Source organism: Dendrobates tinctorius, unplaced genomic scaffold (genome assembly GCF_039654945.1).
Source record: "Dendrobates tinctorius isolate UK_male_01 unplaced genomic scaffold, ASM3965494v1 ptg000022l, whole genome shotgun sequence".
In the NCBI taxonomy this organism is placed as follows: Eukaryota; Metazoa; Chordata; class Amphibia; order Anura; family Dendrobatidae; genus Dendrobates; species Dendrobates tinctorius.
The window spans coordinates 86354827-86499005 of record NW_027361690.1 but is presented as its reverse complement, the minus strand read 5'-3'; the positions used below and the strand labels follow the sequence as shown (position 1 = coordinate 86499005).

General features: G+C 43.3%; 1 protein-coding gene across 1 annotated transcript; it reads left to right on the top strand.

The window, feature by feature from the left end:
- The first annotated feature begins 54227 nt into the window (after nucleotides 1-54227).
- CILP (cartilage intermediate layer protein) lies at nucleotides 54228-141248 on the top strand. The gene is made up of 9 exons (XM_073568861.1): nucleotides 54228-54298; nucleotides 85648-85752; nucleotides 92066-92161; nucleotides 125230-125499; nucleotides 128118-128303; nucleotides 128438-128746; nucleotides 132869-132977; nucleotides 137210-137367; nucleotides 137764-141248. Exons 2-9 carry the CDS (start codon nucleotides 85692-85694, stop codon nucleotides 140103-140105), a joined length of 3531 nt encoding a protein of 1176 aa, XP_073424962.1. The 5' UTR covers nucleotides 54228-54298; nucleotides 85648-85691; the 3' UTR covers nucleotides 140106-141248.
- Nucleotides 141249-144179: the final 2931 nt, after the last annotated feature.

The window sequence follows — 144179 nt, the reverse complement described above, 5'->3', positions numbered from 1 at the left end:
TAAACCAATGTTTCCCGAACTCCAGTCCTCGTGGTCCCCACGGATCATGTGTTCAGGATTTCTATTTACTATGGAAATCCTGAATACATGACCCCGGGGACCATGAGGACTGGAGTTTGGGAAACACTGATGTTGTATACTAACCACTTTGTCCTTTCTCGTTTCAGGGGACAGAATTGTGAAGCGGTGGCGGTCTGTGAGGGATCGTTTCAAGAAGGAGTTCAATAAAGAGATGCGGGCCCCGAGTGGATCTGGAGGACGCAGGAGCAAGTACAAGTACGCACGAGCCCTGTCGTTCCTCCGGGATACAATGGTCACCAGAAGGTAAATATTACACACCACATGTGAAAAAAAAATGTTTAGATGTAACAATTTTTTTTCAGCCAGGGCCATGCCATGTCACTATTTTAATTTTTTTTTTCTCTTTATTCCACAGCACGGTGAGCAGCACTCGGGAGCCTGCACGATTGGACCCTTCTGAGGCGATCCCTGAGGAGACCGGCACCGAGGGACACTTCGACCGCCCCGGTACATCTGCACCTTCCCAGCCTTCCCACACATTCGACCCATCTGTCCCATCCACCAGCACAGGAGCATCGTGGCCGCCTACATTACATGAAGCTGCTGGTGAGGAGATCGCTTTCCCTTTACCCCACCCTTCTGCCCCTGCCACCTCTAGTACACCTGCGGGTACAGGGCGGCAGCGGCAGAGGGGTCAGGAAAAGACTTATGCGCCTGAGTTCTTGCATCTGAATGCATCTTTCCAGAACTGTCTAAAAGTCTTGTCAGAGCAAATCTCCACAGGCTTTCAGCAGATCAACTCCAGCATTCTGGAGGTGAAGACACTTCTGCAAACCATGCATTCAGAAGCAAGATCTTCGCCAAACCACACCTTTTTCAGGTCTGTTGTGGAGCGCATGGAAACGCTCTCTCCTACCCAGCAGATGCATGTAATGCATTCATGCCACGGTGCTCTCCAGCACGTTACCTCCCAACCTCCTCCTCCCACCCCAGTAGTTCCTCCACCTGCACCCCCTCCAGCCACTTTCCATCCTCCCCCTCCTATTACATACCAGCCACCTCCCCAGTACCAGCAACCTCCCCAGTACCAGCAACCTCCCCAGTACCAGCAACCTCCCCAGTACCAGATATCTCCCCACTTCCAGCAACCTGCCCCGTACCAAACTCCTTCCCCGTACCAAAATCCTTCCCCATACAACTTTCCATCAACATCATCTGCTCCTACAGTCCCTGCCCAGCCCTCCACTCCACAGCCCACCACCTCTTCTGCCTCCCACATGTCCACCCATTCTGTAGCTTTTTCCACACCTTCACCTCTAACTGTTCCTTCCCCACCACGATCCCAGTCCTCTCTCCACACTCCCAGTGTCGAAGTGTCCCGCAGCCCCTCCAGCAGTATTTCCACCCCGCACTACACCGAGTTATAATGTTTTTTTGTTAATAAAAATGCCCATTTGGTTGGTTTAAAACATTTATTAAAAAAGTTTTTTAACTTTAAAAACATTTTACAAAAAAAAAAAATTTTAAATAAAAGTTAACTTATCGTTTTACACTGGTTGTCTGTCATTTCTTTCTGCGGCGAAATATGTTTAAAAAAAAGGTTAAATAATTTCAAAGGTCAAAAGGTATTCAAAACCTGGTATATAACCATGGGTAAATTTTACCTTTTTGCCACAGTTGTGTTCCTGGTTGTGTTTGAAGCAAAGTATTTCACCTAAAAAGTTGTGTTTATTGTTGGTGATTTCCTAACAATGTACACAACTTTTGTTAAAAGGTGAAATACTTTGCATAAAACGCAACCAGGTACACACCTGTGGCCTAAAGGTAAAAATATTAAGACCATGACAAGGTAGCCAACTTTGGTTGTCAAAGGTATATACTGTTGGTACAGAAGGTACGTACACAAGTAGGGCACAAATCTTTCACACTCTGTCATCCTGCCATATATATATATATTTTTTTACTTTTTTATTCCAGGATATTTGTTTTGTGTTTTGCTTTTGGTTTTCTCTGTGTAAAGGTCATGTGTTCATATGCAATTACATTTTGCATGCACATTAATTTACTTTTTCTGCTCAGACCCAGTTTCTCATTTTTTTTTTGTGCATTCTGTGCATATAAGGGTGTGACCGCCCTGTTTCTGAGTTGGAAAATCCATCCTGTCTGGCCTATACTATTACTGGTGGTTCAGTCCCTCTGTCCTTGTTCACATTTACGTCACTTGACAAGTGGAAAGGTTTTAAATACAAGAGTTAGGACTGTCCCACAAGGGTTGCCGTGACGTGGCGGGATGGCTTCTACATTATTTTGATCAAAATTATGTTAACTAAATACCCTTATTATTACTATTATTACTACCTTTATGCAATTTTTGCAATATATTTTTTTTACTTTTTTATTCCAGGATATTTGTTTTGTGTTTTGCTTTTGGTTTTCTCTGTGTAAAGGTCATGTGTTCATATGCAATTACATTTTGCATGCACATTAATTTACTTTTTCTGCTCAGACCCAGTTTCTCATTTTTTTGTGTGCATTCTGTGCATATAAGGGTGTGACCGCCCTGTTTCTGAGTTGGAAAATCCATCCTGTCTGGCCTATACTATTACTGGTGGTTCAGTCCCTCTGTCCTTGTTCACATTTACGTCACTTGACAAGTGGAAAGGTTTTAAATACAAGAGTTAGGACTGTCCCACAAGGGTTGCCGTGACGTGGCGGGATGGCTTCTACATTATTTTGATCAAAATTATGTTAACTAAATACCCTTATTATTACTATTATTACTACCTTCATGCAATTTTTGCAATATATTTTTTTACTTTTTTATTCCAGGATATTTGTTTTGTGTTTTGCTTTTGGTTTTCTCTGTGTAAAGGTCATGTGTTCATATGCAATTACATTTTGCATGCACATTAATTTACTTTTTCTGCTCAGACCCAGTTTCTCATTTTTTTGTGTGCATTCTATGCATATAAGGGTGTGACCGCCCTGTTTCTGAGTTGGAAAATCCATCCTGTCTGGCCTATACTATTACTGGTGGTTCAGTCCCTCTGTCCTTGTTCACATTTACGTCACTTGACAAGTGGAAAGGTTTTAAATACAAGAGTTAGGACTGTCCCACAAGGGTTGCCGTGACGTGGCGGGATGGCTTCTACATTATTTTGATCAAAATTATGTTATCTAAATACCCTTATTATTACTATTATTACTACCTTCATGCAATTTTTGCAATATATTTTTTAACTTTTTTATTCCAGGATATTTGTTTTGTGTTTTGCTTTTGGTTTTCTCTGTGTAAAGGTCATGTGTTCATATGCAATTACATTTTGCATGCACATTAATTTACTTTTTCTGCTCAGACCCAGTTTCTCATTTTTTTTTTTGTGCATTCTGTGCATATAAGGGTGTGACCGCCCTGTTTCTGAGTTGGAAAATCCATCCTGTCTGGCCTATACTATTACTGGTGGTTCAGTCCCTCTGTCCTTGTTCACATTTACGTCACTTGACAAGTGGAAAGGTTTTAAATACAAGAGTTAGGACTGTCCCACAAGGGTTGCCGTGACGTGGCGGGATGGCTTCTACATTATTTTGATCAAAATTATGTTAACTAAATACCCTTATTATTACTATTATTACTACCTTCATGCAATTTTTGCAATATATTTTTTTTACTTTTTTATTCCAGGATATTTGTTTTGTGTTTTGCTTTTGGTTTTCTCTGTCATCCTGCCAGTGTACTCTGCCTTGAGGTGACATAAAGTATAGTGCAAAATTGTCCCTCATTACTGAAACCGTCACAGAACTTCTAGTGGTAATGTCCTGGTAATCTTGCAAGGTGGCTTCTTCAGAGGTGTCCTCAATGGAAATGGGTTCCTTGCAGATAACAAAATTGTGGAGTACCACGCAAGCTTTGATCACCTCGTCCACAGTTTCTGTCTTGAGGTTGATCGCAGTCAATAGGACCCGCCATTTGGCTGTCAGAATACCAAAGGTACATTCAACCATTCTTCTTGCTCTTGTGAGGCGGTAATTAAAAATGCGTTTTGTTCTTGACAATCCTCTGCTACCATATGGTTTCAAAAGGTGTTCTGACAGCTGGAAGGCTTCATCCCCTACACAGACAAATGGCATAGGTGGACCAGATGTTTGCGGCAGCGGTCTAGGGGATGGGAACTGGAAGGTGTTTCCATACAGTTTACGCCCCATGGCAGACAGTTTGAAAACTTGAGAGTCATTGGAGCGTCCATAGGCCCCAATATCAACAGCAATAAATTTGTATTCCACGTCAGCGATGGCCATGAGGACAATTGAAAAATATTTCTTGTAATTGAAATATTCCGATCCCGATCCGGCTGGCTTTACAATGCGGATATGTTTCCCGTCCACAGCACCCAAGCAGTTCGGAAACTGACATATCTGTTGAAACTTTTCTGAAATTTCAATCCACCTCTCTGTTGTGGGCTCTGGTAAAAACTCTTCAGCTAAGGAGTCCCACAGTGCACGGCATGTGTACTTCACTATTCCAGATATGGTGGAAATCCCGAGTCTGTACTGGAAATGCAGTGACGAAAGGGATTCTCCAGTTGCAAGAAATCTGTGGGGAATTAAAAAACAATCAATTAGTCTAAAATCACAGCATTACATACCAAAACTCAGCTATAACACTTGGAGATACAAACTACCACCAACAAGATTGCAGTGAAAGTGTGCTCTGATGCGAGGCATATCCAATAAATGTGGCTTACCTTAAAGTCACCATCAGACGCTCTGCGGGTGAAACAGAGAAGCGGCAATAGGTGTCCGATTTTCTTATGAGGTGTGCAATGCGCTCCACCAAGTAATCAAAATTCTCCATTTTCATCCGAACATATCCAAAAAATTTATCCGGGTTTCGTCTTGGGTCCATGCAGAGTGTAGAATAGACCCCATGCGTCATTCTCTTGGCTGTGATGGGGTGGATCCACAAACGTCGTCTACGATGCCTGATGCACTGCTGTCTCGCTCTCTCCTTCTCCAGAACAATCACCCTCAAACGATTCGCCTCCGCTGTAAAATCCGCCAAATTCTTCAAAATATTTCCAATCACAACATCCATCTTCGCCAGTAACTTGCTCTTCTCTCCAACCTGCACTTTCTCCTCTACAACCTGTCAAAGAAGGGCTGTAGGAACACGCTATATATAGTTTTTCAGTAGCCAATCCCGTTCGGAAGGCCACAAGGGGCGATTTTAAAAACCGGATCCGGCGTAATCCGTCGAAAAACGGATCGAAAACCGAATGAACCGGATGAGACGGATCCGGTTTTGGCTGTCAAGCGCAAGACGGATCCGGCAGAAAAACTGATCCGTCACATCCGGTTTTACAAAACATTTGCCGGATCTGGCGCTCCGGCACGACGCCGGAACGCGCCTGACGCCGAAAACCTGATTTGTGAAAGTAGCCTAATGGATCTCCACTGGGTATGGACTGCATCGGCTACAATAAAAAATACAAAACCAAAAAAATTAATTTCTCTTTAACAATCTTAATGAACATTTTAACAATTTAAGTTAGCCGTTAATTACCAATTTTTTTTTGAGAGGAGGCGGACTTCGTCAGATACCGAGGGTCCAACTCGCAAATTATCTTCTCCCACAACCTTAGGTTTTTAATAACATCATTGTGCGAACTGTCACTTTGATCCCATATGGACAGATTTGCTTGCACCAATGTTATCAGTGTCTCATTTTCGATGTCCAAGGGCTCTTCATCAACCTCAGTGTGCCTTTTTTATGGCTGCTTGGACTATGTAAACACAAAGTTTTTTTATCAAAATTTTTAAGTGGATTTGTTCAGAATACGTTTATCCCATCCCCCACATAACAATATTTTTCAGCCCCCTTTTCAGCAATTTTTAAATTTTAAACACTTTCAGCTTTTTAATAATTATATTGTAATGTTATTCGTTTATAGTAATATGTTTGTTGGGTGTCCATGTACTGTTTGTTTTGGTTAATGTTATGAAATGATTGTATTTTGTTTAAAAAAAGGGTTTTAACCCCTTCACCCCCAAGGGTGGTTTGCACGTTCATGACCGGGCCAATTTTTACAATTCTGACCACTGTACCTTTATGAGGTCATAACTCTCGAACGCTTCCATGGATCCCGGTGATTCTGACATTGTTTTCTCGTGACATATTGTACTTCATGTTAGTGGTAAAATTTCATTCAAATAACTTGCGTTTATTTGTGAGAAAAACGGAAATTTGGCGAAAATTTTGAAAATTTCGCAATTTTCCAACTTTGAATTTTTATGCCCTTAAATCACAGAGATAAGGCACACAAAAAACTTGATAACTAACATTTCCCACATGTTTACTTTACATCAGCACAATTTTGGAACCAAAATTTTTTTTTGTTAGGAAGTTATAAGGGTTAAAAGTTGACCAGCGATTTCTCATTTTTACAACACCATTTTATTTTTAGGACCACATCACATTTGAAGCCACTTTGAGGGGTCTATATGATAGAAAATACACAAAAGTGACACCATTCTAAAAACTGCACCCCTTAAGGTGCTCAAAACCACATTCAAGAAGTTTATTAACCCTTTAGGTGCGTCACAGGAATTTTTTTGAATATTTAAAAAAAAATGAACATCTAACTTTTTTTCATAAAAAAAATACTTCAGGTTCAATTTTTTTTATTTTACCAAGGGTAACAGGAGAAATTGAACTGCAAAAGTTATTGTGCAATTTGTCCTGAGTACGCAGATACCTGATATGTGGGGGGGAACGACTGTTTCGGCGCATGGCAGAGCTCAGAATGGAAGGAGCGCCGTTTGACTTTTTCAATGCAAAATTGGCTGGAATTCAGATTGGACGCCATGTCACGTTTGGAGAGTCCCTGATGTACCTAAACAGTGGAAACCCCCTACAAGTGACCCCATTTTGGAAACTAGACCCCCCAAGGAACTTATCTAGATATGTGGTGAGAACTTTGAACCCACAAGGGCTTTACAGAAGTTTATAACGTACAGCGGTACAATTAAAAAATCATATTTTTTCCACAAAAATGATCTTTTCACCCCAATTTTTATTTTCCCAAGGGTAACAGGACCCTAAAAGTTATTGTGCAATTTGTCCTGAGTACGCTGATACCCCACATGTGGGGGTAAACCACTATTTGGGCGCATGGCAGAGCTCGGAAGGGAAGCAGCGCCATTTGACGTTTTTGGCTGGAATTGAGATCGGACACCATGTCGCGTTTGGAAAACCCCTGATGTACCAAAACAGTGGAAACCCCCCACAAATGACACCATTTTGGAAACTAGACCCCCTAAGGAACTTATCTAGATGTGTGGTGAGAACTTTGAACCCCCATGGGCTTCACAGAAGTTTATAACATAAAGCCATACAATTAAAAAATCATATTTTTTCCACAAAAATGATCTTTTCACCCTCAATTCTTATTTTTCCAAGGGTAACAGGACCCTAAAAGTTATTGTGCAATTTGTCCTGAGTACGCTGATACCCCACATGTGGGGGTAAACCACTATTTGGGCGCATGGCAGAGCTCGGAAGGGAAGCAGCGCCATTTGACGTTTTTGGCTGGAATTGAGATCGGACACCATGTCGCGTTTGGAAAACCCCTGATGTACCAAAACAGTGGAAACCCCCCACAAATGACACCATTTTGGAAACTAGACCCCCTAAGGAACTTATCTAGATGTGTGGTGAGCACTTTGACCCCCCCAGTGCTTCACAGAAGTTTACAACGCCCGGGCGTGAAAATAAAAAATTCGTATTTTTTCCACAAACATGATCTTTTAGTCACCATTTTTTTATTTTCCCAAGGGTACCAGGAGAAATTGGACCCCAAAAGTTGTTGTCCAATTTGTCCTGAGTATGCTGATACCCCATATGTGGGAGAAAACTACTGTATGGGCACACGTCGGGGCTCGGAAGGGAAGTAGTGACGTTTTGGAATGCAGACTTTGATGGAATGGTCTGCGGGTGTGATATTGCCTTTGGAGAGCCCCTAATGTACCTAAACAGTGGAAACCCCCCACAAATGACACCATTTTGTAAACTAGACCCCCCAAGGAACTTATCTAGATGTGTGGTGAGCACTTTGACCCCCCCAGTGCTTCACAGAAGTTTACAACGCCCGGGCGTGAAAATAAAAAATTCGTATTTTTTCCACAAACATGATCTTTTAGTCACCATTTTTTTATTTTCCCAAGGGTACCAGGAGAAATTGGACCCCAAAAGTTGTTTTCCAATTTGTCCTGAGTACGCTGCTACCCCATATGTGGGAGAAAACTACTGTATGGGCACACGTCAGGGCTCGGAAGGGAAGTAGTGACGTTTTGGAATGCAGACTTTGATGGAATGGTCTGCGGGTGTCATGTTGCCTTTGGAGAGCCCCTAATGTACCTAAACAGTGGAAACCCCCCACAAATGACACCATTTTGTAAACTAGACCCCCCAAGGAACTTATCTAGATGTGTGGTGAGCACTTTGACCCCCCCAGTGCTTCACAGAAGTTTACAACGCCCGGGCGTGAAAATAAAAAATTCGTATTTTTTCCACAAACATGATCTTTTAGTCACCATTTTTTTTATTTTCCCAAGGGTACCAGGAGAAATTGGACCCCAAAAGTTGTTTTCCAATTTGTCCTGAGTACGCTGCTACCCCATATGTGGGAGAAAACTACTGTATGGGCACACGTCAGGGCTCGGAAGGGAAGTAGTGACGTTTTGGAATGCAGACTTTGATGGAATGGTCTGCGGGTGTCATGTTGCCTTTGGAGAGCCCCTAATGTACCTAAACAGTGGAAACCCCCCACAAATGACACCATTTTGTAAACTAGACCCCCCAAGGAACTTATCTAGATGTGTGGTGAGCACTTTGACCCCCCCAGTGCTTCACAGAAGTTTACAACGCCCGGGCGTGAAAATAAAAAATTCGTATTTTTTCCACAAACATGATCTTTTAGTCACCATTTTTTTATTTTCCCAAGGGTACCAGGAGAAATTGGACCCCAAAAGTTGTTGTCCAATTTGTCCTGAGTACGCTGACACCCCATATGTGGGAGAAAACTACTGTATGGACACACGTCGGGGCTCGGAAGGGAAGCAGTGACGTTTTGGAACGCAGACTTTGATGGAATGGTCTGCGGTTGTCATGTGCGTTTGGAGAGCCCCTGATGTACCTAAACTATTGAAACTCCCCACAAGTGACCCCATTTTGGACACTAGACCCCCCACGGAACTTATCTAGATGTGTGGTGAGCACTTTGAACCCCCAAGTGCTTCACAGAAGTTTATAACACTCGGACGTGAAAATAAAAAAATCATTTTTTTTCCACAAAAATGATATTTTTGCCCCCAATTTTTTATTTTCCTAAGGGTAACAGGAGAAATTGGACCCCAAAAATTGTTTTGCAATTTGTCCTGAGTAGGCTGATACCCTACATGAGGGGGTAAAACACTGTTTGGGCGCATAGCAGAGCTTGGAAGGGAAGGAGCACCATTTGACTTTTTCAACTCAGAATTGGCTGGAATTGAGATCAGATGCCATGTTGCATTTGGAGAGCCCCTGATGTGCCCAAACAGTGGAAACCCCCAATTCTAACTCCAACCCGAACCCCAACACGCCCCTAACCCTAGCCCTAACCCTAGCCCTAACCCTAGCCCTAGCCCTAACCCTAACCCTAGCCCTAACCCTAACCCTAACCTAACCCCACCCCAACACACCCCTAGCCCTAACCCTAGCCCTAACCCTAATGGAAAAATGGAAATAAATACATTTTTTTTATTTTATTATTTTTCCCTAACTAAAGGGGTGATAACGGGGGGTTTGATTTACTATTTATGGCGGTTTTTATTTTTGGCGGCTGTCGCACGCTAAAAGACGCTTTTTATTGTAAAAATAGTTTTTGCATCACCACATATTGAGAGCTATAATTTTTCCGTATTTTGACCCACCGAGTCATGTGAGGTCTTATTTTTTGCGGGACGAGTTGACGTTTTTATTGGTACCATTTTCGGGCACGTGAAATTTTTTGATCGCTTTTTATTCTGATTTTTGGGACGCAGAATGAACAAAAACCAGCGTTTCATGAATTTCTTTTGGGGGGGGTGCGTTTACACCGTTCCGCGTACGGTAAAATTGATAAAGCGCTTTTATTCTTCGGGTCAGTACGGTTACAGCGATACCTCATTTAGGTCTTTTTTTATGTTTTTGTCGGTTTTATGCAATGAAAACTATTTTATATAAAAAATAATTATTTTTGCATCGCTTTATTCTGCGAGTTATAACTTTTTTATTTTTTTGCTGATGATGCTGTGTGGCGGCTTGTTTTTTGCGGGACAAGATGACGTTTTCAGCGGTACCATGGATATTTATATGCGTCTTTTTGATCTCGCGTTATTGCACTTTTTGTTTGGCGGTATGATAATAAATCATTATTTTTTGCTTCGTTTTTTATTTTTATTTTTTAAGGGGTTCGCTAAAGGGGTTAACTAATGGGACAGTTTTATAGGGCAGGTCGTTACGGACGCGGCGATACCTAATATGTGTACATTTATTGTTTTTTTTTTTTATTATTTTAAAAAAATGAATTTATTGGGGAATATTTTTTTTTTTTTTACTAATTTATTTGGCGATTTTTTTAAATTTATTTTTACACTTTTTTTTTAATTTTTTTTTACTTTATTACATAGTCCCAGGTGGGACATCACTGTCCTGTGACAGATCGCTGATCTGTCACATCACAGATCACTGTGACAGATCAGCAATCTGTCACAGGCAGTGCACAAGGCTTCCTCATGCCTGCGCTTTGCAGGCACTGAGGAAGCCAGCTTCCCCAGGCCCCCGAAGGCCCCCGTCGCCATCTTGGATTCGGGGGCCTGGAGGATAGGAGTCCCCCGCAGCAGCGCTGCACATTGCGCTGCCGTGGGGGGCTCAGGGAAGCACGGAGGGAGCCCCCTCCCTCCCGATGCTTCCCTTTAACTCCCGGTACACCGCGATCGCGTTTGATCGCGGTGTGCAAGGGGTTAATGTGTCGGGGGCGGTCCGTGACCGCCCCTGACACATTGTGCCGGGTGTCAGCTGTGATAATCAGCTGACACCCGGCCGCGATCAGCGGCGCTCACCACGTGGGCGCCGCTGATCGCGGTAGACGTACTATCCCGTCCCCGGTCATACGGGCCCGGGTACCGTGGACGGGATAGTACGTCTCATGTCAGGAAGGGGTTAAACGTAGTTATATTGTGGTGTTTCATGTGTTTTGTATGTATTGTATCTATAATGATTTGGTGAAACAAAAAAAAATAAATTTAATTTTGGTTGATTAAAAATGTATACTTTGTGTGATAATTACCACTTCAAGGTGAGGTGATGAAACTTAGTAGAGACAGTCTCTCCTAAGTGTTTGCATTTTGCCTAACCTGTTGTCCTTTTCCTTCCAGTCTGAGCCTCATGCTTTATTTTAGGAATGCCGCATAAAGATGCTACACCAAGCCTATCCATTAAACAAGAAAGCAGCAACTCTCTTCTGATGTCGCATCTTCAGTATGAAGAGGGACTAGTCATCTGGTTTCCCCTTGTTTTAGGACTTTGCCACTTTCACTTCATAGTAATTTTCGTGAATGCTTAATGAAAACTATTGTAGTACTGGACTGCTCTCTAACACACGAACCAAGGACTTGTTTGTCAAACCCTTGGATCTTATTGTATTTATATATTTCTTATAAAATGTCGATATAATTACATATATGCCTATCTTGTGTACTCACATTGATATACAGTTATTATTATATTTTTTGTACACATTTATTTATTTTTTCCGTAATCTAGAGTGGTTATGTGTAACTGTGCTGTGCGGATTGGGAGTTTTGTTTCATTTACTCGATTATTTTTTTATTTTATTTTCCTTGTGAATATTCATTGCAGATGAGCTAGCTTCTATCTGCAAAAAAAACATGGTTTTTTTGCTTACATCTATTTTTTTCTTGATTTTTCTATTTTTTGTTTTTTCCCTGCTTTGGTTTGCATGATTTGATAGGCTTGGATCTAAGGGTTTTGAGTTGATGCGGGTGGTACGTACCTGCATTTTATTATGGGATTGTCCATCTGCTTCCCCTTTCCCTAGTTCCGTGTGTTCACTACGACTGGAGAGCGCGGCATTGTGCGGGGGTGGCTTTCCCTGTGGGCTCCCCTTTGTTTTGGCCCCCATACTATTTTCTAAGTGGGGGCATTTAGACACTGCGCGTGTGCAGACCAGCGCATGCGCCTTTGATCTTTCTTTGGCCATCTTGGTCCACCTCGGTGGTGAATCCACTTCCACCTTTCTGAGTCTGCGCAGCTGCAATTCTCTGTGTACTTCCGCCCATGTCACAGGCCAGCTTCAGCACCCGGTGTGTAACCAACCGTCCTCTCCCAGCTGTTCCCTGGCAAGTTCCATCTACACAAGGTATTTAAGAGACGCCTTTTTCCACATTGGGATCTGCCCCTGATGAAGCCAGGCTCCCTGGCATAACGCGTCGGGCATTTCCTTGGACCACTGCCTTCCTCACAACTTTGATCCTGCTGCTTTGGCGCTATTTGCTTAGGCTAGCTTCAGACTAGCGCACTTTACATGCAGCGCATGGTGCCGCTAAGCCCCGCCCCCTGCCCGCCCCATCCGGTCATTTCCTCCTACTATCGCACACGGCTGCATGCAATCTGCGCACCCTATCTTTAGCATAGCATGTGCAGACCGTGCGCTGGCCATGCGCTAGTAGGATTTTTGCATGCACTGTGCACTTTTGAAGGTGCGCCGGTGTGCGCCGAACGCACCATGTTGCATTTTGGTACGCTCGGCGCACCTTCAAAAGTGCGCAGCACACGCCAAAATCCTACTAGAGCACGGCCAGCGCACGGTCTGTGCAACCTATGCTAAAGATAGGGTGAGCAGATCGCATGCAGCCATGTGTGATAGTAGGAGGAAATGACCGGATGGGGCGGGCAGGGGGCGGGGCTTAGCGGCGCCATGCGCTGCATGTAAAATGCGCTAGTCTGAAGGTAGCCTTACATTAGATCGCTGCAGGCTCTTTATTACTAGAGGCACATGTATTACTCAGCACCCTCCATGTTCATTATATAGGGTGTTCTTTATTTTTTGTATCCTACTGAGTGCTTGTGGATTACCTTTTTTTGCCCTGCAGTTACTGCAGCATTGGTTATTGTATCGTTTTGAGAGTTTGTGAGGTGTGTCTTTAGCTACCTAATTATGGATGTAGGAATGTAGTATCATTGACTTCTCCTCCTCACAGACTGTCTGAGTGGGGTTTTTGGCAGGGGTCTTTTAAACCCTATTAGGGGTTTTTGTATGTTTTCTATTGCATTTTTTGCATTTTTAATGGTTTTAAAACTTCTCAGTGTGTTTTTGGTGTCACAATAAAGAATTTATACATCTTTTCATTATTTGTTTGGTGATCCCTGTTTTGTACATGCTGCTTTTTGTTGTTTTTGGCCACTTATGACCAGCATGTACGGGTGATCCCGTGCAGTGGTGCCCTCCAGCCTTCCTATTTTCAACACTAATGAAAGTCTATGGGTGCATTACAATGTCCATTACATTGCGCTTTGACTACATAAAAACGTGTCCGTTAGACGGACTGCCTGTCACGATGACCCGTCCTGTGTGACGCGACCAGCCGGCCGGTAACTGAAACAACAAGATGCGGCACGTGATACTGTCCTGTGTGACACGGCCCGCAGGCCGGTAACTAAAACAACAAGACACGGGCAAAGGGGAAACAGTTACAACGGTGGGTCCTGCGATAGGGAAAGGGGACGTGGAGACCTCCTGCACTCCCCTGAGTCATTGTCCCTAATGCTCCTAACGTTCCCTATGCCGGTTCCGCACCGGGCACCGATCAGGAACCTGTCGCCCTAGCACACCCTACACCTATCCCTTGCTAGGGAGCTGGGTGGCGCAGGTACTGGCCCCACCACTGTACTAATACACACTAAGGAAAAACACAAACAGGGAAACACCTGGCCCCACCGCTGTACTAATATACACTAAGGAAAAACACAAACAGGGAAACATCTGTTGCTCTTGCTCCTGGCAACAGAGTCCACCACCAGAATGCAGCTCTCCTCCTGAATAGCTGCCAACAAGCTCTGTCAGAGCTACAAGGAAATCCCTTCTGACTCCTTCCACACCAGGGCTAAGACAGTGCTGCAAGGAACGCTCTTCAGCTCCTTCCTCCACCAAGGATCGTTGAAATGAACACTATCACCAACACTGATTGCAAAACCTGTGACTCTTTTATAGCAGAGCCAGAGCAATCACACCTGCATTATAATCATGTGCACTTAACTAAAGAAACCAGAGTGCAATGACACTCACCACCACCGGGGGCAAACTAGAACAAAAGACACCACAGTGCAATAATCCTAATGGCCACCGGGGGCAAAAACCAAACTTAAGCATAGCTTAAGAAAAAAAAGGTTACCTGTGCTTTTTATCAGTCCTGATCCAGCATGGATCATGACACTGCCCTAGCACAATGTGAACCCAGGCTAAGCATTTTTGGGCAATGAGCTGGATTCTGAAGCGATAGTTTTTAGGCTCTTCCCTGAGAAAGTAAAATTTCTCCTTGAGCTAATAACCCGTTGATACAGTGCTCAAAAAAAAATTACACTCAGGCAGCTGAAAGGAGGGAAAGATAGACAATACCAATATATCATTATACACAGATGCAGTTGGTTCCTCTGCGTTTGTGACCATTTTTCAGACTTATTGGCATACCCACAGTTGGCCGCTGTCCTGGAGAGATGCAGGATGGTATAAAATATTTAACACTGCTGGAAAATTCTCTTATTGTGGTAGTAATTAAGATATGGCGTAAATTAATGGAAAAGAAAAGAGTTTATTTTTGGTGCGATAACATTAGTGTGGTGCCTTCTAGCAATCAGTTGTCCTCTTCTCTTCCACATCTCAGCTTTGTTAGAAATACGGTGCTGCACTGTTAGTAGCTTACAGTGCGAACCGTTCCTGAAGATAGGAATAATTTGGCTAATACATTGTCCTGATTTGAATTTCAGTTTTTTTGGGACCAGTTTCCTCAGGGGGACACAATGTGAGTAACCAGTTTTTGATAAAAATAAATAAATTTAAAAGGCTGCATAAGACGTCATTTCCCAAGGAACATAGACGGCCAATAATTTTACAATTATACACTTACTGGAAAATTTAATTATGACCTCCCGATGATCTACGGTACTTTACATGTTATGAAATTATTTAGTACAGCATTTTCACTAGTGTTCTTTGAGGCGATTAGGATTTGTGAATTCACAGACTTAACTAAAACACAACTAAAAGGTTAGGCAAAGTAAGACATATTTGTGAATCATAATATGCTGAGACCGAGTATCACCCGTTCAAAAACTGACCAATCCAGCAAGGGATCTTGGATAATGATAAGAAGCATATCAGAAACCATTTTGTTCAGTTAAGCTGATTTCTGATCTTGCTAACATTAAACTGACCCTGCCGTTATTTTTTCCTTTTTTACGGTTCACCTCTAACCAAATTTCAATTTGACGGCATATTAAAGATGTCTTTCTATGGTGGGTCGTGATCCCAAAGATTATGGTAATCACTTTTCCCACATTGGCGCAGCAACGGAGGCTGCTTGTGTGTTTATTATGGTGGGGCTGCTGAGGCACCAAATACTTTTGACCAGTTCTTGGTAACTAATATTTATATCCAGTTCGTATATCTTCTGGGCTGCCCAAAGGTTGAATGTCATACAGGGGACCAGAGCACAAGTTTTCAAGTGTCAGACATTCACTGGAAACGGATACATGGTCTTCAGTGGTAGCAGGTGCACCAGAGGTGGTCAAAATCAGCAGAAATGCTTAAAGTCCAATAATTTTAATACTGCACACAGGGATTAATGATATAGGTTTTGCTAGGCTGGGCAAACTGTCGACCTTGACGAAGACAGATTTGGAATGTTTTAAAAGTTTTTCCCTGAATTGATATTGATCTGGTCTAAGGTCATCCCTAGCTGGCATGGCAAAGTGCCAGGGATGCTGCAGCTGTGGAATGAGTGAGAAAAACTATGAACACCCGCATTTCTCGGTATGTAAGGACTAGAGGCGTGGTAGTGGTTCGCCACAGACAATTAGAAGGGGATAATAGTCATTTATTGAGACCTCATTGCCATGTCCCATGATTTGGGAATCATACAGACAGTATTCCATTATCATTGTGTTGATATATTCAGGGCCGTATTTAGAGTTTATGCTGCCCTAGGCACTTTTAGTGCTGCCTCTCCATTGGTGAGTATGACTAATGCAGACACTTTGGCAAAAATCGCTGATGTGAAAGTAGCCTTTCTCCCTAGTGCAGCCATCTCCCCAGTGCACACGTTTCCCCAGTGCAGCCATCTCCTCAGTGCACCCATCTGCCTAGTGCAGCCATCTCCTCAGTGCACCCATCTCCCTAGTGCACCCATTTCCCTAGTGCAGCTATCTCCTCAGTGAACCCGTCTCCCTAGTGCAGCCATCTCCTCAGTGCACCCATATCCCTAGTGCAGCCATCACCTCAGTGTACCCATCTCTCTTGTGCAGCCATCTCCTCAGTGCACCCATCTCCCTAGTGCAGCCATCTCCTCAGTGCACCCATCTCCCTAGTGCACCCATCTCCCTAGTGCAGCCATCTCCTCAGTGCAGCCTTCTCCTCAGTGCAGCCATCTCGTCAGTGCACCCGTTTCCCCAGTGCACCCATCTCCCCAGTGCAGCCATCTCCCTAGTGCAGCCATCTCCCTAGTGCAGCCATCTCCCTAGTGCACCCATCTCCCCAGTGCACCCATCTCCCCAGTGCACCCATCTCCTCAGTGCACCCATCTCCTCAGTGCACCCATCTCCACAGTGCACCCATCTCCCAAGTGCACCCGTTTCCCCAGTGCAGCCATCTCCCCAGTGCAGCCATCTCCCCAGTGCAGCCATCTCCCCAGTGCACCCATCTCCTCAGTGCACCCATCTCCTCAGTGCACCCATCTCCACAGTGCACCCATCTCCTCAGTGCACCCATCTCCTCAGTGCAGCCATCTCCACAGTGCACCTATCTCCCCAGTGCACCCGTTTCCCCAGTGCAGCCATCTCCTCAGTGCACCATCTCCCCCCTCCCCGCTGGGCTCATTCTCATCTGCCCCCTCCCCCCTGCTCATACTCATCTCCCCCCTCTGTTATGATTGAGTCACCGTAGGAGGCAGACACAAAAATAGAAGCTACGTCCAGAAAACCAGAGAAGTTGGCAACTATCAGATTGCAGACCCCTGAACCTATCAACACAACTAGCAGTAGCTGTGGGGGGTTCCTACGATGCCCTAGACCCCTCGATCACAGCCGGAGCGCTAAATAGCCTAAAGACAGAAAAGGAAATCTAAACTGCCCCAGAGCAGACCCCAAAGTAAAAGGCAGCCCCCAACATATAATGACGGTGAAGCAAGATGAAAAACACTCACACAGATAGAAAGATAGGCTGAGCAAACGATGGGGCCCAAGCTAGCTAAACAGAACAGGAAAGGAAGGTTGCTGTCTGCAATCTGCCAAAACCCTATCAAAGACATAAGCCAACAAGCTGATATGAAAAAGACCCTGAAGCAGCTAGGCTTCAAAAACTAAATCAGCACTCAGGTATTTTCAGAAGACAGAGCTAAAGGAATTCAGCACACCCCAGCAGGGAATGGCAGAAATCCAGAAAAACAAAGCAAAACAAAGTCTAAGCACAAATGCAAAAGGCCGAGCAGAAAACTTAGCTTTAGAGGAGCAGGAATTCAGACTGGTCTCTAAGGATCCCACAGAGAAATCACCTGCAGGGCAGAAGGGCGTCAGCAGCCTTATATCCAGTCAGTAACTCCACTCAGCCAGTCATCATCATCAGACTCAGGTGTTTGATAATCAGGCTCACTACCTTTCTTTACCAGAAGAGGGAGTTCCTCGGGCCTCAGTAGTGAAGGGGAAAATGAACTCACAACACCCCTCCCCCCGCTCATACTCATCTCCCCCCGGCTCATACTCATCCCCCCACTCATACTCATCTCCCCCCGGCTCATACTCATCCCCCCGCTCATACTCATCCCCCCCCCCGCTCATACTCATCTCCCCCCTCATACTCATCTCCCCCCGGGCTCATATTCATCTCCCCCTCCCTGGCTGTATGCATGCCTGGGCTCACCTCGCGCGGTCCCTGCATGTATCTCGCTTACCGCTCCAGGCGCCGGCATTCTTCCTGTGTCTGTGAGCGATCATGTGATACCGCTCATTAAGATCATGAATATGGACGCCACGCCTATGGGAGGGGAGTAGCATCCATATTCATTACTGTAATGAGCGGTACCACGTGGCCGCTCACAGACACAGGATGAATGCCGGCGACGGAGACCATCGGAGCTGCAGGCACCGCTGGAGGAGGTGACAGGTGAGTATGATGTCTTCAAGAGGGGAGAGGAGGGGAGGGGAGGAGAGGGGATGGGAGGAGAGGAGAGGGGAGGATCCGACCCGGACTTCCATTATAAAAAAAAAACTTTGCCCAGTTGCCGCCCTCCCGCATCGTCCCGCCCTAGGCACGTGCCCGCGGGTGCCTAGTGGCAAATACAGCCCTGGATATATTGTGCTGTTTTATTGCCATGCAATAAGGTTTGCTCTCTTTAGAAATTTGTCCTTCCTGTCTCACTGTCTCTGATGTAGCTCTTATGTCAGCAACCCCTCACTTCTACCTCATTCACTGTCTATCAGCCATCTTAGAAGCTCATGTGTATGCAGTGCTGTTTCGGAAAAGTCTTTTTAATCTGCTGTAATGTGCATATTTACAAGAATTCAGCTGGAAAACATTCATTTGGAATCTTCATACGTGCTTCTTACAGTCGAGTTAAACTGAGTACATAATATGGCTTAAAAGAGGCAGCCTAGAAATAGTGTCTCACATGCACCCTACGTTTGCAGCTTAGTCATGGAGTCAGAATACTAAAAAAGACTTTTGGCCCCCTCATCCCTATCCTGGTAGTCATGTCTCCTTTATCCCTAGCCTTTATTAGCGGGCACGGGAGTAAACCACAGCCGCCGGGTCCTGCCTCCTGTGACACGCTACTCTGCCTCTTCCGCTCTCCCACCTACCCAACACAGTCAGAACAGGTACATCCGGACTATAAGAAGCACCCCCCATTGTCCTCCACATTTTTGGAGGAAAGAAGTGCGTCTTATAGTCCGAAAAATATGGCAATGCTCCAGTATATGATGGCCTCCTATGTTTTTCCATATATAATGGACACCATACAGTATAATGCTCCATACAGAATGGGCCCAATATAATGCTCCATACAGAATGGGCCCCATATAATGCTCCTGTTAGCGTGGGTGGTCAGGAGCCGGAATCTCCAGGGGTGGACCCTCTGGACCATGGCACTGAGGGGCCCCGGGCGAGCTCCCAGGTGGAACCGACCCCTATACAGGGAGTGTTAGAAGCAGGCCCAGGGGTTCCAGTACCACGGTAGCCGGTACTGAGAGGGGCGGCTCAGCATGGACTGGAGTAGAAGTGTGGGAATGAAGCGTAGACTGTAAGGCTGGAATATGGAGAGGTGGCTGGAGTGGAACACAGGAGACAGGACTGGAGTAGGACTGTAGGAGTGTGGAAAGCTGGATGGAGCAGGAACACCGAAGGCAGGACTGGAGTAGGATGGAACAGGAACGCTGGTGCAGGACAGGAGTAGGGTGGAACTGGGACACAGAAACAGGAACACATGAAGAGGACTGGAGTAGGAGGAACTGGAACGCTGGAGTAGGATGGAGCTAGAATACAGGAACAGGACTGGAGTAGGAAGGAACAGGAACGCTGGAGCAGGACTGGAGTAGGATGGAACTGGAACACAGGAACAGGACTGGAGTAGGAAGGAACAGGTATGCTGGAGCAGGACTGGAGTATACTGCAGGGAACACAGGAGACCGGGCTGCGAGGCTGCTGCAGGAAACACCACGGACAGAACCGAGAGGCTGCAGAGAGCACAGTAGGAAGCAGGGCCCAGTGTGCAAGGTAACACAACGATCAGGCGCCTCCAACATGGGGAAGCGGCCTAATATAGCCCCGTCTGGTCTGTCATTGGTCCAAAGGTGTTTCCGGGTCAGGGCACAGCCGGAGCACAAGAAGCATCAGGGAGGCGTGGCCGCGGCCAATGGCGCATGCGCATTGCATGCAGGGATGGCGTCGGCTGCGAGCCCGTCAGAGGTGACCGCCATGACAGTCGGGTGGAGAGAGGCTGCAGCGTGGGAGCAGAGGCTGGCTGCGGCGTGGGAGCGGAGGCCAGGTGAGTATGATGGAGCGGTGTAACAGCTCCATACAGAATGGGCCCCATATAATGCACCACTATATGATAGGTCCTATATATTGCTCCATATGTAATGGACCTCATATAATGCTCCAGTATATGATGGGCCACATGTGATGTTCCAGTATGTGATGGGCCCCATATAATTCTCCAGTATATGATGGGCCACATATGATGCTCCAGTATATGATGAGCCCCATGTGATGTTCCAGTGTGTGATGGGCCCCATATAATGCTCCATATGTAATGGACCCCATATAATGCTCCAGTATATGATGGGCCACATATAATGCTCCAATTGTAATGGACCCATATAATGCTCCAGTCTATGAAGGGCCCCATATGATGCTCCAGTATATGATGAGCCCCATATAATTCTCCAGTATATGATGGGCCCGTATATTGCTCCACACATAATGTGCCCCATATGATGCTGCAGTATATGATTGGCCCCATATCATGCTCTATATATAATGGGCTCCATATAATGCTCCATGCAGAATGGGCCCCATATATTTTTCCAAACATTAAAAAACAAAAATGCTCGCCTCTAGAGATGGGCGGACCCCTGGATGTTCAGGTTCGGCCGAACAGTTACAAAAACTTCGGGTTTGGGTACCAGTACAGTACCTGAAGCCAAACCTGGACCTCGTTCACTTGAATGGGAGGCCCGATCATCCAATGTTTGCCACACTGTCATGTGCATGGCAACGTAGCAAACACCGCTTCTGATCGGCGGTGAAATCATCCCCGCTGGTCAGAGAGCCACGGTTCCCATGCTGTCAAAAGACAGCGTGAGTGTTCAGCTGTGATCAGAGGTATGAAGCTCACCTCCGGTCACCCATGTCAGCTGATGGGACAACTGCTCCCATCATCCGACACCAGCTGCCGCTAATAACAGTGAGAGCAGGAGCAGCGGATGGGAGTATTCATCAGCCCCTTCTGCGCTGTAAATAAATAATTTTAAAAAACCCGGTGTGGGTTCCCCTGTATTTTTGATAACCAGCCAGACAAAACTCATAGCTGGGGGCTGCAACCCTCAGCTGTCAGCTTCAGCAAGGCTACTTATCAAGAATAGAGAGGTCCCCACACTGTATTTTTTTTTCATTTAAATAAATAATTTAAAAAAATTGTGTGAGGTCCCATTTTTGACATTCAGCCTTGCTAAAGCAGACAGCTGGGGGCTGGTATTCTCAGGCTGGTAAGGGGCCATGGATATTGGCCCCCTCCAGCCTAAAAATAGCAGCCTCGCAGCTGCCCAGAAAAGGCACATCTATTAGATGCGTCAGTTCTGGTGCTTTCCCCAGCTCCTCCCACTTGCCCTGTAGCGGTGGCAAGTGAGGTTAATATTTGTGGGGTTGATGTCACCTTTGTATTGCCAGATGACATCAAGCCCACAGCTTAGTAATGGAGAGGCATCTGTAAGGCTGGGTTCACACTGCGTTAGGGGGCAATGCGCTGACGGATCCGCTACATAGCGACACTAATGCTATGTAACAGATCCGTTAATGCACCCATTCCCCGCAATGATACTAACGCATACTAACGCATGCCAAAATCGGCATGCGTTAGAATGTATGCGTTAATTCATGATGCACCCTCGAACGCTGCTTGCAGCGTTTTTGGGTGCGTTGGCAGTAATGCACAGCGAACATACCTGTTCGCTGTGCATAGAACTGTATGGGCTATTGCTAGGTAGCGCATGGTACCTGAGCGCTACCTAGCGTTAACGCATACCGTTAGCGCTAGGTCACTAAAGATGTAAAAAATATCATCAGCGTTAGAGCATCCGTTTAACGGATCCATTAAACAGATGCCCTAATGCAATGTGAACCTAGCCTAAGACACATATCCATTACTAATCCTACAGTTGTAAGGTAAATAAAGACACAGCCAGAAAAAAGTCCTTTATTAGGCTGGTTTCACATTAGCGCATTTTCAGCGCGCGCACGGCCGGGGGTAGCTCCGCCCCCGATCCGGCTCTCTGCCCGGCGTGCCCGCCCCTTGCTTGTAGCGCCGCCTACTAGCGGACAGCGGCGCCTGCGATCGGCGCACCCTATCTTTAGCATAGGGTGCGCAGATCGTGCGCAGGCCGTGCGCTAGTTGCGCTTTGACCTGCGCTGCGCACTTTTGACGGTGCGCCGTGCGCGCCAAAATCCGAAAAGTTTGATTTTGGCGCGCTAAAGATAGGGTGCGCCGATCGCAGGCGCCGCTGTCCGCTAGTAGGCGGCGCTACAAGCAAGGGGCGGGCACGCCGGGCAGAGAGCCGGATCGGGGGCGGAGCTACCCCCGGCCGTGCGCGCGCTGAAAATGCGCTAATGTGAAACCAGCCTTAGAAATAAAAAAACAGTTTTCCATTTTTATTTAAACACCTATTCCACCAAAGCCCTCATTCTCCTGTAATAAAACTAAAATAAAAAGCAACAATATCCCTCACCTGTTGGTCGTTCTGTACCCATACCGTAAACCATTTCTGGGGGAAAACAGTTTTCATCCTGGACGGTGCCAAGATGCGACCGTACAGGCTGAGAACCACTGGGGAATGAACTGCTGTGAACGCAGCCTCAGAGACCCGGTGGTGACATCATCGAGGTGATGCTCCATTCCCAGCTGGGCTGAACTGCCGTGACCTTGGCGACATCACTGCTAGCACTGTGAGAATAACACAGCCAGAATAAAGTCCTTTATTAGAAATAAAAAAACACAGTTTTCCATTTTTATTTAAACTCCTATTCCACTGAAGCCCTCATTCTCCTGTAATAAAACTAAAATAAAAAGCAACAATATCCCTCACCTGTTGGTTGTTCTGTCCCACACCGTAAACCATGTCTGGAGGAAAACAGTTTTCAACCTGGACGGTGCCAAGATGCGTCCGTACAGGCTGAGAACCACTGGGGAATGAATTGCTGCGAATGCAGCCTCAGAGACCCAGTGGTGACCTCATCGAGGTGATGCTCCATTCCCAGCTGGGCTGAACTGCCGTGACCTTGGTGAGATCCCCACTAGCACAGTGAGAAAAACTCTGATGAATGATACTTAATTTATCATTAGATACATAGGATAAAAGCCACATTGTCTCAGCATATGATTATCCTTATAGAAACTATAAGAGAATGAGTCTCACCCAATTGGTCCATGATTTTCTTTGACATTAGGTTGGAGGACAGGGAGGTTTCAACATATGGTTTACTCCCGACGCGTTTCTTCAAAATCTTTGATTCATCAGGGAAGCTTATTTACATCTGGGCCATTATCGGTTATGCCAGGGTGCCAGTCGGTATGGTTAAGTCTCATACTTCCTACGTGTATAGACCAATAGTTCCACGCAAATAATATATGGATGCAATTGTGATATGCACAAGAGACATGTGCAATTTATCCAACTTGAAGGGTTCAATAGTTAACTAGAGGGGCTAGTAGCCTACAAAAGGACCAACATTACATTACGCAAAGGGTTAATTTATTCACAGCAGTAAGGCGGTAAACAGTCTGCTCAATAGCTCCTTCTAACCACAAAGCCCTCTTTGTGATTTGAAGAGATATTAGATAACTCTACTTGTTTCTAATTTTTTCTGTCAGAGGTCATAGAATATGGGATGAAGGTACATGTCTTTGGGAACAGACCCTCACCTGCTGTGACAATCTATGGACTGAGATGGACAGCCCAGGAAGATGAGAGAAAGTATAGATCTAATGCTCATGTATTTATGGAAAAGAGCTGTGTAGATGATGGGCTTAAATCTCCGCCCACAAGTGAAGAGCCAATTGATCTGCTCTCTAGAACACAGGAAATGCTGTCGACAGGAAAACTCAGACTTCACAAGATTATCTCCAACAACCAGGAGGTATAGAAAGCATCCCCATCTGAGGGCCACGTAGCATGCCTAAAGGACCTCGATCTGGGTTCTTGTGTTTCTCCTATGCAACGCAGCCTTGGTTTGCTTTGGGACATTAAACAGGACATCTTCACATTCCAGGTGTCAGTCTGTGACAAACCCTTCACAAAATGAGGATTCATATCTGTTGTGATCTATGCTATAGATCAGCATCTATGACCTTGGGATTATAGCACCCATCACCATTCAAAGCAAGAAACTGTTGAGACAGTTGACTGCTGTGAACATGGATTGAAACACTCCGCTACCGTCCCAGAAACAACAAAGGCAGGGAACATGGAAGAAGTCTCTGAGGGTCTTAAAAGATCTCCAAATCTGACATTGTTACTCCCTGAGGTCCCTTTCAGCTGCGATCAGAAGAGAAGCCCACATTTTGTCTGATTCACCTACTGAGGCAATAGCTGCAGTAGTCTTTCTGAAGACCTCAGCAGCCAACTTGTTGCATTGTGGATTTGTCGTGGGTAAGGCCAATTTAACCCCAAAATCTGCACACTCTGCACCAGGGCTTGGGCATTATGCTGTTGTACTGGCAGCAGACATTGCCAAAGTTTCCCTTGAGCAGTGACATTTCTTCTCCCCTAGACTGAAATATGCTGATCGAGGAACAAGATTCATCTAGCGTTTGCGACAACACCTCGCTGTCGTCTCCAAACCTTCTACAGAAGGACCCTTGTTCTGTTGATGAAAGCAGCACTTATGAGCTTGAGGAAACGGACGCCAACAGGGAGATGAGACCAGCCATCTCAACATTGCCCATTTGTGGTGCTACAGTTGAAGCTGAGGCCACATCACTCTGGACACTTGAACTGGTCATGGGTCATGCAGGCAGGTATTCACCTAACATATCTCCAAGTGCAACATGAGAAAAGGCATTGCTTGAAGCAGGACATTGCTACTGGACACAGCTTACAGCGGGGAGCATGCCACCATATACCTCCAGCTGTGTTAGGAATGGGAACTTTCACCACTGGATTGTTGGATTGGTAGAAGTGTTTGCATTTTGTGACTTCCCCAATCTGAAGATGGGTTTCCAAATGGACTTGGATTATACTACTGTCGTGGACTTCACACCGCCAACCAGAAAACTGTACTTACAACTGTTACAGTTATTGTTCATGCTCGTGTGTTTCTTTTTATCTTTCAAGTTAAAGACCAACTGTGGACATCTTCAGAAGACATCACGTCAAATGGATCATCGTGAAATCTAAAGATTTCAGACAGGGAGTGTCATGTCCCATGATTTGGGAATCATACAGACAATATTGCATTATTATTGTTTTGTTATATTGTGCTGTTTCGCTGCTATGCAATAAGGTTTGCCGTCTTGAAAAGTTTTTCCTTCCTCTCTCACTGTCTGTCTCTGATGTAGCTTTGATGTCAGTAACCACTCCCTTCTTCCTCATTCACTGCCTATAGGCCATCTTAGAAGCTCATGTGTATGCAGTCCTGTTTCTGAAAAGTCTTTTTATTCTGCTGTATGTGTGCATATTTACAAGAATTCAGATGGAAATAAACCTTCTTCTGGAATCTTCAAACATGCCTACTACAGCCGAGTTAAAACTATCTGAGGACATCACTACGTGTGTGTATGCTTACAACCTAGAAACGGTGTTTCACAGCGCTCTACGCTTGCAGCTTAATCATGGAGTCAGAATACCCATGTTGTCCACTTAAATAATATCAGCCTGGATATCTTTTATCAGGTATTCAAAATGGTATTAAACAGGAGTGGGCGAGGGTTGGAGAGAGGTGTAGGAGGTACACTCATTACTTATGGTGGTCATTAAGTACAAGAATGGTTTAAAAGGTAAGGAGTTCCACGCCACCGGTATTCCTGGTTAAGGGCGTTCTACCCATAGTACCAAACTATGAGTTTTTATAAGGTTATGATGTTTGAATAAAAGCTGTGGCCAAATCTCACCCACCAAAGGTTGAATATGTGACGGTTAAGTTATTTATGGGAAACCTGGTTGGTATAGAACAATTAATTTTGTTACATTCCCACAGTCACCACAGCTCAGTACTATAGTCCAGTTAGCAAGAATCCTATTCTCAACCCATGGTTCCACATCTGCTTTCCCCTCAAGGGAACTAGATTGCCAATATGTCCGGAACTTCGCTCTCTGTGATTGTTGCCTTTGAACTCCCGGTCAGGGTACTCTCTTTATATCACTTTATCTATCCCATCTTGGACCGTTTTCTTTCTGAGTTAAAAACTCAGGGCTGTACTGCTAGGCATCCTCTTCTAGGACACATCTTCGATTGATCCCTCTGTCCTCCTGACGGTTTTCCTTTTCTCTTATTCCGGTTCACACTAACCACCGTCTTTGCCTCCCATCACTTCAGGACTCCCACGTCACATGGCATTGCTTAATGTACATACCTTAGTTCTGCTTGAGATGCACACTGGGCCCTATCTGATGTTCAGACAGGAAACAATCTCTGTCCCTTCGAGTTAGCCGATCCCACTCTGAGCTAGTCCCAATTATTAACTCTTTCTCTCCTTATTGTCAAGCAGAACACAATAATATTATTAACGCTTATCACAGTTCACATTATACAGTACACGCATTCTCAAAGGGGAAATGTGGGCAGTATGTCCATCTCCTTATATGTGTACGGCTTCCTTGGTTGTTGACTTTCCTGTTACTCCATAGTGGTATCTGCTATCTGCCTCAAGTTTCCAGCAGTGCACTTTGCCTGCCTGCAGGTCCCTGCACTTCACCTGCTTGCCTGCAGATACCTGATGTTGCAACATCAGGAATCCGTAGGCAAGCAGGTGGAGTGCCACTATTCCACTCCAATACCTCTGTGCATGGATTATGCATGTTACTCTCTACAAGAAAATATTTTGCACAAGTTTGTACTTTTGTACAAGTATGCATATGTTACTATGAACTGTCCATCCTTTTCTTCATGTAAATATACTCACCCCCAACTTTTGGTCTTTCAATAAAATATTTAAATATTCGATAAATACCGAGGACAACTGATTGTAATTTTATTTTCTTCTTCACACTTTGAGGGCCCCTCATAGTAGCCCCTAAAATGTATGATAGCCTCCCTCTCACTGTATGAGGGTCTTCCACACTGTATGATGCCACCATAGTCACATTAAAAGTTTTAAGTAAAATAAAAACATCATATACTCACCAAATCCAGAATCCCAATGGGTTCACCGGACACTGGACACCGGATGACCCTGCACTACCGTTTTAAGCCATGGCAGGATGATAAAATGGCCGAGGTGCCGGCACATGCACAGGACAATAGAACCCTGATGCGACACAATGACGACTCCGTGCTGGACCATGACCTTCCTGTGCTTGCGAGGGCCCTAAGCCATTTCATCATCCTGCTGTAGCTGAGAGCAGTAGTGTAGGGAAATCACGTCTCCCTGCTCTACCCCAGAGCATAAGGGGTTGTTAAGTAAAGGTAGCGCAGCTTCGGGTGAGCTCCTCTGAACACAGGGCCCAGAGCAACCACCCTCTCTGCCCCTCTTGGTAGCTATACTACTTTGAGCTATCCATTCTTTTTGGTGGAAAAAAGCTGTGTAGACAATTAAAAGTGCTCTTACCAGAAAACTATGGCAAAACAGTTTAAAAAGTTCGCGTAATACGGAATTGCACAAAAAATGGGGTGACTTTTGTCATTTTCAAGCTATGTTGAAGCAGCTCTGCCAAAACAGGTGAAGCTTAGGAAGACCTAGAGTAGGACATGGCTACGCTCGTCTGTCAAATTCAGCAAACGTTCTGGGGTTTATTAGGCTAGAAATGGTACTCCAGTCCATTACAGGAGTAACATTCAGCCGTTAAGACTGCCACACGTAATGCCAGTCTTAATGAAGTATTTTCTGTCTGCCAAAAAAATGGATATCAAAGATAACGCAAATCAAAGATATTTTAGAAAAAAAAAAAGGTTAAAATGAATAGGTCTTGTAACTGAACACTCTATTCCTGAAAATGGAAATACAAATGGACATGTGAACAGGTCCAGTCTAACATATCTGCCCTTATTGCTTTGCATTAGGTAAATCTGTATTCTTCTGTGTCACATTTGAGCACCTCAAGAAATTCTTACATTTTGGAAACTATGTCCGACTGCTAAGTGATAAAGTGTTGTTGAATATTGATGTCAAATATTGGAATATGTACAATCCTTAATGGTTTACATCATGGTAAAATATTACTTTAATAAATGGTTGAATTGTGACAAGAGGGGATTAAATGGGAACATTCAGGTCTTGGAAACACATTGAAAAACACCATGATCATTCTTTAGATTAAAATAAGAAGTTTATTTGTCTCTTGGACCTTACTCTGTGCTGTGTTTCACACTAGACACTTAAAGGCAGGTGCCTAGGGCAGAAGAATTTAGGAGGCAGCACTAAAAGGAATGTTTGTTTTTTTTTGTTTGTTTGTTTTTTTGCTGCTGCCACTGAGGTCAGACAATGGCATAAGGCCTGTTTCACACATCAGTTTTTCACCATCAGTCAAAATCCGCCAAAAAGTGAAAATGGCGGATCCGCTAAAAATGTGTAAAATCGGATGGCAGCGGATGGTACGGATCCATTTTTCTGAAGGATCCGCTATACGAATTTTTGTACGGATCCGTCAAATACCGGATCCGTTCCATCCGCTGGCATCCGTTTTTTAAATCCGTTGGTTCCGTTTTCTGACAGATCCGTTTTTACATACCTCCAAAATGGGATGCTCCCAAATATGATTGGCTCTTGGAAAATGCTCCCAAATGTGATTGGCTCCTGGAAACTAGGGAAAACTATATCTATGGTGTTGTAAAACAATATCTTTGAAAGGTTTTTGAGCTAGTGGCAGAGATGGAAGGAGTCATTGCGAATATAAACAGCTTTTGTGTGGAATTTGATTTGCACTGCAATCGGTTAGCAATTATTGCTCTCCAGAGGGAGAAAAGAAGACTGCGAATCCTGCATCTCCAACGCATGAAGAGACGACGGCAGTGGATTCATCCGATAAATGCATAGAGATTTACCCTTGGTGTGTTTTCTACACTGTATCTGGAATTGAGGGATAATCCGGACAAGTTCTTCAATTATGTGCGGATGAGACAGGACCTGTTTGAGATATTGGTGGAGCGTGTTGGAGCGCAAATCCGGAGAAGGGACACCTACATGCGCTTTTCTATTTCACCGGCGGAGCGTTTGATGGTGACCCTTCAGTAAGTTATCTATTTTTTAAAAGTTTTCAGATTCTGCAGACTTTTATTGTTATGTTATGGCTTGTAGCTTGTATTAATTTTACTATTTTCCCTTTTTTTAACAGATTCCTGGCTACTGGAGAATCCTTCACCTCCCTCCATTACTAGTTCCGGCTCGGGATTTCAACAATATCTGGAATTGTCAAACAGACCTGCCGGGCATGGTGGGATTGTCTACATGAGGAATACATCCCACAGCCAACACAGGAGAGGTGGCTGGAGATTGCAGACAGCTTTCAAGAAATCTGCCAGTTTCCAAATTGTGTTGGTGCAGTTGATGGGAAGCATATACGGATTGTGAAACCCATTGGATTTGGATCAGAATTTTTCAACTACAAGAAATTCTTCTCCATTGTACTGATGGTCATTGCAGACTCCAAATGCAAATTTATTGCCGTGGACATTGGTGCGTATGGTCGATCAAATGATTCTCAGGTGTTCAAGATGTCCGCAATGGGCCATCGTTTGTATGGAGACAATTTTGATTTCCCACCTCCAAGACCACTCCCTGGAACAACAGGCCCACCAATGCTAATTGTGTGTGCTGGTGATGATGCATTTCAACTCTTCAAACATCTTCTCAAGCCATATGGTAGTCATGGATTGACACACAGCAAAAAAATATTTAACCATCGATTGACAAGAGCGCGAAGAGTGGTGGAGTGCGCTTTTGGGATTTTAACTGTAAAATGGAGAGTGCTCTTAATGGCCATAAAAATGAAAACTGAGACTGTGGATGAGGTGGTGAAGGCATGTGTCATCCTGCACAGTTTTGTACTTTCAAAGGAACCTGTTTCCATGGAAGAAAATGTTTGTGGAACCACCTTGTGGGATTATCAGCAGACAAGTGTACGGAGTACTGTGTCAGTGTCAAGAATGAGGGACACATTTGCGGATTATTTTCTGTCACCAGAAGGAAGAGTCGACTGGCAAGATGACAAGGTATAATTTTTTTTTTTTTTTTTTACCAAGGTTCCTTTGAAAAACTGTAGTAATTTTTCCTTTTTTAGTTTTGATACCTTTACACCAATTGTGGGTAATAACAGTGTTGTGCTTTTTTTTTTTACCTTTACACCACCAGTGTACTTTACCAAGTGTTGTGTTTTTTGTACCTTTACACCACTGGTGTACTTTGAAATGTTACCACGTGTTGTGTATTTGTATCTGTTCACCACCGGTGTACTTTCAACCTTTTACCAAGAACTAAAGAAAAAAAGGAAACTACACAATAAAATTGTTTTGAAACAAAAACATGTTTATTTTTGCATTTTTTAAAATACTGTTATTTTAATTTTTTAGAAAAAAACTTATTTTAATTTTTTAGAAAAATGTTTAATTTTTTAACAAAGTTAAAGATGCCGGTATTGCTGGGTGGAGATATCATCGGAGGGGTTAACAGGGTTGACCACATCGAGGGGGGGGGTGGAGGACTGGGAACGGAGTTGTGAGGATCAGAAGTGGAAGGGGGGTTGAAAACATGAGGTTGGGACAGGAGTTGATGGACAGAGGAGGTTTGTGGGAACATTGAAGGTGTGTGTGGGGGTGGGTATGGTGAGGGCATTGGGGTATAATGTAATGGGGAAGGAAGGTACTGGGAAGAATGGAATGGGGAACTAGAGAAAGGAGAAGTAGTAGGAGGATGGATGGTGGTGGAAGGATGGACAGGGGAAGGATGGACAGAGGGGGGATGGAATAGGTGCATGGGATGCTTCGGACACTGCAGCCACTAGAGCCTTGTGACAGGCTTGCATCACATGCATCTGCTGGTGAGTAATTAAACCTTCCATTTGCCGGACAACTGAATGAAAAAAATTGTGTCTCGGCGTCTGGTTTGACTCTGCATTCATCCGTTCCATGTAGCTTCTGAGTTCCATGATACTTTGATTTATCATGTTCAACCCAGAAGCTAATTGCTGACCATAAACATGGAAAGCATTCTGGACGGCTGAGTTCAGACTCAAAACAGTCAGACAAGGTCATCCTTTCCAGACCTCTCAGACGCTGCCGTCCAGAACCAAAAGTTGGTCGAGATGTTGCGGCAGTGTCAGAGGGGTGGGGCAAAGGGTACTGTAAATCGTCACCAGCAGCTTCATGTGATGAAGTCTGCCCTGCTGCTCCAGTGCTGGTGGAGGGGATAGAGGGATGAGACAAGAGGGAAGGTAGAGAGGGGTCGGATACCTCGATGTGGTCATCGGTGGCGGTCTCCGAAGGGATCACTCCAGAGGGAGGCAACTGAGAAGCAGGCTCCAGAGTGCTGTAGACGATGCTAAAAAAATAGAAAAAAAATATATTAATATATTGATATTTAATTTACATTGCTAAAAAATAGCTTAGTTACTCACCGATAACGGTGTTTCTCGGAACCCATGACAGCACCATGGAGAGAGGGAGTCCGCCCATCAAGGACAGGAACCTACAGACAAAAGAGCGGCACCTCTCCTCCGCCCCCAGTTGGTTACAGAGCATCAGAGGGTCTCCCGGTTAGTTAACAACAAAAGTATATACATAACATTACAATTTGTATACTTATAGAGAAGTCTCGTGTCTAAGAACACACTCTGCACACATTAAATCGTGCTCACCGCACACGTGAAAAAAGGGGGGGAATTAAGCGGGTGCTGTCATGGGTTCCGAGAAACACCGTTATCGGTGAGTAACTAAGCTATTCTCCCTCACCCATGACAGCACCACGGAGAGAATTTCAGAGATTGGTAGCTTAGGGAGGGATCACCGCCTAAAGGACCCTTCTCCCGAAGGTCAGGTCAGACGCAGAGGCTAGATCTAGGCGATAGTGTTTGAAAAAGGTAGAAGGTGTTGACCAGGTGGCCGCCTTACAGATCTGTTCTATTGATACCTCTGATCTTTCTGCCCATGAGGTCGCCATTGCTCTCGTAGAGTGGGCTTTTAGACCCTCCGGGATGGTATTCCCGCTGCATGAGTATGCCAGGGCAATCGCATCCCTTATCCATCTTGCCAGGGTACTTTTGGACGCCCCGAGCCCCTTACGAGGTCCCTGGAAACACACAAAGAGAGATCCTTCCTTCCTACATCCCTTGGTGGCCTCTAGGTAGTGCACTAAGCACCTCTTCACATCTAATGTGTGAAATTTCTCCTCTCCTCTATTCGTAGGGTTTGGGCAGAAGGAAGGAAGGACTACCTCTTGTGATCTATGGAAGTGTGTTGCTACCTTGGGCAAATATGCAGGGTCAGGTTTCAATATAATTCTATCCTCCATAATTTTAATGAATGGGGGTAATGCCGATAAGGCTTGTATGTCACTCACTCTGCGAGCCGATGTTAGGGCCACTAGCAGTATCGTTTTTAATGATAGGGTCTTTAGTGGAGCTGACTGAATAGGCTCGAATGGGGGTCCTGTTAGGGCTGACAACACTAAGTTCAGATCCCATGATGGTACTTTCTGGGTAGCTATTGGTCTAGACCTGGCTGCGGCCCTCATAAACCGTGATACCCAAGGGTCGCTTGCCACCTCCTGATTATAGAGGGCGCCTAGGGCCGCTACCTGTACCCTCAGTGTGTTAGTCGCTAGTCCCTGTTCTAACCCCCTTTGGAGGAATTCCAGGATTTTATCCATTTGTATTCCATCCTGAACCTTTGCCCCCGAACTGGATAGGAATTTCCTCCAGGTTCTACCATAGGCTTTGATTGTAATTGGTTTTCTACTTTTTTGTAACGTGGAAATTAGATTTTCTGAAAATCCTTTCCCCCTCAGCAGTGACCTTTCAAATTCCATGCTGTTAAACGGAGGTTCACTGCTTGGGGGTGTAGCACAGGACCCTGCGATAGAAGGTCGGGGAGATCTGGTAGAACCCAGGGGTCGGTTACTGACATTATTCTGAGCCATGAAAACCATGTTCTTTTTGGCCAGAAAGGGGCTATAAGTATGACCCGAGCCCCCTCTTCCCTGACTTTCCTTATCACCGCCGGGAGGAGAATGGTCGGTGGGAAGGCATACAGTAATCCCCGTGTCCATGGGAGCATAAATGCGTCCAGGGTCTGAGGATTCCCCTTGGGATTTAGAGAACAGAATGCTTCCACCTTTTTGTTTTTGTGGTCTGCAAATAAGTCTATGTCTGGGGTTCCCCACATTTCCACAATCTTCTGAAAAACGGACTGATTTAGAGCCCACTCCCCTTGATGTAGTTGGGTACGGCTCAGAAAGTCTGCTGTCTGGTTCTCTACTCCCCGTATGTGTAGCGCCGATAGGGACAGTAAGTTTTCCTCAGCTAACCTGAATATCTCGGAGGATTAGCGTTCTGGACCTGGTTCCCCCCTGGTGGTTTATATAGGCCACTGTTACTCGGTTGTCCGAGAATATCCGGACATGATGGCCCTTTAATGCTGGCAAAACGTGACTCAAGGCATAATTTACTGCTAGCAGCTCTTTTTGATTCGAGGAGGCTTTTAGTTCTTGACTTCTCCATCCCCCTTGAGCCACACTGATGCCCATGTGTGCTCCCCATCCCACAGGACTGGTGTCGGTGGTAATTACATGTGTGATCTTGGCCTCCCAGGGGATCCCTTTGGACAAGTTGTTTTTGTCCTCCCACCAGGCTAGGGAATGAATAGTTTTTGAAACTAGCGTAATATGATGTTCCAAGTGGTCTCCTAAGGCCCGCTGGTTGGTCAGGATATCCCACTGCAGATCGCTCATGTGTATTTGTGCCCACTGGACCGCCGCCAAGCATGCAGAGAGGGACCCTAACAGGGACATTGCTCGTCTTAGTGTCATAGAAGGGTTTTGCCTCGCTTTTTGTACCATATGGATAATTCTGTCCTTTTTGTGATCTGGCAAGTAACACACTTGGATGTTTGAATCCAGTGTCAGGCCTAGGAACTCCTGGACTCTCCTTGGTTCCAGCCTTGACTTTTTCAGGTTCAGAAGCCACCCGAGGTTTTTTAGAGTGCTCATCACTCTGTCCCTCTGTTCTGTGCATTTCTGGCCTGAGTTGCTCGCTATTAAAAAGTCATCCAAATAAGGCACTATCAGAACATCCTGTTCTCTTATATGAGCCATCATCTCTGCCACCAATTTCGTAAAGACCCGTGGAGCCACTGAGATCCCAAATGGCAGGGCCTTGTATTGGAATTCTCTTATTTCTCCTGCTATCGAGACTGCTAGCCTGAGGTATTGCCTGGATTCTTTGTGAATGGGGACATGGTAGTAGGCATCGCTGAGGTCTAAGACCACCATAAAGCATTGCGGAAAGAGAATTTTGATGGTCGATTTGATCGATTCCATCTTGAATTTTTCGTTCTTGATATAGCAATTCAGTCTTTTTAAATTTATGATGGTGCGGAAGGTGCCGTCTGGTTTGGTTACCAGGAAGAGAGGCGAGTAGAACCCCCTGCCTCTCTCCTGTGGGGGAACCTCCTGGAGGACTTTTTTGTCCAACATACTCAGGACCTCCTTTTCGAGGGCGTCCTGTTCGTTTTTTGACGACCTTATCGGGGTAATTATATATTTTTGCGGCGGGAGAGAATAAAAGTTTATCCTTAATCCTGATCTTACAAGATTTATCAGCCAGGGATTGTTGGATATTTTCTCCCAGGCTGGGAGGAAAAAACTTAGTCTCCCTCCCACCCTGGGCCCACAGTCACTTGGCGGGTTTTTTATCCCGGGACGAGTTACCGAAGATGAACCCCCTGTCCCTTCTTCTGTCTTCCCATTTTTGGTCTCTCGGGGGTCTCCTCTGAAAGAACTTTTTGTTCCGAAAGGACCGTTTAAAGCCTGTGGCGCTCACTGGTCCTAGGTTTGGGAAGCCTTTCTTTTTGTCGCCTGCCTTTTCGAGGATGTCATCCAAGGTTTCCCCGAAGAGGAATTTTCCTTCACAGGGAATGGCGCATAACTTCATTTTTGTCTGGAGATCCCCAGGCCAACATTTTAACCATAAAGCTCTTCTAGCTGCATTCGACAAGGCTGCCGTTTTAGATGACAATCTTATCGAATCAGCCGAAGAGTCGGCCAGGAAGGCTGCCGCCCCTCTTATCATTGGCATGGATTCCAGGATTTTATCTCTGGGAACCCCTTCCCTTATCTGTCTCTCCAATTGGTCTATCCATACCATAAGAGCTCTGGAGGTACAGGTTGCCGCTACCGCCGGCCTGATGTTTCCCCCTGCTGATTCCCAGGTGCCCTTAAGTAGGGTATCCGCTTTTTTATCTAACGGGTCTTTCAGGGTACCCATATCTTCAAAGGGGAGAGCAAACCTTCTCGAAGCTTTGGCTACCGCCACGTCTAGTTTGGGGGCCTTATCCCACGATGTGGATGCCTCCTCATCAAATGGGTACTTTCTTTTGATGGAAGGAACCGTAGAGCTTTTCCTATCCGGTTTTTCCCATTCTTTATCTATGAGGCCTTGGACGTTCTTATTTAACGGAAATACCCTCCGTTTCTTTTGACCCAGTCCCCCGAACATAATGTCCTGGACTGATCTATCAGTCCGGGGGTCTTCCATCCCCATAGTGGATCTTACCGCCTTTACTAAGGCATCCACTTCGTCCAGGGGGAAACAATGACGACCTTCCGTCTCCTCTTCGGAGGATGACGAGTCGATATTTACAGTATGGGAGGTGACTTCCCCTGATGATAAGCTCTCTGATTGGGACTCTATTACCACGTCCCCCTTCCTTCCTTTCCTTTCCCGTTTTTTGGATGAAAGGGCACTCTGAATTTCTGCGCGGATTACCGCCCTTAGGTCTGCGGCATGATCCGGGGTTTCACCGCCGAGGACCTCCTGTATACAGGAGTCACACAATTTTTTCTCCCAGGGCGTTGGTAATGGCTTCCTACAGGTGGGGCATTCCCTGTTCTTGGTTTTTTCTTTCTTCTTTCCCTGATAAGGGAAAGAAGTCTATTACAATGGGGAACATTCACGAAGATCCACTTACCCCTCATGCGCGGTTGCAGGTACCGGTTCTGGAAGTGGATCCAAATCCCTCACTGGGCGATCCACGGCAGGTGACTTGCTCCTTGCAGTTGAATGTTGCGTGGAGTGGCTACTGGACCGGCTCCCCCGTCCATCTTTATCCTTTTGGCGGTGCTGGTGATGCTGCCTATGTTGCTGCTGCTGCTTAGGCTGCTGTAGCTCCTCATGCTGGTCACTATCCATCGCGCCTGAACGCTTCCAGCCCTGAGGCTGCTTCAGTGTTCCAAATTTGAATAAGCCGCCCTGGCGTCACCTGTCTTCCCGGCCTGCACCGCTGCTTCCCCCGGGGAGTGCGTACTGCGCATGTGCCGACCGCGGGGACCCGGAAGTTCCTCCTTCTACTTCCGGGGCAGCGCCATCTTGGTACACCTCTGTACCCGGCGCTGCCCCTATACCGGCGTCCCCCGGCCCCTACTCCTCCCGGAGCGGCGGCCCGGTCCTCCCCGCCCGCTCACCCTGGACAGCCCCTCAGCTGCAGCGGTGGCGGCTTCGGCAACCGACCCCGCCGCGACAGGGGCCTCCCCGCTGTCTGACCGCGGACGGGACGGTCCCGGATCTTCACCTTCCGGTAAGCGCTGAGCTCCTGCTGCCGTGGTTCACCCGTCAAGGACAGGAACCCAACAGGGGCGGAGGAGAGGTGCCGCTCTTTTGTCTGTAGGTTCCTGTCCTTGATGGGCGGACCCCCTCTCTCCGTGGTGCTGTCATGGGTGAGGGAGAAAAATAGGTTAAACATGTAAACATTTGTACTACAGAAATGGTGTGTGGAAAATTTACCTTCTGCTCACCATCGTCGACCGGAGGAACGACAGGGCTCGGTAATGTTTATACTGGGTGCTCCTGCGTCCTCTCAATCCACTCGGGTCTGCATCTCCTTGTTGAAGTCCCTCTTGAAGTGATCCCTGAGCGACCGCCACCTATGATAACCCTGTCACCTATGAAGGAAAAAAAAAAGTTGTTAGTATTCAGCACTTCACATGCTGTAATATAAGTTACTGAAATTGGAATACTTACGCACAAAATCCCTGGCCCTCGCATCGAGCTCCTCCCAGTTCTCAACAACCTCCGAAGACACCTCATCCCATAGCCGTCGGGTGGTTGGTTGGTCGGCATGTAAGTGGTTTGCCATGTTCCACAGCGGCTCCCGTGGTTGGACAACCAAAATGAGGGTGTCCACATCTATGATGATACCCTCTTCCACATGTCTGTGGGGAGCACGCTGTTAAACATGTGAAGAAAAAAATAAACAAAAAAAAAATGATTAGATTCAAACACATGAGGTTCATTAATCAATCACCCAAATAAACGGTTACTTACCATTCGCCGACCACCAGAGGCATCACCTCGATGACGCTGGGATGTCCTGGGAGTCGCTCTAGTGCGGGCACCAGATTCTGAAGACTGTAAAAAAAAAAAAAAATTTTGGGGTTGGATGGATGCATAGTTATTGTGTGTGCTGTCATGAATGTTTGTGTTGGGTGTAGCATTATGTATGTATGTGAGTTTTTGTATATGCTAAACTTACACTCTGCGTGCCCCCTCCTTGCATTTTTCCACCCTGCATGTCTCCTGGAAGTTCCTCAGATTCAGCTTCCTGTGGAAACATAATACATGCATATAGGGTTAAAAAAAAAACCAAAAAAGTAAAATAAGAGTAAAAAAAAAATTATTTACCTCAGTTTGCTTATGATGTGAGGGGGAGCTCTCAGAAGAAGACATTGCTGCGGCCTGGCTTGCGGGTCTTTCCTGAATGGATCTGCAAGTATAAAGACACTTGTTAAGCTACTATACAAAGGATAACAAAAGCTTTCAGGCCTTTATACTTACTGGGAAAACTGAAGGTTTTCCTATGTGGCTCTGGTGGCTTTGCTGCGGCCTGGCGGGTCCTTCCTGAACGGATCTGCAAGTATAAAGACACTTGTTAAGCTACTATACAAAGGATAACAAAAGCTCAGGCCTTTATACTTATTGGGAAAACTGAAGGTTTTCCTATGTGGCTCTGGTGGTTTTGCTGCGGCCTGGCGGGTATGCTGCGGTCTACTGGGTTCTTCCTGAACGAATCTGCAAGTATAAAGAGAATTTTAATAACATAAAAAAAATCTTCATTGGTATTAATGTGTGTAATTCCCTGAAACTCTCACTGAGAGTATACCCAAGTGTTTGCATGTGTGTAAAGTCCCTGAAAATATCTCACTGAGAGTAACCACACTGTGATTGGATGTGTGTAATTCCCTGTAACTCTCACTGAGAGTATACCCAAGTGTTTGCATTTGTGTAAATTCCCTGAAAATCTCTCACTGAGAGTAACCACACTGTGATTGGATGTTTGTAATTCCCTGTAACTCTCACTGAGAGTATACCCAAGTGTTTGCATGTGTGTAAATTCCAATCTCTCACTTGAGAGTATAACCACACTTGTATACCAAAAACCAACACTTAATGTACCTTTTTTTGCACATATACCCATACTTAATTTTACCTGGTTTTAAAATAATACTACGGACAGTTTTTATAAACAGTTTTTGTTAATTTTTTTTCACAAGTAGGAGCTACTCTGCTCTTTATTTTAAATACCACAATAAATGAAAAATAAAAAAACAGTGATATACTACAGAAACACCACATACAACACCACAAAAAAAAGAAAAGAGAAGCCAGCGTTGCCAAGGTCAGAACGCATAACATAAAGTGCATTTGCATATAACATCTAACTGTATTCAAAATGAGATATTTAGCAAAAAAATTGATCAATTCAATTGAGCCACCCTGCCGCGCCAAGGCAATCTCATGTGGAGGGTCCTACTCTACGTTTTTAATAAACACTGTGCCATTACGGCCTCCTAGATACATTAAAAGCAAGACCACTTTAAATGCAATCCGTACCTGAGCATTTCTGGATCGCTCCCATTATGCCAGAAAAGGCAAGTGCGGATGAAGGCCAACCAGGTCTGAATGCAGACGTGTCAGGTATAGCCTCCTCACATTGCCTGACCAGCAAGCATAGATGAAGGGCAATGCAGGTTCAGATACAGGTGCACAATTAAATAAAGCTTGGGGCAGGGTGGGGCTGCTGTGTATGTGTGCACAGCAGCCTAGATCCATCACAGTGAACACAGAAAAAATGGCGAACATAACCCAGCGCACACGGCAACAGTGGTGGTCAGCCACATACCAATGTACAAAAAAAAGAAAAGAGAAGCCAGCGTTGCCAAGGTCAGAACGCATAACATAAAGTGCATTTGCATATAACATCTAACTGTATTCAAAATGAGATATTTAGCAAAAAAATTGATCAATTCAATTGAGCCACCCCGCCGCGCAAAGGCAATCTCATGTGGGGGGTCCTACTCTACGTTTTTAATAAACACTGTGCCATTACGGCCTCCTAGATACATTAAAAGCAAGACCACTTTAAATGCAATCCGTACCTGAGCATTTCTGGATCGCTCCCATGATGCCAGAAAAGGCAAGTGCGGATGAAGGCCAACCAGGTCTGAATGCAGACGTGTCAGGTTTAGCCTTCACACATTGCCTGACCAGCAAGCATAGATGAAGGGCAATGCAGGTTCAGATACAGGTGCACAATTAAATAAAGCTTGGGGCAGGGTGGGGCTGCTGTGTATGTGTGCACAGCAGCCTAGATCCATCACAGTGAACACAGAAAAAATGGCGAACATAACCCAGCGCGCACGGCAACAGTGGTGGTCAGCCACATACCAATGTACAAAAAAAAGAAAAGAGAAGCCAGCGTTGCCAAGGTCAGAACGCATAACATAAAGTGCATTTGCATATAACATCTAACTGTATTCAAAATGAGATATTTAGCAAAAAAATTGATCAATTCAATTGAGCCACCCCGCCGCGCCAAGGCAATCTCATGTGGGGGGTCCTACTCTACGTTTTTAATAAACACTGTGCCATTACGGCCTCCTAGATAGATTAAAAGCAAGACCACTTTAAATGCAATCCGTACCTGAGCATTTCTGGATCGCTCCCATGATGCCAGAAAAGGCAAGTGCGGATGAAGGCCAACCAGGTCTGAATGCAGACGTGTCAGGTTTAGCCTCCACACATTTCCTGACCAGCAAGCATAGATGAAGGGCAATGCAGGTTCAGATACAGGTGCACAATTAAATAAAGCTTGGGGCAGGGTGGGGCTGCTGTGTATGTGTGCACAGCAGCCTAGATCGATCACAGTGAAATTAAATACCACAATAAATGAAAAATAAAAAAACAGTGATATACTACAGAAACACCACATACAACACCACAGTTACACCACATACAATACACAACACAATCACAGCATAATTGCAAATATGCAAATAAAATTACAGTACTATGAAAATAAATTTCAGTACACATGCAACAGAAAAACAATTAAAGTATGAAAAAAAAAGCATAATAAAAATGCACACACACACACACACAGACATGCAACACTGGGAGGCCACGAACATACATGCAGGAAGGCAGACCACACACACACACACAAACACGCAGGCCACACACACAGACAGGCCACACACAGGCAAGTAAGCCACAGACACACACAGACATGCCCCACACAAATAGTTTAATACTCACACAATTGCAGGCTTTGGTGGCTTTGGTAGAGGGTCGCCCTCACACCCAGGGCTGTGGGGTACTCGGTATCGGGCCTGGTGTATCTCAATGGGAGTTGTCACGGTAGCTGTGGCCTGGCCCGTGGCCCTGGGCGCCCATTGTAAACGTTCAGTGTCAATGTGTAAGTCGTGACGCCACCTGTGGTGTTCGGCAATGTAAATGTTAGGCCGACGCTGCAGACAGATCCTCTGGGACAGATAATGTGGTGCAGCAGTGATGGTATAGCCCTCCACAGGCAGGGCTGTTGTCCCAGGGCAGATTTGGTATGGTGACACTTAGGTAGTGTAGTGTCAGGCGCAGAGGATGTAGCAGTGCCAGGCAGGTTGACGCATGAATAAGTGGAGGACACCAGAGCATGTAGTTCCAAACCTTTACTCACAGTCTGTTGTACAAACAGGTGTCTGCCTCCGTGCCGTGTCCTCCGGGTCTGGGACTCAGTCAACCTCCAGGCAAGATGAAGCACTCCTTTCCAACACTCCGCCAACTTGTGCTTTTCTGAACGTCTCCTCTTATAGTGCCTTTAGATGAAGTAGTTCTAGTACTGAGTTACACTGGAGTTCCTCTCGTCTGATGTTCCTATGAACTCTACCTGTACAGCAGACAGCTGTAGCCTGCTTCAGGGACTCCTTGCTACTTGTCATAGTTTGAACAGAGTTCTTGCCCTGCACTCACAGGGTTAATTGTTCGTGGCCTCTTTCTGGATCTGGGAGGGGTATTTATACTCACTCTTTACCAGGGTTCTCTGTCAGCTATACTGTTGTTCTGGTGTGTCTGACCCCTGGTGTGTGTGTATTCTGCATTGCTTGTTTGCTTCCCGTGTATGACCCGGCCTGTTCCCTCACTCTGTACTCCGTCTCTCGCTTTGGTGCTACTGTCTTCTCCGGTTCTGACCTCCTGGCTTGGCTATCGTTACTCCGTTACAGTTTGTCCCTATTGTACCGTCTATTGCTCGTTGTGGTTTTCTGACCTATTGCTACGTCCTGACTATCCTTTCTGTCTTAACCCCGTGGTACTGTATTGCTATCTGGTGCTTTGACCCTGGCTTCGTCTGGTTTCTGTCTCTGTCTATGCCCCTTGGTAACATTGTCCCGTAGTTACCTTTCTAGGAGTTTCCCTGCAGCTCCTAGATCTGTGGAGCTTAGGCCATGCCCCCAGCAGTCATGTGCTTCAGGTCCTGATACTCTGAAACACGCATCGTCACCGCTGCTGCCCTGCTCCACAGGTATCTTTGAGTACTGTCTTTGTACTCAGGACACCCGCACTGGCTCAGTGAGCAAGTGCAGTGCGGTGTTCCTGACACTACTGAGTCCCGGCTCACTATCCAGTTGCTGTTGTGCCCCCAAGCCTTATGTGGTAATAAAGTGGTCACTACTTCTATTCCTCCGGTGTCTGCTGCAGGACCATTAGTATCCATACAACCTGGGGGACCGGGCCCCGGCCTTGCGCTTAGAACTTCTAGGAAGGGTTCTCTTCTCACCCACATCCTCTGTTCTCTTTTACTCCTCACGTTGCGTACTAATCCTTTATTTCTATGGAGAGCCAGGCTTTCAGTCTATTTTGCTCTCTTTCTCCCGTTTCCGTGCCAGCAGACCCAGGTCACTGGGATCTGCTGCAGCACTTCCATCCATCTATCCCTCTCTCTAGGGATCTTCTTCTCTCTCCAACCAACTACTGACTGACTAACTTAAACTCTTCCTGCTCCTTGAAATGTAATCTAACTCCACCCACCTCCCAGCACGTTTTGTGTTCCAAGCAGGGAGCCACCAAGGGGTGCTTTGCTATACTCCAAGCATGGAGCCGCCGAAGGTGCTTTGCTACACTACTTTGTGGTGAAGGGTGCAGGTGTTGGAGCGTGGTCAGGAGTCTCCACCTTACCTGAATGGTGGGATACCACACCTCAGGTGGAAGTGCAGTACCTCTGTGGTGACTGAGCCTCAGGGGCGCCACAGTAGCAGGCCTCTCCATCCTGGCTTGGTGCTGGGCAGCTGGGCAGGTGCTGGCAGGCCTCTTGCTCCAGGGGTCTTGCTGCTGGGCAGGTTATGGCTGGCTGGTAGGCTCTGTCTGTCTCTCTCTTTCTTCTCAGCTGGGGGTCTTTCTGCTGGGCAGGTGCTGGCTGGCTCTGTGTCTTCAGTCTGACTGGTGCCAGATGTCTGGGCCCAATGATTAATTAGCCCACCTTATATAGTTTTTGGACTGTCTGGAAAAGTATCTTTTTTTCTGAGCACTCTCAGTGCGATTTAGCGGATTCCACTGGCGGATTCCGCAAAATAGTGGATCCCGCCGGATCCGCCGCCCATAGGCGCCCATTCTACCACATGGTGGACGATGGTGGATCCCCCGTCTCCCGCCATTTTGACGGCGCCAAAAAACGTTGCAAAGTCCATTCACCTCAGACAGAATCCGCCAGAAATCTGGCGGATCCGCCGAATAGCGGACGTAACGGACGACCATCCGCCAAAATCCGCCACTAATGTATCTCAATAGGAAAAAATGGCGGATCCGCCACAAGAAAAGCGGATCCGCCATTTTCAAATTTTGGCGGATTTTGACTGATGGTGAAAAACTGATGTGTGAAACAGGCCTAAGATTCTACTACCCCACAAAGTAGGGAAGGTTTTCTTAGGTAACCATAGCTGTGTGCAGACACAGGACTTCTTACAGGCATCAATGTAAATGTGAGCCATAACTGAATTTAGGTATTATAAGACACATCCAAACACAAAATAAACAATAATGTTCTGTCTTAGGATGATGCTGGTTTTTGGTCCAGGGACCCAAGCAAATCAAATATTGGCATGTCACACTTTACCATTAAGTGTGCAGTGTGCACATGTGCTAATATGCAATGGGAGTGTTTGTAGTAAATGTGTACATGCCTGTAAGTTAGTAAATGTACATATTCTGTATGTACGTAACGAGTGTGTACAGTATATATAAAAAGGTGGAAGTTTTGCCCACGTTCCCCGTTGAAGATGTGTGTATTAATGTAATGTGCTATGATGTGATAGGTGACATCCTTAATAATGTGTGTTAGTGATAGGTTGCGTTCTTGCCAGCAACAAGGAATTATTAGGGATGGATGGTTAGGGTTAATAGTTGTAACTAGCCCGGAGTGGGAGGGGATAACGTGAAGGGACAGAGACAGCTTCCTGTCAGGAGGTCATATGGGGCGCAGTAGAAGCAGACCTATGGTCTGACCAGAGAGCAGTGCTACATGGATTTGATGTCCCTGACGTGAGAGGAGACAGAGGCAATGGATAGAGTGATGTTGAGAGAAAAGACAAGTGATAGAAGGACAGAGTGATGCACCGGAGACAAGTCCTGGGAAAGGACGCCTAGCAGTACGGTTGGGAGTTTGCAAGATAGAGTGGTAATGGACCAGGATGGAACAGGGAATGTTAGACAAAGAGCGTGCCCCGGGCAGGAGTTCCAAATTGTCCGCAAGCCGAGAAGCTAAGTAATGGCCATAGTGGCAAAAGTAGCTACTACAAAGGGGAAAAGGATGAGGGCTGAAGTACAGGACTCTCACTTACTGGACTGTAGTAAAGTTATTGTGGGCTAGGGGAGCTTCCGAAGTACTGTGCTGGGTTGTCGTGAAGACAGAGGAACTGGTTAAGGCAGAAAATAATGAGCCTAGAGAAGGGAAGAGAGACTGTGTGTTAGCATGCTTTGTGTTCTAAAGGAAACGTTTGGGAAGTTCTGCACCTGCTATTTATTGTACATAATCCAGACCAGGTGGATGTTTAGTAAAAGACTGATAATGTTTGATTGATGGTCTACCTCATTGAACCTTTCAACATCTGGTTCTAGCCAGCATATGTTATTGGTATCACACGGCCTGCAATGACGTAGCGCCCCTGTAGACAAAGTCCACAACCCAGCAAGGAGCCCCATTTTCATGTAGTGTGCCGGGGCATGGAAGACAAGTACCTTGCCCACGGCTACTGTCTCGCACCACGTTACACATATATGAGCATGCGGCATGCCACATAAAGCTACAGCCCTCATTCACATTAGACAAGCGTTGGCTGAACTAACCTATAGCAACGGGTTAGGCCAACAGTCTGAAGCTTCCATTACACTTATGTATGAAATACATACGTGAAAAACCGGTACCGGTGTCATCACTGTTTTACATTAATGTGTCATTAGTGTGTCATCCATGTGTTTCTTTTTACCATCAGCATGTCTGTTTTTACACTCATTGTGTCACTCATGTGTCCTTTTTTACCATCAGTGTTTCATCCGTGTGTCTGTTTTTACCATCAGTGTGTCACCCTTTTGTCCATTTCTACCATCAGTGTGTCATCCGTGTGTCCATTTTTACCGTCAGTGTGTCATCTGTGTGTCCATTTTTACCATCAGTGTGTCATCCATGTTGTGAAATATTAATTCCAGCTCACCCAGTTGCTCTATGCTTATCCACCTGGGGCTCGCCCTGGCCTCACATCAAGGGTAATAAAAAAAATTGGAGTCCGGCTCAACAGGACTGGATTTTCCTTTTCTTTTTCTTTTTCAAAAGAAATTATAGTGCATTCAAAAGTTTGCAGTCTTACTCATGACACGAGTAAGACTGCTTAGTGCAGTCGAAACGCGTCGACTGGGTCATGTCAACCATGTACATTTTTCTTTTGTATGCTTGTATGCACTATAATTTCTTTTGAAAAAGAAAAAGAAAAAGAAAATCCAGTCCTGTTGAGTCGGACTCCAATTTTTACTGTTATCCTTGTGTCAATTCTTTCCCTCTGTGTGTCATCTGTGTGTACGTTTTTACTATCAGTGTGTCATCCTTGTGTCCGTTTTTACCATCACTGTGTCATCCATGTGTCTATTTTTACCATCAGTGTGTCAGTATGTCATGTGATGTCGGGTAAGATAAGTATCCAGCGTTTCTGATTTTAGACGGCTGATATCTTTGTTATCCCAGAGATAAGCTCAGGGGCAGACATACTGCATGTGTAACCGATGCGGCTGCACCTGGGCCCAGAGGTGGAGAGGGGTCCTGGCCAGATTGCCCTCATGGGCAGCCGGCCGGGAGAGATCCCTGCAGCTCCGCTGCCTGCAAGAGAAAATGGCAGCGGAGTGGAGCTGCAGCGATCCATCCTGCTTCCTGCTCATGCTTCCTGTCTCACACAGCAGTCAGCAGCATGGCTGGATGACATCATCATTCAGCGCCGTAGCCGGTTTGCCAGTGAGAAGAAGCTGCCAGCGACGGTGCTGCTGTGGCTGCAGGAGAGCATGCTGAGAGGTGAGAGGTGCTGCGCGTGTGTGTGCACAGATGAGTGATGGTGGTGTGTGCGTGCATATGTAGCACTGTGGGGAAACATGCAGAGAGGTGAATGGTGCTGTGTCTGTGTAGGTGGAGGAGAGGGCAATGATGGGGGTGATGGGGAGAAGACAATGATGGGGGTGACGGAGAGGGCAATGATGGAGTGGGTGGAAAGGGCAATAATGGGGGTGGTGGGGGATGAAGAAATTATGAAGGTGGTGGAATGGGCAATGATGATGGTGGTGGTGGGGGAGAAGGCAATGATGGAGGTGGTGGAAAAGACAATGATCATGGAGGTGGAAAGGGCAATGATGGAGATGGTGGGGGGAGGAGGAAATAATGGAGGTCGTGGAATGGGCAATGATGGGGGTGGTGGGGGAGAAGGCAATGATGGGGGTGATGGAGAGGGCAATGATGGGGGTGGTGGGGGAGAAGGCCATGATGGGGGTGATGGAGAGGGCAATGATGGCAGGTGGTGGGGAGAAAGCTATGATGAGGTGGTGGAAAGGACAATGATGGGGTGGTGGAGAAAGCAATGATGGGGTGGTGGGAAAAAAGGCAATGATGGTGGTGGTGGAAAGGACAATGATGGGGATGGTAGGGGAGGAGGAAATGATGGAGGTGGTGCAATGGGTAATGATGGAGGTGGTGGGGGAGAAGGCAATGATGGTGGCAGGGGAAAAGTCAATGATGAGTGGTGGGGAAGGAGGAAATGATGGAGGTCGTGGGGGAGAAGGCAATGATAGAGGTGGTGGAAAGAGCAATGATGGGGTGGTGAGGGAGAAAGCAATGATGCAAGTGGTGGAAAGGGTGATGATGAGGGTGGTGGGGGAGAACGCAATGAAGGGGGTGGTGGGGAAAAGGCAATGATGGTGGTAGTGGAAAGGACAATGATGGTAGTAGTGGAAAGGACAATGATGGTAGTAGTGGAAAGGGCAATAATGGGGGTGATGGAGGAGGAGGAAATGATGGAGGTGGTGAATTGGGCAATGATGGGGGTGGTGGGGAAAGGCAATGATGGTGGTGGTGGAAAGGGCAATGGTGGTGGAATAGGCAATGATAGGAGGGGTAGGGGAGAAGGCAATGATGGAGGAGGTGGAATGGGCAATAATAGGGTGGTGGGGGAGAACGCAATGATGGAGGTGATGAAGAGGGCAATGAGGGGGGTGGGGGACAGGACAATAATGGGATGCAGGGAGGAGGACAATGAGGGGTGTGGGGGATTTGGATGGGAGGAAGGGGGATTTATAATGGATTTATGAACAGGGGAGGTGGAGGAAGACATTATTTTCTCTTATTATATCTAACACAGTTTCTTAGTATAAAGTGTACTCACTTATTATGCATAGCACAACCCCTTAGTATATAGGGTACTCACTTATTATTTATAGCACAGTCTCTTAGTATAAAGTGCACTCAATTATGTATAGCGAGATCTCTCAATTTACAGTGTAGTCACTTTTTAGGTATAGCACAGTCCCTTACTATACAGTGTACTCACTTATTATGTATAGCACAGTCCCTTAGTATATAGTGTACTTGCTTATTATGTATAGCACCATCCCCCAGTATATAGTGTAGTCACGTTTATGTATAGCACAGTCCCTTATTGTATAATGTACTCACTTATGTATGGCACAGTCCCTTAGTATATAGTGTACTCACTTATTATGTCTAACATGGTCCCTTAGTATATAGTGTACTTACTTATTATGCATAACACCATCCTTAGTTACATAGTTTCCTCTTTTGTTATGTATAACACTGTCCCTTATTATGTACCATCCTTTCTAGTTATATATGATGCGGTCCATTATTATATAGCTTCCTCTGCTGTTATGTACAGTGCTGTCTCTTACATAGTGTATTCTTGTTATTTTTGTTATTCACAGCGCCCTCTTTTATTACATAGCCCCTTCTCTTGTTAGATATACAATGACTGCTAATGGAGGAGCCTGTAACCAGACTACCAGTCCATCAGCTCCTCCACTAGAAAAGAAGCTTTCCCATGCTCCATCAGCTATCATTGGATTATACAGCTAACATAACAGGACGGTATGTAATAAAAACCGGGGCTCTATATAATCCAGTATGTAAGGGACGGTGCTGTTCATAACAAGAGAGGGCACTGTATAATAAGGGATGGCAATATACATAATAAAGGAGACTATGTAATATATATACATGTATGTGTGTGTGGCTATATACACTGCTCAAAAAAATAAAGGGAACACTTAAACAACAGAATATAACGCCAAGTAAATCAAACTTCTGTGAAAACAAACTGTCCACTTAGGAAGCAACACTGATTGACAATCAATTTCACATGCTGTTGTGCAAATGGAATAGACAACAGATGGAAATTATTGGCAATTATCAAGACACCCTCACTAAAGGAGTGGTTCTGCAGGTGGGGACCACAGACCACATCTCAGTACCAATGCTTTCTGGTTGATGTTTTGGTCACATTTGTGCTCACAGCCCAATACTGTGCAGAATGCTTGGCATTTGCCACAGAACACCAGGATTGGCAAATTCGCCACTGGCGCCCTGTGCTCTTCACAGAGGTGAAAGCAGGTTCACACTGAGCACATGTGACAGATGTGACAGTCTGGAGATGCCGTGGAGAGTGATCTGCTGCCTGCAACATCCTTCAGCATGACCAGTTTGGCAGTGGGTCAGTAATGGTGTGGGGTGGCATTTCTTTGGAGGGCCGCACAGTCCTCCATGTGCTTGCCAGAGGTGGCCTGACTGCCATAAGGTACCGAGATGAGATACTCAGACCCCTTGTGAGACCATATGCTGGTGCGGTTGGCCCTGGATTCCTCCTAATGCAGGACAATGCCAGACCTCATGTAGCTGGAGTGTGTCAGCAGTGCCTGTAAGATGAAGGCATTGAAGCTATGGACTGGCCCGCCCGTTCCCCAGACCTGAATCCAATTAAGCACATCTGGGACATCATGTCTCGCTCCATCCACCAATGTCACGTTGCACCACAGACTGTCTAGGAGTTGGCGGATGCTTTAGTCCAGGTCTGGGAGGAGATACCTCAGGAGACCATCCGCCACCTCATCAGGAGCATGCCCAAGCATTGTACAGGAGGGGGGTCATACAGGCACGTGGAGGCCACACACAATACTGAGCATCTTTTCCTTGTCATGAGGAATTTCCACTGAAGTTGGATCAGCCTATAATTTGATTTTCCACTTTAATTTGCAGTATCATTCCAAATCCAGACCTCCATGGGATAGTAATTTTAATTTACATTGATAATTGTTATGTTTTATTGTTCTGAACACATAAAACTATGCAATGAATAAAAATTTGCAACTGGAATATTTCCTTCAGAGATATCTAGGATGTGGTATTTTAGTGTTCCATTTATTTATTTGAGCAGTATATATATATATAATGTGTGTAGCTTTGTTGCCATAAAAGTAGGGGGCCCAGACACATTTCTTGCACAGGGGCCCCAAGCTGTCAGTGTGTGCCCCTGGATAAGCTGGCAGCTTGTTTGCCAAGGACTCTCATGGAGAACACAGGAACGCTGAGCAAAGTGAGCATTGTCATATATGGGAGAGTCAGGCTAGATAGCTGCAGGCTGAACCATTATTATCTACATTGTTTGGGGGGCTCAATGTTGGTGCATATGTGCTTGCATGTGATTAAGGTACACAAGGATGTATGCACACCTCCCAACTTTTGAAGAAGAGAAAGAGGGACAAAGGCACGTGCCACTGCAATTTTTAGGCCATGCCCCGACCACACCCATTTCTCAATTAGTCACACCCATGTCCATGCCCCAGCCATACCCATTTAGCACTGCTGATCACACTGACTGGTACTGAGGGCACAGTGGCTGGCATTATGGGCACAGTGGCTGACATTGTGGGCACAGTGGCTGGTACTGTGGGCACACTGGTACTGAGGAAAAGAAAGAACAGAGAGGGAGAAAAAAGAAAACAGAGAGAAATAAAGGAGAGAGAAAGAAAGAGGGGACAGAAAAAAAGAACAGAGAGAGAAAAAAAGAAAGAGGGGAAAGAAAGAAAGAACAGAGGGAGTGAGAAAGAAAGAGGGCAAAGAAAGAACAGACAGAGAAAAAAAAAGAAAAAGAAAGAAAGAAAGAGAAAGAAAGAAAGAAAGAAAGGGGAAAGAAAGAACAGAGAGGGAGAGAGAAAGAAAGAAAGAAAGAAAGAGGGGAAAGAAAGAACAGAGATCGAAAGAAAGAAAGCAAGAAAGAGAGAAAGAACAGAGAGAGAAAGAAAGAAAGAGAAAGAAAGAGGGGAAAGAAAGAATAAAGAAAGAAAGAGGGGAAAGAAAGAACAGAGAGAGAGAAAGAAAGAAAGATTAGAGAGAGAAAGAGAGAGGAGATAGAAAGAACAGAGAGAGAGATAAAGAACAGAGAGAGAAAGAAAGAACAGTGAGAGAAAAAGAAACAGAGAGAGAAAGAAAGATTCTATAAAGAAACTATACCAGTCTGGATCACATTGTAATGCCCATGTGAGCCTCCTGGTGCAGGACATATCATGATGCACTCACATGGCCGACATCCCCGAGTCCAAGGTGATCCCGCTGTCCACGCTGTCGGAGGAGGACACAGTGATGGAGTACCTCCATGGTTTTGTGACAATTTCCTCCCGAAATTACCTAATTTCCGGTCAGTTTCCAGCGCGTAACTTAGGATGGAACGTTACGTGCTCTGCCGTGTAATCCTGTGTCTGTGGAAAAAGTAAGCTCCCGGCCGGGGCTGTGGGGCAGACTCTCAAAATTGGGACTGTCCCGCTGGATCTGGGACGATTGGGAGGTATGAATGCTCCCCACCATACATCTTGTACACGCATGGCTCCGCACACTTCATACACACATGGTTCCGCTTTGTATGTCTCGTACACACGCGGCTCCACTCCGTACACCTTGTACACATGCGTCTCCGCTCCGTACACCTCGTACACACGCGGCTCCGCTCCGTACACCTCGTACACACTCGTGGCTCTGCTCCGAACACCTGGTACACGCACGGCTCCGCTCCGTACACCTCATACACACTTGGCTCTGCTCCATACACCTTGTATACATGGCTGTCATGAACTCATTTTCTGCTCCACCAGTAGAGAGTTCCCCTTCCGTTCTCCCTCTGGTGGTGACAGGAGGTAGTGCAGTTGGTTTAAGTGGTAGTGATCTGCCACCGATTGAGGAAGATAACAATTGGATCTCTGGAGTATCAGACTGGATATAAGACAGCCGACACCCTATCCTGGTGCTGGTGATTCAGTCTGCTTCTCAGGTCCTGGACTTCAGCTCTCTTCCAGTCTTCTCAAGTTAAGTTTGCTTTTTGCTAATGTTCACACTTGCTCTTGTTGGTCAATTCTGTTTGTTGTGTAATCAGCCTGCCCCTGCTGGGGCTATGCTGAAATTCCACTCCTATTAATCAGTATTTGCCAATCTGCTTTTTGTCCCTTATTAGATTGGCCTCTTTTTTGCTCTGTCTCAGAATATTTCAGAGTGCTGATATAGGTTTAGAAGTCTAGTGACTTCAGGGTTAATTTTGCTATCAGAAGTGTTGGACAATATTTTTGTAGGTTGTTTTTGGCAGATTGCAGACAGTGTCTTTCCTTTTCTGTCCTTTTTAGTTAGCCAGGCCCCATCGTTTGCTCAGTCTATTTTCCTGCCTTTGTTTGTATTTTCATCTTGTTTCACCGTCAATACATGTGGGGGGCTGTCTTTCCTTTGGGGTCTGCTCTGGGGCAGTTAGTTTTCCTCTTTTCCTGCTTTAGGCTTATGTAGTTCTCCGGTTGTGACGAGGCGTCTAGGACCAACGTAGAAACGCACACGACTGCTGCTAGTTGTGCGGTTAAGATCAGGGATCTGCAATCTGCATAGTTACCAACTTCTCTGGTTTTCTGAGACTTAGCTTGTTGTCTTTTTTTTCCTCCTCGATTTCCCATTCATCCCATTTCCACTCCGCACACCCAGCACATGCGCGGCTCTGCGCCATACACCTCGTACCCATGCATGTTGTGAACACTTTTGACCTGACTTCTGAGTTTGGGCTCCCTCTGGTGGTTGCTGCGGGTAATGGAGCTGGTCGAGTTGACAGAAGTCAAAGAGGATGAGTGGAGGTCAGGTGTTACAGACTGGGAAGATTTAAGTGAGCAGGCTTCCTTCAGTTGTTGCTGGTGATTTGGTTTTCGTCCTGTGCATTTTGAAGTCCGCTTGTCCCCTGCTTGGTCCTGCATCATTCAGATAAGTTATTTATTTGCTGGAATCTTTTTTGCATTTGATCCAGTTTTGCCTTTCTCTGCTTTCTGCTTTGCTGTGTGGGTTCAGCATTGTTCCCTGCTGGGACCTTTGCTGGACCCCGTTCCATATGCCACAGCTTATGTCAGTCTGTTCAGTATTGCTAGTCCCCTGTTATATCAGTATCTTTTGTTTTGCTTCCAGTTCACACCAGAATGCTGGTCTAGTGGGGGAGAGGTCGTGTGGCCTCAGTATTTTTACATATCAGACGTGTTGGATTTTTCTAAGGGTTTTGTGCATGATTGCAGACAGTATCTTTCCTGTCCTGTTCTATCTAGACAGTTTGGGCCCCTTCATTTGCTTACTCTATTTTCTGCCTGTGTTTGTGCCTCATCTTGTCTCACCGGCAATATATGTTTGGGGGCTATCTATACCTTTGGGATTCTACTCCAGGGCAGTTTAGCTTTCCCCTTTCTTGCTTTAGGCTTAATTAATTCTTTGGCTGTGTCGAGGTGTCTAGGGCATCGTAGATACGTCCCACAGCTAATTCTAGTTGTGTTGTTAGTTTTAGGGGTCTGCAATCTGCTAAGTTACCAACCTTTCTGGTCATCTGGTTGCCAAGCTTATTCCCTGGTTATCATCCTCGGTGACCTAATCATAACACACGCGGCTCCACTCCGTACACCTCGTACACACACAGCTCCGCTCCGTACACCTCGTACACATGCAGCTCCACTCCGTACACCTTGCACACACACAGCTCCGGTCCGTACGCCTCATACACACACGGTTCTGCTCCGTACACCTAGCACATGCGCAGCTCTGCTCCGTACATCTCGCACACACGCAGCTCCACTCTGCACACCTCGTACACACACGCCTCTGCTACATCCACCCTGAAAACCCTCCCGACTCCACACATACTTCCCTCATCCAGCATGATGACAACCCAGCACAGCAGAGTCCTGCATACACTGAGGGCTGTGCGCACAGGACCTGTGATGAGGTCACAGGAGGGGAGGAGTCAGGGTCACATGATCAGGGGCCTCTGACCCCAGGTCCTGTGCGCACAGAGCAGGGATTTATCAGTGAGTGGATGCGGTGGCCGGTGGGTCTGTCTGGGTGTGTGAAGATGGGGTCGGTGCATGGAGGGGCGCGGTGGCTCAGTGCAATGGGGGAAAAATAAGCTCCCGCCCGGGACAGCTGGACTGACTAACAAAAACGGGACTGTTCCGCCAGATCCGGGACGGTTGGGAGCTATGTAGCATGTAGTGAGTATGTGTGTTTATTTTTATTATTTTCTATTACCGTTAATATTAGACTGTCTCCCATAGTGTAAAAAAACAAGAAAAGAGCTTTGAAAATCTTGAAAAAGGACACAGTAAAAAAAATGGTGTGAATGGTATTCAAGTGCCTAAACCACATGTAAATACATCCCTGATCTTTTTTTTTTTTAAAGACTATAGTCTGCTTTTTTAGCTGTAGCATTTAGTGTTCCCCATACTGCCTGATGGCATGAGTTGTTCTATACAGCTTGGGAATCCCTATGTAATTTCTATGCTTTTTAAGATCTGGTTTTCTCTGTGTCCTGTGGCTGCAGCCACTCCCGAGCTGTTAGCTGAGCTGCTATATAAAAAGACCCCCACACCGCTCAGGAGGAGAAACGCAGCTCTGCAGGACAACTGGAAGCACAAGCAATTTTGGTAAATATCTGACAATACGGCTTTTATGTCATACACAGAAAAACAGGGTGACACATCTCAGATATTAAAAAAGGTTTAAGTATTAAATACCCATAAATTAGATAGATAGATAGATAGATAGATAGATGGATAGATCTGCTTATAGTTTATTTTTTATTATTTTTGACTTTATTAATAGTTTATTGTCTTATTATTATTTTTAGATTTTATGCAACTTTTTACAAATATGTAACAGTCTTAAAACTGAAAATTATCTTCCAGATATATTAGTTGGAGTCTATTAGAAATGTTATATAGTTACACTGTTATGTATTAGTTTAATATGATGTTTTTTATACATATTTTCGTATCACTTAACTAAATGTGTGCCTCCTATAAGATTTGCAGTGTGAAGTAAATAAACCTCTCTGCAATCTGCGCTCAGGGATTTAATTATGACTTGCAAAGTTCGAGCCGCTTTACTGCCTTGTCGTATAAACCATATTTATTCTTAAGTTCAGAAATTCTTAAAAGTTTATTTGTGTCTGGTAAGAGCTATATGTCTTAGCTGTGTCTCACATGACAGATACATGTACCCTGGCATGACGACAGGACATTTTGGTTATTGTCTGTATGTCCCCGCTAGGCTCTATCATGTACAATATGTATTCATTATGTCTATTTCCAAATTTTCAATATTGCTTTTTTTTTGTAATACATGGCTTAGTTTTACCTCTAAACATAATGAAGAAGGTAGATGAGTCAACAATACCTATTAAATAATGTGTTGATTTTGGATATTCTCACTAAGTGCCCGGGGCAAGCAATAGTTAATATATCGTGTACCATGGTTAAAATGAACCGATTATGAATCCTAATTGCTATGAAATACTTAATAACCAATTTGGCTCTTGGTCTAAAAACTAATTTATGGTAAAATGTATAGCCAGTGTGTCACTATGTTTACTCAGCACTGTGAGTGGTGCGTGGTACAGGACTGCTACATCAGAGCACGGAAAGAGCAGTATGACAGGTGTCTGCGTGACCTAAGTGGTCTTCAACTAGAAGTAAAAGCTAAAATTGGACTATTAATTCTGTGTGGCTGAACATTTGAGTTTGACTTTTAACAAAGTCAATTACAAAATAAGAATTTCCCAAAATTTCCAAATCTGAGCTACTGTCTACACAACGATAGAGCAGCTGTAAGAGTTCAAAATGTGGCTGATTGGTCCCCAAAAATGAATGACCTTCTACAGTCATTTACAGAAGCTTGTAGTTTGTGAAAATCACTATATCCCTGGGTGTACGCACCCAAAATTTTTATGTATCTGTGGCATTTTGTCTTACCGTTTAACCTTTTTATGAAGTCTTTCAATAAAAATTATCATTTTAACTGATACGTTGCCATAAGTAAAGCTTTTTTTTGGTGTTATACAGTTTATACAATAATAACATCAAAGTTTACACCATAATTAAAAGTTAATTTACACATTCTGTATAGATGGAGTCTGGTTCTCAGCATCACTTTCCCTCATGGTTCCATTGAAGTCCAGGCCAATATCGCCTCTGTCAATTCTATGGTTATAGGTCATGGTGTATCTATAGTAACTACCAATGCAAGTGTCCTCATTCTCTAAGGGATCTGCCATACAGAACTTCATACTGTATATACTATCCCACTTTTAGCTAAGGACAACTTTGCAGTATCTTACAAACATTACATTTGCTTCCCAGTTTTGGACCAATGCAATCCTCATGGTATGTTCAATGTAACATAATGAACACGTGCGTGCAGTGTAGAATACTTGGTATGTTGTTTTAGCTGTTTCTTTAGTTAGTATTGGTTGTTTTAATTTAATCCTTCTAGCCTTATGTTTTGTGTGTATGAAAATGCCTGAAGCACACAGACCATAGGAATGATATCATACTCCTCATTTGGTTATAGTTCTTTATAATGGATTGCTTTGTTCTGTAGGGAAAATTAGTATTGCTGCCATAAGCAATTAATTTGTACCGTATTTATACTGTCCTCATACACGGTGTGTAGTGAGACATGTAGCTAAACCCCCTGTCTTCTTTAAGAAAAAGAGGCTGTAAGTTGTAATCTTCTTTTATGGATTGCAGATATGACAGGAAAGGGTGAAACTATAGGATGCAATAACAGGAGCATTTGAGAATAAATAACTGTACAATGCATAAAATACAGAAAGTCTGCAATACACAGTAACACGAGGTAATGCACAGGTAATGATTACCTACTTAGTACAGCAAACGTATTGATAAACACAGGACTATAACACCTAGATAGTGCTTACCAACTATGCTTAGAGCAGGCTGTTTAAGGAGCATGAAGAAAACGAATGGTGTGGTTTCTCCTCAGATGCATGGAGGGACGATGGCTGCTGTTCCCTTCACAGTGTCATAAGACCACAATGCAACAGGAACAATCCCACAATGCCCTAAGAACTTCCCATAATACATTGCAAATTAAACTAGAATCTATACATTAAAGCACCAGCAGATGGTGATGTTACCTTACAATATAAAATACAGGAAGGATTAATACACAAAAAATATACAATGTCTGTAATAATGGAGACATTAAAAAATATGACTAAACTTTCTAGACAGCAATTATATGGCTGGACAGAACAGTATTCATTTTGCTGAGATGCAATAAAAGGCACAGCGCATAGGCAGTCTGAAGTTGGCTTACTCAACCCCTTACCTACAATGGACGTAATATTCCGTCCATGTGACCCTGGACCTAATTCCCATGGACGGAATATTACGTCATAGCAATCAGCGGCGCCCATGTGGTGAGCGCCGCTGATCGCGGCCGGGTGTCAGCTGATTATCACAGCTGACACCAGGCACAATGTTTTAGGGGTGGTCACGGACCTCCCCCAACACGTTAACCCCTTGCACACCGCGATCAAACACAATCGCGGTGTACCGGGGATTAAAGGGAAGCATCGGCAGGGAGGGGGCTTCCTCCGTGCTTCCCTGAGCCCCCCACAGCAGCGCAATGTGCAGCGCTGCTGCGGGGGGCTTTTTCCCTGCAGGCCCCCGGATCCAAGATGGCGACGGGGACCTTCAGGGGCCTGCAGGGAGCAGGCTTCCTCAGTGCCTGCAAAGCACAGGCATGAGGAAGTCTGCGTCTATGCCTGTGACAGATCGCTGATCTGTCACAGTGATCTGTGATGTGACAGATCAGCGATCGGTCATAGGACAGTGATGTCCTCCCCAGGGACAACCTAATAAAGTTAAAAAAAAAAAAAAAGTGTAAAAATAATTTTTAAAAAATCGCTAAATAAATTAAAAAAAAAAATAAAAGTACACATATTTGGTATTGCCACATTCATAACGACCCGCCCTATAAAACTGTCCCATTAGTTAACCCCTTTAGCGAACCCCTTAAAAAATAAAAATAAAAAACGACGCAAAAAGCAATGATTTATTATCATACCGCCGAACAAAAAGTGCAATAACGCGTGATCAAAAAGATGCATATAAATATCCATGGTACCGCTGAAAACGTCATCTTGTCCCGCAAAAAACGAGCCACCACACAGCATCATCAGAGAAAAAATAAAAAAGTTATAGCTCACAGAATAAAGCGATGCAAAAATAATTATTTTTTATATAAAATTGTTTTCATTGCATAAAAGCGCCAAAACATAAAAAAGACCTAAATGAGGTATCACTGTAACCATACTGACCCAAAGAATAAAAGCGCTTTATCAATTTTACCGTAGGTGGAACGGTGTAAACGCACCCCCCAAAAGAAATTCATGAAACGCTGGTTTTTGTTCATTCTGCTTCCCAAAAATCGGAATAAAAAGTGATCAAAAGATGTCACGTGCCCGAAAATGATACTAATAAAAACGTCAACTCGTCCTGCAAAAAATAAGACCTCACATGACTCGGTGGGTCAAAATATTAAAAAATTATAGCTCTCAATATGTGGTGATTCAAAAACTATTTTTACAATAAAAAGCGTCTTTTAGCGTGTGACAGCTGCCAAACATAAAAACCGCCATAAATAGTAAATCAAACCCCCCATTATCACCCCCTTAGTTAGGGAAAAATAATAAAATTAAAAGAAAATGTATTTATTTCCATTTTCCCATTAGGGCTAGGGTTAGGGCTGAGATTAGGGGTAGGGGTGTGTTGGGGTTAGGGTTGGAGTTATAATTGGGGGGTTTCCACTGTTTGGGCACATCAGGTGCTCTCCAAATGGAACATGGCATCTGATCTCAATTCCAGCCAATTCTGCGTTGAAAAAGTCAAATGGTGCTCCTTCCCTTCCAAGCTCTGCCATGCGCCCAAACAGTGGTCTACCCCCACATATAGGGTATCAGCCTACTCAGGACAAATTGCAAAACAACTTTTGGGGTCCAATTTCTCCTGTTACCCTTAGGAAAATAAAAAATTGGGGGCAAAAATATCATTTTTGTGGAAAAAAATGATTTTTTTATTTTCACGTCTGGGCGTTATAAACTTCTGTGAAGCACTTGGGGGTTCAAAGTGCTGACCACACATCTAGATAAGTTCTGTGGGGGGTCTAGTTTCCAAAATGGGGTCACTTGTGGGGAGTTTCAATAGTTTAGGTACATCAGGGGCTCTCCAAACGCACATGACACCCGCAGACCATTCCATCAAAGTCTGCATTCCAAAACGTCACTACTTCCCTCCTGAGCCCCGACGTGTGCCCATACAGTAGTTATCTCCCACATATGAGGTATCAGCGTACTCAGGACAAATTGGACAACAACTTTTGGGGTCCAATTTCTCCTGTTTCCCTTGGGAAAATAAAAAAAATTGGGACTAAAAGATGATGTTTGTTGAAAAAATACGATTTTTTTATTTTCACACCCGGTCGTTATAAACTTCTGTGAAGCACTGGGGGGTTCAAAGTGCTCACCACACATCTAAATAAGTTCCTTAAGGGGTCTAGTTTCCAAAATGGGGTCATTTGTGGGGTGTTTCCACTGTTTAGGTACATTAGGGGCTCTCCAAAGGCAACATGACACCCGCAGACCATTCCATCAAAGTCTGCATTCCAAAACGTCACTACTTCCCTTCCGAGCCCTGACGTGTGCACATACAGTAGTTTTCTCCCACATGTGGGGTATCAGCGTACTCAGGACAAATTGTACAACAACTTTTGGGATCCAATTTCTCCTGATACCCTTGGGAAAATAAAAAAATTGTTGACTAAAAGATCATGTTTGTGGAAAAAATACGATTTTTTTATTTTCACGCCCGGGCGTTATAAACTTCTGTGAAGCACTGGGAGTTCAAAGTGCTCACCACACAGCTAGATAAGTTCCTTGGGGGGTCTAGTTTCCAAAATGGTGTCATTTGTGGGGGGTTTTCTCTGTTTTGGTACATCAGGGGCTTTCCAAACGCGACATGGTGTCCGATCTCAATTCCAGCCAAAAACGTCAAATGGCGCTGCTTCCCTTCCGAGCTCTGCCATGCGCCCAAATAGTGGTTTACCCCCACATTTGGAGTATCAGCGTACTCAGGACAAATTGCACAATAACTTTTAGGGTCCTGTTACCCTTGGAAAAATAAGAATTGAGGGTGAAAAGATCATTTTTGTGGAAAAAATATGATTTTTTAATTGTACAGCTGTACGTTATAAACTTCTGTGAAGCCCTTGGGGGTTCAAAGTTCTCACCACACATCTAGATAAGTCCCTTGGGGGGTCTAGTTTCCAAAATGGTGTCATTTGTGGGGGGTTTCCACTGTTTTGGTACATCAGGGGTTTTCCAATTGCGACATGGTGTCCAATCTCAATTCCAGCCAAAAAAGTCAAATGGCGCTGCTTCCCTTCTGTGCTTTGCCATGCGCCCAAATAGTTGTTTACACCCACATATGGGGTATCAGCGTACTCAGGACAAATTGTACAATAACTGTTAGGGTCCTGGTACCTTTTGGAACATAAAAACTGGGGGTGAAAGGGTCATTTTTGTGGAAAAAATATGATATTTTAATTGTACCGCTGTACGTTATAAACTTCTGTGACGCCCTTGTGGGTTTAAAGTTCTCACCACACATCTAGATAAGTTCCTTGGGGGTCTAGCTTCCAAAATGGGGTCACTTGTGGGGGGTTTCCACTGTTTAGATACATTAAGGGCTCTCCAAAAGTGACACGGAGTCCGATCTGAATTCCGGTCAATTTTGCATTGAAAAAGTCAAACGACGCTCCTTCCCTTCTGAGCTCTGTAAGTAAGCAGGGGTCTATTTCACCAATACCGATCAAGATAAATGTAGCAGCCTGGTATGGATATATTTAAAACTTAACTTTTAATCACAAATTAAAATCTATATAGTGCAAAAATAGTGCCAGATAAAACAGTGCCCGTGCAATAGTGCCAATAAGAGAAAAAGGCAGCCTGTGCCAAAAACGCCTTTTTATTATCAGAATAGTGAACAGATTATTTTTCTTTAGTGTCTATTTATCTGGGTATTATTATTCCAGATATACTGGCCAAACACCACCTCAGCATATATAACGATACTTATTAGAATTTTTGCAGTATCCTATTGGGAATTCATGCAATATTATTCCTAATTCTGTATCACATCCAATAATAACATCCAATAATATTCAAAATAGGCGGATAAGACAGGAGTATCTGTTGCTCCACATCATTCAATCATGCTATACCAGCAAAAATGCGGTCGCTGTAAATACTGTACCTCGATTGAAAAAAATAATGAATTCTGTAGTAACATCACAGGAGAAATATACCCCATTCACCAGTTTATTAACTATAGATCAGTAGGGGTAATATATAAGATGACGTGCAGATGTGGTTTAGAATATGTGGGCAAGACAAAGAGAGAGTTTAGGGTAAGGGTAGGAGAGCACCATAGAGATACCATCAATAAACGCGATACCCCAGTAGCCAATCATATTAACCAGATTCATAAGGGAGATCTCAAGATGGTCAGCTTCATAGGGATTGAAAAAATTCCCAGAAATCAGAGAGGAGGCGACTGGGATAAATACATCCTCCAAAAAGAAACCTTCTGGATCTTCACTCTGCAAACATTGCACCCTAAGGGACTTAATGATATACTCTCCTTTTCTTCCTTCTTGTAGGGAGGGAGTAATAGGGCTAGTTAATCTAGGGAGAGCCGCCGACGAGTGGGGGCGCCACTTGCGCAGGATTTTAGGGTGCCAACCTCCGTGTGAGGTAGGGAGCAGGTAGTGAGGGAATAATAGGGAGAGACCTAGTGAGCACCCTTTCTATGTTTCCTATACTCCCATTAAGTAAGAAGATCCGTGGTGTCCCTATTTTACATGCAAACACATACCAGATGAATATGATCCCCTCAATTATATAGGTGAAAGTCACTATGGATACGTCCTTTTTTGTCCTTTTTCTATTGCAAATTTGAACGTTAATAAATTGGATATGGAATCCGCGCAAGGTGTCCATCACTAGGGTACTCAGCAATCTAATGAGTTGATTTAAGCTGAGCTCTATATAATCTAGCTGCGTTTGTTTCCAAGAGTGTGGAGAATTAAGCCACACTATTATATGGTTAATTCGGGGACAATTGCTGAAACCCAGTGTATTCATAATATGTTTTTAGACATACGGGCAAAGGATAATGCAGGGTCAGGTTGCCATAGACACTGCAGGTCACGTGAACAGTGTTGCGATGACGCTGTATTATTATAGACCGGACGTGACGTGAATGGACCTAAGCCGAGCCCAGGAAGTGGGGCACACAGATAGAGATGATCCATTACACAGGGAGGGACCGGAAATGACGTACCCGGCGTCCAGAAATAGGGAGGATATCTCTCTGTGCTCAGATACATATAAGGCGAGCGAAAGTGTAGCCTGCGCGCTATGTCTCCAATTGAATTCCATAAACTCCCCTGATGAGTCCCTAATGGATGAAACGCGTTGGGAGAACGGTGTGGAAATAAGGCCATCCAGATGAATGAGGGCATGAGAATATACTGAGGCTGGGGGCCCCCTCTTTTCAGGAGCGTATGCACAGGCATTGGTGTATAGGACTAATACACCTGAAGATGAATATAAGGACATACAATTGTTTGACCATGAGAGTATTTTTATGCAGTAATATGCAGAGGGTAATGCACTATAACTTACTGTACTCCATGGGTGCGATGTATGGTTCATTTTGACCTGTGAGATATGCTGGTATAGCATGATTGAATGATGTGGATGATGTGGAGCAACAGATACTCCTGTCTTATCCGCCTATTTTGAATTCTTTTTGGATGTTATGTGATACAGAATTAGGAATAATATTGCATGAATTCCCAATAGGATACTGCAAAAATTCTAATAAGTATCGTTATATATGCTGAGGTGGTGTTTGGCCAGTATATCTGGAATAATAATACCCTGATAAATAGACACTAAAGAAAAATAATCTGTTCACTATTCTGATAATAAAAAGGCGTTTTTGGCACAGGCTGCCTTTTTCTCTTATTGGCACTATTGCACGGGCACTGTTTTATCTGGCACTATTTTTGCACTATATAGATTTTAATTTGTGATTAAAAGTTAAGTTTTAAATATATCCATACCAAGCTGCTACATTTACCTTCTGAGCTCTGCCATGCGCCGAAACAGTGGTTCCCCCCCACATATCAGGTATCAGCGTACTCAGGACAAACTGCACAATAACTTTTCCAGTCCAATTTCTCCTGTTACCCTTGGTAAAATAAAAAAAATTGAACCTGAAGTATTTTTTTTGTGAAAAAAGTTAAATGTTCATTTTTTTTTTTAAATATTCAAAAAAATTCCTGTGACGCACCTGAAGGGTTAATAAACTTCTTGAATGTGGTTTTGAGCACCTTAAGGGGTACAGTTTTTAGAATGGTGTCACTTTTGGGTATTTTCTATCATATAGACCCCTCAAAGTGGCTTCAAATGTGATGTGGTCCGTAAAAATAAAATGGTGTTGCAAAAATGAGAAATCGCTGGTCAACTTTTAACCCTTATAATTTCCTAACAAAATAAAATTTTGGTTCCAAAATTGTGCTGAGGTAAAGTAAACATGTGGGAAATGTTATTTATTAAGTTTTTGTGTGCCGTATCCCTGTGATTTAAGGGCATAAAAATTCAAAGTTGGAAAATTGCAAAATTTTAAAAATTTTTGCCAAATTTCTGTTTTTTTCACAAATAAACGCAAGTTATTTGAATGAAATTTTACCACTAACATGAAGTACAATATGTCCCGAGAAAACATTGTCAGAATCACCGGGATCCATGGAAGCGTTTCAGAGTTATTACCTCATAAAGGGACAGTGGTCAGAATTGTAAAAATTGGCCCGGGAGTTAACGTGCAAACCACCCTTGGTAGTGAAGGGATTAAAGGCAATCTTTCAGAAGAATTTCATTGCTCTTTCAAAGACAAGTCCAGCAAAACCTTTATAAGGCCAGTCCGTTCCTCCATTACTGAGAAATCAGCGTTTGAATTGATATGCAGGTGAATATTGTAAGTCAGAAGCCTCTGTCACTCCAGCTCTATTCCCCACGCAATGCTGCCTCCTCCCGTGTGACTTAGAACTCCCTTGCCTGAAGTAACACAGCACATAGGCTGTCAGTCAAGCAGGAGAGGCGGGTCTGGTCAGAGAATAGAGCTGGAGTGACAGAGGCTTCTTACTTACAATTTCCATCTACATATCAATTCAAATGATTATTTCTCAGTAATGGAGGAATGGATTGACTATGTAAAGCTATTGCTGGACTAGTGTTTGAAAGCCCCTGAGGGAAGGCTCCTTTCCCCCCTGTACCATGCTATCACCGTTTGTCCATTATTATTTATATTTGTATTTTGTATGTATACTCTTTTCACATCCATGGAATAAATGGTGCTTTAAAAATAAAAGATAACAATAATAATAATAATAACCTCATTGTAAATGTAAATATGTCTACAAGTGAGAAGGTACATTTAAAGGGGTGGTCCAAAACCAACATTTATTTCAGTCCTAAATGTCTGTCTATTTAATGTAGCAATCTAATCTCTTTTCTAAGATATTTTAATTACAGTAAAAAGTACCTATCGTTCCCCATCAGTCCCCTCACTGCGCTATTTAACTGCTTTATTTTTTATTTTACCAACTTCCTATTTGATAATACTTCATTTAAGACCCCACAGTGCATGCTGGGATACTTAAAGAGACACCATCAGGTGTCAGAGGCTGTGGTCACTGCTGCAACCTCTGCCAACACACCGAAACAAAGCATCATGTGCAACATCCATTTCAGGGGCTGGGCTAATCCTTGTGCAATATTATTTTAAAGATGAGATCTGACAGTGCGCTCCCTCGCCAGCTCTGATGAGAAGTGACAAGCTGACAGGAGAGCGCACTGTTAGTGTGCATTGTAAGAAAAAAAAGGTGAGCAAGAACTAGCCCCAGCCTCAAAAGTGACATCACTGATGACACTTTGTTTCAGGATGGTGATAGTAACCGCAGCCTCTGCCCTATGATGATGTCTCATTTGAGTATTTCAGCATGCACTGGGGGTTTTCAAACGAAGCATCCTCAAATAGGAAGAAGGTAAAAAAAAGAAAAAAAAAGGAAATAGATTAAGTAGAGGGGGAACAATAGGAACTTTTTAATTAACGTATTAGAAAAGAGATTAGATTATTACATTAAATAGACATTTAGGATTAAAATAAATGCTAATGTCGGACAACCCCTTCAATGATAATCGTGCAACAATTTAAATCCATTTACATGTGCATTGAATAATGATCATATGATGCATTTGCATTAGACATTTATTACAAAAATATAAATGTAACATAACAATAGCCCAGTACTGACTTTTTGTTTGTTTCTTCATTCATTCCTGGTCTGATCTAAAAAAAGTTTATTTGAAAATCGCATTATGTGAACAAGAACTGTAAAAAGTATTTTTTCATGTAGTCTCTAAAGTGGTTCATGACAATGCTGAGTAGGAGGCAGCTGGCAGGACCCTACATGCTATAGTGCATGCTCTCCAGAGATGTGAGATGCAATACGTCATCCAAACACATTTCATGACAATGGTGCAATGCAGTGAATGATTGCCAGGCTTCGCAAACTAATATGTTTATGGACAAGGTTCCCTTAGACAAGGAACATCTAACTAGCTGCAAGTGTTTATATATGTGCAAGGGCATATGCTGCACATTACTGTATATAAATACAAAAACTGCAATGACAGAATTATCATGTAAAAATTATCTGAGCGCCATATGTGTTGAAAGGACATAGAACTAAATAGGCAAAAGAAAAGATGTTGGATGGCATTAGCGTGCCCAATATCCAATAGTCCTTTGGGAATATCATGCACAGATATCCTCTATATGTTTGTTACTGAACATTTTCCTTTTTCTGCACTTTTTTCCACACAGCTATAGTCCCTAAATCATAAAACACTTATTTCCCCCACTGAGATATTTGAGTAGGACTCAGAAACATTGGAAACACTGTAATATCAAAGTTATTCCAGTTTGCACATGTCAATCTTTTCCCATAATTTTCAGTTACTCTATGTTGCATTCATTTATGTAAAAACTGTCAGGAACTAAATGTTTTTTACATTATTCCAATGTGAGAAGACAAGGCAACATTATGTGCCTGATTAATCACCGATTTTAAGTGTAAAAAGCTTTGAAAAGGCGCATAATTTTTGGCTTAACTCAAGGCCAAAATAATGCAACTTTTGGCATTCTCCAACGTTTTTGCCCAGCTCCAACAAAGTTATCAATACGGGGGCATTGTGACTGCGGCTCACCAAATTCATGGTGAGTGGCAGCATTCGTTACACCATAAATATTATGCTAGCAGGGACTAGAGTAGGATTTGTGGCGAGGGGCACACACTGGTGTATGACACTTGTCTTACCGGAGGCGTATCTGGGCGGGGCTGGTAAAGCCATCTGTCCTGGGCACAGTCAGCAAGGGGGCGCCTTTTTTGGGGCCCCTGATGCAGCTTTTCGGTGGTGTCTCCCCGGTGGTTGCATTTTGCTGCCTCCCAGACCGGGAGCCGGTCATTCTCTGAGCCGACTGTCAAGCTGACATCTGGCTCAGCGAAGGTACAGCGCGTTGGCTGCCAGTGATGAATTACACAAGTACAATTGAAGCCCTGACTACCGGGTCTGGGCGACATCAGCAACGTGATCAGGTCATGTGATCACGCTTCTGACGTCACTCGCAGAAGCTGCAGTGGCACATACAATGAAGATGGCAATTGCTCCAGTGGAGCTGAAGACAATAAAGATTTATTGTAACAAGGGGTGGAGAAGAGACAAGATTTGAGAACACAGTTTTGGGGGAGAAGAAATAAGATTTGAGGACACAGTTTGGGGAACGAGGAAGGGATGGGTGCAGACACAATATGTGGATGGGAAGGGGAACCGAGATAAACTTGAGGATACAGATTGAGGAAAGGGTGAGACGAGGGAATGAATGAGGAAACAGTATGACGTTGGCATGGGTGCAGACATGGTATGGTGAGTGGGGGTATGGGTGTGGACACAAAATGAGGAGCGAGGAAGGAATATATATATGGACACAGAATGGGGAATGAGGGAGGGGATGGGGGCACACACAGTATGGTAAGTGGGAGGATAGGTGCAAACACAGTATGAGGAGTGAGGTGAAGAATGCATGTGGACACAGTATGGAGAGCAAGGGTGATGGGATGGGTGCCAATACAGTATGGGGAATTATGGTGAGGCAGTATAGAGAGCAAGTGGATAAATATGTGAGGAGACAGTATGTTTAGCAGGGGGGATGTGTGAGGAGACAATATGAGGAGAGAGGGAGGAAATGTGTAAGAAGACTATTAAGGGGAATAGTGTGAGGAGATAGTATGGTGGGAGAAATGTGTGAGTGAGCACAGAATAGAGACTGAGTAGTGTGAGGGGTAGCATGGGTGGACAATGTAAGGGCACAGCCAGGAGGGTACTGTATACTAAGGGGGTGTAATGTGATGAGAGTGCACAGTATAGAGACTGGGCCCTATAGAAGGTACACAGTTTGAGAGGACTGTGTGAAGAGGGGGCCCAGTATGGAAAGGAGGGGGCAATCTGGAGGGCATGTACCATAAGGGAATATAGTGAGGGGCAATTGTTTATTCAAGGACTCAGCATAGGGCAGATATTTTTATTCAGGAGCATTATAATGAAACTGCTATTTTTAAGGGTGTCATGTGGGGATTTGCTGCAGAAGACTGGAAAAGATGGAAGTCTGCAGAGACAAGCTGTGGCTGTAAAAAGGTGACAAAATGAAGAAAAGAAAGGTGACAAAATGAAGAAAAGAAAGAGAATTACTCCAGTCAGGGATACAGTCATATGTAAAAGTTTGGGCACCCCTATTAATGTTAACCTTTTTTCTTTATAACAATTTTGGTTTTTGCAACAGCTATTTCAGTTTCATATATCTAATAACTGATGGACTCAGTTATATTTCTGGATTCAAATGAGGTTTATTGTACTAACAGAAAATGTGCAATCTGCATTTAAACAAAATTTGACCGGTGCAAAAGTATGGGCACCCTTATCATTTTCTTGATTTGAACACTCCTAACTACTTTTTACTGACTTCCTGAAGCACTAAATTGGTTTTGTAACCTCATTGAGCTTTGAACTTCATAGCCAGGTGTATCAAATCATGAGAAAAGGTATTTAAGGTGGCCACTTGCAAGTAGTTCTCCTATTTGATTCTCCTATGAAAAGTGGCATCATGGGCTCCTCAAAACAACTCTCAAATGATCTGAAAACAAAGAGTATTCAGCATAGCTTTTCAGGGGAAGGATACAAAAAGTTGTCTCAGAGATTTAACCTGTCAGTTTCCACTGTGAGGAACATAGTAAGGAAATGGAAGAACACAGGTACAGTTCTTGTTAAGCCCAGAAGTGGCAGACCAAGAAAAATATCAGAAAGGCAGAGAAGAAGAATGGTGAGAACAGTCAAGGACAATCCACAGACCACCTCTAAAGACCTGCAGCATCATCTTGCTGCAGATGGTGTCACTGTGCATCGGTCAACAATACAGCGCACTTTGCACAAGGAGAAGCTGTATGGGAGAGTGATGCGAAAGAAGCCGTTTCTGCAAGCACGCCACAAACAGAGTCGCCTGAGGTATGCAAAAGCACATTGGGACAAGCCAGTTACATTTTGGAAGAAGGTCCTGTGGACTGATGAAACAAAGATTGAGTTGTTTGGTCATACAAAAAGGCGTTATGCATGCGCTGTATTGTTGACCGATGCACAGTGACACCATCTGCAGCAAGATGATGCTGCAGGTCTTTGGAGGTGGTCTGTGGATTGTCCTTGACTGTTCTCACCATTCTTCTTCCCTGCCTTTCTGATATTTTTCTTGGCCTGTCACTTCTGGGCTTAACAAGAACTGTACCTGTGTTCTTCCATTTCCTTACTATGTTCCTCACAGTGGAAACTGACAGGTTAAATCTCTGAGACAACTTTTTGTATTCTTCCCCTGAAAAGCTATGTTGAATAATCTTTGTTTTCAGATCATTTGGGAGTTGTTTTGAGGAGCCCATGATGCCACTCTTCATAGGAGAATCAAATAGGAGAACTACTTGCAAGTGGCCACTTTAAATACCTTTTCTCATGATTTGATACACCTGGCTATGAAGTTCAAAGCTCAATGAGGTTACTAAACCAATTTAGTTCTTCAGGAAGTCAGTAAAAAGTAGTTAGGAGTGTTCAAATCAAGAAAATGATAAGGGTGCCCATACTTTTGCACCGGTCAAATTTTGTTTAAATGCAGATTGCACATTTTCTGTTAGCACAATAAACCTCATTTGAATCCAGAAATATAACTGAGTCCATCAGTTATTAGATATGTGAAACTGAAATAGCTGTTGCAAAAACCAAAATTGTTATAAAGAAAAAAGGTTAACATTAATAGGGGTGCCCAAACTTTTACATATGACTGTAATATCATCTATAAGGTACCTGGATGTAAATTTTTTTTATACTAACTAATTCTCATCAGTACTATGGTTCCTGTATGGTCTGCAGCCTGATGATGACTGATTGCAACAATTCCCAGAATCTCCTTAGCATTGTTAAGGATGTAATGGAAGTTGTAGGTTCATGCGATACAAATGTATATGGATCTGACCTGACATTACAATTGATGTACCATGTACTGATGGTGGTCCTTGTGATGTATTCATGTACTGGTGATGGTCCTAGTGATTTATTCCTGATGGTAGTATTTGGGATGTATTCCTGTACTATTGAGGGTTCTGGTGCTGTGTTTCTGTACTGATTAAGGGTATATGGATGTATTTCTGTACTGCTGGTGGTTCTGATGATGAATTTTTTTTTTACTGGTGGTGCTGTTGATGTATTTCTGTGCTGCTGGTGGTTCTGGTGATGGATGCTTGTGCTGTTATTGGTTCTGATCCTGTACACATGTAACAATCCATAACCTGTAAGATTATGTGATCATAGCTATGTTAATAAAGTGTTGTGCTATCTAAAAATGTAAGGGTTACTATATTTTTATGTTAGGAGCATAAAGGGGTCCAAGTTTGTGATGAGTCTGCAGTCATTCTATAAGACTGCCAACTTCTGAATTCTTACAGCCCAACTGCTGTCAAGATTCTCTGGTGTTAGCACTGAGAGTGGGATGTCACAAAACTGCAATTATGGAATTTGCATACATGCGGTCACATGCCGACTAGACATGTGTAGCCACACTCATGGAAAATAAATTGAGCAAGGCCAGACACATTTAGTTGGAATTTGGCCTGAAGAATACAAATTGTATACTTGTGCTTGTATGACTGTCCAGTCTTGCCACCGGCAAGGGAGAATCCTAGAAGCCTGCAGTGCATGTGCTGTGAGAATTCAGAAATTTGCCATCACCTAGAGTGACTGCAGACTTTCATATGAAACCTGGACAAGCACTTTAATTATAAAATGAAGCACTGTAGCATGCCAATCCTAGCAGCGTGTAATATACTCACTGTCAGGATTTATCTCTGATTACAGGTTCCATCTACTTCACTCAAATGTGATTTTCATACTTATGGTCACGTGACAATTAGCTTTTCTTCCTACTTCTCTCAGATTTTCACTGAATATTGAGAGAATTAGGAAGAGCAGCTTTTCGGCACGTGACTGTAAGGCCATAGTCACACTAACATATGGCATCTGATGCGATATACTTATGACACTCAGCTCAAGCTCTACCTCTGTGCTCCAATCCACTTGCATGAGAGAATCGGAGCACAGGTGCAGAGGAGACTGAGAATTTAATTACTCCATCTCCTCCATTGCCATCGTCCACGGTTATATCCGAGTGCAGTGCGATGTTTAACACTCACCCATAGACTTGAGTGCATGCAATACAATTTTCAGATGCAATCACAGCTTGCTGCGATTGTTTTTGCATGCCAAATCGGCATGAGAAAATAATCACAGTTGTGAGCTGCCCCAAAGTTTAATATTGGGCTGAGTGCAATCCGATTTTTTTCATCGGATTGCACTAGTCCAATTACATCACAAGCGTGAGTGAGCCCTAAGTGTGCATATGTGCTTGGGGGAGGGAGGACACCAATCTCAGTTCTTGCCCTGGGTGCTAGAAAACCTAGATACACCTCTGTGTCTGACGAATCAGGAACGTCTGAGTCCAGCACACCTGTTCATGAAAACGAGCATGAACAATGCCGATCTTGAACGTGGCCATATTGGTCTGAAATGGTGTATAGGGATCTAAAATCTATTACTAAAAAAGGAAATATACAGAAAAGAACGCTATCTTCTCCTGTGGTATTACTATTGTCACTACTCTGACTGTACTACTACTATTTCACTTATGATACTAAAATAACGTCAGAGTCCCCAAGACTCAAGTCTTCAACTACAGAGCTATCACCACTCCCAGGGGACTTTCACATATGTACACACGTGGTCAAAATTGTCTCAGTCGCAGGTCATGGGTCTTGTAACAGGATAATAACCCAAAACACATAGCTAAAACACCCAAGAATGGCTAAGAGGAAAACATTGGACTATTCTGAAGTGGCCTTCTATGAGCCTTGACCTAAATCCTATTGAGCATCTTTGGAAAGAGCTGAAATATGCCGTCTGGAAAAGGCAACCTTCAACACGAGACAACTGTAGCAGTTTGCTCTTGAGGAGTGGACCAAAATGCCTGTCGAGAGGTGCAGAAGTCTCATTGACAGATATAGGAATCATTTGATTGCAGTGATTGCCTCAGAAGGTTGTGCAACAAAATATTAAGTTAAGGGTACCATCATTTTTGTCCAGGGCTATTTCATGAGTTTTTTTCTTAAAAATTCTGTGGAAACATGGCTGAAAAGCAATGTCTGGGGGCGTGGCCTAGATCCCACATGAGGTAGATGTAGGTTTTGGAGCTCTGGAGAGTATACCACCCTAATCTGACTTCCACAGCGGCTAAAACAGGCCATTCAGCACTAAATCTGTGCATAACACTCTTCTGACACCCAAGAGATCACTTCAGGCCCGGTAAAAATCGACCTCTGATCTTCCGAGGCACCAAAGAGGATTGAGGCCTAAATCTGCTGCTAGGCCGCAAAGCCAGGGGCTAAAGTAGCTGGTAGTGACCGACTTAACTTCCAGAGCTGTCGGCCTCATCACAACTCTGGCCGGAGCCGAGAATACAGGCCCTCTTGGTCCAGACCACACACCATCAGCATCCCGCAGACACATCAGGACTGCGGACACAGAACGGGACTGACTGTTAAGCAGAGAGGCCCTCTTTTGCCACAAAGCTCCATAAATCGGGTCGCAGTTGTGACCTTCTGCAAGCTCCATAATCGGGACGCAGTTGCGACCTACCTTTGCAAGGTTCCATGATCCTCCTGCGATCTCTCTTACTGCTGGAGACGCAAGCGTCCCTATTTGGCCTCCACTAGACCCTGACTCCATTCGCAAGTTCCCTAACGAGACGCAGTGGAACCGAGCGTCCTCAAACAAGACTTTACTAAGTCTTCCTTCCTCATCGCAATCCTTTGGTATCGCACTAAAAATCCCCGCAGAGTCTTTACCGCATTACAATTTCTGTGTAACTCCATTTGAGATTTCTACTGCGACGCCGCAAATCTTTTATATTTCTGTTTCTCCATTTCAACGCAATTTTATTACCACTATGAACAATTCCAAGTCCAAAGGTAAACTCTCTACTCCATCTCTTCCCAAGTCACAAAATCAACGAAAGATGGAAATTTCCTCCTGGAACAGGCATCAAACTAGTCCACAAGACAATACCTCAAGTCCATTGAGATCCAGGTCTCCTATAAGAGACCTTCCTCTTACTTCAGGTCAAACTAGAAGAACAAATCTGTCTTCTCATTTCAATACCCCTAATTCGAAACAGATATCAACATATTATTCAGCGGAAACTATGGATACCTCCTACAACAAAAAAAGGAGAACTCCAGGAGCTCAGGCCGAATCTTGCTCAAATCAAGAGATCTCAGACTCCGAAGGAGTGTCAAGCGACACATCACCTAATCCAACTCCCGCTAAAACCAAATTTAGACTTGAAAAATCTGCTCTGGATCCAGGACCTGACCATCCACCATCTCAGCAATCTGCTAGCCCTCAAGACCCCAGCCAAGACATGCTCAGTAAACTGTTTAATTCTATGAACAAAAATTTTGAGCTATTAAGCCAAAAAATGGATAATAACTTTAAAAAATATTGTGAGACCATCGACAGGCAACTAGCCAATCATGAAGAAAGACTGTGCAAACTTGAACGAAAGTCGAAGGAGTCCTCAGTCGACATTCAATACTTATCAGCCAAAGTACAAAAACTGAGTCAAAATGGCTGACCTAGAGGATAGAGGACAGAGGAATAATATTAAAATCCGGGGGATCCCCGAAAACATCCTCCAAGAAAATCTTAGAAGTCATAGCCAAGAAATTTTCAAGCTAACCATCCCTGACCTATCCGAATCGGACTTGATAATAGACAGAACACACAGGCTCCCTCGCCCTCCAAAAATTTCTCAGGAACTTCCAAGAGACACAATTCTTAGAGTCCATTTCTATCAAACTAAGGAAAGGATCTTAAATTATCTCAAGACCAACAAATCCTTCGCTGACCCATACAAAGATCTCAAACTTTTCCCAGATCTATCAAAGGAAACGCTGGAACTACGTCGGTCCTTTCATAATATAACTGCAGCCCTTCGGGACAAGGACATACCCTATAAATGGGGCTTTCCCGTCAAATTGCTGGTGAACTATAGAGGGAGAACGATCCCCATCTTCACTCCAGAGGAAGGAGCTGATTTCTTGGATTCAATTAGCAATAGTCATTCCAGGCATAATAATTGATCTAATCATACACAGCCTGCCTGCTTATTAACCTTTTTTTCCACAGGTACTCAGGCCTGCAGTCTCTTATAACGGAGGTTTACCCTCCTATTGCAGTTCACGGAATTACCCCCGATATTATAGAGGTAGTTTCTTTGCTTTGAACTACTTGAACAGTTTTACAGTTTAAATTGTTCCATTATATATAATTTGAAGCAAAAGTTGAAATAACATTTGATAGTTATTTCTTTTCATTAATTGTTCTAGTTGCTTTGTTAGCTTCCAACCTAAACCATTTACCAGCTCCCTCCTCATATCAGTGGTCTGTCTCTGTCCTTCCTCAGATATGAGTCTTAAATTCTTATCTTAAAATGTTAGAGGCTTAAACAGCCCTAAGAAAAGACACACTTTTTGGAGAGAGTTGATAAATGCACGTGTTGACATTGCATGTGTTCAAGAGTCGAAGTTCCTCAGAGACAACCACCCATACTTTCAACACAGCAAGTATTCTCATATTTATGAGTCTTGCAACTCTAGCAAGAAAGCAGGGGTTATAACGCTGATTAATGGATCTATGCCCTTCGAGGCTTTAGAGGAACATGGTGACAAGGAGGGTAGGTTCCACATATTAGTTTGCAAATTGAATAATCAGGTCTGCACACTAGTCAATTTGTACGCACCCAATCGAGGCCAACATAAGTTTCTCAATAAGTTAATGAAAAATGTATCATCTGTGAGGAGAGGAGATCTGTTTCTCCTGGGCGATTTTAACCTCACCCCAGACAGCACGATAGACTCATCTTCACTATCTAGACCCATTACTGATAACCTAAACACTTGGCTTGATAAAAATGAGCTGTTCGACACTTATAGATGCCTAAATTCTTCTTCAGTAGAATTTTCACATTTCTCCGATACCCACCAATCCGCATCGCGAATCGACCTCATCGTTTCTGATGTTTTTTCTCTTACCAGATTTGAAGATGTCTCTATTGGCCACAGAACAATGTCCGACCATGCATCGGTTATTGGAAAAAATTTTCTAGGTCCTCCGCTAAGAAATACCAAACGCCAAATGTAACACCAACATTGTCAATAACCCCATACATAAAGTTACCTTACAAAACGCTATCAACAACTATTTTAATGAGAACAAGCCAGAAGACACCAGTCCGCTAAGAAATTGGTGTACTCACAAGGCAGTTGTAAGGGGTATCCTAATAGAGATTTCCTCTAAGAACAAAAAGGAAAATAACCTAAAAATGTCCAATATCCAAAAATCAATTCGGAAAATAGAGAACGTTATAATTGGTTTTCCCTCGCCATTACCACAACATCAATCGGACCTATCAAATCTCAGAATTGACCTTAGGAATCTAATTCAGGCCCCCTATGAAGCCGCAGTGAGATCATCCAAATTCAATTACTATACCTCTATAAACAAGCCCACAAAATACATGGCCAACAAAATTAAAAATAGCAGAATTCAAAGTAAAATAAACAGAATCAAATCTCTTGTAGGAAACTCCAAAATTTCCCATCCTCAAGAGATTTCAAATGAATTCGCAAAATTTTATGCCAATCTCTACAACTTAAATACCAACCCCACATCTTCGCTTCCGAATACAGCAGAAATTGCCAATTACCTCTCATCTATTAACCTCCCCCTTCTTTCTGAAAATGACCTTTCGTTCTTATCCGCCCCAATAGACAAATCAGAAATTGAGGAAGCCATCAACAAGCTCGACCTCCACAAATCCCCAGGCCCCGACGGGTTCACCAATACGTATTATAAAGCTTTCAACACTATCCTTTCACCTCACCTCACCTTGGCCTTTAACCATGCTTCCAATACAGGTCAATTTCCCTCTGAGATGTTGGAAGCTTCCATCTCAGTTCTACCTAGAAACAAAGGAGATCCAAAGGCTATCGAGAATTTTAGACCCATATCCCTCCTTAACACTGCTGATAAATTATATTCTAAAATTCTAGCGAACAGGCTTAGCTCCATTCTCCCTAGGCTTATTCACAATGATCAGTCGGGCTTTATCAAAGGAAGGCAACCAGCAAATACCACAAGGAGACTGATAAACTCCATAAAATGGGCCAATGCTACCAAACACCCTATGACTTTATTATCGCTCGACGCAGAAAGAGCATTCAATAGATTAAGCTGGCCTTTCCTTCGAGAAACCCTAACTAAATTTGGATTCAATGATTCACTAGTAACCTCCATAATGGCTCTTTACTCATCCCCCAAAGCCAGAGTAGTTTGTAATAACCATGTATCTGACACATTCCTCATAAAAAAACGGTACTAGGCAAGGTTGCCCCCTTTCTCCTCTCCTTTTCAATCTTGCCATGGAGCCCCTAGCAGAACGAATTAGAAACCGTCCTTCTATCAAAGGTATAGACACGCAAAATCACCAATACAAAATTAGCCTCTATGCCGACGACTTATTCCTTACCCGTACGGACCCCTGCATTTCCATCCTTGAAACTATCCTTGAAATTGACCAATTCTCTGCCATATCTAACGTTAAAATTAACCACCAAAAATCATATATTCTCCCGATTAACGTTAATGAAAAATCAGTCTCTTATATCAAAACAGTTACTTCTCTTAATTGGACCATTAAAACTCTTCCCTACCTAGGTATACTCATCTCCAAAAACCTCACACAGATGGTCAAATCCAATCTTAATAAAATGACTGAAATCATCAATAAAGACAATGCCACCTACAAAACTAAACACTTAACCTGGTGGGGGAAGGTCTTGACAATGAAAATGTTCACTATTCCTAAACTTCTTCACATACTTAGATGTCTTCCTCTCCCAATATTCTCTATCCACCTTACCCGCATGCAATCACAGATAAATTCCTTTATATGGGGCCATAAGAAGCCAAGAGTTGCAACACAAATGTTATATAAAAAGAAAATACACGGAGGCATTTGCATACCAAATATCACAGCTCACTATAACACGCTTTTAATCAAACAGAGTGCTCACTGGCTAAATGATTCTCACAGCCCAGCCTGGCTTGATTTGGAAACTACTCTGAATAACAATGTACACCCCAAAGCCATACTTATTAAAGCTATTACCAATAATCTCCCCAACACGATTGCTCACCCAATCTTCCAGGCCATTGCTACGGCCTGGAATAAGTTCTCAAAAACAAGACTAAAAATTCAGCAAATTGAAATAAAAAAAACTCCCCCTTACCTTCATAGCAAATCTCGTCTACCGTACTCTGTCTCCTATCTGGGCAGATTCCAATATTTTCAAACTAAGAGACATCTTCCACGAAAACAAATTCTCGAGTTTTCTTTTTCTCAACAGAAAATATAATATTTCCTCATCTTCTTTCCTAGAGTACCAAATCCTCAAAGACACCATACAATCCTTTCTGGACCTAAAATTCAATTTCTCTGAAGCATCTATAAAGTTATTGAATAATCATGAGCACCAGATCTTTTGGAGCCATAGCTTCATATATGATAATTTTAATAACGACACATTATTACTTAAAAATCCCTCAATGTTGAGTTGGGAGAAGGATCTCAACTCTTCATTCTCTGCTGAAAGTTGGGAGGACGCTCTTTCTTCAGCTTACCAATCTGTAATGTCCATCCCACTACAGGAGACCCATTATAAAACTATCTCCAGATGGTATTACACTCCCAACAGACTGGCTCACATAGGTTCCTCAAACTCCCCACTTTGTTGGAGAGGATGCGGCCAAAAAGGGGATATTCTGCATGTCTTTTGGGGATGCCCAATGACAAAATTGTTATGGTCTCAAATCTCTTCATCTATAATCAACAAAATAATTGAAAAGCCTTTCAAACCTTACTCCCTGCATTGCCCTGCTTTCATTAAATTTGGATGAAATAGATCATTCACTGAGACCTATTTTCAATCATATATGTCTCGTCACGAAGAACACCATAGCATACCATTGGAAATCCAATTTTTTGCCTAGTTCTAATGACATAATTAAACTGATCAATCAACATAGATCACATGAGCTACAATTCGCTCTTCATAACGATCACTTCAACAAATTCTTCAAGAAATGGTCTGTATGGGACCATGTCTTCCCTCCCCCGTTAGTATGAGTTTGGTAGTATTTTTATTTATCAAAGTGGTCCCTCAACTTGATTTGTGACATACCGTTTATTGTACTTTATCCATTACTTCGATCACTATGTTTGCGCTTGCACTTGATTTTGTATGATCTAACGTCTGTTGCGTCAATTAATGACTTGATGTTATTGTCTTGTTTTGTTTTGTTTTGAAAAAGAATAAAACTTTGGAAAAGAAAAGCAATGTCTGACTGTCATATGTTCATTTTCATACATTTTTTATTCATTATTACTTTTGTCAGATTCAAGTCATTTCTGCGACCCTTGTGGGTATTTCTGTCATTAAATGAGGGGCACCAACAATTTTGACCATGTGTGTATTTTCAGTACGTAGGCACACGTGCACAACGCGGGCAACAAACAGACCAGTTGTAGCCTACATCCTAGTGCAGGGTTCCACAACACCAGTCCTCAAGGCCCACCAATAGATCATGTTTTCAGGATTTCCTTTGTATTGCACAGGTGAAGCAATTATCACCTGAGCAATACTAAGGAAATCCTGAAAACATGATCTGTTGGTGGGCCTTGAGGACTGGAGTTGGGGAACCCTGTCCTAGTGCACATGTCGATTTTACACACAGCTTCAGGTCCAAGTGGAAAAAGTCGCAGCATGCACTAGTTTTGTCCAATAAATAGTTAGGCAGTTATATACAAGATCATACAATGCACAGAAGAATACAGTATATACTAAATATAAATTAGTTTGATGAGGTGCAAAATATCTACAGTGGAAGCAACTGTGCTGAGCCAATTATAGCAAATCTGTGTAGCAAATCTATTTTACACATTCATCAGTCAGCAGGCTTCCAGCACAGCACAAAGTCGTCAATTTGGAGAGTTGGGGCTAATTAAGAGTAGGGAAAGATAGAGTCCAGCTCATCCGCATGCACTATTTGAAGATCCGGAGCAAAGGAAGCGCCCATGCCTTGGACGTGAATAATGACAAATAAAGAAAAATCCAGCTCCACGAAAATCCCAAAACTCTTCTTTATTGGTGTGAATAGAAAAGACTCCAGTAGGTAAATTAACCCCTTAACGACCGTTGATACTCCTTTTTAATGGCGGCAGTTAAGGGTACTTATTCCTCAGCGCCAGTACCTCTGCCATTCCTCAGACCCTCCAGCTCCGTCCCCCGGCCCTCAACGTCATCTTCCCGGAAGAAAATGGCGTGTGCATGCGCAATGCGCCCGACGAAATTTGCCTGCCAGTATCTGGCAACAGTAGGAGATTTTTTTTGTATTGGTTGATTTTGATCACTGTGTTAGACCCTATTACAGTGATAAAAATAAAAAATTGTAAATCAAACCCCCCTTTATCACCCCCTTAGTTAGGTAAAAATAATAAAATTAAAAAAAGAATTTTTTTCCATTAGGGTTGGGGTTAGAGCTAGGGTTAGGGTTGGGCTAGGGTTAGGGTTGGGGTTCGGTTTGGGGTTACGGTTGTGGTGTTGGGGTTGGGGTAGTGTTGGGGTTAGGGTTGTGGTTAGGGTTATGGTTGTAGTTAGGGTTGGGTTTATGGTTAGGGTTGGGATTAGGGTTAGGGGTGTGATGGGGGTAGGGTTGTAGTTAGGGTTATGATTGTGGTTAGGGTTGGGATTAGGGGTGTGTTGGGGTTAGGGTAGGAGTTAGAATTGGGTGGTATCCACTGTTTAGGTACATCAGTTTTATCACAAATATTCCTATAAATTATAGATACAATAATATCACCTCTTGAACTCTAAATACAATACAACACACTCATTTTTCTAGCTAATTGTAGCAGAAAAAAAGATAATTTTAGGAAAATATAAACAATTTTATTGAAATATATTAAAATTACATCGATAAACAGAGTTTCCCACTAAGCAGGCATGTAACGCGGGGTTAATCCACAAATAAATGGTACAATACAAGTTTCACAATTTTATAAGGCTGCAGAAGAATACTACCAGCCTGCAAGCATCCTAACAAAGCTATTTTGCAATATAGTGTTGACATGTAAAATGCAGACATTTAATTTCACTAGCTTAGGCTCACTGCATAAACAAACCAAAGTACAAAGTGCTTGTAGTGCTTAAAGTGCTTAATAATATGAATCAGGCTAAATATAATCTACCAAAAGTGTAACCTGTGAGCCTATGCCAAAGTCCAGAGCTAGCAAAATATGCAATACCAACTGGATACTATATATGAATAAACCCACTGCATATAGATGATTATATATTACTGCCAGTGCTTAAAAGATAGCCCAAACAAAATCCTGCTGGGAAATGTAGGAGAGGGAGGAGTCTGCAGCACTGAGGAGAGACAGGTAGCTGCTGGGAAATGTAGGAGAGGGAGGAGTCTGCAGCACTGAGGAGAAGGTAGCTGTTGGGAAATGTAGGAGAGGGAGGAGTCTGCAGCACTGAGGAGAAGCAGGTAGTTTCTGGGAAATGTAGGAGAGGGAGGAGTCTGCAGCACTGGGGAGAGGCAGGTAGCTGCTGGGAAATGTAGGAGAGGGAGGAGTCTGCAGCACTGAGGAGAAGCAGATAGCTGCTGGGAAATGTAGGAGAGGGAGGAGTCTGCAGCGCTGGGGAGAGGCAGGTAGCTGCTGGGAAATGTAGGAGAGAGAGGAGTCTGCAGCACTGAGAAGAGACAGGTAGCTGCTGGGAAATGTAGGAGAGGGAGGAGTCTGCAGCACCGAGGAGAACAGGTAGCTGCTGGGAAATGTAGATTTAGCAGTTCAAGAATAGGACTGCCCAAATTTAGCTACATGTAGCTGGATGCACAGAAAGGTAGATGTAGATTAATAATGTACAATGGTACAAAACAGAGTCTTTATGCTGGGCTTGATCTGTACATTAACAAGAAGCATGCTTTTACAGTGTTTTTGTGAAAAATAATGTGACTGTGGGAATAACCCTTTGAAATGGAGATTGTCAATGCCATTGCCAGCAAGCCAGTTACCAAGAGGAAATGTGACGCATCCTCATTAGACATTGGCAGACATTCCTGGAGAATGTGTTTAAACTAAAAGAATGCCAAGGATACCAATGGCACGTAAAGCAGCCTCTATGTACCTATACAGATATGATTAAATGTTTATTTCCATTAAACGACATGCAGAAACCCAATTCTGGCCTTTTAACTCTAGAATACAGGAAACGTCGCCAACAGAGCCAAAAATAAGTAATGAAAACCCAGACATTCATCTTAAATCTTTCCTCTACCAGATGAATGGACCCAGAGCTAGAATCTCATGATTATAAATAACTTTGCCAGCCAATGAAACATGTAGCATAGGATTGTTCTGGAACGTCGCTACAGATCTGAAAGACAAGTGAAGCATTTCCCCAGTGCTGATGTATAAAGCCGCCTATGTTCTCATGACATCCTTACACAATTGTAGCTTATGGCATGATGTCACATACCTTCGTGCAGTCAGCTGGTTAGGAGGACTCATGATTAGACGCTTGGTTAACAAGCAGCACATTTGCTTTCTGCGTCTGGCTTTTTCAAGGCTCAGTTTCAGCTCAATGGATTCTTATTTCAAAGCAAAAAAAGTTGAAAGTTGTCCCACACGCTAAATAAGTCTTCCTCCTCTAGATTTTCAATGAATGTGATTTATAGATTTTCTTAAGTAGGATTAGTGGATTTTAGCAGGGAAGTTGCTACAATCTCAACTTTGAATCCCAAGAGAATATATGAATAGGGGTTTTGCGGTGCCTCACACATACAGTTCTGATGCATTTTCCAGGTTGTTTTTAACTTTAAAAAGGAGCTGTCACTTCCCAAACATATGTCATTTCATTTTTTTAGCTGGTGTAAATGTAGCTGTTCTCCTGAATCTGACAATGTTTTAATTTTTCTCCTACATTTTTCCATTCCTGAGATACGACCCCCTCTTCTCTGTATATAATTCTAGCCTTTTTAGACAACTGGGCATTAGGGTAACAATGCGTTCTATAGAAAAAATTAAAATGAGTTTTATTCAAAGTCTCACCCCCTATAACTGTTACACATAATGATCTGTAATTTCCTTTAAAAATTTGTTTCTTTTGGTTGTGTTTAAAAGGCGACTCAATGTCAGTCCTAGAACACTGAATAGCCATTAAAATAGGATTTGGGTAGTTTTAATATAGAGCAGGAGTAAGGGCCCCGCCGCTCCTTGTATTTTTCTACAATTTAGTTACTATTTGTATTTTGCAAAGAATATTTAATATGATTAATATTAGTTTATATTTCCTGCTGCAAAGTAAACTTGCCAGATTACAGACAAAATTCAGTATTATTTATTGCTTTAGGTAAGTCTAATCTCTGAATATCTACGCATCAGCCTACACCACTCCTATGTGTTTTCCTAAAATTCACTTACTTTAAATTATAATAGTAATTTACAAGTGTTGATGAGCGATATTAGGGTGACTTTCAGCAACTAGGGATGAGCGAATCCCTGTGTATTCGGCTTTGGCCGCATTCGACAGCAGTCCAGCGCGAACTTGAACTCGAGTTCCATTCACTGTCCCAGCTTTAGTCCTGGAAAATAAAGTTTGTTGAAAGGCTGAGTACAGGGCAGCCAATCAAAAACTTTGCTGTTGTAGCCCATCCCTCAGTCATTAGCATAGGTTGCTAATGGCGAAAGAGAAGGTGTAAGGCCGAATACACAGGGATTTGCTCATCCCTAGCAGAAATGTATCATATTTTAATGAAATATGGTTTTGTGTGTGCTATTTAGGCTTCCCGCAGGTTTAGGCACTGTTGCCAGGAATAAATGGCATCTTCAAATTGCAGTGTTAAGGCCCCTTTACATTTAGCGATGCACCAGCGATCCCGACCACGATACGACCCGGTCAGGATCGCTGGTGCATCGCTAAATGGTTGCTAGTGAGCTGCCACTCAGGCAGATCTCACAGCGATACAGCGGTCGTTACTTACCTTTCAGACGAGGCGATCCTGACGTCCTCTCGTCCGCGTCCACACGTCACTCGTCGGCGCCAGCAGGAAGCCCAGCAGAAAGCGCCCGACGAGAAATGGAGCTGCGCGATCTCGCGCGATCAGCGACAGACAGCGGGGGAGCCGGTTGGAGGTAAGTATCACACATTACATCACACAAATGTGTAAAACCCCCTTTAGAGGAATGTGGCTAATTGAAGGGACAGCAGGCAGAATCTGGATTTAAGCTGCCGTCAAATCGGCTGATGTTGGCCAGGTTTTGATTTCCTGCATTGTACAGAATCGCAACCAACCGTCGCAGCCAGCGCAGTACTTCAGTTCTGGGAAAAAGCAATAATCCCAACAAGGCAACAATATCACATGATCAGTAAGGTGAAGAACCTGTGTGGTCAATGGAAGAATCTCAAGAAGAATGCTAAACGGCAAACCAAAACACAAGAATCCAAGGAGAAGGAATTTGTTAATAAACTTGATGACTTGTTTGACGTCACTCGTGCTGATATGGTTATGATCACAATAAGTATTTTTACTTAGATTTTTTAGTGGATTCTGCTCCTATATCATCATGAATGAGTGCTTCAAAATTGTTTTGAATTAGCTTCCTATTCATTTCAATGGGAAAATCCATAGTTCACATGGTACTGTTATTCCCACAATTTTGTTTTTCAAAGGACAAAAGAATCAGCAAGACAATACGTGAGGGGTTTTTTTCTGCTAGAATAAATGCTACAAACTTGAGTAGTGAACTAATTAAAGCAGAAAAAAACACCCCATAAACAAAACAGCATTAACAACACATCATAAAATACTTCTTCACTGTATCTTTTGCTGGCTCCTCTTCCTCTCCTTTTACCCTTACTGTCTGGGTTCCTCAGGGTTCAGTCCTAGGTCCCTTCCTCTTCTCTCTGTACACTGTTGGACAAACCATCAGAAGATCTGGTTTTCAGTACCATCTCTATGCTGATGACACCCAGTTATACACATCATCTCCTGACATCACTATTGCTACGAAACACAAAGTATTGTCTGCTGTCTCTAACATCATGTCCTACCTCTATCTAAAACTGAATCTGTCAAAAACTGAACTTGTGTTTCCTCCCTTACTAACCTTCCTAAACTCAATATTTATATTTCCATGTATGGTTCTACTGTAAGGGGGTGAAGAGGAGGAGGAACCTAAATGGGGTTACCTCTCAATAGTAGCATCCTCAATAATCCAAACGTACCACTCCAGTCTCCAAGACTTCTCATGTGCTGCACCAATTCTCTGGAGTGCATTACACCGGAAAACTAGATTAATTCCCAACACCCACAGTTTTAAGTGTGCCCTAAAAACGCATTTCTTTAGACTGGCCTATTAGCTCACCTCACTTATCTAACCATTCCTATTTTGCCCTTTCAAAACTTTTCCTCCAAATCTGGTCCTTCAAATATTCTGTTTACATACTCTCCATGAACTCAGTAGCCCTTTGTATCAATACGTGTATTGATAGTGGCTTGTGATTGGCTCATGCAGCGTTATTTGAATACCTTATTTATGATATTCATGGTTGGACCATACAATATAAGCACTTTATTTTTACCTTTCGTGTCCACCCTATTTCCTCATAGATTATAAGCTTGCGATCAGGGCCCTCACTCTTCTTGCTATCTGCTGAATTATATGTTTACTCTGTTATGTCTTTATTGTCTGTATAAGTACCTCTGAATTCAAAAGTGCTGCAGAAAATGTTGGCGCTCTAGAAGTAGATTTATTATTATTTTTTTAAGCCTTTTTTGTGGATTTTTCATCCAAAATAATCTACGTCAAAAACTTGGTGAGAGCATATACTGTACTAACAGAACAGAAACAGTGTCACTTATCCATGTTCTACTTATATTTGATCCACATTCAAGTGAATTGGGCTGAGCTGCAATCTCAAATAAAGGTAAATTGTCCTGTTTTGGAAAATGAAAAGCTTTTTTGCTTTTACATTCTGGACTATGCTTTTTTTTGCTCCAGGAGAAGGTATCTCATGAATAATGTATGCAGGGATGAGGGGTGGGGTCCCATTGTTTCTAAACTAGTTTTGAAATGACGACTAGATTTACATTACCCCTATTTTCCTCTCTCGTAACATCTGTTTCTTTTTTACAGAAAAACAAATTGATTGTTCAGATGTCGATCTTTATACCTATTTCTCAGCGTTTATCAGACTTGAGGTTGAGGAAGTAGCAGTTAAAAGGTCTTTTTTTTTATTACCTGAGGGTTTTGAGCTTCTGGCTTGATGCTTCTTCCTCCAGATGCTATTCAGGGCGTGGGCTGAGGTTGACTTTATGGTATTTCCACGTTATGTGAGACATAGCTGTAGACAGAGTAAAATGTCAGAAAAAGCTGGTAACTTATGGACGTTTAAAGACGCATATCAATTGATGTAATGTCTCATCTGACTTGAAGGAGTTGCCTTGGAATCAGGTAAATCTTTGGTGTCAATGGAAGCATAGCACATGGGCAGCTCCTAGTAAAGTAGGTTTATTTAATGCTCAATGTCATATGTGTTCATTGGCTTCTAAGAGCAATGAAATATGGTCAGTCTGGAGGATTTAATTTGCAGTGTGGAGGTGGAAATATATATTGTGGAAGGTTCTCACATTTAATGAGGAAATGCAGACGGCTCACAAACTGCTACCTTAAATTAATTATCTGTCAAATAACTTGACCCAAAAGGGAAAAGGAACAATTTTAGGAACTTCATAAAATCTTAAAACTAACCTTTCTCAGATGTAATAAATATGCTGTCTAAATAAAGAGTTATAAATAATTTCAAAGTGAGTTCTCCCATTATCAATGCTCTAAAGGAGATGCATGACAATGGTGGTGTAGACTTCAAATAAAGTAGCGCATAAGCTACAGCTCTTATTAATGTTTGTTTAAAGAATATCTAAAAAAAATGCTGTTGGGAAATGTGTTGGCAGGTATCTAGTAACAGTGAAGCCCAGGACTAGACGCTCCAGGGAAGATGAGACCTGGCCTACTGATTTGCCTTCTGCTCTTGGAGTTGTCCTATGTGTATGGACAAGGTATGTATTCATTTTACAAGATGTCATCTTAATTTGGTAACATTTATACACGGAGGATTGAATAAATCAAGAACAAGGAACATAAATTCCAGATTTATCTACAGCCATTAGGGACATGTTACCATATACATTGTGGGGATATCTTCCCCTTGCAGCTGTAAGCAGCATGTTTCTTTCACACCTGAATTAGCTCAATGTCCTTATATTTTGGTAACATTAATATAGAAATGTGCAGTAATTCCCATCAGGAAATGATTAAGACTTGTAGAACTGATTGCTTGTTGATAATATTCATAGTAATACATTTCAAAGTGTCATCTAGCCTGACTGATTGCTACAGACAAAAATGAGACTTTGTCACTGAGCCAGATTTGGACGTATAAAAATATCTTATGCTTCTGTCTAGAGCTCCTATGTAGAACTATCTGTCTTCATGGTAAAAAGTTACAAAAAGACCCTGGGCTAACATATTGTAACGGAAGCACTGGCAGCTCTTAATATGACTTCCACACACAGGCTTAGGGTCCCGTTTCACATAGCGACGCACCAGCGATCCCCACAACGATACGACTGGGTAGGGATCGCTGGTGTATCGCTACATGGTCGCTAGTAAGCTGCCAAACAGGCCGATCTCTTCAACGACGCACCAGCGATCCCGACAACGATGCAACCTGGTAAGGATCACTGGTGCATTGTCACACAGCAGGTATTCTGAACAATTCCAGCCTGCGTCCCTGAGTTCTGTCCCAATGAGGTCGTTCGTCGGCATCTAACACAGCGATGCATGCTGACCAGCGGGACGCCGACAAAAAAATGGCCCAGGGCATTCAAGCACGATCAGCGATATCCAGCTGGGGGGCCAGTTGCCTCTATGTGTCACATGTAGCGAGATCACAAGCGAGATCGCTGTTGCATCACAAATCTGTGACACATTAGCGATCTCGCTAGCGATCTCGTTATGTGAGACGGGGCCTTTAGTCACTCCAAGTACTAGATCTCGGGGTTGCCCAGGTATTTATCCTGTAATCTGGATCTGGATTTACACAAGGGATCTTAATTCAGGGCCATGGAGAAGGCTGCTGACCAGTGAAGCCACCTTGCCAAAAGAAAGATTGTCATGTAGGGTCAATACAAAGAGCTCGTGTCTGAGAAAGAATCGGGAAACAAGCAGGTGGTAAAAATCGGGCCAAGGTCAGAAAATAGAATAATCCAAAAAGCACCACCGAACCAAAAGAGCAGGGATGATGACCAGTGGGCTGAACTCAACCCACAGTGTGGAACAGGTATATCGGAATTTGAATAGTAGCAGCCCGCCTAGGGTTTATCAGCAAGAAGCAAAGACAAACCTGAAACAGAAGTCCAACTGAATTATTGCAGTCATATTTCAGAGAAAATATACTTTGAAAAGCTGGCTGGTGACTGTGAGCCCAATTCAACAAAGCTATTATGCCAAATTTCAGGAGTGGAACAATCAGAGGAAAAGTATAATAGAAACACATCACCACCACTTCTGCAGTTTTCACCCACTCCTGGATTTGTCTTACAAATCTTGATGTAAAACGACCAAATACAGAACATGTGAACTTGATCTAAATGGTTAAAACAGTCAAGGAGTTCTGTGTTCACATAAAAATACCAGACCGCAAGCCCCACGTCAACCATTGGGGCAACGGGCCCAAGAGATAAGAGGGCCCACTTTCACCGTCAAACAAGATAGCAGCTTCTGTCACAGATGTATAAAGGGATGTGTTAGTGCACTGCAAAGGGCCCATATACCGCTCTGGCACAAGGACCTTCTTAATTCTGTGTCGGTTCCTGGGCCACATGCATTTATAAAGGTCATAAAACTGTAGGGTTTCTAATAATACATACTTCAGCTGCTGTAGTATTTTGTGTGTTTAATATATTTTGATGCTTGTGGTTCTAAACTTTTTCTCTGATTCTTCCATTCATGATTTTCACTTACAAATACTAATGTAAAATACTGACCAAATACTGAACATGTGTATGTGGCGCCCCTGAGGCTCAGTCGCCACAGAGGTACTGCACCTTCTCCTAAGGTGTGGTGCCCCACCATCCAGGTAAGTTGGAGGCTCCTGACCACGCTCCAACACTCGCACCCCACACAATAGAATAGTTCAGCATAACAACATTGCGGCTCCTTGCTTAGAGAGAAGCAGAGCACCTTTGGTGGTTCCTTGCCTGAAACACTAAACGTGCTGGGAGGCGGGTGGAGTTTAGGATACATAAAAGAGCAGGATGGTTTAGGATGGTCAGTCTGACAGGAGGTCAGTGAGGAAGGAAGCCACTCGGGAGGAGTGGGAATCCCTGGAAGAAGGGATGGAGGAAGGAGTGCTGCAGCTGCCTCAGTGACCTGAGCCAGCTGGCACGGGAAAGGAAAGGAAAGAAGGAGAAGGACATTGACCTGAAGCCTGAGCTTCCATAGAAGGGAAAGACAAGTACGGAACGTAGGAGTAAAAGGGAACACAGAGGACGTGGGTTAGAAGAAGAACCCTGCGACACCGGTACCCGTCGCTGCTGCACCGGACCTCTTCCAGGCAGACCCTGTGGAGCCTGAAGCCGCTGCCATGCCACCGGCAGCGTACTTTGTTCCTTCCCTGCTGCTACTACCGGAGGAGTTGTACACCACACAGGGAGCTGAAGCAGCAGAAGAGAAGCCCCCGTTCGGACCTGACGTGGCTGCGCAGGTCCACCGCCATCCCCGGTGTTCCACCAAGTAGCGTCCACCACCGCCATGCCTGCATCGGAGCAGGGACCGCACCGCCAGGAGGCACCAGGTATATACCCCGGCCCTCCTAATCGGTTGCCCCCCGACTTCACGTTGTCAGAGGCAGGCTTGCGGGAACTCGAAATGGGACAGTTGGAAGAGTCAGCTGGGGGCCCGGGACAGTCAGAAATGGGGAGATGGAGGAGGTCCCTACTGAAAAGGGTAAGGCTGGAACAAGCGCGCAGGATTCGGCATCTTCGGGGATTGGATGAGTCTCAGTCGCTTTGGGATAGTGACCTCGGGATTCCTTGGCTGCCGAATCCCCGTATAGTCGCTTATCAGAGCCGACAAGCTGCAGCATCCCTCGGTGCCAGGCCACGTACCGGAACCCTGGAACTAGCAAGTAACCAGCAGGATGAAGACACCCAAAGTATTTCATCTGGTAGCAGTACCCCATCAGCAGCTTCCAGAACCCCAGGAGGGGACCAACACTAAAAATTTGCAGTAACTCTCGTGACCCAGGAGGGTTTGTTTGCACCGTGGTGCCTTTTTGTTCCATTTTTTTTGACCATCATGGTTAGTTTTTGTTTTTCCCAGTGTTGCCCTGTGTTGTTGGCAGCTTCCCTAGTGAACCAGCGATCATGAACTTGGAGTGATCCAAAAACTTTTACTTGTAAATAGTTGCACCTCATTAGGTGCCCTCTCTTGGTTTTACATATGGACACACTTTGCGAAGATGATGTCTATCTCAAATGACACTGCAAGAGATCCCGGCTGGGAGCGGTGTCCAGCACTTACAAGAATTATTGTTGAAAGTTTTAATGTGAAGTATTTGGTAATGTGTCTTATGATAGCTTTTATGTAGAATGAGGAATATTTTGATACAGAGATGAGAGATTTGAATAAAGAGTTGAAAATGTATATGCATCACGGTTGTCACTTAAAAGAAAGTAGAAAATGTGCCCTAGAGAGAGAAAAAGAAAATGTGCACTAGAGAGAGAAAAAGAAAATGTGTACTAGAGAAGGAAAGATGAAGAATACTGAAGTGATAGTGATTAACAGATAATAGCACTTAGAATTACGTATGGTATGAAAAATTGCACTTTTTGACTTAAAATTTTAGGTAGTTAATTAATAACTGTTTGCAACGTTCAAGAATGACTGCCTCTCATATTGGGAAGTATAGTATAAGAAATGTTTATTCAGCATTGTAAAATTTGTATGCTCCTGTACTGTCAACTTTGTTTGCCTTGCAGCCCGCGGACGTGCTGTGTTTAATGGGGGGTATGTGGCGCCCCTGAGGCTCAGTCGCCACAGAGGTACTGCACCTTCTCCTAAGGTGTGGTGCCCCACCATCCAGGTAAGTTGGAGGCTCCTGACCACGCTCCAACACTCGCACCCCACACAATAGAGTAGTACAGCATAACCACATTGCGGCTCCTTGCGTAGAGAGAAGCAGAGCACCTTTGGTGGTTCCCTGCTTGGAACACTAAACATGCTGGGAGGCGGGTGGAGTTTAGGATACATAAAAGAGCAGGATGGTTTAGGATTACAGGTCAGTCTGACAGGAGTTCAGTGAGGAAGGAAGCCACTCGGAAGGAGTGGGGATCCCTTGAAGAAGGGATGGAGGAAGGAGTGCTGCAGCTGCCTCAGTGACCTGAGCCAGCTGGCATGGGAAAGGAAAGAAGGAGAAGGAGAAGGACATTGACCTGAAGCCTGAGCTTCCATAGACGGGAAAGACAGGTACGGAATTTAGGAGTAAAAGGGAACACAGAGAACGAGGGTTAGAAGACGAACCCTGCCTAGAAGTTCTAAGCGCAAGGCCGGGGCCCGGGCCTCGAGGTTGTATGAACACTAATGGTTCTGCAGCAGACACCGGTGAAGTAGTGGGCTGCAAATGCACTACTCCCATCTAAGACTTGAGGGCACAACAGCAATACGGATAGAGAGCCGGGATTTAGGAGTAGAGAGTCCCCGAAGCAGGCTACAGCTGTCTGACGTGCAAGTAGAGTTCTTGGGAACATCTGTCAGTAACTCAGTACTAGGAGATCTTCACACTTAAGGCGCTATAGAGGAGACGTTCAGAAAAGGCACAAAAGTTGGCGGAGTGTGGAAGGGAGCTTTCCATCTTGCCTGGAGGTTGACTGAGTCCCTGACCTGGAGGACATGGCACGGAAGCGGGCACTACGGACTGTGAGTAAAGCTTTGGAACTACATGCCCTGGTGTCCTCCATTCCTTCCTGCGTTCGCCCGCCTGACTCTGCTACATCCCCTGCGCCGGACACGACACCATCTAAGTGTCCCCACATCTACACTGCCCTGGGACATCAGCCCAGCCTGTGGAGGGCTATACCATCACTGCTGCACCACACCATCTCTTCCAGAGTATCTGTCTGCAGCGTCGGCTTAACACCTCCCTTGCCGAACACCACAGGTGGCGTCACAAACTATTCACCATTCATATATCGCCATTACTTGGGCGCCCAGGGCCACGGTCTGGGTCACCGCTGCTGTGACACATCCCACTGACACCGGCCCGTTACCGAGTACCCCAAAGTCCCTGGGAGGGCGACCAATGTACGTGGTCTAAAAGAGGATATATTCAGTTTATTGTGCATTGGAAACATACAAGAAAGCATTATACTTGACTGTTTTGTAGAATGACATGGGAGGATGTGTTCACGTGCTTAATTATTTAGGGTACAGTATATACGTCCTGATTTAGTTGATCTCATGACAGAGCAGCTGTTGTGTGATTTCTAACACCGCCACCCATCCCTGGAATTCACCACTAAGGAATTATTTTTAATTCCCTGTTCCTACTGGATCTAACTATAGAATGCTTGAGATCAGGTTGCCCCAGCTTTATTTTTGGGATCTTGACATTCTTTGGATGTCAAATAATAGATGAAGAATTGTCTTCTTCAGACATGTAATGTGTGAGTCATCCTTAACTAACCTACTAGACCAGTTTAAGGTAGAAAGTCTCTCCAACACTGGTTGGAGAGACTTTCTACCAGTACATGAATTTGTATGGTTTAAAACCTATACATACATTGTTTGTCACTCTTATATTTTAAATTGGGCAAAGGTTGTGGTTTTTGTTCAGTCCTGAATATATAAGTTGGATAACTCCTTCAACACACTTTCCATTTAAAACTACTCTAGCTAATAGGATTCACACAGATGTAGTCCACCAACATTTCTGATAAATTTCAGGGAATCAAGTGAGAATCCCAAGAGGCAGCTGTAGCAGCTCCTGTCCTGACGCAGGAGAAATAAATCCCAAAGATAGGAGCACATCTTAACATGTTCCACCTCTTTCTTGGAACACTCCATAGCTTCCTCTTTAGGAACATGAAAAATCTGTTTTCTTTATTAACTAATCCTCTTTAAAATGAGCAAACCCTTATTGGAAGTTAAAGCTACAGCAACATATGGAATTTATAACCATAATGCAGCTCTTGTAAACTGAAGAGTAATAGAAAGTTCTTCTACATGCATGGCCAAGTTGTCACTTTAGCTATAAATGTTAGTAGATTTTACAAATTGATCATACTCTAATGTAATTGTTCTGATTTGCAGGACCTCGGAAAGGAGATGCTGTGCTAAATCATTCCACAAGGAGAATTCGCACTGGGAAAAAAATCAACACAGCTCCAGTAAAAGTCAAACTCAACGGTAAAGATATTTTTTCTATAACCACTAGTGATGAGTGAGCACTAAAATGCTCGGGTGCTCGTTGCTCGGGTCAAGCAAATTGGAATATTCGGGTACTCGGACAGAACAACGAGCCCAATGTAAGTCTATGGGAGACCCGAGCATTTTTACCGCGTTCCCCTGGGAGTCCTTTCACGGTCTACAAACGTCAGAAAATGATGGAAACAATGCTCAAAGGACATGGGAACATCATGGCAACTGCCCCTGGAAGAATTTCTCACTCCTAGGTCACAGCTCTAAACAATGTTGTCAGAGTTTCACGCCCTTTTTTCAGGCGCACCAAAAAACCTTCAAAAACGAAACCAAAATAGATTTTGCTGGGAAATATGTTAAGGTACATCCTTTCCAGGTTATTGACTTTTATGTAAGCCAAAATAATTAACCCAAAACAAAATGTTCCTCCACCACTTGGGCTATGCTCAGATGCAGGGTTTTTGAAGCGTTTTTCAACTTTAACATTGCTTTCAACCAATACAAATGCATTCACTGGGAAATGTCATTGTAACATCTAACAACCCTAGCTGGCCATGTGGTGTGTGACACATAAGCAGCCATATCTTGTTTCATTTATGAAGTAGGGACTCTTAAAGTCACAGAGCCTATTTTTACAGGGGCATCAGGAAGCATTAATCTTCTTAAAGGGCCATTATTAAACAGTTGGTCTCCTATGCTGTTATTGCCTATGCAGTGAGTGGATGGGCTGCCAAGAATTACGACGCACCACAATACCCCTTTCACGAGAGGTACAGAAGGGCTTAATGAAAAAATGTTGCATTGAATGCAAGGCCTGGCCTGCTCCAAAGTTACATGCACCCCAATAAGCTGTTGAAGTTACATACTGGATGGGCACAGGTAAATCCACTTCACATTTTTAATTTTGTGCTCCCATACTGTTTTATTATAAAGGGTGGGACATTTATATGGATACACCTAAATAAAATGAGAATGGTTGGTGATATCAACTTTTGTTGCTATCAGTGTGTCAAGAGTGGGAGAAAAGAGTTGCATTGACAATCCATCACAATGGGCAGCATTTTAAACACATTTTATAAGTGTAGAATTGTATACCATACCGCGCTATACTGAGCAGGTGTATGGGACCAACAAGGTCTATAGTAGACAAAATACCAAAGGGGGGGAGAAAGGGTGGAGATTATAGACCAATACTTACTGTAAAATGGAGTATTAATAACATATTCTTAGTGATTTTAAGGCATTTATCTAGCAGATGCCTCGCCCGTGATGTTGTATTCGTAATTTCTTGTAGTAGTCAGTGACACTGATGAGGGAATATATTGATAGAATTAGATCATCAATAATGTAAAAATCTAAACTGTAAGATAGTGGGTTGACTATACTCACTACAGTTTTCTGAATGTTGCTATTTCCTTCAGATGGGTACCGTAGTGCTTACTAACAGCTCATTTTCACTATGCTGAACAGATGGAATTAGAAATAATTAATACAAGTGACTGTGATAATATGACACAGTAGTAAAAGTGCCTCTCCACTTACTTCTATTCGTGTGGAAGACGTGAACAGGAGCAGTATCCTCCTTTATAATGGAGTTTTTTTATAATGGAGTTTTTTTATGATGTTGCAATTTCCTTCAGATGGGTACCGTAGTACTTATTGGCAGCCCATTGGTACAGTGCTAAACAGGTAGAATTGGATATGGTTAATACTGTGATAGTATGTCTCAGCTGTAAAAAATGCCTCTCCACTTACTTATATTGCTATGAAAGAGGTAAACAGGACCAGTGTCCCCTCATGTAGGCATTGTAATGGAGTTTCTGGCTGTAACTGCTTTTTTCACTGATGGAGTGCTTATAATAATCCCTGCTGGCTGAATAGAGTAGGAGCAAGGTTTGCTAGTTCTATCAGGCACTATAGAAAAGAATAAATAACATAGATCGCTTAATATAGTAATGTTAAAGTGATCAGTTAGCCCAATTAGGGCTTTTTGATCTAACTTACTTGTGCCGTTTGCTGAGTACCATGATCTGCCCAGATGATAGCTGTGGCGAAATGTTTGCTGTGCGCGGGGAAGATGAGACTGCACCGCACGTAGCGAGGGAGCGGGTGAACGCTAGGCACCTCGTGTGCTCCGGCCGGAAGCAGCAGCGAGGATGCGGCGTGATAGGGGGGCGGAGCTCTGTGACGTCACAAGCTTGAAAAAAGGACGGGTGCGCAGAGGGCACAAACCAACGCGTTTCGAGGGTGGCTACCCTCTTCGTCAGGGCTGTGATGCGTGTCTGTCAGCCCGTCCTTATATATGGGGTCACCCAGCTGCAGCCAATCATCCTTAAAACAGGCTATGGTTCTATGATACCCCTGCTTAATATTAATGGGTCTGGTGGGTTGTAGCGGTTATTACATTGTAAAATGACTGCTCAATTATTAAACGTGGATTTTATAACCAATCGTGCTCATATATTAAAACTTAACTTTTAATTTTGATAAATTCAATAAACATACATCAATCTCATCTGTCTATTAAAAAATAGGACATATAAAACAAACAGAATTTTTAAAAAAATAGAATATTGTGTATATGTAATTGTTCCTTCATATGTTAGGTCTGTCTCATAATTCCCAGATAGCATTTATAGGTGAATGCATTGAATTCATCCTCAAACACAACTACTTTTCATATGATAATCAATACTATCTACTATCTACAGACACATGGTACTGCTATGGGCACGCGATTCGCGCCCAGTTTTGCAAATGTATATGTAGGGATGTGGGAGCACAATTTCATCTTCAAAGATGGCAGTCTCCATAGAGGTCTGAGATTATGGAGACGTTTTATAGATGACATACTCTTCATCTGGGATGGTACACTTATGGATCTACAAATATTTATCTCCAGCCTAAACTCAAATTCTTTTGGGCTGGAATTTACACCTACTTACAGCACGACGAGTGTAAATTTTCTAGATCTAACCATCTGTGTAGACAACAACAGATTAATCACTAAAGGGTACCACAAGGAGGTGGACTCAAACAGCTATATCCACATAAGCAGCTGTCATCTACCAGTATGGTTAACAAACATACCCAAGAGTCAATATATGAGGGTAAAAAGAAACTGTACAAATATTGAAGATTTCCACGAGGAAACAGAACGGCTGACAGATCAGTTTAAGGAGAAGGGATACGATCCTCAAATATTAAATGAAACTAAAAAGGAGGTAGAAAATATGTCCAGAGCTTCTCTAATATACAAACCTCGTAACAATAATCCCTCACTAACCATTCAAGATCAAATTAAACAACTACCTATCATCACACAGTTTCATGCAGGCCATAAACAATTTAACAATATCATACGAAAATATTGGCCAATATTGCAGGGAGACAAATATATAGGGGACTTATTGCCCACGCATCCCAGATTTGTGTACACTAGAGCCCAAAATCTTGGACTTCTGGTGGCACCTACTATAAAAGCCACCAAATCGGCATCAAGGCCATCCCTACGCCAATCACTTATCACCAACCAGAATATCCCGCTGTCTGGTTTTTTGACATGTGGGAGATGTTCGTGTTGCAAAAAAACAATGATACAAAGGAAACTACATGCTTCCTTCTTAGATATGACCATTAATGAGTTCACTATTAGAGATATAATAACGTGTCAAACAAAGGGAGTGATATATATACTCAGGTGCCCTTGCAATAAAATATATGTAGGTAGAACTAAAAGACGGCTGATGGATAGAATAAAGGAACATTTAGATAATATTAAGAAACGATTTAAAGGTCATCCTTTATCACGTCATTTTTTAGACAAGCACAACCAATCCTATAAGGGGGTATCCTATTGTGGAATCCAGGTGGTCCCACAGAAGCCCAGAAAGGGAAATTTTTTGAAAGCCATGTCCAGGGTCGAATCCAAATGGATTTTTACCCTCGATAGCCTGGCTCCGAAAGGTCTAAATTATGAGATCGAGCTACATGCTTTTTAACCAAGCTGGGAGTATCAACCCCCCCCCCTCCTTTTACTATTCCTAACCTCCCCTCTCCGCTTCCCCTGTTACAGGGAGTCTATTACAATCTTTTAACCTCCCGAGTTATTTAGTTCCTGGTCATAATAATGAACCCCCCCCCCTTCTTTTATATTATATCCTACTTCTTAATAATGAACGAGGGAGGTATTGTTTTTATTAATTAATATAATATACATATACACATTTACCCCATTTTTTGTTTACCCTTATACATTAAGCCGCATTATTCACTTTTTAATAATGTACGAGGGAGGTATCGCTTTTATTTACTTATTAATAAAACATATACATATACACAATATTCTATTTTTTAAAAAATTCTGTTTGTTTTATATGTCCTATTTTTTAATAGACAGATGAGATTGATGTATGTTTATTGAATTTATCAAAATTAAAAGTTAAGTTTTAATATATGAGCACGATTGGTTATAAAATCCACGTTTAATAATTGAGCAGTCATTTTACAATGTAATAACCGCTACAACCCACCAGACCCATTAATATTAAGCAGGGGTATCATAGAACCATAGCCTGTTTTAAGGATGATTGGCTGCAGCTGGGTGGCCCCATATATAAGGACGGGCTGACAGACACGCATCACAGCCCTGACGAAGAGGGTAGCCACCCTCGAAACGCGTTGGTTTGTGCCCTCTGCGCACCCGTCCTTTTTTTAAGCTTGTGACGTCACAGAGCTCCGCCCCCCTATCACGCCGCATCCTCGCTGCTGCTTCCGGCCGGAGCACACGAGGTGCCTAGCGTTCACCCGCTCCCTCGCTACGTACGGTGCAGTCTCATCTTCCCCGCGCACAGCAAACATTTCGCCACAGCTATCATCTGGGCAGATCAGGGTACTCAGCAAACGGCACAAGTAAGTTAGATCAAAAAGCCCTAATTGGGCTAACTGATCACTTTAACATTACTATATTAAGCGATCTATGTTATTTATTCTTTTCTATAGTGCCTGATAGAACTAGCAAACCTTGCTCCTACTCTATTCAGCCAGCAGGGATTATTATAAGCACTCCATCAGTGAAAAAAGCAGTTACAGCCAGAAACTCCATTACAATGCCTACATGAGGGGACACTGGTCCTGTTTACCTCTTTCATATCAATATAAGTAAGTGGAGAGGCATTTTTTACAGCTGAGACATACTATCACAGTATTAACCATATCCAATTCTACCTGTTTAGCACTGTACCAATGGGCTGCCAATAAGTACTACGGTACCCATCTGAAGGAAATTGCAACATCATAAAAAAACTCCATTGTAAAAAAACTCCATTATAAAGGAGGATACTGCTCCTGTTCACGTCTTCCACACGAATAGAAGTAAGTGGAGAGGCACTTTTACTACTGTGTCATATTATCACAGTCACTTGTATTAATTATTTCTAATTCCATCTGTTCAGCACCGTGAAAATGAGCTGTTAGTAAGCACTACGGTACCCATCTGAAGGAAATAGCAACATTCAGAAAACTGTAGTGAGTATAGTCAACCCACTAACTTACAGTTTAGATTTTTACATTATTGATAATCTAATTCTATCAATATATTTCCTCATCAGTGTCACTGACTACTACAAGAAATTACGAATACAACATCACGGGCGAGGCATCTGCTAGATAAATGCCTTAAAATCACTAAGAATATGTTATTAATACTCCATTTTACAGTAAGTATTGGTCTATAATCTCCACCCTTTCTCCCCCCCTTTGATATTTTGTCTACTATAGACCTTGTTGGTCCCATACACCTGCTCAGTATAGCGCGGTAAGGTATACAATTCTACAGTTTTTAGTTTCAAACAGGAACCGACACAGCCCTGTCTCCCTACCTGCTGCATCTGAGCTACTTGAGCTACTTTTTATAGCTAGGTAGTGCCCGTGTATATTGTAATCTATTTGTTTTATACATTTTATAAGTGATCATAAACTTGTAAATAACTCATGAAAGAAAAAAGTTATGTTAAAACCAAGCACACCATTGTTTTTCTTCTGAAATTCTCAATAAGTTTGATGTGTCACATGACCCTCAACCCATTGAAAAAAATAAAGTTGGATCCAAAATGTCCGACTTCAAAATGGCCGCCATGGCCACCACCCATCTTGAAAAGTCCCCCCCCCCATATACTAATGTGCCACAAACAAGAAGTTGATATCACCAACCATTCCCATTTTATTTAGGTGTATCCATAGTTGCCTTGAATATCAATGGTCCTTTGTTGATGGATAAACAAATGACCAGTAATTTACATTCCTTTATTTTAAGTAAGTTTCAGTGACCTTTTGCTTATCTCCCTGCAAGTAAGGATACAGTATATATTATATTAAACAGATTGAAACAATTAAAAATAACTCATAGTATAAATACCACCCCTTGGTTTCAATCACTTTAATTAATTAACCTACCACTAAACTATACGATTTATCATTATTTGCATTGCTTCTATATATATTTATTTATTTATTTGCTACCAATAGAAAATCGTTTTGGTAAAAAACAACATCCTGGGCTTAAAACGGAAAAAATCAAAAACAAAAACAACATTGGACAAGCAGGTGCTGAAATATCAAATGTCTGTAGAAATCTTCTTTCTTCGGATCTTCTTGACCGCAATTTTTAAATGGGTCTCTGTTGCAGGGAAGCACGGGGAGTATTATGCCCTCATCACTTTGGGGTGACTTCACTACTTTCCCTGGTTAGCAAAAGAACAGACTCTAAAGAGCAATCTGTCCCTGCCCTTCATGACATTAACCCCTCCGTGCAGGTGTCCAATGACTGAGCATCTGAGTCCTTTCATCTTCTATTGCTGCAGCTGTTCAGGGCCTCACTTTATATGCCATTTGGTTTCCGACAGAAGCTTCTAGGGTTAGTTGTCCCCTCCTTGTCATCAGCTGGCAGTCATGAGGATTCATCCTGGTGACGGTTCAGCATCATCTGGGCTCAGTCTCAGCGCTCAATTGGACATCTTCAGTCTACACACAAGACACAGCCTGCACTGAGGAAAAGTGAAATTCACAATAATACTTGAAAGTTCCAAAGTCTTGGCAGAGCTAACTCAGTCCAAAGTAACAGTCCAAAATAACTCAGTCCATGATATATTCACAGTCCAAGATAGAATAACTTGTTCAATATAACTCAGTCCGGGTGGCTTGTTTTTTCCACCCCTTGATCAAATGAATCAAACAAAATTACTGTAGGTTGTTGGTCCAAATTAATTGTGCCCAAAATGACCTTTAAAATTTTCTACTGTAGCAAATATTTCTACTCTAGATAATAACTACTACATAAAATATATCATATGTGTATGGACTTATACACTGAAATAAATCATAATATCAAAATATCAGATACCAGTTATCAAACACATCAAATTCATGTCAATCACATTTGCATAATAACGATGATCATAATTACCAGTACAATCATGTTCATGGAGATCACAAAATAATGTTACTACTAGTCAGAATCAGTACAATTACATGCTAAGGAAAACAGAACCCAAGCCAATTTGCTATTAACCCAATTCTAGCAAATTATTATTTTTACATAATAATATGCACATTACATCAACACACACTCTGGCTTCACCTAATGCATTAATTCAGTAAGCAGGAGAGATTCTCATTTACATATAGACAAACACACACTTTGGGTACCCACACATTTGCATTGCATGACTCAGGTGTAGGTGAACAAAGCTATATCGAGAACAAAAGACTGACATTAACAAACTAGCATTCATTGAAATCATTTAACATATATGTCATAAAAAAATAAGTCATAAAATATCATCTTATATTAGGTAGATGGACTCCTTTTTCACTACTGCAGAAATGAACTATTTTACTGTGCACTGTATTTACTTGTTAATTAAATGGCCATGGTTTCTTCTTTTACTCCTGCAAACAAAAGGTTAATTACACACCCCACCCCCCCCAATCCAACATGTAGTGGACTGAAAAGAGAAAAAAAAAACAATTCCTTTAAAAACCAAGAATGCTAAACACAGTACAATTAAAATTCAGAAAATGAGCTCATAAAAAATAAAAATATACCAAATAAAAAGTAAAAAATACCACGTGGATACACAAAGCACATACTGGCAAAGACAACACTTAGTACAAATAAGTCATCTATTATCTTGTCAACCCCCCAGTATATTATCAGTCAGCTAACTTTAGGTCAGTCTTAAATTCATTGTCTGTAATGTCACTCCCTCTTTTCCTTGTATGTTTCTCTCACACGGCTCCCACATACAGAATCATCTTATATCTGTTGTAGTCTTTTGCCTTTTAAAACATCAAGGTCTATTACAAACCCTCAAATGCGAAATGCACATTTATGCATCACCAAGACCAAACCCAATTCATCATATATCAGCCAGCGCATACATCACAATATGCTCACAGGAGTATTTCTCTTCATATATCAGCCAGCGCATACGTCACAGTATGCTCACAGGAGTATTTCTCTAAGAAACTCTAGAAAGAAAACAAACATCATTAGACATCAAAAAATGTCAAAACTGTTCAAACAACAATTTTCAGGGATGTTCCTCAACTTTTATCTAAAATCTGCATTTAAAATTAGTCCATGAGGGAATCATGGCAGGGGATGTAGTATGCCATGGTATTGCAAGAGTGCAAGGGGCGGTTACAGTGGGGGCTTTGCATGCCTCCATCAGGTGTCCCACCTCTATCTTTCCAACCCCCTATCTCATTTATCGCCACCCTCTTGGGTCTGGCGAGTTGCAATTTACCTTTTCTCCTCAGATCTTGCCATCTCCTCAACAGGTCACTTGTAGAGATCCCATCTATCTCCTGGAAAGGAACTCCACTAGCTATCAGGTCACAAGACAACTCCTCTTCCTCTTACTCTTTCTTATTTATTATTATTATTATTATTATTTATTATTTATTGTTATAGCGCCATTTATTCCATGGCGCTTTACATGTGAGGGGGTATACATAAAAACAAGTACAATAATCTTAAACAATACAAGTCATAACTGGTACAGGAGGAGAGAGGACCCTGCCCGCGAGGGCTCACAATCTTCAAGGGATGGGTGATAATACAGTAGGCGAGGGTAGAGCTGGTCGTGCAGCGGTTTGGTCGATCGGTGGTTACTGCAGGTTATAGGCTTGTCGGAAGAGGTGGGTCTTCAGGCTCTTTTTGAAGGTTTCGATGGTAGGTGAGAGTCTGATATGTTGTGGTAGAGAGTTCCAGAGTAGGGGTGATGCGCGAGAGAAATCTTGTATGCGATTGTGGGAAGAGGAGATAAGAGGGGAGTAGAGAAGGAGATCTTGTGAGGATCGGAGGTTGCGTGCAGGAAAGTACCGGGAGACGAGGTCACAGATGTATGGAGGAGGCAAGTTGTGGATGGCTTTGTATGTCATGGTTAGGGTTTTGTAATGGAGTCTCTGGGCAATTGGGAGCCAGTGAAGGGATTGACAGAGGGGAGAAGCTGGGGAATAGCGGGGGGACAGGTGGATTAGTCGGGCAGCAGAGTTTAGAATAGATTGGAGGGGTGCGAGAGTGTTTGAGGGGAGGCCGCAGAGCATGAGGTTGCAGTAGTCAAGGCGAGAGATGATGAGGGCATGGACTAGGGTTTTTGCAGATTCTTGGGTGAGGAATGAACGGATGCGTGAAATATTTTTGAGTTGAAGTCGGCAGGAAGTGGAAAGGGTTTGGATATGTGGTTTGAAGGAGAGATCAGCATCAAGGATTACTCCGAGGCAGCGAGCTTGTGGGACTGGGGAGAGTGGGCAGTCATTTACTGTAATTGATAGGTTCGTAGGGGGGGTCACGTGAGATGGGGGAAAGATGATGAATTCTGTTTTGTCCATGTTGAGTTTCAGATATATTTGAGTATCATCCTCTTTTCTCCTTTCTTGATCTACTCTTTCTTGATCTACTGTACTATTTTTTGATACTTTTGCTCTCTCTAGAGCAGATGCTGGGAGAATAAATTGCATGCTGTGTAGACATTAGTGGAATTTCCCATAAGTGCACTGAACATAGTGAACAATGGGGCTTTGTATGACACTGGGGCACCTTCTATGAACTTATTCTTCATTAATACTTGTCAATATTGCAGCATCTGGTCCCTTCCAATCCTCAACAACAGCAAAATGATCATTCAGATTTGGCAAAGGATTGCGAGTTATGCCACCTATACCTGCGATTTCTCTCAATCTCTGAACTCCATCTGCAAGAGTCTCCCATCATATCTGTGGTATTAATTCCATGGGAGAGTCATACACTTGTGCCACAGAATCCCTCACCAAATGCCGCAAAGAGAAAGTCTCTGTAGTGTCCCTTGCACGTCTCATTTTTAGACGCACCATAGGATCAAATACTACAAAGTCCTACTGCCTCAAGACGGTTCAAAATTATATGATCGGCTCCCTGATCCCATAATCTGAGAATCCATGCTAACAAAGGTTCTCCTGCTTGCTGCCTGTACCTGGTAGCTAATTCTGTTAATTCTCCGGCTGTATAATTCTAGTTTCCGCTGTCATTGAAGCTTCTGCTCCTGTAGCTGCGTTTCCTGCATCCATCCTATCTCCACTGCGCTGTGTGACGTCTCGCCTAGTTTTAGTAGTCACAATTGGTCTGGCTTGCTTTTCTTCCTCATCTGTCTCACTGTCACAGCCATCACATTCTAGCAAATCTGACCATTTCTCATGTGCAATCATGGTTCTAATCTGTGCAGTACAAATATCTGACACTGGCTGCTGTCTCCTCCTGTGCCTATTCTTATTCACATTTTTCATTACATAAGCTTCAAAATTCCTTTGCATATTGTCATGCTGTTTCATTTGGTCTCTCAAGGCTGATTGCAAGCTAATCTTTTGCTCTATAGCTGTATGCAGCCCTAAACGCAAATTATCTATCTATTCCTGTAAGCTTTGAGACACTTGCACACAGATCCATCCAACGGCTGCTGCAGCTATCTGCTCTTTTGCATCATACCTTGAGAGATCAAATTTGCCAGCCACATCCTGGGGATGTGATAAGCGCTGTCCCTCCATATATTTGTTACATTCCTGTGCCATTGGGGTCCACTTTCCTGGTAATACCCATTCTGGCAAAGATCTGACAATACTCTCAACTGCTTTCCTACTCTTAACAAACTTTTTCAATTTTGCAAACATTTTTATTCAAAACAATCCCACTTCTGACACCAATTTGTATTGTAAGGGTTCCAATGGATTGTGATGAATAAGAAAATGCTCACACAAGAATTGAATTTACTATATTGATTTACTTAATAAGCGATAAGATAAAATAATAAACAGTATAAAACTATAAATACATATGCATTAATCAGAAACAAGCATTATTTATACGTTACATTATTCAGATAGACGTCGACCACTCATCCTCCAGGAGCCAAAAGAGACCAAGCACATGTGTCCTAGTTCTTTTAAATGTCCAGCTAAAAGGTGTGTCTAGCCCCACCATGTGGGGAATGATGTCACAAGTCTATTGTCCATTGGCTATAAACACATCCCCTCAATACCTGTTTTAACCAGTATATAATACAGGAAGCTAGAGGAGGGGGCCTCATGTGTGCCACATGGCAGAAATACAACAAGCTGGAGGAGGGGCTTTGGAGCACAAGATAACATCCTTGGGAACGTTTACACACCCAATCTAATTAGGGTAGTTGCCTTGAATATCAATGGTCCTTTGTTGATGGATAAACAAATGACCATTAATTTACATTTCTTTATTTTAAGTAAGTTTCAGTGACCTTTTGCTTATCTCCCTGCAAGTAAGGATACAGTATATATTATATTAAACGGATTGAAACCATTAAAAATAACTCATAGTATACAGTTGACAAACATTTCCCCTGGGGGTTACATATTTTTTTAAATTTGGTGACGGGCATCATAACACCCTTGCCAAAAAATAGAGTGGCTGGAGCATGACGGAATACGTTCACCGTGGTGTTCGAGTGGTGGTGGATCGTGAGCATGAGGAGGAGGATGAGGACACCAAATAACCAAAATCAGGAAGCGTATACCCATGTGTGGGTGTGAAGAGGTGCATGGCAATACACCTCCCAAAAAGACACTACATTGGAGGTTATTTTGCTGTCATCATTTGGTGGTGTTGAGAAGTCTGGCCCAATCCATCCCTTGTTCATTTTTATAAGAGTCAGCCTGTCTTCATTTACCGTTGACAGGCAAATGTTCTTATCTGTGTTAATTTCACCAGCGCACTGGTCTGAGAAAACTGTCCCAGAACGTTGCCAGTGTTCCCCTGCCTCTGCTGTATTGGAATTGTGTCTCTCTCACCTGTCCTCCTTGGTTGTCCAACGAACTGTTATGTGTGCCGCCAGTGTTTTGAGATGGGAATTTTTTTAATAATTCTGCAACAAAGGCCCTCTGGTACTGCACAATTTTATTATAACTGTCTGCCTCTGGAACAAGAGATTGAAAGTTCTCCTTGTAGCGTGGGTCTAAAAGTGTCACTACCCAGTAATGACTGTTATCCAATATTTTTACAATACGAGGGTCATGGGAAAGGCAGCGCAACATAAAGTCAGCCATGTGTGCCAGACTGGTAACAGGCAAGCCTTCCGTGTCCTCACCAACAGGACGACTGACCAAGGTGTCCTCCTCCTCCTCATCCTTCTCCCTGTCCTCAGGCCATCCCTTCTGAACAGAAGGTATGACAACTGTGCTTGTAGTACCGTCTATAGCGCATGAAAGTAGCTCCTGCTCTTCCTCCTCCTCCTCATTGTCTACCAATCCACATTGCAATGACATGAGTCTGGGCTGAGTGTAATCACCCTGTATGGTTCCTTGCTCCATGTCCTCGTGCTCCGCCTGCAATGCATCCTCTTTCATTGTGAGCAGAGCTTTTCAGAATGCAGAGGAGCAGGATGGTGACGCTAATTATGGTGTCATCGCCGCTCACCATCTTGGTGGACTCCACAAAGTTTTGGAGGATGTTACATATGTCTGACATCCATGTCCACTCCTGAGGCCTTATGTGTGGCGTCAAACCTGAATTACGATGGACTTATTGATGCTGGTATTCAACAACTGCTACCTTCTGCTCACAAATCCTTTCCAACATATGCAGTGTAGAATTCCAATGCGTGGGGACATCACACACCAGTCGGTGAGCTGGAATCTGCAATCGCTGCTGAAGCACGGCAAGGTCAGCTGAAGCTGTAGCTGACTTTCTAAAATGGGCACACAGGTGGCGTACTTTCACCAGAAGATCTGGCAGCTCCGGGTAGCTTTTTAGAAAACATTGAACAATGAGGTTAAGCACATGGGCCAGGAATGGTACGTGTGTCAGTTCACCTCGCCTCAGAGCCGCCACCAGGTTCCTGCCATTGACACACACAACCATGCATGGCTGGAAATTCAGCAGTGCCAGCCACACATCTGCCTGCTCATTCAGAGCTGTCAACAACTTTTCAGCATTGTGCGGCTTGTCACCTAAGCAAATTAGCTTCAGGACAGCCTGTTTCCGCTTGGCTTTAGCAGTGCTGCAGTGCTTCCAGCTTGTGACTGATGTGCTCATTTCAGAGATGGAGGCTGAAGAGGAGGAGGTGCAGGAGCTGTACACAGTGGGGGCAACCCTGATTGACGTAGGGGCCGCAATCCTTGGCATCGGGAGGACGTGTTCCATCCCAAGGTCTGACTGGGTCCCGGCTTCCACTATGTTATCCCAGTGTGCCGTCAGCGAGATGTACTGTCCCTGGCCACAAGCACTTGTCCACGTGTCCATGGTTAGATGTACTTTCCCAGTAACTGCATTGTTGAGGGCACGGGTAATGTTATGGGACACGTGCTTGTGTAATGACAGGACGCCACAGCGGCAGAAATAGTGGTGGCTGGGGACCGAGTACCTTGGGACAGCCGCCGCCATCAGGTTGAGGAAAGCTTCCATCTCTATGAGCCTAAAAGGCAACCTTTCAAGCGCAAGCAGACGAGAAATGTGTGAATTTAGTACTGTGGCCTGTGGGGCGTTGGCTGCGTATTTCCGCTTACGTTCCAATTACTGGTGTATGGACAACTGAAGGCTGCGCTGGGGCAAGGACGTGGACGTGCTTGATGATGGTGCTCTTTGACTGTGGGCAACAGCAGCCATGGACAGGGGATTGGCTTGCACGCACAGTGGAAGAAGCAGTAGTGTCACCCGCAGACACTGTTCCTGGAGCCTGGGGTTGGGCCCACAAAGGCAGGTGCTTTGCTGCCATGTGCCTGATCATGCTGGTGGTAAGGCTGGTAGTTTTGCTACCCCTGCTGATGCTGGCATGACAGGTGTTGCAAATGGCCTGTTTGGGGTTATCGGCAGAGTCTTTAAAAAATAACCAGACTCGGGAAGACCTAACAGTTGGACTGGCAACTTCCATCATGTAGGTGTTATGGGGAACGGTTGCCTGCCTTCTGTCTGCAGCCACCACACTGCTTCTTCCTGCCTGAAGAGATGCTATGCCTCCCTCCCCCTGTGTGCTGCTGTCCTTGCTCTGCATGTCCTCCTGCCAGGTTGGGTCAGTTACTATATCATCCACCACCTCATATTCCACTTCCGCACCCTGGTCCTCCTCCTGACTTTCCGGCAATTGTGTCTCATCATTGTCCATCTCTTGTGACCATGGCTGCTCAAATATTTGTGCATCGCTGAATGGAATGTCATCTTGCCTCGCTTCAAGTGGACCAGGTGAGAGGCACAAATATATAAATGGAAAACTGAACAGCTCTTCGGTGTGTCCGAGTGTGGGATCAGTTGTCTCAGGGCACTCAGCAAGGTGGGAGGAAGGAGGATCAGAGTGAGGAACATGCAGTCCAGATTCACGGCTACTCAGACTTGACCGTGTGGAAGACAGGGTGCTGGTGGTGGTGGATAAGTAACTGGAAGTATCCAACCACCAACCTTTTCACGCTGCTCTGGCTTCAATAGTGCTGTCTTGCCGCAGTCCCCTAGGATTTCGGACACTAAGGTCCAGCGAGAAGATGTGGGTGTTTTTGGTGGCCCAATTTCAGCTTGCCCACGGCCTCGGCATGCACCATCACGTCCACTTCCCCGTCCCTTGCCACGCGCCTTGCCCATTGTAAATGGACTAGAATATTATACACGTTCACTGCAAATGGCTGAATTGGGAGTTAACTTGTATGTGATACGTGTGCGGGAAAAACACACTTTAACCTATCTGGACTGTAGTTAAAAATGTTTTTTTGGTTATCAAATTGGTGTCAATAAGTACGGTAACAGACTGCAAAAACACTAGAATATGTAGGCCTAAAATGACCAAATTTTTGGAACAGATCAATGAGGCCTGTCACTGAGATACCACACTGCCAAATACTGTATGTGGCCTGTTTTGTTTTAAAAAGGCAAAATAGTGCTGTATATAACTAGAGTGACAGACAGGAAAACACTGAAATACCAGTGAAAGGAGGGAATGATACATTAGGATTTTGTTTATACTCTGAACCACATGTAATCCACTTTTCTTGTAGGTTGTAAGGAAGCTTCTGTACTATCGGATTGACACCCTTAGTGGTGTCTAAGTAGGCCAATCCGGGCAAATCTCCTTCCTCTTGGGCAACCTGTAATTCAATCAATAAATCACTCAGATCTCTAAGCTTTTGATAACCTTTAGGTCCTATCTTAGGAAAATCATCAATTATTTTAAATTAAGCATTCTCTATGACTTCTACTGTCACATAGCATTCATCAAGTCTTTCCCACACTTTACGCAGACCTGTGCAGGGATGCTTTACATTAATGTCTCTCAGTCTTTTGGCATCTTCGACCTACTCACTTCCGAGCCACTTTACTAGGAGATCTAACTCCTCACTACAAGAAAGGTCAAGACCATGAATGGCATTCCGGAATGAGGCTCGCCATGACCTATAGTTCTCGGGTTTGTCAGTGAACTTTACAAGTCCTTTTGTAACCAGTTCTCGGCGTGCAAAGAACTTTGCAAAGTCCATGGTGGCTCGGTCAGTGCTGGCATGAGCCAGTGTATTATAGTCATGTCTAGTGTGTGGTGTATCACCATACCTGTAAGACGCTTCTGACTCCGGATAGTCTGTGTGGTACCTTGTCGGTGAAGAAGGTGTCTCTTTAAGGCGGGATGGAAGCTGTACCTTCTCAGTGGAACAGTAGCTGTGGTCGACATCTCTGTGCTGGACATCTTCTCGCCTATGGTAGTGAGGTTCAGATTTGGATCACTGGTAATCAGCATGGGCTGATCGATATGATGCGTCAGGGCTGTCATCCATGCTGGATTGTAGACGGATGTACTCTGCGACACGCTGCAATGGATCTTGCTGCTCTAGATCTGGTCTGGGAATGCTGCTTCGTCTCTCATAATCAGGATTCTTCATAGCTTCCAAATACTCAGCCTTAGCTATTGCAGCTGCTGTCTCTTTGTCTGCCGCAAGTCTTTCTAGCTCTGCCTGCAAACGTGCAGTTCCAGCTTGCAGGTGTGCCGTTTCCGCCTCTCTCTCTGCCTGCAAATGTGCGGTATTGGCTTGCAGGCGTGCAGTTTCCATATCTTGATCTGTTTGTCTCAGCTTTAGATGCATCTCTCATTCGGTGAAGGAGGATCTTGCTTTGGCCGCTTCGGCTTTAGTACGAGTGACAGCAGCGAGTTCTGTCAATGACGACCTGCTGGAGCTTGCTCATGACCTCGTTTTGAGTGAGGATGTGCTTTTTCGAGACATTGTGCGTTTTGCTGCGTACTGCTGAGTGTATTGGCGGGAAACATTCTATGCGTGGCAGTCTTCCGCGTGGCGGGAAAGATGTAGCGCTTAATGGCGGGCTTCCCTCTCTGTACTTGTGACTGTATAACACCACTGCAGTATCCGCAGGCAGTGTAGTGTGGGTACAAGCAGCTCCTTAAGTCGTATTCACTATCGCAGGCGTCTAGCATTTGTTTTACTGTTCTGCCTTCACACACATTGACACGGTGTGCACTCAAGCATACAGCATAAACCACTGCTCTGTCTTCCAAATAAGCAGACTGTTCTCTGTAGTCTAACTTGTTTATTGGTGAAGAGTATAGAACATGTGGTAAAACTATAAAGAATACAAACAACATGAGTAAGTATTGGGCAGATGATCACACAGCTAACACAATTACAGGAAGTATACAGTGTGATGCAAACTTTACATAGAAATATACAGGTGTCTAATTACATCTGCTGTGCACTGGCTGCCATACAGTTAATAACATCTCTGAACAAAACTGCATTGCAAGAAAGATATTAATCTTACCAGATATGCTTAACCCAGATAACAAACTCAAGTAAGGGAGTTACAGGAGGACAGAAACAGGTGTGTCCTTATGAAATACTCAGAAGAAAATGCATCTTCCTCATCCCAGAATACATTGCTTTATTCCCACATGCTTTGCTTCAATCCCACAGTGCAACACTTCTGTTAAAGACACAGGCTGTAAATGCTATTTAAGATACAGCTATAAATTCAGCCACCACTAGATGGTACTAACTAAACCAACACATAATATAAACATATTTGCCCTATATTGAGAGGGCAGAACAATGCCATTTTTAGGGTCCACAACTGGCTTGCTATTCACAAATTGATTAGGCCATTATAAAGGCTTTTTATCAAAGCATCAAAAAATTATCCCCTTTTTTCTTGAAGCAAAACAGGTGTAATATTTTGAATGAGACAAATTTATTGTTTCTCAATTAAGACTGAAAAATTATACCTTTTTCATAAGACAATTACAAAGGCTTTTTATCAAGCTATTCAAAAATGATCCCCTTTTTAAAGTTACAAAACAGGAGTACTGTTTTCAAAGTGAAAAAGCTATGGTTTGTTCTCACTATTCCTATTAGGAATATAGACCTATTTTAAGAACTGTTTGAAAAGAGTACATTTTCCAGCATCAGTAGTACTGTCTAGCACTATGAAACACAGTGTTCAGCCAGGAGATATGTGCCTGGTGTAGCTATGCAGTGGCTGCGGCAGAGGCAGCATGGCAGAGAATTAGGAAAGGCAGGTAAGGAGATTGTAATATCCACACGTTATGAAGAATTCAAGGTATTAAACTTTAGATATGTTTTATTCTTCGTCCTCCAGCACACGGCATAACAGTTGCATTCCCATGCTACACAGAAGTGAAACTGAAACTTCCCTTCTCATCCCTCTTGTCTCCACCCCCCAAGTCCCATAAGTCTGGCTTGCTTAAAGAGACAGATCTAATTATTATACATTACATCATCCCCCCTTTTTTTTTTTTTTTTCTATAAATAACTAGTGTTGAGCATTCCGATACCGCAAGTATCGGGTATCGGCCGATACTTGCTGTATCGGAATTCCGATACCGACTTCCGATATTTTTTCAATATCGGAATTCGGCATCGGAATCGGAAGTTCAAAGTTGATTGACAGCCTGACGTCATCATGATGCGCGGTGTGTGCGCATCATGATGCGCCGTCATTTCGGGCCTTCCGGGGGTCTCTGCCGGCCTGCCGGGGGGCTGTGTGGACTGCCCGGGGTCTGTACCGGCCTGCCGGGGGGCTGTGCCGGCCTGCCGGTGGTCTGTGCACCCTGTGGGGGTCTGTACCGGCCTGCCGGGGGGCTGTGCCGGCCTGCCGGGGGGCTGTGCTGATGTCCGGGGGTCTGTGCAAGCATCGTCCGATGGGACTACAAGTCCCATCTGGCGATGCCTGCTACCATGACAGTGATTGACACATTAGCCAATGATGGGACAGTAGTAGTCCCATCATCCGGCTAATGTGTTAAATGTTAAAAAAAAAAAAAAAAAATACTACATACATACTACATACATACTACATGCATGCTACATACATACTACATGCTACATACATACTACATGCTACATACATACTACATATATACTACATGCATGCTACATACATACTACATGCTACATACATACTACATATATACTACATGCATGCTACATACATACTGCATGCTACATACATACTACATATATACTACATACATACTACATACATGCTACATACATGCTACATACATACTGCATGCTACATACATACTGCATGCTACATACATACTACATACATACTACATACATACTACATACATACTACATGCATGCTACATACATACTACATACATACTACATGCATGCTACATACATACTACATGCATGCTACATGCATGCTACATACATACTACATGCTACATACATACCACATACATACTACATACATACTACATACATACTACATATATACTACATGCATGCTACATACATACTACATGCTACATACATACCACATACATACTACATACATGCTACATGCTACATACATACTACATATATACTACATACATACTACATACATACTACATGCATGCTACATACATACTACATACATGCTACATACATACTACATGCATGCTACATACATACTACATGCATGCTACATACATACTACATGCATGCTACATGCATGCTACATACATACTACATGCTACATACATACCACATACATACTACATACATACTACATACATACTACATGCTACATACATACTACATATATACTACATGCATGCTACATACATACTACATGCTACATACATACCACATACATACTACATACATGCTACATACATACTACATATATACTACATGCATGCTACATACATACTACATATATACTACATGCATGCTACATACATACTGCATGCTACATGCATGCTACATACATACTACATACATACTACATGCTACATACATACCACATATATACTACATACATACAATACATTCATACAATACATACATAGACATACAGTACATATAACATAGAGTAACATACTTACCAATACTTGTCACATTGTTCCCCGAAGCCATTGTCTTTTCCGGAATAAATATTAACATAACAAACCACAAAAATATTCACCCACGATCCGAAGCAGTCCACGAGTGTGTCCCACGACGATCTTGGGTAGAGAACTGCAGCATCAGCTGATGCTGCCGTTCTCTACGGGCTGCAGGAATCCAATGACGGAAGGTAGGTATCCTTCCGCACTGTATTCCTCCGCCACTTAAAAAAAAAAAAGTCCCTAGTCTCACTTTATGCCATTGCTGCGTGGGAAATTCCCACACAGCAATGGCATAAAGTGAGACTAGGGACTTTTTTTTTTTTAAGTGGCGGAGGAATACAGTGCGGAAGGATACCTACCTTCCGTCATTGGATTCCTGCAGCCCGTAGAGAACGGCAGCAACAGCTGATGCTGCAGTTCTCTACCCAAGATTGTCGTGGGACACACTCGTGGACTGCTTCGGATCGTGGGTGAGTATTTTTGTGGTTTGTTATGTTAATATTTATTCCGGAAAAGACAATGGCTTCGGGGAACAATGTGACAAGTATTGGTAAGTATGTTACTCTATGTTATATGTACTGTATGTCTATGTATGTATTGTATGAATGTATTGTATGTATGTAGTATATATGTGGTATGTATGTAGCATGTAGTATGTATGTAGTATGTATGTAGCATGCATGTAGCATGCAGTATGTATGTAGCATGCATGTAGTATATATGTAGTATGTATGTGGTATGTATGTAGCATGTAGTATGTATGTAGCATGCATGTAGTATGTATGTAGTATGTATGTAGCATGCATGTAGTATATATGTAGTATGTATGTAGCATGTAGTATGTAGCATGCATGTAGTATATATGTAGTATGTATGTAGCATGTAGTATGTATGTAGCATGCATGTAGTATATATGTAGTATGTATGTAGCATGTAGTATGTATGTAGCATGCATGTAGTATATATGTAGTATGTAGCATGTAGTATGTATGTAGCATGCATGTAGTATGTATGTAGCATGCATGTAGTATGTATGTGGTATGTATGTAGCATGTAGTATGTATGTAGCATGCATGTAGTATATATGTGTTATGTATGTGGTATGTATGTAGCATGCATGTAGCATGCATGTAGTATGTATGTAGTATGTATGTGGTATGTATGTAGCATGCATGTAGTATGTATGTAGTATATATGTGGTATGTATGTAGCATGTAGTATGTATGTAGCATGCAGTATGTATGTAGCATGCATGTAGTATATATGTAGTATGTATGTAGTATATATGTAGTATGTATGTTGCATGTAGTATTTATGTAGTATGAATGTAGCATGTATGTAGTATGTAGTATGAATGTAGCATGTATGTAGTATGCATGTTGTATGTATGTAGCATGTATGTAGCATGTAATTTTTTTTTTTTTTTTTTTACATTCAACACATTAGCCGGATGATGGGACTACTACTGTCCCATCATTGGCTAATGTGTCAATCACTGTCATGGTAGCAGGCATCGCCCGATGGGACTTGTAGTCCCATCGGACGATGCCTGCACAGACCCCCGAAGCCTGCACAGACCACCGGCAGGCCGGCACAGCCCCCTGGCAGGCCGGCACAGCCCCCCGGAGCCTGCACAGACCACCGGCAGGCCGGCACAGCCCCCAGGCAGGCCGGCACAGCCCCCCGGAGCCTGCACAGCCCCCCGGCAGGCCGGCACAGCCCACCGGAGCCTGCACAGACCACCGGCAGGCCGGCACAGCCCCCCCCGGCAGGCCGGCACAGACCACCGGAGCCTGCACAGACCCCCTGGCAGGCCGGCACAGCCCCCCGAAAGGCCCGTACAGACCCCAGAGAGGCTGTACAAGGCAAAAACAGGGTTTTTCTTATTCCGATACCGGAAGTCCCATAGACTTGAATGGGACTTCCGGTATCGGAATCGGCGATACCGATACTTTTTTTAAAGATCGGCCGATCCATTCCGATCCGATACTTTGAAGTATCGGACGGTATCGCTCAACTCTATAAATAACCCATATTACTGATAAATGCAACAACATGAAAATGTCCAAAGAAATCATATGTCCGTTTTGTCTTATTTGTTCAATTCCAAAACCAGAGAAAACAAACAAAAAAAAACAACAAAACAAAACTGTAATTACACTTCTTCAATAAGCCTCGATGGAGCTCTTCTCTCTCGTGTAGGATAACGTCTGGGCTCATTGAGAGGGTTCATTATTGATGGACCAGCTACCTCTTGTTGGTCCTCTCCACCATCGGATACCAAATCTTCCACCAAAGAGAGTTCATTGTCATCATTCTGCGGTATGACTTTAAAATATGAAGAATTTCGCGTTATGGAGTGTCCATCTCGTTCAGCTGTGATCATGCTGCCTTTCCTTTTAGTAACATAATATTTTGCAGGACCATATACAGGTGAGGTCTTGTTGGTTGGTCTTTGACGTACCACCACGACATCCCCTCTTTCAATGGCACTTGACAGTGTCCTTCGCCTTCTGTCTGCATAACGTTTCATGGCTTGTTTGTTGGAGAAATCTGTGGATCTCACTGAGGAGTCACTCGGTCGGGGATGGCTGGTCACATCAGGGAGACGTATACGCAGGGTTCTGCTGAACATTAAATGAGCTGGAGCAGTATTAGTAGTGGAGTGTGGCGTATTGCGGTAATTACGCATGAATTTGTATAATGACTGTTTCAGTGGGATGTGCTCCAGACTCGCTGCCTTGATACGTTTCCCCAGAGTGCGCATAAAACGTTCCACAATTCCATTAGCTTGCGGCCAGCAAGGTGTGATTTTCCTGTGATTGAATCCCAAGTATTCAGAAGATTGGGTAAACACATGTCCATTGAATGGAGGTCCATTGTCTGTTTTGACCACTCTTGGAATACCATATGCCGAGAAAATGTCGTCCAGCTCTGGTATAACATTATTAGCAGATGTTGAAGAGATAAATGAAATGACAGGGTATCGAGAATATTCATCAATTGTTACGAGAATGTATTGGCAATGGTCCATATATATCGACTGCCACTTCCTCCCAGACAGCAGTGGGTAACGGAGACATTTGTAATGGCTCTAAGGTTGATGATGGAGTGATTAATTGACAAGTAGAACAGCGTCTAATCTTTTCTTCCACCAAGTGATCCATATTTGGGAACCACACTTTTTCTCTGAGTAACTTCTTTGTGCCAACAATTCCTAAATGACCTTCATGTGCTATCTGTATGACTAAGTTACGCAAAGTCTTAGGTACAACTAGTTTGGTACCTCGAAGAATGAGGTGTTCTTCAGTGACTGATAATTCCTCACGTACGTTTGAGAATAGTTTTAACTCTTTCAGATCAATCTCAGAATCAGGAAATTTTTCCTTTTGAATTTCATGCCACCTTCGATTTTGGATGATTTGTATTAGGGCACAGAGTGTCTTGTCTTTTGTTGTTTCATTTATAAATTGATCAAGAGAAAGTGCTTTTGGCACGGCATGATCTGTAACAAAACGTAGGTATTCTTCAATGGAGGAATGCACAGGTATATCATCATTAGTAGGATGTCTTGAAAGATAATCAGCCGGATTGCTGTATTTTCCAGGTTTGTGAACAATGTTATAGTTGTAGTCCTGTAGACGTAGGCCCCATCGTTCAATTCGTGCAGGCATTTTAGCTCTGGGATTTCCAAAAATTGTAAGAAGTGCTTGATGATCTGTGACAATGGTGAAGGGAGCTCCATAGAGAAATAAGTGAAAGTGTTCACATCCCCAGACAACTGCCAAGCTTTCTTTTTCAGGTTGAGAATATTTTCTTTCAGTGTTTGTTAAACTCTTACTTGCATAAGAAATGATGTGAGGATTTTGATTGTTATCCTTGTACTGCGCTAGAATAGCACCCAGTCCCACGGGACTGGCATCCACAATCAGTTCAGTTCGAAGAGCTGTATCAAAATAAGCCATAGTAGTTGTCGAGCAGAGTTCATTTATAATTGTTTCAAAAGAGGTCTGACAGTCTTGGGACCATTGAAAAATACAACTTTGTTTTGTAAGTATCCGTAGTGGATTGCTGATTGTTGAAAAATTCGGAATATATCTAGCACAGTAACTTGCCATTCCAAGGAAAGAACGCAGTTCACTGGCATCCTGTGGAATTGAGGCTGTTCTGATAGCTTCCACTTTCTTGGGGTCTGGTTGTACTCCTTTTGCCGAGAAGATGTGACCATAGAATTCTAATGAACCCTTGTCAAACTCGCACTTCTCTTTGTTTAAAGTGAGTCCAGCAGAAAGCAGACATTCGAAGATAGCATATAGAGCACAATTATGCTCAGCTTGAGTTTTACCAAAAACCAATATGTCATCACTGTAATTAAAGGCATTTGGGATGTGTTGAATGACACTCCTTATTGCATCCTGAAAAATTTCTGCTGCTGAGCAGACTCCAAAAGTCAATCTTTTGTATCTTCTGAGGCCCACATGGGTGGAAAATGTGGTCAAGTATCGGGACTCTGGACTCAGTTCTAATTGATGATATCCCTTATTGAGGTCGAGCTTTGAGAAGACGGTGGCTCCATTTAATAAATGAATGATGTCATCAATCGTAGGTGAGATATGTCTTTCCCTCTGGATAGCGGTGTTGGGCAGGCGCATGTCAACACACAGTCTCACTTGATCAGGAGTCTTTGGTTTTGGAACTACCACAAGTGGAGAGACCCACGGAGTGGGACCAGTAACAGTTTCAATAACGTCCTCATCCATGAGCAATTGGAGTTCCTTTTCTACCTTCTGTCTCAGGTGAAATGGAATACGCCTGTGAGGCTGGGCTACTGGACGAACATTGTCATCCACATGAAGGTGTACTTGAGAGTCCTTTAGTTTTCCCAAACTACTAAAAAGGGAGGGAAAACTGTTCACCATAGTTTGTACATCCATATCCGCAGGGTCAGTTATGGTATGAATAATCTGGATGAGCCCTAGCTCCAAGGCAGTGTGATAGCTGAGAAGACAGCCTCCCAATCCTTGTAATGTGTGGAAAGTGGTTGTCTGCCTGTTTTCTTTATATCTAATTTCAGCATCAAATTGTCCCATTATAGCTAGAGGTGTTTTAGATCCATAAGGAAAGATTTTAGTCTGCACTTGTTGTAAGACTGGCCTTGTTTTCAATTGTTCATATGTAGTGCCATCTATGATATCCACTGATGCTCCTGTATCTATTGTAAAGGTAATGTCAGTGTTGCAGATTGAGAGTGTAACACAGGGAGACTGTACTGAACCAGTGACAGAGGTAGTGAACACATAGTTCTCAGTCGCAGACATTTCTTCTGTGTCCTGATTTATTACTTTTACATCTGCAGATTTTGTCATAGGCAGCGGAGGCTTGTAGTGCGCTGATTTGCAAACAGCTGCAAAATGATTCCCTTTTCCACATTTACTGCAGGTTTGTCCCATAGCTGGACATTTGTTCTGGTGGTGAGGGAAATCCTGTCCACATCTATAACATTTCTTCTGTTTCTGGGCTTGTTTGTCTGGTAAATTTTTCTGTTTGAGATTATGCACATGTAATTTATCCCCATTCTCCATTACAGTAGCCTGATGATCTGCTATTTCTATAGCACGGGCCATTTTGAGCAAATCATGTAGAGAGATATCCTGCTGCAGAGCCTTACGCCTTAGGTTATTAGACGAGCAGGTGACAATTATTTGAGTTAGGATTTCATCATCTACATCTGTAAAGGCACATCCATGTGCTAACTCTTTCAGTCGTGTGACATAAGTGTCTATGGACTCTTCTAGAAGCTGCTTGGCAATCCTGAATTTATATCTTTCATATCTGATGTTCTGTTTGGGGTTGAAATAGCCAGTGAGAGCTTTAGTGCAGTTGCTGTATGTGTCTGTTTCTGCTGCAGGTAACGTACTGTATATGTCATAGACTCCTGTGCCTGCACAATGCAGGAGCAAAGCTCTCTTTCTTTTCTCCTCCTTTATGTCCATGGCTTCTAGGAAATTCTCAAATCTGTTTAGCCATTTTCTCCAGTTATGGGAGAGATTAATGACATCAGTCATATCAAATTGTGGGAATGTGTGCAAGTAGTCAGCCATGATAGCGTCTCTCAGTGGTGCTGGCGTGTGAAGCGGTAAAATATAGTCTGTACTCACAGCAGTAGGTGATTATATCCCATCCTCGTCACCAGTTGTAATATCCACACGTTATGAAGAATTCAAGGTATTAAACTTTAGATATGTTTTATTCTTCGTCCTCCAGCACACAGCATAACACTTGCATTCCCATGCTACACAGAAGTGAAACTGAAACTTCCCTTCTCATCCCTCTTGTCTCCACCCCCCAAGTCCCATAAGTCTGGCTTGCTTAAAGAGACAGATCTAATTATTATACATTACAGAGATGTGTGGCAATTTAGCGCCAGTAACAGCAGCCCCAGCAGCAGCAGTACAGTCTAGCACTATGAAACACATTGGGTAGTAAAGAGATGAGTGACTGACAAGCCTGTGTTGTGTCGAAGGCAGGTGCAACATGGCAGAGAGTTAGGAAGGGGTAGGCATGAAGATGTGTCAGTTTAGAGCCAGCAGTAACCTCAGAAGCAGCAGAACTACAGTATAGAAGACATAATGGACAGACAGTAGGTGCCCTGCTGATTGTGGTCAGTTGGCACTTTTGAATAATGGAGAAAACAATCAATGTGCAGGCAAACAGATGTTGTGGTCAATTTATTCAATGGCATCATCCATTATTGGATGAAAGTTTGCATTTTTACATGGCTGATTCATATTGACAAATGTTAAGTTTTCCACCCTTGTGGCAGTTAACCTGTTCCACGTGGTGCGAGACACCCATCGACCACACCGAATGCTAGACATGACAGTACACCTATAGAAAACTTGGCCACTTTTTGCCATTGGTTTATTTTGTTGACCAGAAATTCATGGGTTCAGGGCTCGGGGTATATGCCTGTGAAATCAAACAGTCTATGTATGACTCAACCTGGCTGTTCATCCAGTGCGTCTGTCTTTGCTGAAATGCACCAGACTGTCGCAATGGCAGATCAAACATCTTGTCTATCATTTCAAATGTATTGAAGTTAATGCTGCTGCTCCCTTGGCTATTTGTTGTAGTCCTAACAATGGCACAGGCAGAGGAATGTTGTGTCTCTGTGGATCGTAGAGGGATCTGCTGGTCAGTCATGTGGTGGCAAAAGCTTCGGAGAGCAGGTAACAAAGCTGGAAACAAATTCACCAATGTTGCTCTTATAACAAGGGTTTTTAAGCTTAGCTATGTAATGCTTTTCACTTTGATTCATGTTAATACTATGCCTGTCCTCCTACAAGCAATGCAGCATACAGTTTTCCATGTTTTCCAGCATTACTTAGGACCCAGTTGTTTCTTTGTCATCAACCCATTATGATCATCATTTTCCCTCTGACTGCCACCCTTATCCCTTGCCTGTGCCAAGTCTATGTCTACCTCCACATCTACTGGCTTATCACCATACTACTCTTCCTTTTCCTTCAAATCCTGCAGCATGTGGATGGACCTTGAAAGTCCCCAGCAGACACAGAGGAACACTGAACAGGTTCAAATTGGTGTTCTTCCTTCATCTTCTATTGCATGTTGATGAATGTTTTTTTCAAGATAAATATTAATAGGATTAAAACACTGATTCCAAATGTATCCCTATAGACAAATTTTTCTGCCTCTTCAAAGGGTTTTAGTAGGTGAAACGCATATCTCATTAGCTGGAATATCAAAGTAACCCACACACCAGTTTGAATGCTGCATGTCGCAGTCCATTTGTGCTTTTTATGCAATGCACACAAATGCTGCAACATACACAGCGTCAAACTCCAGAGGGTTTGGGACGTTGCAAACCAGGTGGTGCACTGGCAGCTCACAATTTTTTTGCAAAGTCAAGAGGACATATTTGCCATATGAGATCTATTGAGATGGCCATAGCCACCACCTTCCTCAAGTGTCTATATTTGTGAATGAAATGTTGTACTATTACGTTTAAGACATGGGGCATTGTATGGAACATGGGTTACTTTGCCTTACCGTAAGGCAGCCAGAATGTTGTGGCCATTGTTGATCACAATAATTGTGAATTACAGTTCATGACAAGTCAGCCAACTGGCAAGTTGCAGCTTGTTGCACAGCCCGACCACCGTATAGCTTTTCTTCCCCTAGGCCTTTAATTTGTAAAACTGCTTGACAGTGTTTTACCTTGCATGAGCAAAAAGAAATTGTTGAGTGTGTGAACTCAAAGATTTTGCGCCCTATGGCTGTTCATGATGTCACTTGAACAGAACCTGGAGGCGGTATAGGAGGAGAGAACTAAGCATCACCTGGTGGTGGACACAGATGTGGTTCTAGTCACAGAGGCCTCAGCATCTGTCCCAGATGTGGTAGCACATCGCTGATAGAAAAATGTCATCCATTGAGCTGTGAAACTCATGTATTGTCCCTTTCCAAAGTTGCTGCTCCAGATATCTACAGTACACTACACTTTAGAGCTCAAAGACGAGTACAGAGAGCACCCTATGTTCTCCTGGAAGCCATTTCTGAGAGCAATAATGGCAGCTTGATATCTCCCAGCAAGGCTGAGCCCACACCATCATTTCTTGAAAGACAGCAGAATCCACAAGCTAGTAACGCAGCAACTAGACCAACAGCAATGGGAAAAGGTGAAACCTTAGTTGACAAACCAGCTTGTTTCGTCCACACAATATTGGGCATAGAGGAAAGAGGAGGTATACTTGCTGTATAACACGCAGTAGAGGAGGATGACAATGATGATGGTGGTGATGTCAGCGACAAGGTAGTACTTAAAGAGGTTGTCCACTACTTTTACATTGATGACCTATCCTTAATATAGGTCATCAATATCAGTTTGGCCAGGGTCCAACACAAAGGCACCCTGACCAATCAGCTGTTATTGGTGGCTGCTGCCAGAATGACTCACTTGCAAAGTTGCCACAGGGTACTGCACATCTGCCTTCTATTGATCAAAACAGGAGGCAATTGTGAAGTACCAAGCCTCAGCCACTACCAGAAGACGGAGCAAAGTACTTCCAGCCAGCAGTGGACATCACCACCAACAAATTTCAACTGATCAACATGGTTGTCTGATCCTGGCTAATTAGACATTGATTACTTATCCTAAGAATAAGTCATGAATGTAAAAGTAGTGTGATGCAGTGACCCCTGTTACAGCTAGGGGGCGCTGCATGTGCTCCTCAGGATATGCATGTAGGCATTTCCTTGACTGTGATAGTGAAACAGTGACCGGCGTGATTGTAAATGGCCGGTATGTGTCGCAGAGGTCCTCTGCACTGTAAGCCCAAAAATGATGTTGTTGTGCTGGGACTTGTAGTTCCATGAGTTTATTTACCTATAAGGGGGGCTTATAGGGTTAGTTGGAGAGCTGGGCTAGCCACACATACACTGCCTACATATGGGGGTGGTTTTGGATATATAATGTGACTGAGGTCTGGTCACATGGTGGAGTGTGTGAACCTGAGTGGTCAGAGTGCAAGGTCCTGGAAGGCCTGTGTGTTGAAAGTTGCTAACTTCCCGAAGAGCACCTGGTGAGACCTTGGACCTTGTAGGCCAGTGTGCTGGGAGTTCCTGGGAGTAGGATCAGATCCCTGAATAGCACCCGGAGAGGCCTGTGTGAGCAGTGTCTGTGACAGCCCTGCATTGGGGAGCTACCGACCTTCTGAGGGTCTGGACTGTCTGGAGTGCTCTGGTCACAAGGACGGTGATCCCAGTAAGACAGCTTCCCCGGGAGAGAGAACTGACAAAAAGTCGACGTCTTGAGCAGGAGCTCCTGTAAGGTACCTCCACAGACTGTTGGTGCTTGTTATGTTTGATGAACGTTAATGAATTGTTTGGCATGCGGTCGCCCACAGTCACTGGACAGAGAGGACCGGCATGTTTAGGGACTACAAGTTAAAGCCATATGTTGAAATATTATGGACGGTGGTAGGTCTGTGACGTGCAACAGAGCCTACCGTGTGGTTTATGCTGTGTAAAATAAACCTCATAGACTGTTTATGTGAGCAAAACGTGCCTGCGTGTCTTCATCCTGTTGCTAAGCGAATGTCCCCCAACACAAGCAGTAGGCACTGCACTACAGTAGTGGACAACATCTTTAAGTGTGCATCTTGGCTGACAGAAAGGCTAGCATGACAAGAAGTGGAACAGGACAACTTGAGGGTTGCTCTGCTGTTCGGTGTAACTTTGCCAAACGAACATGTGATGTCATTTTATATGGTGAAGAAGAGCTGTAGTTCCTGGTCTACAAGAGCTTGGATGTTTATGACTTATTTCCCTATTGCAAAGGCTGTAGAGTGCCAAACAATCGTGGCAGCAATGTGCAAAAGAACTCCCAAATGTGAAAAACCCATACATACGTCTAGCCACCACCGCATCCAGACCTTTGTATCACCGATGCAAGCAGTCTCCCTGATATCCTCAACTTCTCATCACCCCTGTCTGGTTCGCAAGTTTTATCCACCACAGAATCATCATCTTCTTTATCATCACCCCAAATTTTGCTGAGAGGTGCCTTAACTGGAAGCAGATTTTTTCTGGTGCAGTCTGTTCCTTATTCCCCCAGGGTGCTGTGGGTTAGGGGTCTATTGGGAAAAGCAGAAGCAGATGTCATTGCCAAATTGGAAATTCTGCTATATACTGTACATTAGGTATTATAGCGGTAGAAGAGGTGGACTGAGCAAAACACTGACTCCAGCTATTAGCGTCGCTGCATAGTGCTGCTGAGATTGAGGTGAGTGAAAGGACATATCCACAATCACTCCCTCAGTATCCTCCTCGCGAATACACTTGGCAAAGGCAAAGGAGGCCAATTGTGACATGCCTTTTTGTACTATGTGCCTGTGGTGATGCTGATAGCAGCTAACACATTCTTAAGGCCCCGTTACACACTTCAATGTCCCAGCGATCCCACCAACGATCCGACGTGGATGTGATCGCTGGGACATAGTTAGCTGATCGCTGGTGAGCTGTCACATAGGCAGACTCACCAGCGATCAGGACCAGCGAGCACGCTGGTATTCAGGGTAAACAGTGGGCAACTAAGTGCCGCGCAGCTCTTAGTTACCCGCTGTTTACCCTGGATACCAGCTCCCAGCTTCTGCTGTATGGCGCTGGGAGCTCGCTGATCGTTGGTCTCTCGCTGTCACACGCAGCGATGTGTGCTGCCCAGTGGGAGACTAATGATAGATATATGGCCCAGACCATTAGGCAACGATTAACGATCAGACAACTGATCATTGATCGCTGCTACATGTCACACGCAACAATGTCGCTTCGACATCACTGTAACGTCACCAAACTGGTGACGTTGCAACAATATCGTTCACAATATCGTTGTGTGTAATGGGGCCTTTATACATGATATTAATTTTTTTTTTCCTGTTGCATCAACAAGTCCATTGCTCATGCCCCGTGTTGAGTTTAGCCTAAATTTTGAACAGTATGATATTTACGGTAATTTGTTTCCAAATTTTGATGAAAAACTTAGTCATCCATGGAAAAATAAGACATCGACCAGAAATGCTAGACAATCAATGGCAGGATTCATGTAGAGGACAAAAAGGTTAAACTCAACAACAGCGACTGTAATATCAGCATCACATGTATGTTTTTCCAGTATGACTATTTAAACAGGTATGGCAAAATAGACTTACACAGTTAAATGTCTTAATTTGCTGTAATAATATACAGTATTTACAAACTTTTGACATAGTCATCAAGTTTGTGTTTAGATAAAAACTGGAATACGCGAAATAGGGTCTTATACGGATTACAAAGAAAAGAGTAAACGGGACTTGCTCACCTTGGGGGGTTGTGAAAATCACAACCTCTTTATTAGCTTTTAGGCAAAGCCAGCTGCTGCAGATCCACCAAACAGATAGTAAGCAGATGAAAGTGAATATAAAACCTGTGCTGCCGAGGATCCAATATACAATAGGAAACCAAATGCGGTGTGTATGCGGTTTTATTTGACAACACGTTTCGAGGTGATCATACCTCTTCATCAAGACAAACCACAATGATCAAGCTGAAGACGTATCATCACCTCGAAACGCGTTGACAAATAAAATAGCATTTATACCACATCTGGTTTCCTATAGAATATATTGGATCCTGGGCAGCTCGGGTTTTATATTTACTTTCATTTCCAAGTTTTCCAAAAATGCATCAACAGATCACAGTATGTTTTTGTGATGTTCCATTGCCAAAATAGAATATTGAAAAAGGTAGGTAAAAAATAAAAAAAGTGTAACAGTTTATTTTTTTCACTTTTTTTATTGTTTTTGGGGAAGTAATTTTGTTTACTATTCTGCTATCCTTAAAGTGAACCTGTCAGGAGGATTGTGCTTAGTAACCTACAGACTGGTGCCATTATACTGATTAAAATGATACCTCGGCTGATGAAATCTGTCTTGCGGTTGTTTAATCTTTATTTGCAGTTTTCAGTTAATGAGATTCTCGTGCTCCGGGGCGGCCTGTGGGGGGGGTCTTCATGTGGTGCTCTACTTACATATTCATCTGTATGGCTCATGAGTCAGACAGGTCACTGATATCTCAGTGACCTGCCCCTGAACTCCTATCCCTACACAGTACAGACATAAAGAGGCATTCCTTGTCCAGCTACTAACTTTTATACTGGCTATGCTAGCCCACACACGATTGACTGGGCTAGGCCATGTGATCTGATTTTTATAGGTCAATATGGACAAGTCCACACTGACGCCATTAACGGAGTCTTCAGCAATGTGTGAAATGTCGCCATGCATTATTTTTTGCTTATGTTTAACCAATCATCGCAAATCTAATTACAGATTGTTAGAATTTGTGTGGAACAAACTTCAGGAAATTCATCTCCAACTCGATCCTCTAAGGATCAATCCACTCATCTCTACGTTGCTCACAATTTTCATCTTTCCCATCAGTTTTCCACTACCCTGACTGTCAAAGTAGTGTAGCACACTGCTTTATTCTATACGGATGTCATCAATGAAGGTCCTCATTTGAATATGGTCTTAAGTTTTTTAGGTTACAGTGATAGTTTCTTTACCTCTGTCATATGTGAGATACTAATTCCTTTATTGTATTTCTGCTCAGAATTTCAGCAATGGACAACCTGGTTCAACATTGATCACCCAGGTGGCAATGGAGATTATGAGCGCCTGGATGCCATTAGGTTCTACTATCCTAACAGAGTTTGCCCAAAACCTCGACGTATGGAAGCACGGACAACAGAGTGGATTCCAGCAGGAAAGACAGGAGAAGTGGTACATTACAGCCTGACTAAGGGATTCTGGTGTATCAATACAGAGCAAGTAGAAGGCAAAAATTGTTCTAATTATTCAGTTCGTTTCTTGTGTCCAGTTGGTGAGTTCACCGTTTCTATATTTTTTATCGTTTACAAAACAATTGTATTTTTACAGAGTGTAAAGGTTGAGATCATCTGGGATATATAAGTAATGTAGCATAAAACTTTTGGTGAGGTGTAGAATTTTACAATTTCATATTGCATTAAAAATTTAGTGATTTCAATGCTATATTATATTTTCACTGGAGTTCCAAAACATCCATAGCTTATATATAAAAGTACTGACATCAACACTTTTGTCCAAGTGTTTCTTTTTTTTTTTTAAAGCGTCAATATCACCAATTTTCCCTTTACTGTAGTTTGGAGTGCTGCTCTATTACCAAGTTGAGTTAATTTGGAGATGTAGATTTAAGATTTTTGAGGCATAAAAATTCTGGATGATGACCCCTAAGGGTACATGTGCAAGGGGTTGAGAGTCTTACCTCTTTAAACCTCCAATTTTGTTATGAAACATGCATGTATATATGTATTTATATATATTTGATTATGTTGTATGATTTATATTTCTTATGCTGCTATGTTTCTGCACAATGTACATCATAGGGACAGTGCAGTTTATAGCATGTCCACTAGATGGGGGCACAGAGTTCAGTTGGTTAAGTCACACTGTAAATAGTTAAATATAAGAGGGGTTAGCTGGGGAGTAAGACAGGAGAGTCTTCCTGGTTATAGTCAGTCCGGGGCCTGACCCCTGTGTGTTCAGGTGGGCTATATGCCCGAGCTGCCTAACTACTCCACAACGTTGAAGCATATGCCCAGCCATCCAGAGGAAGCTCAGAGAAGAGCAAGGTAAAGCAGAACCAGCAGTAGAGAGGAAAAGGAGAAAGTGGAGCAGTTTTGAAGGTCACCGTAAAAGTGAACGGGCAGGTCACTTCAGTATGTAGTGGATAGCCTCGTGGGCTAGATCTCTGTTGTCCGGGGTGAAGCGGACGGGAGAACACACTACCGTGGAGACGTTTCACCGGGAGGACACTGAGGGGTCGTCTGAGACACTTCATCCCGCAGAATCACTTAGTGATTAGTCACTTTGTGACAAAGTCACTGGCAAAGTACTGGAAAGGAGATATGTAGCACTGAGGTTGTTAGCTTCAGTAATATAAATGTAGAAATCGCAGGAACGCGGGATGCAGTGACAGGCAGGAGGCAGAGCAAGGGTTGACAGGTTTATTTACAGGGAATACTCCATGCAGGGAGGTGAAGAGTTAAACAGTATAAATGGCAAAGTTAAGTACAACGGTACAAATAATGACACTTTGGAAACAAGCGTATCAGGTATCGGAATTCCTAACACTGCAGCTCCTGCTGCAAATTCAATAGCGTCGGAAACGGCGGGCACAGTGCCTTTTCCAAGATGGTACTGTAGTCGTTGGTCCGTCTTCTGGTGGCAGTGGTCGGTGTCCGGTATCTTCCACTGCTCCTTGTCCATGTACTGATCTGGCTAACAAAAGCACGGGCCACAGTCCTGTGCAATCTCAGCGTGGCTCCTTAAGTATCCTACCTGGGGTAGTCAGGTAACCTGGGACAGGACAAATATTCTCTGTCCACATCAGGGCGCAAGTGTCAGTCCCATGTGTGGTCTCTCTTGGGGCAGCGCATGTGTGGTACTCACGGTCACATAGTGTACGGCACCTGGTTCTCTCTGGCGGTCACTGGACACACACGTGATGTCCCTGGCCCCCGCTGTTGGTGGCGGGCGACGCTGATCGGCTTGGCTGCTGCAACACCTTGCTCGCCTCTGCTCTGTGTACACGGCTCTACACGGCTCTGCTCTGCATGGCTCTGCGCCTCACGGCTCTGTCTCTCTGTACTACTGGGCACACTGCTTTCCTCAGCACAGAGGTCCCTGCCCTTCTGGTTGACTGCAGCCCGTCCTGTCGCAGCACCAGAACTCTGTGTCGGGAAGGGGAGCAGAGCACACCGCTCACCTGATTGCACGCTGCTCTGCCCTGGTGCCACACGCTCCTCTTCCGCCCCCCTCTGAAAGCATGAAGCCCCTCCTCTCTAGAGCTTCCCCCAGGCAACAAGGGGAGGTCCGCCTCACTCAGGCTTCCCCCTGGGAACAGTGGATGCAGCCTCTCCCGTTCCGGACCCAGCACGCAGGTACCTTCTGCCTCGTCGACCCCCCCACATAAACATAGGAAAAATCATTCAGCACATTAAGTGATGAGAGGGGTTAATCAGCCATGTTTAGTGTTAGGAAGATTGAATGACTGTAGAGTGGGAGGAGTCGAGAGGATAAATAACCCGCCCCCACCATCAACCGCTTTCATGGCAAATCTCCCAATCACAGCTCTCACTGAGAATGTGCTTATACCAATGCCCTGTTACCTCTGTGTGTAAATATAGTGATGACAGTGTACACTCCAAATCAGACCACTGATTGGTGATTGCACTACAGCAGAACTTGTGCTGCTGAGCTTTATAATCCTACTAATACTACAGCTCCAATACTTACTAGAACTGTCACTCAAGGAGACCAGCAAGTAAGGAGATTGGAAAGTTGTGAGATTCTGAAAGATTCTGAAAAGCCAACTTGAGAATAACCATTTAACACATCAGTAAAAAGAAGCACCACATTGTCATTGCTTTGTACAATATTACTGTATTTGTATTACAGTTTTACAACCCACTGTTCCGAAAGATCCATGGTCAGAATGGTCACCATGGAGCATGTGTTCAGCCAGATGTGGAAGTAATGGCATGCAAATTCGGAGAAGAACCTGTTTAGCAGAGGATCAGTGGCAAGATCACTGTAATGGACCCACTGAGGAGGGGCGCAGATGTACTGGTGCCCCATGTACAGGTAAAGAAAATTACCTCCATTTAATTTTATGATTTCAAATCAATTACTAATTAGTAAAAAAAAAATTAATAGAATTATTGATAACACTTATCTCGTAGTCATAAAGTTGCTTTCATCCTTATTTTTCTTCATAGTATGCAACCTCACCTGTCCTATGGGTAAAGCAAGTGCAGACTGCAGTGTGTGTGAATGCAAGAACCAAACACTGTACGGCACAGTCACACTTCCAGATGGAGCGCCAGCTGCTGGTGTAAATGTGTATATTATCTCTAAAAAACCCAAAGTGAAAGCAGTATCTGATGGCCAAGGCCAGTTCCGTGTGGTTGGCTTGTGCCCCAACAGCACATTGCAGTTGAAATTAGAAAAATACTCTGTGCTCAATGTAAAAATTCCTCAACGCAATGGATCATCCTCATCCATCAATATTAGAATGAAGAGGAAAGGTAAGCGTAATGTCACAATATTATATTTTCTTTGTGTCTTGAATGTCAGGGATTTTAATATTACAATGAAACACTTCAAAGTGCCCTGGATGAATTTGCACCCCCTATAAATAGAACACCACAACACAGACGGCGACAACCCTGGCACACCCTGCAAAAACGTTTCCTGCAGCGGTGCTCCAGGTACGCCGAACGTCTGTGGAGAAAATCCAATCTACACGAACATTTCATCCATTATAAGTTTATGCTTAGAACATACAACACTGCCCTTCACCTCTCCAAACAAAGCTATTTCAACTCCCTCATCACCTCACTGTCCAATAACCCTAAACGTCTCTTTGGCACTTTTCATTCTCTACTCAACCCAAGAGTACAGGCCCCAACCACGGAGCTCCGAGCTAATGATCTGGCCAATTACTTCAAATACAAAATTGACCAGATCCGACAGGAAATTATCTCCCAATCACCTCATACCATGCACTGTCCTCCCTCCCCCACTGCATCTAGCGCACTCTCTGATTTTGATCCAGTCAAAGAAGAAGAAGTACAGCAAAAGAAGAAAGACGCGCACTCTTGCTGTGGAGGAGATAGATGCTGACTGTACGTGGAGGGTCCACAAACAATAGTCAGTAGATAAACAGTCGCACTCAAGTGTGGATTAATCTTGCCAAAAAATCTTGAAGATTTTGTGAAATTTTTGGATTTTTATTTTATTTCAAATGCATCAAATAGTGTAACACCGCAGACAAAAGAAGTATCCAAAATGTGGGTATAATATACCCACATTTTGGATACTTCTTTTGTCTGCGGTGTTACACTATTTGATGCATTTGAAATAAAATAAAAATCCAAAAATTTCACAAAATCTTCAAGATTTTTTGGCAAGATTAATCCACACTTGAGTGCGACTGTTTATCTACTGACGAAAGAAGAAGTAAGCAGGCTCCTTGCATCTTCTCGCCCAACCACTTGCACCAGTGACCCATTTCCGTCACATCTCCTCCAGTCCCTTTCCCCTGCTGTCACCCCTCACCTAACTAAAATATTTAACCTCTCTCTCTCTTCTGGTATCTTTCCCTTCTCATTTAAGCTTGCCATCATACATCCACTACTTAAAAAACCATCCCTTGACCAAAACTGTGCCGCTAACTATAGACCTGTCTCTAATCTTCCCTTCATCTCTAAACTCCTGGAACGCCTGGTCCACTCCCGTCTTATCTGCTATCTCTTTGATAACTCTCTTCTCGACCCTCTCCAATCTGGTTTCCGCTCTTTACACTCTACTGAAACTGCCCTCACTAAAGTCTCTAATGATCTACTAACAGCTAAATCAAATGGTTATTACTCCATGATAATTCTCTTGGATCTCTCTGCAGCAATCGACACTGTGGATCATCAGCTCCTCCTCACTATGCTCCGTTCCTTTGGCCTCAAGGACACCGTTCTCTCCTGGTTCTCCTCCTATCTCTCTGACCGCTCCTTTACTGTATCTTTTGCCGGTTCCTCCTCCTCTCACCTTCTCCTTGTACACTGCCCCTATTGGTCAAACAATCAGTAAATTTGGTTTCCAGTACCATCTCTATGCTGATGACACCCAATTATACGCTTCTTCTCCTGACATCACATCAGCCTTTCTAGGAAACACCGGTAATTGTCTAAACGCTGTGTCTAACATGTCCTCACTATATCTGAACCTGAACCTGTCAAAGACTGAACTCCTTGTGTTTCCTCCCTGTACTAATGTACCTATACCCGACATTGCCATTTCCGTGTGTGGTTCCACTATTACTCCCCAGCAACATGCCCGCTGTCTTGGGGTCATACTTGACTCCGAGCTTTCCTTTGCCCCCCACATTCGATCACTGGCTCGCTCTTGTCATCTGCACCTCAAAAACATTTCTAGAATTCGACCTTTTCTTAATTTTGACTCCGCAAAAACTCTTACTGTTTCTCTTATTCATTCTCGTCTCGACTATTGTAACTCTTCTAATTGGTCTCCCTCTCACCAAACTCTCCCCTCTCCAATCTGTGCTGTAGCCAGGATCATATTCCTCGCCAATCGTTACACTGATGTCTCTACCTTGTGCTAGTCATTACACTGGCTACCCATCCACTCCAGAATCCAGTACAAACTTATTACCCTCACCCACAAAGCTCTCCATGGCTCAGCACCACCCTACATCTCCTCCCTTGTTTCAGTATACCACCCTACCCGCGCCCTCCGTTCTGCTGATGACCTGAGGTTAGCATCCTCAATAATCAGAACCTCCCACTCCCGTCTCCAAGACTTTACACATGCTGCACCAATTCTTTGGAATGCACTTCCCAGGTAAATACGATTAGTCCCCAATCTCCACAATTTTAAGCGTGCCCTGAAAACGCATTTATTCAGACTGGCCTACCGCCTCAACACATTAACCTAATCTATCCCTGGGTGGCACAGTCAAAAGTTTTACCATAACCAGGTTACCCGCATCATGTTCCCACATGCTTTATGTATGCATTAGCCCTATGTGTCTGTACTGTTACACACTTAACATTATGGCTGGTCCAAACAATCAGGGCAATTGTTACCACCCACCTTTCGTGTCTCCCCTTTTTCCTCATAGATTGTAAGCTTGCGAGCAGGGCCCTCATTCCTCTTGGTATTTGTTATAATCTTTGTGACTATTGTTATGCTGTAATGTCTATTGTCTGTACAAATCCCCTCTGAAATGTAAAGTGCTGTGGAATATGTCGGCGCTATAGAAATAAAATGTATTATTATTATTATTATTATTATTATTATTATTATTAATAATACCGATTCATGAATGCTGGGCCAAGTGCATCAAGTGGAAAAAACTGAATTCTGGGCAAAACTCAATATTGCGTATGAATGAATTGACTGAATGAAATCCTTATAACCTCAAATACAGAAGCCAACAATGAACTAAAGTTATGCCAACAGTGAGGCTCACTTTGCTACGCTGTTTCTGTAACCCCCATTTAATGGAAGATATGCAAACAAAGTAGCACAACTTCTCTCAGCTGTTTTTATAACCCCATCTCTGATGACTGAGACCTCAAGGCTGTTATTCCCTTCTCATCCAAGGAAGACAGACATGGGAACCCCAAATAAGTGTTGAAAAGTGCAGAATGGTGGCTCAGTGGTGGGATCAGATCCCACTGAGGGCAATATATGCAAATAGTTTGTGTACTCCGGTGTTTGTGTGGGTTCCCTCCCAAGAATCCAATACCATACTAACAGGGAATTTAGAATGCTATCCCCAGTGAATACCGGGATGATGATGTCTGTAAAGTGCTGTGGAATATGATGGCATTAACTAAGTAAAATAAAGAAAACAATGCAAATCCAATAGCAGGAAAAATTAGCAATCTTAATTCACCCAAATTCTGATTTACCATGGGATTGTTGGTTTCCTTGAAGTTTCAAAAGCCACAACACAGATTTCTAGTGATACTACTTACCTAATAATAAAATAAAGCAACTTACAGTGTAGGGGCCACTGGATAATGGAGTGCAGGATGACTGTTTGATAGCTGTATTTCTTTCCTGTTTACAAAAGAGAGATCCAGAAAGAAGAGTCACAAATTAAGGTAATGAGTAGGTAATTCCACTATATGTTGTGATCAGATACTTTTAACATCATCTTATATTGTACAAAAATAAAGACAACCATAGGGAGAAACTCGGGAATCATTGAGTCCTAGAATGTTAGAGTTGGACCCCTCCGGGGTCATCGTGTCCAACACCCTGCTCAATGCAGGATTCACTAAACCATCTCAGACAGATGTCTGTCCAGCATCTGTTTGAAGACTTCCATTGAATGAGTACTCACCACCTCTCGTGGCAACCTGTTCCACTCATAGGTCACCCTCACTGTCAAAATGTTTTTTCTAACATCTAACATGTTTTCATGGAATACAGTTATAAACCAGTTGGCCAATCATATGAACATTGGTGGGTTCAGCTGACTTATTTACATTTTTTACATTAATACTATATTAAGTGGATCTTTGTTTTATCAGATATCATTGAAATCAAAGTTTGCTAAGACAGGACAATTCCAAATGTTTCTCTTTTCAACTGTGTCTCCTTTGTGATCCTTATCTCCACAGAAAAGCCTTATATGCTAGAAAATCCTGAAGCCAAGGTGAGGAGAGTGGGGCAAAGCGTCACATTCTGCTGCAATGCTGTGGGAGAGCCAGCCGTAGAGCAATATCTTTGGTAAGTGACACTGACAAATCTAGCTACATACTTCACTTAATTGCCACCAACATTCCAGTATGAATTAGACATGTGTAATGAAGGCATCAGTTACTTTTCAATTAGTACTGAAATTTGTGAATATAATGATTGTATAAGGATACTACATTTCTAAACTTCTCAAAGCCAAGTCATGTTCTTCATTGTGAGCGGAAACAAAACCTATAACGGCCTAATAGCACATTCCCATCTACTAAAGAGCCACATTTCTACTAAAATTGATTCTACAGATAAGTATATTTGGAGCAATATATATGGCATAATATAGGCCACGTGCACACGTTGAATATTTGTTCCGTTTTTTCCATCAGTATTTCTAAGCCAAAACCAGGAGAGGAACAATCAAAGGAAAAGTATAATAGAAGCACGTCACCACTTCTGTATTTATCACCCACTCCTGGTTTGGGTTACAAAAACTGAGGTAAAATACTGACCGAATACTGAATGTGTACATGTGGCCTAAAACTGTTAGAGATAGTAATGGGGTTCTGTGTTCACATAGAAACACCAGACTGCAAGCCGCGTCAGGGACGGACAAACCATCGGAGCAACCGGTGAAGTCGCACAGCGACCCAAGAGATAAGGGGGCCCACTTTCTCCTTCAAACTAGATAGCAGCTTGTGTCATAGACACATAAAGGAGTGTGTTATTGGACTGCAAAGGAACCAAATATACTGTTATGGCATGAAGACCTTGTCCTTTCTGTGTCCATTCCTGGGCCAAGTGCATACATAAAGGTCATATATCTACGTGGTGACTTTTAGTATTCTTATATTAAGATACTGTAGGTAGTATAAAGCATATTATTTTTTATAATACATACTTCAGCTGCTGCAGAACCTCTTTTGAAAGGTTATGTGGTGTTATGCATCCCCATCAATTAATATGAAACATCCTCTCAAAGTTAACCTGTCAGATTTGAAACCCTGTGCAGCCTATGAACAACATGTTAAAAAGAAGTTGCATATATATATATATATATATATATATATATATATATATATATATATATATATATACACAGTATATATAGAAAAAAAAACAGGGAAACAGCACACATGGAGTCAAAAAAAGTGTGCTTTAATGCCCAATGGCACTGCAACGTTTCGGATGTGAAATCCTTTTGAAAAAGGATTTCACATCCGAAACGCTGCCACGCCATTGGGCATTAAAGTTCACTTTTTTTACTTCATGTGCTGCTTCCCTATTTTTTGCTACTTATCCTGCTATGCCAATTGAACACTGGTTGGGGAAGTGTGCACTTCAATAAGGTATTGCTTCGGTACTATTACAGTTTTTTCTTGACATATATATATCTATATATATATATATATATATATATATATATACAGTTGAAACTGAAAGTTTACGTACACTATATAAAAAGACACATCTGCATGTTTTTCTCAACATCTGACATGAAATCAGAATAAACCTTTCCCGTTTTAGGTCAATTAGGATTACCATAATTATTAATATTTGCCAAATGTCAGAATAATGAGAGAGAGAAAGAAAGTTAAGGCATTTTTATTACTTACTGCAAAGTCAAAATTTTACATACATTTAATTAGTATTTGATACCATTGCCCTTCATCTGAATGACTTGGGTCAAACATTTGGGACTTCCTTCCACAAGCTTCTCACAATAGTTTGTCAGAATATGTTCCCATTCCTCCTGACAAAACTGGTGTCGATGATCCATGTTTGTAGGTCGCCTTGCTCGCACCGGCGTTTTCAGCTTTGCCCACAAATTTTAAATAGGATTGAGATCAGGGCTTTCAGATGGCTGCTCTAAAACACTGGCTTTGTTATCCTTTAGCCACTTTGTTACCATTTAGTCATCATGCTTCGGGTCATTGTCCATTTGGAAGACCCATTTCCGCCCAAGCTTTCACTTCCTGGCTGATGTCTTGAGATGTTGCTTCAGTATTGCCACATAATCTTCTTTTCTCATGATACCATCTATTTTGTGTAGTGCACCAGTACCTACTGCAGTAAAACAACCCCACAACATGATGCTGCCACCCCCGTGTTGGGATGGCTTCCAAGCTTCTCCCTTTCTTCTCCTCCAAACATAGCAATTGTCATTATGCCCAAAAAGTTCAATTCTAGTTTCATCAGACCACAGGACATGTCTCCAAACATTAAGGTGTTTGTTCTTGTGTGCACTTGCAATCAGGCTTTTTTATGTTTCCTTTGGAGTAATGGCTTTCAGCTCATGTTGATACAGTACTCGTTATACTGTGGATATTGACACAATCTTACCAGCTTCCGCCATCATCTTCACAAGAACTTTTGCTTTTGTCCTTGGGTTGATATGCACATGTCAGACCAAAGCCATTCCCATCTTGTTTGTACTTGTAATTATAATTGCTTGTACAGATGAACAAGGCAGCTTCAGTTATCTTGAAATTGTACCCAAGGATGAGCCAGACTTGTGCAAGTCCACAATTCTCTTCCTGATATTTTGGCTGATTTCTTGAGATTTTCCCATGATGCTACACAAAGAAGCAGTGTGTTTCACGTGTGCATTAAAATACATTAACATGTGTGTCTCCAATTAACTCAGATGTTGTAAAAAAAAAAAAACCTCTCAGAAGCTTCCAAACACATGATATCATCATATGGGCAGTCCAGAGGTGTTTAAAGACATAGCAATCTTTATGTATGTAACAGTGTTTGACTTTGCAGTAAGTAATAAAAATGCCTTAAACATTCTCTCTCTCTCTCAATATTCTGGCAGTTGGCAAATATTAATAATTATGGTAATCCTATTTGACCGAAAAAGGGAAAGGTTTATTCTCATCTCATGTCAGACATTGAGAAAAACATGCAGATGTGTATTTTTATGTAGTGTATGTTAAATTCCAGTTTCAACTGTGTATTGTGGTGTAATGACTACTGTGTCCGCTAGGGGGCTCTGTGTGGATGTCCCAAGTGAGAGGATGAGTGGCAGAATACTGAGTGGCCGCTGTGTATCTCAAAGTGGGTGGCTTTGAGATGAAGGCTTGGTTATGTGCTGATCAGCAGAGCTGATCTTTCGTGCCTATGTGTTAGGGAGAAGCCTTCAGGCAGCTGGAGAGATGGGCGGGTTCTAGCTGCCTACAAATCCACCCAGGGGTGTGTCTGATAACACCTATAGTAAAAGGCTATGTGAAGGACCTGTGATGAGGTCATAGCCATGTGACCCGGTGGGCGTGGCTACGGACTATATATGGTAGCCAGGGTAGGTCACATGGGTGAATGCTGGGACCTGATTGGCCCAGTTTGGAAGGTCCCTTGAGGAGAAGGATCTCCTAACAGGCTGTGGAGCGGCTGTGTGTGAGCAATGGCGATGTGTGCCTGAGAGCTCCCTGGAGGGAACTAACGTATGCGATGATGAAGCCGCATAAGGAACCCCGAAGGGTGAGATAACACTGAGGCTGATTAGCCTATACAATGGACGCTATGCTGATATGAACTGTATGTTGTATTTTGCTGCCGTGGTTTATGACGGTGAATAAACCTCACGGACTGATATGGTTTGATGGAAAACCCGTACCGGATGTGGTTTATTTGCTGCCAAGCGAGTGTCCCCCAACCTTGAATGAAATGTTGTCAGTATTGGTGTTTTTACGCATTTTGGCCAGGTCAACACACTTTTTAAAAAGTGAGCAAAGCTTTGTGGCAAAGAACCATGCACACTAGAAAAATGTATCTTAATTTACACCAAAAAATAGAATAAATTGCTACAGAAATGTATACAGTTAGCATCTGGAGTACATTTATTTTGGTGACGCTTCTTACTCCAGCGCTCCTTTAATTAAGACTGGCGAACAAAATGTCCGTATTGATCAATCAGTATCTATTGTAGTTTAGTAATTATTAACCCTGCTCTTTATATGCATAGGTGATCAGTCCTATTTAGATTGACAGCCTTCACTGGGCGTACAGAAATAGCTGTCAATCATTAATTAGGACTTCCCACTTGACCCCTAAATAGAGATTACAAAGAAAATGTAAGTTACACGGAATCTCTTTTCCCAAATTTTTATTTCAATTTACCCATCTCCTGCTTTTTAGCATGCTATGGGAAGATTAGATTGCATATTCAATGTGACTTTTTCCGTTTAGGTATTTTAGTAGCATATTTTCACACTGTAGTGTAGTTATGGAACTTTTTTTTTCTTTACAAATGTATAATTTATTTTCAGGTACCATAATGGAACACTTTTGGAGCAAAAAAACCATAAATCCAGTAACCAGCTGATCCTTCGCAAGCTCAAGCCAAGCCAAGCGGGAGAGTACTACTGTAAGGCTAAAAATGATGCAGGATTTGTAAAATCCAGTCACGCTAAACTCATTCTTATTGGTAAGTTACAATTTAACAATAGAAAAATACTTAAAGTTTATAAAACCTTAAAAAATTGTACTTAACTCAATAATCTTAAAACTACAGCTATTACTTTCAACACTTTTCATACACAAAATGGAGCAAATTTATTAAGCAAAATGTACAACAATTCTGGTTCAAAGTGAAATAAAAAACTGTTGTACATGCCATGTATTATTATCATTATTATTATTTGTTATATATGATCATATGGGTATTCCTCTCATTTTTCTATAAAAAATGTTCTCAAATTAGTCACTTGTTATCATTTAATGGTTTAACGTTCAATGAATCTGTGCAGCTTAAGTGTGATCAATGTCAAGTAATAACTTATCAGTGAAGTGTCATTATTAAAAAGGATTTTGCTTTCTACAGCTCAAGATGATCATGCCTGCAATCCACACCCGGAGAATCATCTCATCCAACTTCCTCATGATTGTTTTCAAAATGGCACTAATTCACTGTACTACAATGTGGGGAAATGTCCCTCTACATCTTGCCCTGGGGATCTGGACAATGGACTGCGATGCAAGGACACTGTGCCTTACTGCTGTGGAATTACTAAGACAGAACTAAAAGAAGTCTCCTGCCAGGGTTATGTACTCCCCATTAAAGTGGCTGTGCAATGTGGTTGCTTAAAGTGTGTGGACACCAAAATAATTGTCCGTGGAAGAGCAGTGGCATCTGATACTGGAGAACCAATGCGATTTGGACACATTTACATGGGAAATACCAGAGTTAGCATGACAGGTTATAAAGGCACCTTTTCCATTCAGGTTCCTGCAGAAACAGAAAGGTTGGTTCTTACTTTCGTTGACCGACTACAAAAATTTGTTAATACTACAAAGGTTCTTCCCTTCAATAAAAAGGGAGGTGCTGTATTTCATGAGGTTCTTCTTCTGAGGAAAAAAGAACCAGTAATTTTGGACTCTATGAAGACAAACCAGATATTATTAGGAGATGTAGAAAACATTGATCCTATAGCTGAATTGGAAATTCCACCAAATTCTTTCTATCGACAAAACGGAGAGATCTACAATGGACAAGTAAAGGCAAGTGTTACATTTTTAGACCCAAGAAACATATCTACAGCAACAGCTGTACAAAGTGACTTAAATTTTGTCAATGATGAAGGTGACACCATGCCACTACGTTCATATGGAATGTTCTCAGTAGACTTTACGGATGAAAAAGCCACTGAGTCTTTGAATACTGGAGCAGTCAAAGTATACCTAGACTCTTCCCAAGTCAAAATGTCAGAACACCTTGAAACCATGAAATTATGGTCTCTAAATCCAGAAACTGGTCTTTGGGAAGAAGAAGGAAACTTTCAACAATCAAGAGTTCAAAGAGGTAAAAGAGAAGAGAGAACCTTTCTTGTTGGCAACATGGAAATAAGGGAGAGAAGATTGTTCAACCTCGATGTTCCTGAAAGTCGAAGATGTTATGTGAAAGTTCGTGCATATAGGAGTGAAAGATTTTTGCCAAGTGAACAAATAGAAGGTGTAGTAATGAACCTAATCAACATGGAACCTGAGTCAGGATTTTCATCCAATCCTCGAGCTTGGGGAAGATTTGACAGTGCAATAACTGGTTCCAATGGGGCATGTTTACCTGCATTTTGTGATGACAGAACCCCTGATGCTTACTCTGCATTTGTAACGGCTACATTAGGAGGTGAAGAGTTGGAACCAGTTGAATCTTCTCCAAAATTTAATCCAAATATGATTGGTGTTCCACAACCCTACTTAAATAAATTGAATTACAGAAGAACAGATCATGATGATCCTAAAGTCAAGAAGACAGCTTTCAGCATCAATGTGGCTAAACCAACTCCAAATGTGGCAGAGGAGAGCAATGGCCCTGTTTATGCCTATGACAAACTGCTAGAATGTGAAGCGGCCCCCCATAGTGCTGCACATTTTAGATTTTACAGAGTAGAAGGTGATAGATATGACTTCAATACCGTATCGTTTAATGAAGATGACCCAATGAGCTGGACTGCAGACTACTTAGCCTGGTGGCCCAAGCCAATGGAATACAGGGCTTGTTTTATGAAAGTTAAAATTATTGGACCACAAGAAATTATTGTAAGGTCTCGAAATATGGGTGGCACACACCCTCAAACAGTTGGCCAACTCTACGGAATTCGAGATGTACGGAGTACAAGAGACCTAGAAGAATCCAGCACTTCTACAGCATGTGTGGAATTCAAATGTAGTGGTATGCTGTATGATCAAGACAGGGTAGATCGTACACTTGTAAAGATTGTTCCTCAAGGAAGTTGTCGAAGGAATGCCATAAACAGCATGCTTCATGAGTATCTTGTAAATCATCTTCCAATGGCAGTTAACAATGACACCAACGAGTATACTATGCTTGCTCCTCTTGACCCACTTGGACATAACTATGGCATTTATACAGTTACTGACCAAGATCCAAGAACAGCTAAGGAGATTGCCCTTGGTAGATGCTTTGATGGCTCATCTGATGGGGCTTCTAGGGTGATGAAGAGTAATGTAGGGGTAGCACTTACTTTTAACTGCTTAGATATAGATGTCGGACATCAAAGTGTATTTCGTGGGAATGGACTAGCAGCTTCAAGTGCCGCTAGACAAGGAGGCAGACTTGGAAGGCAGGAAAGAGCAAGTAGTAGAAGCAGATCAACAAGTAGAATAACATCTCTTTTAACAAGACAACGCAGCTCAGATCAGTAGGACGTGAGCAAATGCCAGAACAGACTGACAGTACTCTCCTTAACTTCATGGTTATTGCAGAGTTTTTGGAAAATTCCATATTTGTTTATGCCATTTTTAAAAGTCATCTACCCAAGTGAAGTGTACAGAATTATAGCTGAATGTATCTACATATTATTTTTTTCTCAGTTTCTTATTTATTAGGAGCAGAACGGCAAGAAGTATCCTAATAAATCTGCTGACAATGACATCTAACATACAAAACAAGACCAACATATAACATAACTGTTAACTTTTACAGCAACCATCATTTTAGAGACCATTGCTTCTTTTATCCCTTTGTCATTCAGTATGCGAAAACATAATGGCACACATGCTTTTTACCTACTTACATGCTTATTTCATATGAGTTATGTATCAGACTTAATGGCTTCCTTCCTTCTGTCATATTTTGATTTGTATTTTGTACCTTTTAAGCAGCCAAAATCAACCCCTTCCTTGTGGGAACTGGTTTAAATGGTATTTTATATTTCCCATTACTTGAAACTAGCACAAAGCAATAATACATTATCTTTCCAGATGCAAGTCCCACTGAGGATGCAACGGGGAAAGCAGAACTAGAATGTGACCAATATTTTACACATTGGGAAACATAAATAACATCTACATTATTTTACCGAAATCTTATAGAAAAAAGCCTAGTGCAAAATGCCTTTTGTCTATCTTGTAATATTGACTGCATACTAAAGTTTCAAACCCAGAGCAACAAGTGTTATATAAAAGCCATAAGGACAGTATCTTATCATTTATATTTTTTAAAGTCTTAAATTATTTTCCTGACAAACAAATCTGTAAAAAAAAAATCTATGCATCAAGTTCTGTTTTGGCGATGAATTATGTTTATTCCCAATAAAAAAAAGGCGCTTTCTGTTACTGACACAAAAAAAGGTAAACTGGACTCAAACCTAATTTATAGTGAACAGAGAAAGTCCTGGCCTCAACGTCAGGAGTGAGGTGGCTAGTTGCCAACACTACTAAGAAGGAAATATGGTTTCAATCAATGTTCGGTGAAAATGTGCCGTCTATCAGTTGAGTCGTGCATATTAGTTGCTTCCTTTCTTGAATTGGCTATTCCCCAGAGGAAGAATAAATTCCAAACTGTAATACTGTACTTGAAAATGTAAATAACATTTTATTTATTTTCTTTTTTATTATTTCTTGTAATTGTAACTGAATCTGATTTTTTTTTTTTGCTTTACTGGATAATGTCGAAGCGGTAAAATGTTACTGTAATTATTATAACAGCTAAGTATTAAATCTGCCTTGACTAAAAAAAAAAATCTGCTGTTAGCCTGCAAAAGGCAATCTGTGTTTAGACTCTGTGCTATTATTTCTGGCGGAGAGGTAAGGAAAATACAATCATATGGTTAAAGTATTAGATTTCAGATTTCAGCATGAAAAAATTGTAAGGTAGCGCTCGTTATTCAGGGTTTGGGACACTCGCTGGGCAGCCAAAAAAACCAGGTCCGGCACGGGTTTTTTCATAAAACAACAGTCCATGCGGTTTATTCATCAGCATAAACCAAAATTCAGCATGCAGCAGTCTTATAGCAGACAACAGGGTATCTTCATAGTGGAGCTCTGCTTCCTCAGCCCTTTGGTCACACAGGCTGTGCTTTATCCAGCCAACAGGCTATTCAGTCTCTCAGATAATCTCCCCTGTCCGGGTTACCTCCTATCTGCTTCATACTCCAGACGTTCATTGCCTCTCCTGGGAACTGTCAGACACGTGCAGCCATCATACACAGCCTTCACACGTGCACTTCAGGAAGCGTGCCAAGACCTTCCTTACGGACCAACCAAATCCAGGCATTCCCTCATGTGACCTACCCTGGACACCTTATATGGTCCATAGCCACGCCCACTGGATCACATGGCTATGACCTCATCGCAGGTCCTACAGCCATTAATACACATACGCTTTACTATGGGCATTTTAAACACCCACCCTGGGTGGATTTGTAGGTGATTGATCCCACCCGTCTCACCAATCACCTGAAGGCTTCTCCCTAACACATTGGAGCAAAACATCAGCAGTAGCTCTGTTGATCAGCACATAATCAAGCCTTCATCTCAAGGCCACCCACCTTCGGAACGGTCCTTTAGCACCCTACTCCTGTTACCACACTGGATGTGCCTGCACACTCATCCTGGGACACCCACACAGCGCCCCCTAGCGGACTCAGTGGTCACCACACCACATACCTACCCCTCTGTTCAAGCTTGTGGGGTTGAACACACATCACCCTGGGATCTCGAGACCGGGCACCCATGTCACCTTGCCCCACAGGTCAAGAGAACCGTCTCCGTCTGTTTTGTCTGTCATATGACCTCATATCTACGTTAGGCCTCCCCCGCCCCCAGCGGTTAAAATATCGGCCTTGGTCTTTGGCCTTCCAGTCACAGTCCGTCTGCGTCATCAGACACTGTTTAGTCTCCATCCTCTCCCTGTCTGTTCCATTCCCCGACCGGCTCTCCCGGTTGGTGTGGTCATAAGTCTTAGTCGAGCCTACTGTCTGGCCTGAGTCTGACCCATTCAGTGTCTCACAGGAACTAAGGTCTCTCAGCCTCTTGCGGCCCGTCGAAATGCCACTTGCAGCCTTTTGATGTCCTTGCCTTGCTGTTAGTTTTTGGCCACCTGCCATGTCACTTCTTGTAGGGACCCTTATATCTTGGGTTGAAGGCGGCCGCCACCTGATGTTCCGCACCTCTTTGTTGATCTGCAGTCGGTCCAGCCTCAACTGCTCAATCTCTTGCAGGTACCTTACCCAATACTCCAAGAGCATCTGAAAGTTCCTCAGGCTTTCCATGGAGCCAACCACCGTGACAGGAATCATGCCCTCTTCAGCTGATACCTGGACTTCATCATCTGGAGGGATCCTCACCCTTGCCACACCGGAGATATTTACAAGGTCTTGCATTACCTTCCCGAGTCTTCCAATGATTCTCCCAATCAGACCTTTGGGTACGGGAATTAAATCTTCCCCCAAGCCCAGCCGTTTCTTCGCTTCCCTTGCTATCTCTAGGCGTCGAGCAGCTTTGATATTACTCCACCTGAACAACTGTTTGGCGTGAAGACATTGCTGATGCATGTTTTTCAGGACAGCTACCCGCTTTGCTGTGTCTTCCTTGGCTGATATTATCACCAACTGCCGAGTCTCAGATGCCCAGTGCACCTTACACGCCTTGACCGCATCCTTGAAAGCCTCATGCACACCTTCCTCAGCACAGGCTTCTTGCATGCCTTCGGGTACGTCAATCACAGACTTGAAGGTCGTGGTCTTGCTTTCTTCCTGGACAGAATGCTCTGGGTTTGCCACGGACAATTCCCTCACTACAGTTGTCCCGACCGGGTGACTGTCTTCTTCAGCTCCTGGCTCCAAATCTTCATGAGATTTAGCCTCTTCAAGACCCTTTGCCAAGATGGGTACTGGCAGTTCCATCTTGTTATCACTCGCGCTCAGCCGCTGTAAGTCGTCGTCCAACCTCTTCTCCCGCAGAAGACCTCTTACAGTTTCTTTGAGCTCCAAGACTACTTTCTGAAGCTCCTCGACCCTGTGCTCGGCCATTTGTCTCAGGACTCTTTCTCGTTTGACATGTTCTTCCACTGTCTCTTTTATCAGCTGTATCTCATGATCCTGTTACCTTTTGGCCATCATGTGTCACACCACTACTTCTTTAATTATATTTTCAACGGGCACCACTGGGTCAACCCCATCAGGCGAGTGAACCCTCCAGTCATTGTCTGACCGTGTGTCTGCTCCAGTCGTCTCATGTACCAGCTCACAGTCAGTCATGTCATGAGACGTCAGGTCCGTAAGTTGGGTAGACGCACCCCTTCTTCCGGTCCCTTCTACATCTGACCTGTCCACTTTAGGTGGCGTCACCGTCTCAATGTCTGCTAGCTCAACAGTAGAACAGTCTCCACCCCCTGCATCTTCAAACAAGATAAAGTCCCAGCCCCTCTCAAAGGGATACACTAAACTTGGTGGGATACTGCCACCTTGGCACTCAATCCTTTTGGACCCCTCAATT

Coding starts and splice junctions, on each gene's coding strand:
- CILP (XM_073568861.1), top strand. CDS start 85,692: ATGAGACCTGGCCTACTGATTTGCCTTCTGCTCTTGGAGTTGTCCTAT. Junction 85,753..92,065: donor GTCCTATGTGTATGGACAAG/GTATGTATTCAT, acceptor TCTGATTTGCAG/GACCTCGGAAAGGAGATGCT. Junction 128,747..132,868: donor TATTAGAATGAAGAGGAAAG/GTAAGCGTAATG, acceptor TTATCTCCACAG/AAAAGCCTTATATGCTAGAA.